At 43.0% G+C, this 142,503-nt stretch overlaps 4 protein-coding genes across 6 annotated transcripts; 1 reads left to right on the top strand and 3 right to left on the bottom strand.

Annotated features, from left to right (window-relative positions):
* Positions 1–11,364: 11,364 nt before the first annotated feature.
* Positions 11,365–31,397, top strand: TMPRSS2 (transmembrane serine protease 2). 2 transcript variants are annotated; one of them, XR_014846775.1, is made up of 16 exons: positions 11,365–11,477; positions 17,453–17,610; positions 18,745–18,816; positions 19,679–19,871; positions 20,118–20,201; positions 21,441–21,560; positions 22,876–23,005; positions 23,395–23,505; positions 24,066–24,109; positions 24,877–25,051; positions 26,528–26,703; positions 27,672–27,767; positions 28,407–28,549; positions 29,162–29,314; positions 29,497–30,687; positions 30,838–31,397. XR_014846775.1 is itself a non-coding variant. In XM_085042320.1 (15 exons), exons 3-15 carry the CDS (start codon positions 18,802–18,804, stop codon positions 29,506–29,508), a joined length of 1,452 nt encoding a protein of 483 aa, XP_084898446.1. In that variant the 5' UTR covers positions 11,365–11,477; positions 17,453–17,610; positions 18,745–18,801; the 3' UTR covers positions 29,509–31,397. The 2 variants fall into 2 exon arrangements, 1 of the variants encoding a protein (XP_084898446.1); XM_085042320.1 differs by having other exon boundaries at positions 29,497–31,397.
* Positions 31,398–33,123: 1,726 nt separating this feature from the next.
* Positions 33,124–51,298, bottom strand: LOC146444088 (interferon-induced GTP-binding protein Mx-like). The gene is made up of 14 exons (XM_085042205.1): positions 51,148–51,298; positions 47,723–48,043; positions 46,033–46,225; positions 45,020–45,157; positions 43,256–43,410; positions 41,977–42,115; positions 41,300–41,498; positions 40,467–40,545; positions 39,372–39,494; positions 38,488–38,629; positions 37,504–37,662; positions 36,991–37,067; positions 35,478–35,717; positions 33,124–33,646 (listed from the first exon to the last, which is right to left on the bottom strand). The coding sequence occupies exons 2-14, from the start codon at positions 47,948–47,950 to the stop codon at positions 33,413–33,415; spliced, it is 2,106 nt and encodes a 701-aa protein (XP_084898331.1). The 5' UTR covers positions 47,951–48,043; positions 51,148–51,298; the 3' UTR covers positions 33,124–33,412.
* Positions 51,299–66,498: 15,200 nt separating this feature from the next.
* On the bottom strand, positions 66,499–78,912 carry FAM3B (FAM3 metabolism regulating signaling molecule B). 2 transcript variants are annotated; one of them, XM_085040684.1, is made up of 8 exons: positions 78,825–78,912; positions 72,210–72,347; positions 71,276–71,399; positions 70,523–70,581; positions 68,973–69,023; positions 68,231–68,318; positions 67,115–67,247; positions 66,499–66,629 (listed from the first exon to the last, which is right to left on the bottom strand). In XM_085040684.1, exons 1-8 carry the CDS (start codon positions 78,826–78,828, stop codon positions 66,540–66,542), a joined length of 687 nt encoding a protein of 228 aa, XP_084896810.1. In that variant the 5' UTR covers positions 78,829–78,912; the 3' UTR covers positions 66,499–66,539. The 2 variants fall into 2 exon arrangements, with proteins under 2 accessions (XP_084896810.1, XP_084896720.1); XM_085040594.1 differs by lacking the exon at positions 78,825–78,912 and adding an exon at positions 76,788–76,932.
* Positions 78,913–81,480: 2,568 nt separating this feature from the next.
* Positions 81,481–131,723, bottom strand: BACE2 (beta-secretase 2). Its single transcript, XM_085040469.1, has 9 exons — positions 131,318–131,723; positions 109,506–109,594; positions 102,514–102,730; positions 100,991–101,119; positions 99,642–99,776; positions 96,818–96,919; positions 93,515–93,664; positions 92,141–92,309; positions 81,481–87,331 (listed from the first exon to the last, which is right to left on the bottom strand). The coding sequence occupies exons 1-9, from the start codon at positions 131,624–131,626 to the stop codon at positions 87,078–87,080; spliced, it is 1,554 nt and encodes a 517-aa protein (XP_084896595.1). The 5' UTR covers positions 131,627–131,723; the 3' UTR covers positions 81,481–87,077.
* Positions 131,724–142,503: the final 10,780 nt, after the last annotated feature.

The following is a 142,503-nucleotide window of genomic DNA, read 5'->3' as shown; positions in this document are numbered from 1 at the left end:
AAACCAAAAACCAACTGAAAAAGCCCAGCCAAAACCAAGGAAAACCATCCATCACGGGACACAAAATCACCATCTTTCTGTCTGTTTCTCACGTAGCTTTACTGAAACAAGTCTTTCAAGTGTCTCGTGGCAGACTGTTTTATGCAATACCCCATTAAATGTTTTTCATCTTGTTTTTTTTCGTAGTTGCTGCACTTCCAGTATGAAAAGCCTGTTCCAGCTGCCTGCCCTTTGATGCTGATAGAGCCAGGCTACTTCCCCAGGAGCATATCTGCCCATCAGCCAGTCTCTGGAAAATGTGGAAGGTTTTTTGTAGTCAACTCTTTATATCTTCCATCTCTCAAACTTTCCTGCAGGAATTCCCTAATTTCACTCTTGTGTATTGCTTTGAGGTAAGATGACCTGGGACAGAGCTAAACAGAGGGCACATTTGATGCAAGAAATGTCAAGAGCCAGCAGGGCTCTTCCCTGAAAAAAAAAAATTCTTTTAATTTTTCCCTCCAAGATCCTTAAAAATCGGTTTTTTTTTGGTGGTGGTATCCTTCATGGAGTCTGTCAGTGTAACTTTGAAAGGCAGCATGATATGAGATGGACCATCCTTAAATGTCCATGGGGAAAAAAGAGGAATTGACCTGCCTCTTAATCCTGAGCAAGTGGGCTTTAAACCAGATAACTGCCCTGAAAAACACCAGGCTGCACCTGAGAGTTCCCTTCAGGAGCTCAGACTTTTCTGTGGGTCTCTACACGCTGAATAGCACCTGTGAGGAGAAGAATTTCAGACAATCTCTTAATTAAAACAAAGATCATAATGTACCTGAGCTTTCCCAGGCATTTTAGTAACTTCTTAAGACAGTAATGTCAAACTGGCACAAGGTACTGACATTCCTGAAGAACACAGAAAAGCAAGCCCAGGGATGAATGAGGATTCCAGCTCCATGCTTGTTCCCAGACTGAACACAGCTCTTCATCCTGGAAATGCTTCTCAAAAAGGCTCAGGGGCTTTGTAGTCTGTGTCTCAGAGCTTTCCTGCGTGCAAAATAAAATCATTGGCAAAGGTTTCATGCAAGTACAGTGAGTGCTCTGTGTGCAGCAGGAAGGAGAACCAGGTCCTTCTTGATTTGGCGTGGATTTATAGTCCTGAACAGCTCCTCTGTTTTCTTTTTCCAGACAAGGTTTCAATAGGACACCTCAGATGTTTGGCAGACTCCTTTTCTGCTCCCTGTAGGGAGGAATGGGTTAAAAAGCAGAAGCCTGGAGGAGGGTTGTAAATCAGCCCAAGTGACCTTGCAGCTGGGAATAACCCTTGATAAACCTGGGTAAACAGCAGCCCAGAGATCCCCTGGCATGGGCATGAGTTGAACAAATCTGTGTCTCCTCCTGTGTGCCTCTGCTTCAGGGATCCCCTGGCTAGAGAGGTAATGAAAATTAATGTATTCTTTGTGTTCTAGCTGGGAATTTGTGGTTATTTGTGGTTGTTCTGGCTGGCTGCCTGTGCTGACTCACACACACACCCCTGAGCTGACACAAACCTGCGTGGACCACACGAGGGTAGGGGAAAGCTCTTGGTTTCAGGTTTTTTACCTGACTCTGAGCTCTTCCCTAGCACTTCCATTGGCTAAACCAGGCTTTTTACAGATCTGCCAGGCCAGCCTTTGAACACACCTCAGCACCCTTTGCTGGAAAGTTCTATTACAGGTGTATTTTTGTTAATGACAAACATTGCTGGGGGGGAATCCCATCAAAGCCTGTGAATTTCCCAGCACAATCAGCAGCAGTAATGCCATTGCTACACACTGTGCCCCTCTAACTCCTTTCAATATATATTTTATGGTTCAGTCAGAACACCTTGCTGAGCCAGAACTCGTGGGTGGCAGCCAATCACCCTGGGTGGCTCAGCCAGGCTTTTGTGTGTTCCATGCCAAAGCCAGGGGGGAAAATCAAGTTTCTGATCCATAACCCCACTAGACAATAGTCTCAAAGGAAGGTAATTTGCAACTGCTCTGCTCCCAGGGGACAGAAATAGTGGCCTGAGAACAGAATGTGCTGTGAGAACTGGAGTGTTACACATAACCAAAAGTGCATTTTGAGCCCTCACTGGAACACTGTTCCTTGCAGGAAATTCAGGGGAATTTACCCACATTTAGGAGGTAGAGCCTGACAGCCTGGAGAGTGCAACTTAAAAATCATCAACGTTCTAGTGGACACTTGGCAAAAAGAGAATGAAACCAAGAGAACCTAAAAAGCATCAGAGTGCCAAAAATTTATCTTTTTGTCCCTAAAGATGCATATCTTGTACAGCTGCTCCTCTGCTCTGAGGCCCTGCAGTGTCATGCTATGTAGTGCTTTTCTCTGAAGCTGACCAAGACCCTTCTTTGTGTATCACAGCAGCCTGTTTTGTGAAAGCCACACCAAAAAATTGCCTTCTCACAGATTTTAAACCAATCTGTGTCCCATCTCCTGCTGTGAAGGGAGGCTCAATCTTTCAGGCACCTCTGAGAGAGATGCACAGCTTTTCTTCTTAGCTTTCTAATATTCACTTTCATTTTATTGAGGCGATGGGAGAGCAATTGGGACATCTCTCTGAAAAAGATCCCAGTGTTATGGGTGTAACCCCATAACTGGGGTGACAGGACACTTGCCTTTCACTTTTTAGTTCCAGTTTGGGTGGATGATGAGCACAACAGTATCTACAAAATCCTGGTTTTGGGGGAGTTTCACAGAACTGCTCACCTTCTGCTCTGGGTCACTGGGTGTCCCTGGGACAAGAGGATTGTCCTTCTCTCACAAGACAAGCAGGCTGACCTTGGAATAATTTCTGCCAGCCTGCTTTCCTCCTGCAGAAGGGAGAACCTGAAGAAGCTGTGAAGGGATTATTGCTGCTGCTTCTGGGAGCCTTTTGAGGATGATGCCGAAATCCATCCATGCAGAAATACCTGCATTGGGCTTCCCTGTTCACATGCAAATGGTGAAGACTCACCACAGTCAAAACCTGCTGTTCTTGCCCTATTCAGAGCCTGACAAACAGCCTGATCTCCCATCTAGGTGAAGAGTCAAGGCTGCAGCTTTTGTAGCCCCAGCACAGGATTTTTGGATTAGTGAGGACTGGTTGCATTCGAATTACAGACGATCTGCCTATTCTGGGTGCAGAGGATGCAGGACAGAGAGACAGTGGCTTCCTTTAAATCCTCTCATAAGTGACTAACTCTGAGTGTTCGAAAGTCAATCAGTTTGTACTCATGGGCATCTGGGCTAATTTGTCACCTTTAGCATATCTGAGACAAAAATGCCAAGCCTTCTCAGACAGGGATCAAGCTAGGACTGAAGCACAGGCACTTCCCTGAATTTTTAGCCCCAAACCTGCCTTTCTGGGGCATGTAATGGGACGCTAAAATCTGGCTATTCTGTGAATTCTTTGCCTTAAGGTCTTTCAGCAGTTCCCATCACCTAGAAAGGTAACTTCCTCTCGGAGTCCCAACTCTAATCTCTGCAAAGATACCTGGAAAATCACATTTTCAAGGTGGAATCCCACAGTTCTTATTTTAAGTGTCATCCAATATTAAAAGACTGTGTACTGACTAGGCTTTTCAAACCAAACAGACTAGTATCAAGATACACAAATTTTAAATCAGGATAACTTTAAATAAGAGGGTTATTCTGTATTTCTAAGTTGTAGGAAAAATACATTAAAACCCACCCAAATGCTGCCAACACCCACAACATGCACAGTGGTGAGGTGCCCACCTTGGCCACTGTACTGCTTTTTGAGGGATCCTTAGGCTCTCCAGCCTGGGAATTGCTGTTTCCCAGGCTCTGAACCTTCATAGTTTACCTCTCAGCCTCGATAGTGGCACTCTTGATAAGCCAGACTCCCTTGGGAATGAGCCTGGAGAGCTCAGGAAGGGGCAGGACAGAGGCAAAGTGCTCTTGCATCACTCCTGAGCAGCAATCTGAAGCTATAAATTCTCTCTCCCACCTGAGCACAGCCAGTTCAAGAAGAGGTTAACTCCTTGTTTTCATACAGCACTTTGCAGCTCTGTTCAAAGGTGTGGAAATCCTCTTTATCCGGCTGGAGGAGCTCAGCAGAACTAAGTTCAGGGGAAATGGGGCAGAGGTTTGTTTGGTCTTGAAGATGCAGCAAGAGAACAGAGAATAAAACATGGTAATGATTTCATTACTGTATGGTTAATATTAACAGGTGCCACATGTACATAGATACCAGCAGGAATTACAAAATCAGAGCCATAAATAAAGGGGCAGAATAAAGGAAAATTAAAAAAATAAAATCATAATATGCCTTCCTCAAAATCAGGTAGGGGAGGATGATCTTGAAGCAGACTTTAAAAAATAAGACAGGGAATGGAAATACAACTCCCCCAAAACAAACACAACCCAGTTGGTTCAGATACTCCTTGTCTATTAGGCAGCAATGTAATAGCAAAAAAAAAAAAAAAGTGCCAAAATAAAAGAAATAAAATCCCTGAGTACAGACACAACATGTTCATAAAATTAACTCTCAGTTGGTCAGCTTCAGTCACCTGACTTCCATTTATGCATCCATTCTTTATTTTTTCCTTCCAAACCTGCTCACACAGACAGCAAGATAATCAGTACTTTGCAAAGACCTACCTGACCAATTAGTATTAGTGGTATAATGTTAAGATCTAAAGCACAGGCTTTGTCAGCTTTGGGCATTTATGGAAATCCAAATTTTTAATGCTATTCTCTGCAGTGTCCATGCAATGCTATCAAGTGGTTTTCATTGCACTTTGAGCAGTTTTATATAAAGCAGCAGGGAAGATGCCAACCCCAGGTATTTATGAGGTCTGTTGCTGCTGTCCACACAGAAATATTTAAGAAAACAGGTCCATCACCAGCAGAAACTCGTATCAGCCAGCTTGCTCTCCTTTCCCAGGATGGGTTCAAATTACCTTCTGAAAATGCCTCACCAGGTGCTGTACAGGAGTCTGGTGAGCAATGTCCAGCCAACCCCAGAGGAAACAAACACTTCCAGCTAACTTCTTGTAGCTTCATATGAAACTTTGGTATCTTTCAGTGTGGTTGGGATTTGATCACAAGAGAGATCTACGAGGAAAAAAATTTGGTTAAACTAGCACAGGAATTTCCTCTTAAAAATTTTTTGTTCTTAATTACAAAGTGTTGGCAAAAGGTCCAATTGAAGCATCAACCTTTTGCCTCTTAGAGGAAAACTGTAATGGCACAGCTCTTGTTGCTGACCAGAAAGGAGCTGTTTTCTTGTGCCACCTTCTCTCAAGATAAGAACTATTTTGGTTTTATTTGTGCCTTCAAACACAAGGCTTCTTTACACAGGCAGCAGGCAAGCAAACACATCCTTTCTTCAGGAATTAAAGCAGCCACTGAACCAGAATAAAGAGAGAGTCAGACTTAAATTAAGGCTGATGAAGTAAGACATATTTTAGTCATTAACAAGGAAAATGCAGCAAGAGTGACGAGTGTGTGACATCCTACTATGGGTTAATAATTTTTATCCCAAGACATGGAATGGTGGGAACTGTGAATCAGAAATAATTTCAGAAATCATCATTCTTCCTCCACTTGAAATTATATTCGTAGTGCAAATAGTGTTTCCTTGAGCCACTTCAGTTAAAATGAAAAAGAAAGGTAAAGTAAAATAATCGAACATATTGGGATCAAAGTGTAAAATCCTGCCTTAGTCACAAAGTTCTCATAATCTCAGTTTCTCATAATCACAGCTAAATATATTTTTTCCTCAGTTAATCACTGGCTTGCTGAAGAATACAAACAGCTGAAACTGAACTGCATTCTTCCTCCTTTATAACCTGCCTGATCCAATGAACTGGATCAGTATTTTGTTGGTGGCCAATCAGTGATCTGACTTCATCTGCTCCATTTATCATGGAATTAAAACAATGTCCAATTGTTGATAAAAATCAAGTACTTTATTCCTGATGCAGGAACAGACCATAAAAGCTTGTCTAGCTGCAGGTAAATATAAAGAGGACACTTTATTGTTACCCTTTTATAACAGGTTAATCAGCAAGTCTCCAAGCACTTTTACAAGTATTTGGTTAAATGTGAATATAGCTGTTCTCCTCCTGATATTGCATACCATTAATTCCCTTCTACAGAGGAGGAAATGCAGGCAGATTTGTGAGACAAATTTGCTGAAGTTATACAGCAAATTGGAGCTGAGCTGGTATGGAAAGTGAAAAAAACCCCTTCTCTTTATTATTCACACAAACAAAAGGTGATTCTTTTCAGATAGGATTTATGTCTGGTTATCTCATGCAGCTATTCAGAAAATTCAGCTGTTGAAAAGGTCTTGTTAATTTTGTTTAATCTATCTGGCATAGAATTTTTACCAAATAAATGAAAAACAGTTGTCTTCCTGGAGCTATAGAAAATAAGGTGGGTTTTTAAATAAAAGATGGCATGGTAAACATTCACCATTTGAAAAACTTATTATAATTAAATGATCTGTAGAGAAAATTTGGCTCCATTGAATCAATGTTAATTTTGTTAATTGTTCAAGATTACATCCAAAACATAATTTTTTGTTTCTAATTCAGAAAAAAAAAATCTTATTTTAAGATTTATTGTGGTTTGTTTCTTTTTATTTTACCAATCAGCTGGAAAACTAAATGTATTTGATTCTAATTTATATTGAAACAATTCTTTCAGTGGTTGTTTAAAGCAAATCACATAAGAACTGAGTAATTTTTCTTTTGCAAATTCACATGGAATAAAATATTTCAAAATGTTAAGTTAAAATGGATTTGTGTCATTTGTTTTTTTGGGAACAGTGACATCATTCTGCACCGAAACTCAAGTTTACTGATGCATTGTAGTTTCTTTGGACCAGGCTGGCATATGAGTAACTAAAAATCTGGCTTAATTGGCTGAGCAGTTTGGATTTATGTGCAACACAAAGCTAAACTACCAGATCTGAGGGGAAAAAGTCCCAACTATCAGGAAAAAATCATACAATAAATAAAAGTTGTCATTCAGTTTCTGAGCCATAAGGGTAGGATTATTTTAACGTGGATAGCAGGTCAAAATTGTAGGTCAAATTCTCTTCTGATAGGGGAAAATGCAGCTGTATTTACATGATACACCCAGAAAAAATCCAACAAAGAGCAAGTATTTGAATTTTTATTCTCTCTTGTTATACAGTAACAGAGAAGAAACCAATTGAAACAACATGCACCTCAACTAAATTGGAGGTCACTTATTATTCCTGTCTTTCCTCTGAGAAACAGCAAAGAATTTCATAATTCTGAGAGTTTGCCTCTATAGCAGAAAACTATATTGGGAGGAAAAAGAAAAAAAAACTTAGAGAACTTAGAAGAGTGTGGGCAATTTTCTGAGTTTCAATCTCTGCGGGGCTTCAAACTCTTAAAATGTTTTCTGGAGGGTTGGAAAAGAAGTGAAAATGTTCACAAGGACACACCTTTCTAATCTGCAGGCCCATGAGACCCTCCCCTGGTTCCCAGATAACAGGGTAATTGGTTTAAGGAGTTGTGTTTTTACAGCATATTTAGTCAATACCCTAACAAAGGACCACCCTCTGCTTCATTCAACAGCAGGAATAATTAAAAAAAAAAAAAAAAAGGTTATATTTGAATATGTCTATTTGAATATGTCTGCCCCATTTATCTCGATTTTCAACTATACCTGCAGCAGGTAAATTTATGTGTGTATTCATGGTAACACCAGCCAGATGCAAATGTACTTCCAAAGTCAACATACATTTGGTTTAAGCTTAGTTATTAAATGACTAATTATGTTCCCAGGTTTGATGCAGTTTTATGGATGAGTGGCTAACTGCAGTTTCTGCCAACCACAGAGATCTTTCATGGTACCAAGGGAAGAAAAAATGCATGGAGGACACCACCATTTGAATATTGGTGGGTTTTATTCCCCTCTTGTGGGCTTTAGCACCGAAATTCCCTGGAGATCGCTCTCATTGCAGCTCTATTGGAATGGTAAAAGGAAGTTTTGTGCTGTAATCCCAAAGTGTCAAGGGCAAGCTCTCCCTGAGGAGTTTGGAGTAGGTAACTGGGATGTTTGGCTTTAGGGAGACTTTTATCTCCCAGTGGTTTTGATTAGACACGTGAAACAGGTAAAAATCAGAAGCACACGGGAGCATATGGCAAGTTGGGCATTAACTGAGTGGGAAATGAGCTGTGTTGACAAAGTGCCTGCAGAAACAAAGGGAGCTGTGATGAATGACCTCATTGTGGGCTTGGGAAACAGAGGGGAAGGTAGCAACCTCTTCACTCTCGTGACCTGTGGAACATCATGAGGCTGGAGGTTTAGGTTGGATATCAGGCAAAGGTTTTTCACCCTGAGGGTGGTTGGGCAGTGAACAGGAGAGTTTGGACAATGAAGAACATTATGGGATTGTTGGGGTGTCTGTGCAGGGCCAGGGGTTGGATCTTTGTGAGTCCTCAATGATCCTTGTGGCTCTTTTCCAACTCAGGATATTCTGTAATTCCATAAATGGGTGGGCAGAACTCCCTCACAGAACAGGACTTAGGAGATGCCATGGGAAGCCAAAGGTAGCCCGTGGTAAGACGCACAATGTCAGTGATGCCAGACATCTAAAAAAAAAATGCAGTTTAAAAAAAAATCATCTAAAATGAACAGTTTATTCATCAGTTTATTTATTCAGATGCTTAGCAACAGTCTGTGGAAAGGTTAGCTTGCATGCCTGTAAAGAACCAAAAGAAAACATCCAAACATTGCTTTGCTGCATAAATATAGAGGAGGAAGTGGTTTGGCAAAGATTTAACTTATTAATAACTTTTATTATTAATAACATTGAACTTATTAATATTTAAGTGCGATAAAGGTGTTTGGAGCAGCTGCTGCGACGAGCAGCATTAGGCTGGGTCATGTTGAAGCTCTCCACACCCTGAATTCTGGGCAGTAACCCCTGGGCTACCCAGCAAAATCATATCCCTCTCCAGCAGACACTGCCTGCTCCTCCCAAACCACGCAGCCACTCGGAAAAACCAAACCCTGCCCTGCTCTCTCCTTTACAAGTTGGTTATAACCCATTAATAAGACGAACGCTCCGCATCCCGCTCCGCCGAGTGCGGCTCCGCACCATTTAAAACACAATTACACGCTCACGGAGCTGTTTCGGATGAGATAACAGAGCCACGAGCTCAGCCCTCGGCCGGGGAAGACAAGCTGAACAGACCAGGCAGCTTCTCCTGCCAAGAGGAGGCAATGACCCCCTCCAGCTCTCCTGTTCTCTGACCTTTGCTAGCGAGCTCAGTTAACCCTGGGGAATATTAACCCAGGGGAAAAAAAAAAAAAAAAAAAAAAAAAGTTTTTACTACGCTAGAGATCTAGAGATCTGCAAGGCCTTTTAGTGAGCCAGGTATCAGCCAGGAAGGGAGGGAATAACTGGGGGAAAGAGGGAGGGAATGCGCTGCTCACTGACCAGCTCAGCCCTCTCTGAGAAGAAAAGGTGTTAACAGCGGCAATCAACGAGCCGCTGGCTTGTGCCCAGATCTTCAAGGCTGTAACTAAGCAGAGCTCCATTCATTTGAACCCAGCTGCCCTGGATCTCCCCCCTCGGCAGATCTGGTGTTATTTCCTAGCTCACTAAGCAACGCCGGATCCTCGCAAAGGGTTTTAAAGTCCCCTGGCAGAGCTGCACAGCGCATTTCTTCCCTGCCTCGTCCTTCTGCCCAATTCCTGCTTGTAGCACCTGGATTGATGTCACACCTAACAAGTGGCTGCTTACAGACTGACAGCAACCAGCCTACCTTTTTTGTATCTTTCTCTCTCCTTATCCGTAGCCATCGTGCAAGACATTTGGACAAATCCAAACCGGGCATCAGGATAATCCAAACTCATAAGAAATGCAGTTTTGAATTAGAAGCTGTTAGGTTATAAGATATGTCTTGAGAGAAGAACGAGACACCATCAGCACAGGAGTACCTGACCTCCAGACGACTTTTAAAGAAAGAAATACCTGAATTTCCAAATAAGAGGAATGTTTAGCTTCTCTTGTAGAACAGAACAGATCTTGAGGGGTTTCTTCTTGTGACCACGGTGCCAAGCAACAATTTGCAGGGCCATTTCCCAAAATTTTGGTAAGGGAACTTAACAGGGAAATGTTATGACCAAGCACCCTGCTTCAAACCTAAAATATATCTCAGCTCTGGAGGCTTCTATTGCTGTAGATTAAAGCCAAGGACATGCCATACAGGTGGGCATGTTAGATAACCACAGAAGGTGACAATGGGGTGTTTTGGTTGTGTCTTGGGACGATTTTACCTTTTGCTTCCGATGAAATTCGAGATCAAATTCCTGCAATTGAATCCATACTGGAAAATTACTGAATCTCACTGATTCCTTTGGAGAGCTCAGCAGCAGAAATAGCTAAAGATGTTTTAGACAATAGTCCTTATGTTTTTGTACTAAAGGGTCTGAGGATTCATAACGAATAAACACATCAAGCTGGAAAAATACTGAAGGTACGATCTTGGTGCTCTTGATGTAATTCCTTGATATGCATTTGGAAGTACAAACAAACTCCAGACACTTGCATGCCAAACTTGTGTACTTTGCCTTATCTGCAATCTCCATACAGTGATGTTAAGCGTAGCATGCAGCAATATTGCAGCTAAATCCGAGCTGTCATTAACAGTCAGTGGAATTTCTTCATTTGCCGACTTACTTTTCCAGTACTACTCTGACGTTTTAGGATATGAGTGGATTTTTTTTGCTGTGGAGCTCAGCTTTGGCAGAGAAAATCCCTCCCTCTCTGTAGGTCTGTTTTACAGGAGGCACCACAAGTCACCGGAGCGTTGTAAGCAACTCGACCATTGAGATGGCAGTAATTTTCCAGAGTGCCCCGTTATTAAATGACCCAAAAAAAGTCCAAAGAAAACGGAAATCATTTGGCCCGGCCGGTATTTTGCGAGCAGCCTTTATCAGGTGCTGCCCTGCCCTGCCCAGGGAAGTGTTGTCACTCCGTATTTGCCTGCGACACCCTGAAAGGGAGCCGACAGGGACCGATGGGCGAATTCACAAAACAGTGCACAGCCACAGCACGCTGGGCTGGAGCAGCAAAAGCCAAACTCGGGGCTCTGACAGGGCGAGCGGCTCAGCCACCACCTCCCCTCGGGCTCCCTTCGCCTCCGTCCGGCTCGCTGGTTTCACAAACGCCTTCAGCAGGAGGAGGAGGGCTGGGACAGCGATCCCCGGGCCGGGGAAGGGCAGAGCCGCCGGGCTGCGGTGCCTCGGGGCGAGCGAGGCGGGCAGCAGCAGCAGCAGGTCCCGCCCGCCGCGGAGGAAGGGCCGGGCGGCGCATCCACCTGCCGGCACCTGCCCCTTCCCTTCCCTTCCCCTGCCCCTGCCCCGCTCCCAGACTCCTCCCCGCCCGCTCCCGGCTCCCTCCGCCGCCCTCCATCCCCTGCCGTGCCGTGCCGTGCCGTGCCGCTCGGGCAGCCCAGGTAAGCTGCTCTCCCAGCGCGGCTCCTTCCCTCCGGAACCACCTGGAGCCGGGCGGCTCCCCAGCGCTGCGAAGGGAAGGGAGAGGAGGGTGGGATCGCCATCCCACCGCTGAGAGTTGCGCCTGCTGGGCTTGGCTTCTGACTAAAGAACTTCGGCTGTGCCGGGGGGATGAGGAGGGACCCCGGGAAGCCTCATGCCGCGGGGGTAGGAGGCGCCGGCTGATTGAAAACCGAGCGGGGATGCAGCTCGCCCCTCTCCGCGGCTTTCCCCCTGCTTTCCCCGGTCGCCCCTTTCTCCTCGGCAGGTTTCTCTTGTGGTAGATGCAGCGCGATAAAGTTGCGATAAAGTGTGTAAGAGAAACCGGGAGGAGGTGGATGGGCAAGCCGGGATAACCGGGATTCAAAGGCGCACGGAGGAAGGAGGTGGATGGGAAAACCGAGATAGTCGGGAGCCAAAGGCGCACGGAGGAAGGAGCTGGATGGGGAAACAGGGACAGCCCGGAGCCCAAGGCGCACGGAGGAAGGAGGTGGATGGGAAAACAGGGACAGCCCGGAGCCCAAGGCGCACGGAGGAAGGAGGTGGATGGGTGCTGTGGATTCAGCGATAACTGAGCGGTCCGAGGAAAGGTGCGCAGGGCTCAGCCAGCGCCGGCTCGCCCCGCGCCGCTCCGGGTGGAGCTTGTCCATCTCTTGCCCTGGTGATGAAGGGTAAAAGATTGGGCAACATCCTCAAGGTCACCGAGCGAGCAGTCGCTCAGAGAGTAAACCAGAACAGCGTCGGGTTCTGGGGCCTCTTCAGTGCGTGTTAATGCTTTGATTTTTTGCAAAAGCGCTGATTCCTGGTGAGAGTTGGCACAGCTCGCCAAGTGATTTAGGATGAGTAACTTTTGGGAGAGCCGTGCCATTGAAACTTCAGGGCCAAAGCTCTGCATGCTGAAATCAATCCAGTGCACACCTCCCCACAGGTGGCTTTATGTTCATTGCTTACCTGGAGCTCGAATCTCAACCTCAGCTTCCTGGCTGGGTGGGTGTGAATTTAAGGGGCCATTCTCACGCTGAGCCTTTGTCCTAAGTGGCTCTGCTTGTCCTGAGTTGGGTGACACTAATGTCTCTGGTGCTTTAGAAAGATCCAAAGGAAGGAGCTTGGATTATTTGCATTGTCTGGGGCAACATTAGGGGGGAAAGAGGTGGGTGTTGTGTGCGGCATACGATCAATGAACTGGGAAAATGGCAAGTTGTGGCTTTAACCTACAGATGGTAAACGTACAACCAAAAGACATGTAGACTAAGGTAAATTTTGATGTCAAAGTAGGACTTAATGTGCCTTTTTGTCGTTCTTCCTTTCATTCTTAAACTGTTAACATTACTGGTTCATAGGACAATCAACCTAGAGCGAATCTATCACGGTAGCCTAGCCTGAAAATGGAAATAAGTTGGATCAATGTTCCTTGATGTTGATGGAAAAACAAAGCAGCACATTATTCTGGGATGCTGGTCAAAATATTTGCCTTTGAGTTGCCAGTCCTGAAGACATGGGCTTTTCCTCTTGTGCCAGTCCAGGGCTGGTCCATGCTGAGTAGCTCCAGTGTCACCGTGGTGGCTCAGTGGTGCTCAGTGCTGCTCTGCAGCAGTGCTTCCCCCATGGCTTTGATGTGTGCATCCTGGAACCTGTTTCTGGCCACACGAGCCTCCCCATGAAGTGAATTCAAACCTCCTGCCAGCAGGGGAGGTTTTGCTTTTCGCTCTTATCTGCCATGGACCTCTTAGAATTGGTTTGCAGCTCCTCAGGACCTGTAGCTCACAGGTTACAAACAGCTGACCTGGCAAGGCATCTAAATTAGTCTGATTTGTTAACATTGCTGGGTTCTATTTTTCTGCAGTGTGGGTGCCTAGTGCTGCTGTATTCATATCATATGAATTTTCAGCTCAAATATGGTAAACAAGTATTCTTGAGAGGTTTATTTCCTTGCCAGCGACTTTCAGTGACGTAGACAGACACTTGAATTTTACTGCCAGGAGGTAATAACCAAATATGAAGATGATAAGCAAATATGCTTCTGCCAGGAAGTTATTTGCTTCTGCCATGGAGGAAGGGCAGAGGCAAAGCCAGGGATGTAGTGTAGGGGAAGTGAGAATCCAAAGGCCAAGCTGGCTGCATCCTCCTGCTCCTGCTGTGATCTGCTCATGGATCCACTGCTGTGGATTGCAGTTGTTGTCTGACCAGTGAGTCCATCTCCTGCCAGGCCAGAACCTCTGGCTCTTCTGGGATCTTGGTCTTTTCTATTTCCAAAACATCTGGTTTTGTAGGATCTTGTGCACTCATCGTGCACTCAATGAAAAGAGCATTTCAGCCTCCTTCCCCACTCTGTTGTTCCTAACAAAGCACATGATGTAGTAAGGCTGAGTTTGATGTCCATGTCTCTTTTCAGACAGATGATGATAATGATAATAATAATAAATTATTATTTATAGTATGAGCATGGCATCCTATAACTTTTTAAAATGAGACTGCCACACTCCGATTTTTAATGCCTCCTTTTTTTTTTGCATGTGGAATTAGAATTAATCTTGGTTTCCTGGCCTCAGGAATACTCTTGTGGACTTCACTGAGCTGCTGCTGAAAGTGCTTATCCAGAGGCACTGTTTTTTGACACCTCTTGATAAGTAGTTGTACAGTATAATGGTACTTTGAGAGCTAATCTAGAATGGCTTCAAAACTATTTCTTAGGAGCTATGAGAAGGATGAGGTTTTATTTGTGGCAACCTTTCATGTAAATATTTGCAGTGTGTCATGTATTTCTCTAGAATACTTGTGATTTACTGCATTGGCATGCTGAGTAGAGCTCACCTTTATGGAGGAGGTTGGCTAAAGGGCCAGGACATTGGAGGACCCTGATTTTGACGACTTTGGGACATTCATTTAATTTGTCTTTGATCCCTGACAGAGGATAAATAGAATAAATTAAAATAACTTATTTTTAATCATCACAGTAAAAATATTCAGTGTCACTTTCTGGAGAAGGGTCAAGGAAATCTTGTTAATTGAGATGGGAAACTCTTGTTTAGCTCCTTTCCCTTTTCATTCATAACTGGATTTTTTTTTAACCTTTCTATACTTCATTTGCATGTTGCGATAATTTTTAGTAGTGATTGTTAAATAGGAATCTTGACCATGTTTCTTTCCTCTTGTCAAGGTAACAAGGCAGGAACTGTTCTGTGAAACTGCTCTGTGAAAAGATAATGAAAATGAATCTGGAATCACCTCTGCTTGCTTTCCCTATTTTTTTTTTTCTTTTTTTATTGCCCCGCTCACCTTCCCTCCCCACCGTCATATCATGGTTATATTGTGTTTACAGTTATGTTGCTGAAACTTCTAGGTGGTCATAAAACAGTTGGGAATGAAAAAAGAATGAAATCATATTTCCTTTCTAGCGTCATCAATGCCATGATCTGTTGGTTTGCCCTTTCCTAAGGTTGAGCTTTGCACTGAAATTACTCCTTTGCTATCTTAATGAGTTTTGTTCGTTTCTTCATTTGCTTGATAACAGGGAATTTTTCAGATGTGATGCAGTGTGTTAGTCAAGTTCCTGTAGAATGTTTGGATGCGTTTGTTTCCTCCTTTTAGGAGATGATTTTGGCGTCATTCATTTGGTTTCTGACTGTTCTGTCCTCTGACATCATTCTTGTTTACATGTGGTTGTTTTTACATAGGTCTAGCTGTGAAGAACTAGTTTGGTTTTTTGATTCATGGTTTTTTTTCCTCAATTGTTGATAACTATGATAGAGCTCAGCAAACAGCTAGTGTTTCAGGAAATGGCACAAAATATGTATTGGAGCAATATGTAAATGCAGGAAGCAAGCTGTTGCCAACATAACTCTGGCCTCTTCGGCCAGTTGGATTCACAGTGTTGAATTAGGATATCTGAAGGTAGTTAATCCATCCTATTGACTTGGACATGGAAACAGCCTATAGGGATCTCTGTGTAAAGCTTGTGCAAACCAATTAACAATTATGACATGGTGTGTGCCAAGGAAATCCCGTTAGTATTTCTTGAATGGAGAGCCAGGCTAAAGGGCAGCAGGTCTGGTGTCATTTACAAAATCCTGGTTAAAAATAAAAAAATCTTTGCCTTTCATTCATTCTGTTGCCTTTTTGGGATGGTGGCTCCTGGCCAGCAAAGGAGCCATGAAGGAGCCATGAGCTGCTGTAACGAGGCAGAAGCTGAGTCTCACTTTTGCCCAAAATTCACCAAAATTTGGTGAGAGGTTTAGGAGGATGTGGTGGTGAGGGCCATGAAGAACTGAGCAGCACAGCTCTGTGCTTGGTGCTTTCCAGGGCACAGGACTGTGCCTGGGGCAGGGAGGAGGACAAGCCTTTGGAGAGCTAAGAGTCTGGAAAGTTTAATGTGTTCCATTAAATAGGTTGTTGTCAAATGAAGCACAGACCAACTGTGCTGCAAATTTTACTTAAAGACCTGATTTGCAGAAATCCATAGAAAAACTAATAAAAAACCCAAAAATCTTGGACTGAATTTATTTTGAATTAATATTTTTAATTTTTGTACTGTTGGTTGGCTTTGTTCCTTTGTTTGTTTTCATTTTGACAAATTTACTGGAAATAATTATGTATTTCTTTAATCTCAATGACCCATGACATAAGATTAATATTAACACTCCTAAGGCATATGTGAGAAGGAGCTCAGTCATCTCAAGTAGAAGCTGCCAGCTGTGAGGCAACACATTTTGCTTTATTCATCAGTGAACTGTGTCAGTGGTGGCTTTTTGCTCTTCTTCTCTCCTGTCACTAGAAACAGTGGCTTTATTCTTGTGCTTTGAGTTATGAAAGAAAAACACAGTTTTGGACCTTCTGTGTTTCTGGATTTCCAAATGCTGGTTCTGCTCCATCCATACTGGAGTTTTTGAAATTCAGGGGCTTGACTGCCTGTGACTGATGGGTCCCTTTCATTATTTCATACTTTTCCCAAAGCTTTTCATACTTTTCCCAACCCTGTGACATCTTGAAGCCTCCTCTATTGGGGAGCTCCATCCCTGTTTCCTTGCCTGGGATCTCCAGCTCACTTTTAAGGACTCCTGAAGTTTGTTTTTTTTCAGATGTACCCAGTGAGCCATTAGAGCTCAGCAGACATCAGGAGGAAGGATGGCAGTGAGAGGGAAGGACAGTTGTACATTCCCACTAAACTCTTCTCCATCAGAGAGGGTTTATGATACTTTTCCATGGGGTCTATTTAAATTTGCCTGATGTGTGAGGTGAGTTAGAGGCCAAAGTATTGGACTGGGATAAGGCAGACCAGTCCCTTCTAGCTCTGTGGCTGTTGGGATGGGGAGTGTTTGACAGGTCAGTTTGTTTCTCCATGACCCAGCTTCCTTATCTGAGAAGTTGTTGCAGTTCCTTTGATGAGTTTGTAAAACATTTTGAAGTGTGGGAGTGATGTGTGCTTAGGAAAACCAGATTTTATCATTATTGGATGCTACAGATTGATTTTTGCCTTAAACATTTGCAAAACTAACAGGGAGTTCAGTGGTTTTGGTTTCGTGTAGTTTTAAAACATTGGCAAATGTGTATTTGTAATACCATGGAAGTCTGTATGTACCTGTGACTTCCTGTATTCTGTAACAGGGAAACTGTTATTAATCAGAAGCTGGATGGGAAATAGATTAACAAGAACTAAATTGGGAGTGATATTTGAAAACCAGTTAAGCATCAGAGATAGTTTTTCCTCAGTTCATTTGGAAAAGAAAAAAAAAAAGAAAGAAACAACACCCCCAGAAACTCCCAAAAAAGAATGAGGAACACTCTTCCCTGCTAATTTGCAAAGCCTTTCAAATGGTAGTGTAAAAAAAAAAAATATTTGGGGTTTCTTTTTCCCCATAGTACCTGTTGGCTCACCTCAGAATCACCACTTGTGTCTGGTATCACTAGACTTCCTAGTCCTTTTTTTCCCTCTCCTTTTCAGAAAACAAGGAACAGAAAATACCCTCCCGTGACTTATTTGTCTCTAAGCCTGGGCAGAGCTGCACTACCTGCCGGCTGTGAAGAGCTGGGCAAGGATGGACGCGACATAAAGCAGGGCAGAAGTCCTGGAGCCTTAGTCACCAGTCTGATGGACTTACTGTAAGTAGGAGTAAGACTCGTTTCTCAGCTGTCTGCCACGAAAAGGAGTTCAATGGGGCATTATTTACACCTTCTTGCTAGCACTGATAAGCAAATACCAGTATCAGCCTTCCTCAAGTGTCACAAAGAATTGGCACGCTCGAGGTGCCAGGCAGCTGCTGAAATCTGCTTCTGAGACATTTGCAGGTCAGTTTTGGGTGAGATGGAGGGTCTGAAAAATAACTTTATACTTTGGCCTGAATTATGCTGTGCCTTAATTCAGCTGGACTGTGTCCGTGTGCAGCATTTTGCTCTGCAAGATAGGGAAAAAATTTTTTTTAGTGCAGGACTAAGGCACATTCTAGTCTTTTTTTCTTGTAGAGTAACATGAGAGGATTCAGTAGACAGCAGTATTTACTGAAATGGTTTCTTGTGGAGGTGCATAATTCTCTATTTTAGATCTGCACCAGCAAACATTTTGTATTTCTCATGTCTGTGGCAATCGTTGGTTTTGCTCAACGTTAATATTTAACTTTAAAATAAACTGCTGGATGCTTGAAACATTGGATGCAGCTCCTCTCTTTAACCCTGTTTGCAAAACTTCCATATTTTTGTGGTGGCTGCAACACACAGCCAAGAAAACAATTGCTTGGAACACGTAAGATTGAAAAAAAAGAGTTTTTATCAAACGAATTGGTTGAATTTGCATTTCCTGCTGCTTTGCCCCTTCATGCTTTTCTGTCATAAACCTCAGAATGATAAATGAGCAAGTGTTGGGAGAGGCAGGAGGAGCTGAACGTGGTGCTGACACTGCCTGGGTCGCTGCCAGGATGTTCTTTGCCTCTTGTTCTGCCAGCGAGAGTGAGCGCTGACTTAACCTTCTCAGTTCGTGCTGCCCTCGTGCTCATGAATACTTGCCACTGTACAATCCTCAGCCTTGCACTGAGAGCCTGCTGAGATCTGATTTCATGCTGCACCTTAATTTGTACCTTCTCTTCAAATACTTCCGCTTGGGGTTTTTTATTTGGGTTTTTTTTTTCCCCGCCCTCTGCAAATTTGGCCTTTTTCCAAAGGGAAAACTGACAAGAAAGCTGGGCAAAGCCTCTAGTTGTGATTGTTTTCTTCCTTTTTTTTTTTTTTTTTTTGTTTGTACAGGTTCACACTTTACTTCCCAACACTTGAATTGTTTCTGTACTGTTGACAAAAGAAAAAATGACCTCTACTGTAGTAAGTAAACAGAATATTCACACCATTCCTCTCTGATTTTCTTTTTATTTTGATGTGGTTTTGTTCTTTTACACATAAGCCTATTGAGTGATGTCCTGATTAAGAAGTCTTTTAAAACATGGAATATTTGTGTTTGCTTTTTGGCAAAAAGGGAAAAAGACACTGTGAGGCAGATGGATGAGACTTGAATTAAAATCAACATTTCAAGTGCTCAGATAGTTGTTGGAGACATTTATGCTTTTGAGCATACGCTTTTGATTTATTTAATTTTATTTAATAAAATACATATTTAATAATTGATTAATTTAATTTGATTTGATTTGTTTTGATGGGATAGGTTGAGAATGGCTTCTAACTGGTTCTTAAAGCTCTCCCAGGATAAATACTTCACAGCCTGTTGCAGGCCAGTGTGTTTCAGACATAGCTTAGGTGTACCTGGTGTTGTCACAGCACAAAACAGGGCAGTAAGCATTTATCCTGGAGTTGGACAAAGGCTGCTCCTTGTCAGCATTTCTCTCTGTGATGCTGCTGCCCACAGCTGTCCTTGCTGTGTATTTCTACCCCTCAGATGTTCCAGGGCAAGCTTTGGTGCAAACAGCTCAGGAGGGCTGGGCTCAAGAATCCTTCTTAGCTTGGGTTGCTATGGATCAGGAAACTGATCTCAGAGGTTTTCCAGCCTTGCTTGGTGTTACTTTTATTATTCCAAACGTGAGGCTTTAGGCATGTGCTGTGAATCTCTCTGTCTGTGTGAACTGAAGTCGCTAGTAAGCGTTACGTGTATTTTACAGAGCAAGGCTCTGAAATGTTGTTGAAAAATCCTTGTTTTTTACTTTCTCCCGTTTCCTCTCCACGCCATGCCCAGGCTCCACCGCCATACTACGAGAACCGGGGCTTCCAGCCAGAGCCCATCTACGCTGCCAGGCAGGCAGGAGGTGCTCATCCTTACCCACAGTACTTCCCAAACGCTCCCTCAGTGCCAAGCTTCGTCCCAAGGGTTGCCACCCACCAGTCCACCAGGCCAGTAGCACATCCACCCAGGAGGAGGTGTGCAGCCAGTAAGTTTTGGTGGGATTTCTGCCAGTTTCAGGCCTGACATCTTCCAAAGTAGGATAGTAAAGGAAAGGGGACCTTCCCTTCCAGCTCGTGGATGGAGAAGTAGCAGCTGGCTGGGGTGTCTTGGAGGGAGGATGGTGGAATGGAGAAAAGTCTGGTTGAAAACATCTGGTTTTAGTAGTGCTGGTTGGTGGAAATGACCTTACTTGTGAATCTAATTTCTCTTTTCCCCTTTGCTTTCATTTCAGGTCTAAGGAAAACCATAATAATTTTATTATCTATATTAATAGTAATTTGTTGTGCAATTGCTGCTTTCTTCATCTGGTATTTTGGTAAGTTATTTTCTTTTTCTCCTATTTTTGTTTTGTTTTGAAAGAAAAGGTGTGTGTTAAGCTTTTGAAGTTAGAAATATACATTCTCATATTTCGTTTTATGCTGAATTAAGGACAGGAAAGTCTTAATTTTTTAACTCCTAAGAGATGAACTAATGTTGCTTCCTAATGGCTCCGTCTTGTTTGTGTTTGTGGGTTGGGTTTTGGTGTTTGGTTGGGGGTTTTTTTGTTTGTTTGTTTGTTTGTTTTTGTTGTTCTTTCTTTTTAATGCTGCTATTACTTTCTAAATTTGAGCTTCACGTGATTTCAAGTGAAGGGAGGGGATTGCAGTAAGCATGTGTACCTTAACTGCAAGAGTTTAAACGGTCAAGATGTGTTTTATTTTGGTAAAATGGGATCTCTGTTGGAGCAGAAGTCATTTACATCCCTTTATCTATTCCTGTGAGGCTTTTGTATAAACCTTACATGAGCCCAGCCTGCTCAGCACTTTGAGTTGTACCATGGGAGATATGTTTGGAAATCATCCCCAGCTAGGGTGGCTGAGCTCTGGAGCTGGGCTGGACCAGTTCTGTTCAGCTCAGGTGTAATTTGCCTTGTGCTGTCTTAATTTCCCTTTCAGTGAAGCCACTTTTCTAAAAAAAAAGCAGGAAGCTACAAACCAATTTGCTGTGGTTTTAGGAGTCTCTGCTTTCTGTGCTATTCAGGAAAAGAGGAAGAGAGATCTAGTGGAAGATGTTCCTGCTCATTGCATTGGGGTTGGACTAAATTGATATCTAAAGGTTCCTTCCAACCCAAACTATTGTATGATTTTAAGGGAATCCATTTAGAGCTATTAGGATGACACTTTGTATTCTTAGGGGTGTTTTTTTGACTCATTTTGATTTGTTCAGGGTGAGTGTAATCTTGTTTTAAATTACAGTGAAAATATATAATTGAAACACTCACTTTCTTCCTCCTTTTCTGAGTTTTAATGCTTTGCCAGTGCAAAGCTGACTCCTTTCTGACAACTTAATGGTGCATGATTATTCAGGGGAGTCCAGTGGCCAAAATGCAATCAGCTGCATCAGTGAGTTGATCTGCCAAGCGATGCAAAGGACAGAGCAATCCATCTCCTGTCGAGGCAGCCTGGCTTCCCTCCCACCTCCAGCTTTAAGAGCCACTTCAGATGTTTTTCTCTACCAAAGTGGGAAACTCCTGGAGAGCTGGGCACCTCTCTGATGTGTCTCTGTGTCCCTGCAGTAGAGAATCACTGTCTCAGCTCCCTGATTGAGTGTGGATCCTCAGGAGTGTGCATGACTCCCTCGCAGTGGTGTGATGGAGTGAGTGACTGTCCCAACGGGGAGGACGAGAATCGCTGTGGTGAGTGACAGCAATTGAGGTTTGGGGGGAAAACTGCATCAACTGTGAGAGCTTGTGAGCAAATTGCCTTGTCCAGAGCTTGCCTGAATTGCAGCAATGCTGTTTTAGCCTCAGGTGTATCTTTAAAACTGTATAGAATGCATGAGTGTTTTGAAGGGTTTATATATATAAATATTCATTTTGTTCCAGCCTGATTGAAAAGCTGAAGTAAAATTCCTGGCTCAGGGGTTTGAGCTGCCTTGACTTTGAGTCACTTTTCTAAATATTGCCTTTTAATCTGAGTGGGGTTTGTGCAGAACTGAATCTAGCATTGTCTCTGGAAGGAACAGTCAGTGTTGACTTCTCAGGAAGCTTCAGGTGGTAACAAACCTGGTGGTCTTCAGTCAGATTGTCTTTTTCCATGTATTTTGCATTCCTTGTTGTCACCTTAGATCTACAACTCTTTCACAACTGGTTTGTGTAAGAAAGCATGACCTGATCATTGCTTTGAGCTGGAAAGATGTTGAAGGAAGCTTTAGTGCAGAGCTTCAGGTAGAAGGTGGAAAACCTTTGATTTACCCATTCCAGAGGTTTGGCATCTTGTGTTGTGCCAGTGTCACACACTGGGAAACTCAGCTGTGCTCTTATTCCCTCTCTGTTACTTGATTCAGTCTCATGCAGGGCTGGCATTTGCTCTGAAGCTGTTCCACTCCATTTGGTTGAATAATGGGTTCTTGGAGAAGCTTGTTTCAATCCGTTCTTTTGCTTGAGCTATTTTTTATTAAATTCTTGTGCAAATAAATGCATAATGGGATGTGGAATGTCAGAGCTGATTGCTCTTGGTTACATTCTTGCTCTACAAGTGCTTCTCTGAAGAAATGTTGTGTATTAGGAGAGAATATAAAGCATTTTTCAATAGATCATATTTTATTTATACACAGTATGTATAGATTAAGAAATATATGGTTGCACAGATAAAAGATAAGAAAATTTTGACTATTGCAGTCTTTCTCAGGGGTAAAATATAAAAGAGAATATTGAGCATAAAAGCTGAAGTGAAAGGATGAACTTTATCTTGTGCACTTGCATTTTAAAGCTGGTAGCCCTTTTTAAATTGCCTTAAATGAAAAGAAGTAAGTCATTGCCATATTTCTGTCTACTGGATATTTACTCAGAATCTGAGTAGAAGGCAGCATTAAATTACCATCAGTTCATATAAAGTGGATATTATGGCTAAATAATTCCAAGTAGAAAAAGCAGTAATAATAGCCTGTGGTGTTCTTGGTTTCTTTTTTTTTGTTGTTGTTTTTTTCCCCCCTTCTTCCTTTTCTGGCAGTTAGACTTTTTGGACCAAATTTTATCCTGGAGGTTTATTCACCTGTCAGCAAATCCTGGTACCCTGTTTGCCAAGACAACTGGAACGACGACTATGGGAAGATTGCATGCAAAGACATGGGCTACAGCGTGTAAGTCCAACCTCTGCCAGCCTTTGCACAGGCACAGAAAGGTTAACATTTCCCTCTTTAAAATTCCAAATTTCTGCCATTTTTAATGTGTCTGAGGCTTCGCTGTGCTGTGAAAATGTACTGGCGAAGGCATCTCTTCGTCTTGCCTTGTTACACGAGGTGTATGCATGTCAGATAAAAATGTTATTTTAACCCAGTGACTGGCGGGAAGTGAAAATGACAAATGTTTAAAAAAACATTTTTGCACCGCCAGGGCTTTGCGCTCACTTAAACCCAAAAATAAATATTTCTAGTGCTGTCATGTCAGAACCTCTAGCTTGGCACAGCTTACTGCTTCCTGTTTGCAAGCTGGAGCTGCTGGGTTTCAGAGTGGCCTTTCTGTTTTGCAGAGATACCTATTTCTACAGCCGTGGGGTAGCACCTGAAGCCAGCTTTAGGAGCTACATGAAGCTGAACACAAGTGCTGGGAACATAGACTTGTACCAAAAGCTGTACAGCAGGTATCTTTGTTTCATACAAGCCTCTCTCCTTCTGTCAAGGGTCTGTTTGGCTGCTTTGAGAGGTGTAGATTCTGCCTGCAGCATGATGCAAGCACATCTTGCAGTGGGGATTGTTGGAGGGAACGAGGCTTTGTTTTTAATCCGATTGTTCTTCTGTTTAAAAACACAGCTGTGGTTTTTCCATCCTTCCTGTCCTCTTCTAAAAGAAAAAATGCCCCATCCCCCTTCTGGTTGCCATGTCAGAGGTGCTTTTCTAAGGCTCCCTGACCATCAGCAGGAGCTGGTGTGTGGTGACAGTAGCTACAAGCTGTAACTCATTCACAGCAGCTGGCACAGCCTTTTTTCCCACTCACATGAACACACAGCGTGCAAAAGTGGATCTTCCACTGTGGAAAGTATCATTTTTATTCTCGTTAAACGACCCTGAAGTGTCCAGTTTCAAAACCTGTAGACTGCTGTGCCTGTAAACTTCCTGCAGCTCCCTTGTTTAGATTCTTCTGCAATGACTTCCTAAATCAGCTCACCTTAAGATCCTGTCTGTTTTTGTATTTCTCTTGCAGTGATTCCTGTGCCTCAGGATATGTGGTTTCTCTGCGCTGCATAGGTAACTCCCTGGCTTTTTCAAGCTTCTGCTTGTTCATGCTTTGAAATGCTCTGCCTGGGAGGTCCAATTTGGATTTTTTTGGTCCTTTTGTGGCATTAATTGCTGTCTCTGGATGGACAAATGATTTTACTCTGGTTCCCAAGGTTCAAACTGAGCAGTGTTAGGAGCAGGATGGGAGAGGAGACAGGGAGGGTGTTGGATCCCCAGTTGGCTTTGTCTTCCCTGCCAGTGGTTTCTTTCAATGCCTTGTCCTTCCCCCAGCAGCTGGGATGGGATGTCTGTGGCACATTTGCTCTCCAAGATTCAGCAATCAGGTGGGCATCAGTGCCTTCCTGATGGTGGTGGCTCTCCTGAGGAGTCCCCTGGCTCTGGGCTGCTTTGCACAGCACAGAGGTGTGTGAATCACCAGGGATTCTTGAAAGGTGTAAGGAGTTGATGGCGAACCCAGAGCAGCAGCTGCCAGATGTGTTTGGGATTTGATGGTGTGTGGCTGTGGCAGTTTTGGGATCTGGGTGTCAGGGCAGTCGTGTTTGGGATTTGATGGGGTTTGGGATTTGATGGGGTTTGGGATTTGATGGGGTTTGGGATTTGATGGGGTTTAGGCTGTGGCAGAGTTGGGATCTCAGTGTCAGGGCTGTGGGGTTTGAGCCATGGATTATCCCACAGATCAGACTAGGTGAGTTCCCCTCTGCCAGGCAAGCCCAAGGTGCAGAATGCACCTCCCAGCTCACTCTTTAATCAGCCTCTGTGTGTGTGTGACCTTCCAGAGTGTGGCCTGTCCAGCAAGAGTGTGACCATGATGAACAGGATCGTGGGTGGCAGCGGGGCAGTGCTGGGGCAGTGGCCCTGGCAGGTCAGCCTGCATGTGCAGGGCACTCATGTCTGTGGGGGCTCCATCATCACCCACCACTGGATTGTGACAGCAGCACACTGTGTGGAAGGGTGAGTCTGCCTCTCCAGCCTCCCAGTTTCTCCTTTAAAATGGAATTCCTGCCCCCTGCATTGCATGAAGGTGCTGGGTGTAATATTTTGTCTCTGTAGCAGTGTGGGTTTGAAGTATTAAGGGAATTTTGGTTCTGGAGGAGGCTGGCTGAAGCTCATCTGTCTGCTTGCTATAGGAAATCTTATTTTACTTTTTGTCTCATTTACAAAATGAAATTGGTGGTGTTGAGCACAGATACCCACCAATAAGATGTAAACTCAAGGCATCAAATTTAATGCCAGCCAGTATGATGTTTTCACGAAGATGTTGAATTACACTGTGAGAAAACCCAAAGCAAACTACCCCCACAATTCTCAAATATCACACTGTTGTAGATACAATCAATTTAAAGATGCCTGTGCCATTTATTTCTTCGTATCTTCGTGCCACAGGGCGGTGAAGTCCAAGTCAGTATTAAATACAGATTTATACCTATCCAAGGGGCACTTTATGTAGCCATCAACAAGAGCAATAGCAGGTGCTTTGTACATTTTTAACCTCTAAAGGAGAGCTGAGGGTGCTGTGGTACCTTGTGTAAAGGGCAGAATATGTTTGAAAGGTGGCTGCTTCTGTTGGAGGGAAAACCCACAAAGCAAAAACATTTTTAATGGTTGGGTGGCTGGATCACAGTTTGAGGCCAAGGCAAGGCGGAATATTTGTCCTTAACCTCGAGAAAGGAATGCAAGTGTTGATTTCTACCTGGAGATCTTATCCCCCCTTTGTTGTCTGGATTTGAGCTCTGTAGTGTGCAAAAGCTTTTCGGGAATGGCAACCAAGCTGCAGCTGGCACAAACCTGGATTTCAGCCTGATCTGGGATTTTTGGAGGTGGGATGACTTGCAGGCACTAGTGGCTTGGTGCTTCTCAAGCAGGGAGTTCTAACACTTGTGGCAAGTTTTCTATTAAACTCTTGTAAAGTGTGCTGGAGCACAAGAGGCTACTCAAATTGCATCTAGCAAGCAGGTTTAACATTAAAAAAAACCCACCAAAACCCAAAACCAGCCTAAAAAACCCTGGCTTTTTCAAGATAGTGAAATTCTTTCAGTAGATCATGTTTTTACTAATTCTGGCTTCTGCTGATACCTCTGACATGTGAGACCTCAGAAATACCTGCCTGATCCCTCAGCCACGGAACTCAATAGACTTCAGTGTTGGAGTCTCAGACTTAATTTGTTGTGCTGAGTGATTGAGGGATGGACAGTGATATTTAACCCACTGCAAAGATTTTTTTGGATATATTTTTGAAATTGGAGCCAAGCTTTCCTCAGGTTACATGTCTGGTGATTTGTGTCTTAATTCTTCAGAAATGGCAGTCAAATGCATGTGGATTTTTGGTCACACAAACATTTGACTACAACTCCTGAAGCTGATTTTTGGAAGGTTCTAATCCATGTCTTGTCACCAGAGAAGCAAAGCTGACCTCTCTCTGTTCTGCAGGCGATTTTCTGACCCACACAGCTGGAGGGTTTATGCTGGGATTCTGAACCAGGATGAGATGCTCTTCAGAAGTGGCTACAGAGTGCAACAGATAATTTCCCACCCAGATTATGACACAGACTCTAAAGACAATGATGTTGCCCTCATGAAGCTGGAGACACCACTGATTTTTTCTGGTAGGTATTCTGCTCTTCTCAAAGGAAAAATGTAGTGGCAATGAGCACATCTTTTAAGACTTCTGAATTTCATCTAGAATTCCTTGTAGGCACTTACTGGAAGAACACAAAATGACCCTAGAGACAGGCAGAGGACACAGCTTGTGATTTCCTAAGTAGGATTTATTTAAATTTATTAATAAAGGAAGTTTGGGCTTATCTCAATAATATACTTCTACCCAGAATACTGTTTGGTGCTTCAGTTTAGCCACTGCTTTACGTGCAGATTACAGGTGCAGTGGTGGAGCAGCTGATTAAATCCCAAATCAAGTCATGGCAAATGATGGTTGAAAAAACCCCTCAGAAACTAAACTTTACAGGAAAGGTTAAAGCAGATGTAGGTTGTTTGTAAGCAATCAGTACGAAATAGAGAACAAGCCATTATTTAAACTTGAAGTGCTTTTTGTGTACACGCCTTTTGTGTTTCAGTGCATCAGTTTAAGGCTACCAGGAATAATCTGAAAGAGATTTTCTGCTGCTGAGAGCAGGGAAATTGTCTGTTTTCCAGGTTTTTGTGCTGCACACTTCTTGTATATACAAGTACTAAATCCTCCTTTTGTTGTGATTATTTTCAGCACAGTTTTTCAAGGAGAATGCAGAGCTGTAGCTTTCAGAAACTTTTCTTTTTCATTTTCTACTGCTCAGAAGAGCTGGTGTTAATTGTTCTATTTAACCTGATGAATTAGGATAGAACTATTAGCTGCTTGTTCCTCACTTTGAGGTGAAGATTATGTGGATTTGAGGTGAAGATTATGTGGATTTGAGGTGAAGATTAGAAAAAGGGCAGCTGGTAAGCTTTCTGCTGCTGCCTGCATTGTTTGCCTGCAAAGAAAGTAAAGTACAGAGGAAATGCAGAGGTGTGGAAGTGGTGGTCGATCAAATTGAATTTGAATTCTGTCTGAACATCTGCTATTCTGTTTGTTTTGCAGAAACTGTGCGGCCAGTTTGCCTGCCAAACCCAGGAATGATGTTCCAGCCTAACCAGCAGTGCTGGATATCAGGCTGGGGAGCAGAGTACCAAGGAGGTAAAGAGTGCTTCTGGAATATTTTGGTCTTGTACCTAAACTAGTCTTTTTCAGCCTATAAATAACTGTTGCATGGGCTGATGGGGCAGATCTATTGATATACTATTTCCCCCCCCCATTTTACAGCCCCCAGTATTTACATTTTGTCTCAAAGCAGGTTGTAATGTGTTGCATTCAGCAAACTGCCAAGCACCCTTAAATCAGTACTGGGGGCCAGAAGTACCCACCCAGGAAATAATTCTGTGCCCCTGCTAGCAAGGGTTGCTGTGTGCCAAGCCAGTCCTGTGGATGTGGGAAGGGGCAGGAGCTCCTCTTTTCCACCACCTCAGGCTGAAATAGAGAGATGCAAGTAAATTTGTAAGAATGGGAAAGGGAGGAAAGGTTTCTTTTAGTGTGAGAAAGGTACTGGGTGGGGAAGGGGTTGTTGTAGAAACTGAGCCTTGAATATGGGAATTGCTGGACCATGAAACTGTGGGGAGATCCCCTTGACCTCTTGTAGACTTCTTACGTCTTAAATTTCCATCCTGCTGCTTCTAGGAAGCTTTTTCATCTCACCTGCTGGGATTTTTTGTAATAGCAATGTGATGTGATGCTTATTCTAATCTTGTCTTTGCCTGTTTGTGCATATTTCACTTTTAGGTAAAACGTCAAATAGCTTGAATTACGTTGCAGTGTCCTTAATAGAACGTTCAAGGTGTAATGCTGTTTATATCTACAACGGCATGATTTTGCCTACAATGATCTGTGCTGGAGACCTAGCAGGAGGAATTGATTCCTGTCAGGTAATTATTCCTAAGTAATGGCTAATAATGAGCTGATTATTTTTGTGGCCTTGCTAGTAAGCTTTTAAAATTATCTCTTTCCCTCTTTCCCTCTTTCCCTCTTACAAATAAATTCTATTCCCCCCAAAAAATTAAAATTTGCATAATATCTGGTTAGGCTTCTAGTTCCTTTGGTGGTGCATCCCTTTAAAGAGGAGAACTTTTGTTTTATCTCCTGAATGGCTGCCAGTGCTGAGTTCTCACTGAATTCCAAAGAGGGTGAGGCAGTCCTTTTTAATGCTTCAGGGATGGTTTGTTACCTGCTATGTGAAAGTGATCAAATGCTCCTCATAATCCCAGCATTATTATAATTTTTATCTTATTAATCACAGCATTGTCTTGTGAACAAGAAGGTCAGTAATGCCAACCTTACTTAGGGGATTCTGGGCAAATGATTTTCATCCCTATTGGAAGCAGACATCATTTAATAGCAAAATGACCATCACAGTTTGTTTTAGTGACTCCCTAAACGGTGGGTAGATTTATTTTGAAACAGAAGCTGTGTTCCTGGGTGGAATGGATAGTGTCTTTCCTGGTGGCTGTGTCACTCAGGAGGTGTTTGTGTCCCTGCAGGGTGACAGTGGAGGTCCTCTGGTGACAAACCACCACTCGGTGTGGTGGCTGGTTGGAGACACCAGCTGGGGCACTGGCTGTGCCACTCCCAACAAACCTGGAGTGTATGGGAACATGACTGTGTTTACAGATTGGATTTATAAAAATATGCAGGTAAAGTATTCAGAGTTTTTTCATTCATTTAAAGGCCCCACATCCTAAAACATTATTTTAATTATAGTGGATAAATAAATGTGACTTGCCTGCTAACTAAGCTGTTCTGTTGGGAAGCATCCGAGTGATTGTTAAGACAGAACTTGAACTCTGTTTTTTGTTTTGTTTTGTCTTTTAAACAGGCAAACAGATGACAACAGTGTCTTTGCTAACTGGTGTTCCTGAGGACAAGAATAGAGGAAGCCATGGGGGCCTGGGATATTTATTCACTTTGCAGTTGATTTTATTTTTCCTCTTTGATTTTTCTGTTTTAAAAGTAACATGAAGGATTGCACACTTGGCTCTGTGCTGGCTACAGTGACTGATCTTAATCAGTGAAGGATTATCATAATGAGCACCTTTCTTCTCCTTGTGGTGCCTGGGCAGAGTCATTCTGTCAGCTGCTTGCTGAAATGTCTCTTTTGTTGAGTATCTTTTGCTTGATAATCAGGCTTATGATGACAATTTAAATCACAATTTAATTTCAGATTTTTCGTAGCAGGATGCTGAGACAGTTGGTTTAGTAGTTTCTAAATTAAATGTTAAGTAATGTGAATGTTGAATCGCTGAGCTGCTGGTTGGCAATTTAAAAGAAAATAATGGTTTTTTTTTTAGTATAGAATCATAGAATGGTTTGGGTTGGAAGGGACCTTAAGGATCATCCAGTTCCAATCCTGCTGCCATGGGCAGGGACACTTTCCACTATCCCAGGCTGCTCAGAGCTCCATCCAACCTGGCCTTGGACACTTCCAGGGATGGAGCATCCTCAGCTTCCCTGAGCAACCTGTGCCAGTGCCTCACCACCCTCACAGGGAAGAATTCCTTCCTAAAATCTAATCTAAATGTGCCTTCTTTCAGTGTGATGTCACTACCCCTTGTTCTCTCACTACATGTCCTTGTCCAAAGTCCCTCTCCAGCTCTCTTGTAGGCTCCTTAGGGACTGGAAAGGGCGCTAAGGTCTCCCCAGAGCCTTCTCCAGGCTGAACAACCCTAACCTTCTCAGCCTCTCCATGGCAGAGGCGCTCCAGCCTCTGGAACATCTTTGTGGCCTCCTCTGGACTTGCTCCAGCAGGAGATCCCAGAGCTGGATGCACTATTCCAGGAGAGCAGAGTAGAGGGTGAAGGGTATTATATGAAGGGAATTTTTCATGCACTACAGTACAGGCACAGAAAAACACAACACACTGCACATTCAGGTAGTTAAAAATCCTCAGGATCTCAACACAGCCGTCATCAAAGTCAGATTGCTGCAGTCTGGCTGCCTCAGTCCTTAGGAAAAGTGCTGTTCTGCCTTAAGCTGCTCTGAACCCAAAAGGGGCAAGGCCACTGCTGATGTGGGGTTTGGCCAGGGATGCCCTGGAGAGGGATGTCCTGTCCAGGGATGTTTTCTCCAGGGATGTCCTGTCCAGAGGTGCCCTGCAGAGGGATGTCCTGTCCAGGGTTGTCCTGGAGAGGGATGCCCTGCAGAGGGATGTCGTGTCCAGGGATGTTTTCTCCAGGGATGTCCAATCCAGGGATGTCCTGCCCAGGGATGCCCCAGAGCTGCAGCAGGAAGCCTTGAGCCAAATCCCAGTGCTGAGATCCCTGGCTGAGCACACCCAGGATGAATCCCAAACTCTCCCTGCTGGGAAAGGCAAAGGGTGAAAGTTTCCAGCCAGGCTGTGCTGCACCTCGGGCTGCAGACAAACACATCCACACACAGAGAGACTGAAATGTTTCATACCAGGAAACACAAATCTGCGTTTCTGCGGGGTGAGATGAACTACCTCATTTATTAAATTTGGCTTCTGATTCCTTAGAGCTTTCCTTTATGTATCTGGCTGTATGTTTTTAGCAAAATGTAATTCATATCCAAGTGCCACCTGAACTAGGATTTTGAAAATAATTTAAAATCGCGGTAGAGGATCAAAAAGCCATATCAAGTCACTTTGTTAAGAAGGATAAATCTTTATTGAATGAAATGACTCCACTAGTCTTGTTGTCTCTTTTGGTACTGAAATGCAATTATCTTACATGTAAACACTGCACCAAATAAACTTTTTTTTTTTTTTTTTACAAATCGTTTACCTTTGTTGTGCTTTATATCTGTTTACTTGATTTTTTTTTTTTTTGGAACAGTTGCTGGATTCAGTGTATGAATCCAACATACACTGGATCCATGTGTATCTGATGGAAAATCTGATGGAGATTGTGATTAAAAAAGGGAATCTGGTTAAAAAAGATTTTGAGAATATTTGGAGAATCTGATTAAAAGAGGGAATCTGGTTAAAAAAGATTTTGAGAATATTTTGAGAATCCGATTAAAAAAGCCAAAACCAACAACAACCAAAACCAACCAAAACCAAACCAAAAAACCAACCAAAACACAAACATAAAAAAACCCCCAAAAAACCCAAAGAAACCACCAAACAAAAAAATCCCAACAAACAAGCAAACAAAAAAAACAAAGAGAAAAACCACTCAAGAGGGTAAGCCAATAGATGTTGGGTCCTTGAACAAGCCCAGGGAAAGAGAGCAGGATGTCCAGGAATGCTGTGAATATCTTTAGTAGCTGAGTCTGACGAAATCACTCTGACTTAATTGAATTAAATAAGAAGTTTAGCCTGCAGGCAGTGGCTCGAGGGAGTCGCACCCTATTTTGTTATTCCCTCTCGTGCTGCCTGCAGCAATGTGTCCTTGCCTCTCCTCTCTAGGTGTGAGATGGGTGGTTTCAATTGCACATGAGCATCAGGTGCACCTTGAGGGGTGTGGATACTGTGAAATAACGAGTTTGAAGTACTTTCAGAACAGAAATTAAATAAATCAGGTTGTTAGGATATCAAGCTTTTCTTTATGGCTTCTGACCTGCAGAATTGCAAGTCAATAGTAGCAAAATAATGTACTGGAAGAAAGGGGAAACTGCTGCAGTGTAAGAGGGGTAAGGAAGCTGGATTTTGGGGTGAACCCTGTACTACAAAAGTCAGGCACCAACTGCAGTTTCATGTCCCAGGAACAAATATTTTCTGTCATTTCCAGACTGAAGAGAAGGCTTCTGTAAGCAACCTGGAAATTACTCCATCACACGTGGGTAAAAGCACATTTTTTCTAGCTGAATGCAGACATTATTTTTGCTGCACAAAACAGCTTTGTGCATTAAACTAAACCTCCGTGTGAAAGATGTCATGAGGACAGTGTGCAATATTGTATTTTCCATCAGGTTCCATGAAATAAAGGAGCGTTTGGAAAGGTTCTCCTTGCTCTGGGGAGGGGAAGGAGAAAGGCAGCAAACATGCTGAGACACCCTCGTAATGTTTAACATCCTGGGAGGTTTCATTCCTTTTGGACATCCAAATCCTGCCCTCTACTGAATTGTCCCAAAATTTCAGGTGATGCTCCAGACATCTGAGAGAAAGAGCCTCTTAGCCTTTCTCTGCAAATCAGGGAACTGGAAAAGGAGACTGGACAGAGCCAATGGCATCCTGTGGATGCATCAGCCACAAGAAGTAAATAAACTTCCTTTTCCTTCTAGGCAGGAACTGTTTCATGCCCACCGTGTGCTCTCTCTCTCCCTACTGGGCTGAGACTTGGTGGTGATACTTTGCAGAGGTGTCTTTTAGGTGATAGCAGGAAAGAGAACCACCACAGCAAGACAAAAACACAAAGGGAAGTGGGAGATCAAGTGTGTCATGCACTAAGCTTCATTGAGGAGAGTTGATAATTTGATTTCTCCAGTTTGTGAGTTACACAGCTCCTATCCTCATTAAAAAGAGAAAAACAAAACCAACACAATATATAATCATGAGAGTGCTAGCTTTTTAATGATTATTTCAGTGGTTGTACAGAGTTCATAAAGAAAATGTTTAAAAATGGGATAATGTTTATTTAATCACAGTGGGGTTTATTTAATCTCCTTTATGTAAAGGCAGCTGTTTACATATAACTGATTGTGGAAAATAAAAACAATACAGGAAATCAGTGGTAAAGGTCTGGGCTGACATTACATTTTTAATGGGATTATATAAAATTCTTTAGTAATGCTAGAAGACAAAAGAAGAAAAAAACTTCTGCGAAACAAAGAAATTACAACGAGCTGAACTCTCTCAGGTACTGACAGGCTTTGGTGAGACGATCAGCTCGTTGGCTGAGGTAATTCCTGTGTTTACCAGCTTCAGTGTCCTCCTCAAGGAGAAAGTTTAACTTCTCCTTGTCTTGCAGAAGTTGCAGCATTGAGGTTTGCACCTTTTCTCCGAAGTCTTGAAGGACAGAAGACAGGATGATCAGAGGTATCTGATTGGAGAGACGTTTACTTGCTCCCTGCAGATGGGGGGGAAAAAGGGCAAAATACTAATTTGGTAAAAAGAACTGAAAAATGAAGGGTCTACAGATAATTGGTAAAAAAGTGGTACCAAGGTTTTAAAATGTTGGGTTGAGTTACTGTTCAAAACGGAAGCACTGCTATGAAATAAAAAAAATATTTGCAACAAGTCTCTTTTGTGCCTGAAATCTAAAAATTAAGAGTCACAGGGATGCCAGCTGTTGGGTTTTTTTTCCCCTCAGCAAACTAAAGCCAAGGCAGGCTGTTCTCTGCTTAGCTTTGGGACAAGTCATAGGAGGACATTCCTGGCAAACAGAACTTGTGAACAATTTCTGGTATCAAACCTGTGCTACCAATATGTTATGGTATAGGAAATCAAAGAGTGATTTTTCCTGAAGCTGGTAAATTCCTCTCTTGGATGGTGGCATTTAGATGGTATTTCTGATGTGGTTGTCCTTTTAAGTGTAAGGCAGCCTTGGAAGAAGCTTTGGCCTTAAGAGGAAATGTCCTCAGCAGCAGTGAGACCAGACTGTGCCTACATTACATCTATTGATATCTCCCTGAGATAACCCCCTGCCTGACCTGCCCGACTGCCTGGTGGATTTAGGGATGCAAATTGAAACAGGCTGACCCTGAAGAGCTTGTGGGGCTCTTTCCCCATGGACAGGCCCAGGGTTTGGGGGCTCACCTGGTGCTTCTGGGCAGCATGAGGTTCCAAACCTCTCCCAACTCTGGGAAGTTGCTGCTGGGTGAGCACTTTGGCCTGAGTGAATGGCTGCAATTAGGAGGTGCTGCCTTGCTTTCTTTTTGTACTACAACTTGAAAATGGCATTTATAGGTCCTACAGAATGTAGGCAGCCATGGACACTGAAGAGCTTCCATCTCATTCAAACTGCATTTGGCCTTGCATAAGTCAGTCCCATGGAGCTATGATGCAGTGGTATTTGGGTTTTTTTTTTTTGGTTGAAAATGGCTATCAGGGCATTTACAAAAATATTTAACTAGCAGCTAAGATATACAGCAGAGTGTAGCAAGGTGGGATGGGAGAGCTGATACACTGTCTTTGTGTCTTGTTCCCTGAAAGCTAATGGCTTTCTCTTCATCAGCCAGAGCAGCCTGAACACTTAATTGCAGGAATTTGTCACAAACCCTGCTCTTGCAATTCAAAGTGAGCTGCTGCCTACCTTCCTGAATTATAAATATTGAACTTGTTGCTTTCTGAGCGGGTTTCACAACAAAGCAAATCTTAATACTGTGTGTTCTCTCTTCTGTCTTTCTTTAACACAAAGCTTTGTTAAAACAGCCCATTTGTCTTCAGAGACTTCACTTCGAGGGTGCTATCTGCAGTACAGCAGATGCACTCTGATCTCTACAGACAGCTGATATATCTTAATGTGATGCTTTATTATTGCTCCTCCTGCTGCAGTCCTTTAGGACCTGACTGCAAGGCTCTGACAGCACTTTCTGCTGGCATATGCAGTGGCTTGAGGCTGACCTGAGCCAGACTGAGAGGCAGCTAACAAGTGCTTTAGGAGCCAGCTGTCACTCTGACACCTTCAGGCTCTTCCAATCACCATATCCTGCAGCCCTTTCTCCCCAGTGACTGTGCTGATCCAGCCCAGCTTTGTCCCAACACCCTCATCCCTGGTCAGAAGCTCTAAGGAATTTTTCCAGCAGCTGAGCATGTGCCTGAATGAGACACTCAGATACCCTCTGGCTGCTATTCCCTGCACAGTGGTACTATGGCATTCAAGACTGTACTGACTCCAGCAAGGATCTGTTATAGCATTCAGGGGGCAGCAAATCTGCTGCATCAGTCTGGGAACTCACAGAGAAATAGGCATTGGTGTGAGAAAGCATTTCCACGACAACAGAGGGCTCTTCTTTAGGAGGAAGAAACTGCCTGTCTTTCCCCATGGCCATGTTGGGAGCATTTTCTGCCTGAGTTCCATGTAAATCATGAATGTAAAGGTCATCCTGGCAGTACACAATTCTCTCCATTTTAAACTGTGTCCGGATATGTCTTTCAGCCTCTGCTGCTTGCTGCTCTCTAATGTCTTCAATTTTCACCTAGAAAAGAAAGGAACAAGAAGTTCTAAGACATTTGCTTCCCTTGGGAAGGTGCCAGAGCTTAGCAGTGTCCCCAGGGAATGGCAAGGTGGGCAGAGAGTTCAACTGCCCTTGTGCAGCACTATTTAATCCCAGACCATGGGAACCTGGAGTAATAGTTTGGATTTTCCTCTGCTGTGAAAAAGCAGGAAAATGTGGCAGGAAAATTTTGTCTCCTCCTTGCACACGAATGGGATCAGTCGAAACCTGGTGCTTGAAACCCAAGGGAAAATACCTGTTGTCAGCAAACCATCCCTGTCTAATCCCTCCCTGTCTGGTGCTTTTATTGCAGCCATTTGATGCTTCGTGGCTTTTTTGATACTTCCACCTAACAGTCTGTGGGGGCAGCAAAGTTCCCTCAGTCATGCTCAAATTCCCTTAAAATGCTTTCCTAGCACCCCTAAGAAAACACACATCTTTTTTCTTTTGTCCAGTGTCTGCCAGAGCTTCTTCCCTCTTCATTCCTCTCACAGTGTTATACCTAAAGACCCTGCCTGAACGCCTCTGGGTTTGGATGAAATAATTTATTTGCTCACTGTCTGGTTGGCCTGGGAGCTCAGTGGGGTTTTTACCATGCAAGTTAAATAGCAAAACACCTCTTTCATGCACATTTGCCTCTGAGTTTCTTTTTTCAGCCGTAGCCTGTGAGTGGACTCTGTTTCCTGGCTCCTTCTTGTCTCTTCCTCAAAGCCCTTTCTGAGAAAAGGCATTTAAGGACATCCATATCACTGAACTCCACCCCAAAACATGCTAATGCCTGAACTGTGAATGGTCATCATCTCGTTTTTCATAGCTGGATGATTTTTGGCCTGTCTGCTCCTGCTCCTTTGTATCAAAAATGACATTCCTGCACTGGGTAAAATCCTGGTTTGCTTTCAGAGCTCTTTAGCACACTGACAAATCATTGCAGGACTTAAATCTGAAATTAATTATAAACTCTTCAAGGCAGCCACAGCAGGTTTTCTTTGCATTGTGTTGCAAACATCAAGAATGTGAGCAGAACAAATAAAGAATGTATACATTAGACCTTGTCAAAGTTATACAAAATGCACTTTCATTAGTGCCATTATAATCATGCTATTATTTTTAGGGTCTTCTTTATTTTCCTGCAAGAGATTTCCACAAGAAATTACCCATAAGGGTAATGCAATGAGACAGGTAGCATAAGCATGGATGTATTAACAAATGCCATTCTGTCTTTTGACTTTTCTCAGGTTATAGGTAAGTGCCTCACCTTGGCAGCTCTGCTTAGATTGTGAAAATTAGCAAAATTCCTTGTAACGAGTTCCATAAATTTCTCTTCAACCAGAACTAAAGGAAGAACAGAGAGACAAAATAAAGTCAGGTAAGTAAGTGAGGGTTTTAAGCCATTGTTAATATGAGACTTAGCAGACTACTAATTTTCTGTATTCATTCAGAAACAGCTGAGCAGCTGTGCTGGCGCACTCTGCCTTTATGACACAAACAAGAAGGAATTTAGATTTCCAGGTGCAAGAGTGTGACCAGCTACTTCCACTGCACTGTTTCCTTGCTGTGTTATTTATTATATAGCTATTTTCTAACTCCCTTCCAAGAGCCACTGGGAAAAGTATTAACAAGAGCTGGAGACCACATAGAGATTGAAGGCTCTAGGGAAAAAGCAACCCTCAGGTTGAATCAGATTTACTTCCTCTCTCTGAGAGCATCAGCTTCTCCTGGAAACTGAAACTGTCAGTCCCAGAGGTGTCCCCCACACAAAGAGCCATACCCATCACGTTGTTCAGGATCCCAATTGCTGGCTCCTCCAGTTCTCTGATATGTTCTTTTATGATGTCCTCAAAAGTCCTGTAGTTGCTGAAGCCTGGGAACTCTCGGCCACGGTACTGATCTTCGTATTTCCACACTTTACTGGGGACTGTTTTGTTAGCTGTAATGGTGAAATAACACTGCTTTGCAACCAAATCACTCAATTTATTTGTTTCAGATTTGGGAAGGAAGTCTGTTTCTCCTCTTCATATTGTTCTTGAGAGGAACAACTACTGAGATGTTTTTTTGTTAGCACAGAACAGAGCTAACACGTTGCTCAGTGAATGAGCAATCTCACACACTGCACCAAGCATCTGACTGACAGAAATTAGGATGGGGCTCAAAACCACTGGTTCTTCTTGGTATTTTTACCCTCACAGAAGTAGCTGGCCATTGCCAGTCACTTCCAAGTTTAAAAAAACCCCCAAAACAAAACAAATCCCCAAGATCACTAAACACTTTTCCCAAGGGAATCTACTCTTGACTAGCTATTTTTATTTAACATATCACAGTCAATATTTCTTTGCTGATATTACACAAATTTGCTATATTTTAAATTTTTTTTTATTATGAGGTATTACCTACCTAAGCCCAGAACTAAAGTGGAACAAACCTCACGCAGATTCTAAAATATAAATAGCGATAATAAAATAAATACATTATCAGCAATAATAAAAATTATTATATAGATTATTATTTATCATTATTAATTGGTGTTGCTGTTATTTAGAAGAATGGTTCAGAAAATCACCAACAAATTCTGCGCCATGATGTTGATTTTATTGCTGTGAGAAGAGCATCACTTGCCTAACACCACAGCAGATGGATGTTCCTGGCTTTCTATTCTTCATTTTCGTGAAAAATATTTATGGAAGATGCTGTGTCTAGGTTCAAAAGCAATAAATTGGGCTCTCAGGCCAGCTACCAGGCTGGCTGTGGTGCTTACCCCTCGCAGCACACTCCAGGAGAATCACACCCCACATCTGGAACTCCTTGCGGATCTTGGTGAACAGCCTGACTTCATCTCCAAACAGCTGCTCCTCTCCCCGGGTTGTCTGAGAGATGTCTTGGTTAAAGACTTTGATCAGCTGCAGTGAATTGAGCAACAAGCAGGTGATTTAGTGAAGTTTCATTTCTTCAGACTGATTTGTGGGTGTTAAGTAGATCAGCAGTTGTTTGATGTTAAAGCAGGGACATGGGTCTTGAAAAACATCCCTTTCTTACATCTTTTATGCTCTTAGCTCCTGGTTGGTTTGGTTTAGTTTTTGGGTTTTTTTTCCAAAACTCTCACAGCTAGAGGAGGACAAATTTGATTTTTTTTTTTTTTCAAATCCCCTGTAGATTTTTAGAACCATTCACTAAATTCTAATAGGCCAGACTTGTATGAAGTCTGATGAGCTTTCATAAGCACCTCTGCTGCCTGCTGGAGGCTTACTTAGGGAGTAACTCCGTGAGATGAGACACTTTGATGGACTTGCAAACCATATTTTGATATCAGAGATACACTTGGTTTTATGAGGGCTGTAAACAATGGAAACCTTTCAAAATGTGGAGCAGGCAGGAGTATAAGTTTTCCCTCACTGAGATGCTTGATTTTGACCGATCAACCAAGTTGTTTAGTTTTCTTGTCACATAAATACAGGAAAAAAGGATGCTAGAAGGAACCAGGAGCTCCTATGGTCCATTATTTTTGCAGGTGTGGTTTGTCTGTGTTACCCTCAAAGCATTCCAGTGACAGATACCACAACCTTCCCGAGGTTTTCATAATTTCAGGTGTATTTTTTTTCTCCCACAGTTACCTCCTCGCTCTGCTCTGTGGCCAATACTTACATCTGTGAGGAAAATCAGCTTCTCAGGATCTGTTCTGGGTGTGCCTCGACTGTACCTTCGTAGGTGCTGCAATGTTTTATGGAGAGTCTCACGAATTTGGCTCTCCAGAGTTGGCAAAGTTTTCTGGGGAGGAGAGAGCGAAGAAGGACATTGAGATAGGTTGAATATGCCTGGATTTGCAAGGAAAAAAAATTCCCTCTAAGAGTGACCTCCACCTGCACAGGATCTTTGCTGTTTTACAAATCCAAGAGCTGTCTGTGTCCCGTAAGTGACAGTGGGAGAACATAGAAGTGCAAATATGGCCTTTACTGAGGGAGGGCAGGGGCCAGGATCTCCCTGAGGAATCACGTTGGACCTCAGTGCAGGTTGGGCAGAATAGCTTCAATCTGGGCAGAACAGCTTCAATCTAGGCAAAATTTCACCCACAGGGAGCCAAAACCTGTGTCCTCACAGGTTGTGCCAGGGTGGTGGAATGACTGCTCAATGCCTGATAAATTCCTGATGGAACATGGCTGTTCAGTTGCTTATTTTCTGTAAATTTACATTAATAATTTTTTTTTCTCCTTTGAGGCTGAATTTAGAGGTTCCCTATATTTTAGCATCTTCCCTTAATGGAATAAGATATATTTTATTTACATATATATTTATATCAAATAAAACTTTCCAATATGCTTACATTAGGATAGCAATAAAGTAGAACACCTTGATGTTTTGAAGGCATTTTCAGTTAAACAGAAATCACTGTGTTTCAGTAAGCTGCTAGCAGTAAGTTGCCACCCAGGTGATCAACACTCCTCATAAACAAACAGAACTACCCTGACTGCCATTGAAAAAGCAGGGATTGCAAGTCACAAATAGATGAAATAATTTTTTATTGTTGATCTGCAGTTTAAAGGCAAATCTGAGGACAGAGCATGAGTCTTTCCACCTCTGCCTCTCAGTTCAGATTGTTCTCAGATCACTGAGTTGAAGGATTTTTTAACACTATCTGTGCATATAAAGATGAAACCCAACTGCAGTCCAAGGCTGAAGGGTTGAACTTATTTTTCGGTAGTAACTGATCCAAAGAGCTCAGTATGGGACTCTGTTACTTACAATAATGTGTTTTACAAGTTCATTTGTGAGCTTCTCTGCCAGATGGGGGATAGTAGCCTTTCCTTCTTCCATAATCATGCTGCGAAAAAAAGAGCAAAATGTGCGTTTGGATAGTCAGCATGTGCAGGGCAAGGAGGCAGCACTGATGCTCTGCTCTGTTTCACTAATTCTATTACACAATTTGAGTAAAGAAAGGTTTCTGGGCACTGCTGGTGCAGACTGGCAACAGCCCAGGACTCTCTGGGCACTTCTATGCAAGAGTTTTTTGACAGCTACTGGCTAGGGAAAGGGAAACAGAAACAGCAAATTCTAACAGATGAATGTGCTGCTGTGTTATATCTTCATGAGTAAAATTCACTGATTCAAAACCTTTTTCACCTGCCATTCCCTGTATCATGATTGATTTGCTGCTGAGTTACCTGGGCAGCCTGGACCTTCAGCACAGCCTTTCTCATGGTGTTTCATCATGTTTTCCAGTGATCTGAACTACTTCAGTGCCTGACTTGAAGTGCTCAGATCCTTAAATCAAATTCTTTGGGACTATTCTGAACTTCTGAAGTTCATTGCACATCTCCCTTGTATTTTGTGTACCAAAAAAAAAAAAAAAAAAGCCCAACAACAAAAAAACCCAACCCAAAAAACAAACCCCTAAAAGTTTATTTGGTATGTAAAAATCTTCTGGGTTATTGAAACACAACCCTACATGGGCAATGAGAAATAGTGAGTATAATTAATAGCTGTTTGTAACCCCTTAGTCAAATCCCAGCAAATCAACAGGAAGCTTTGAGATGACTTTAACATGTTTTTGATGAGATCTTTTTTGCCAGGAGTACCTGAAATGTTTGTGACTCTCAAAGAAGTGTCTCTCCTGTTGGATTGCAGCAGCCAAGCTCATGCTGTTGTGGATGTCCTGCTGCCCACGGCACTTCACGATCATGTAGCCTTTTTTGAGGGGGATTACCCTGTTCTGCAGAATGTTGATGATGGATTCTTCAGTTCCTCTGTCCACCAGGTCGGGTTTTGTGAGGATTCCTGTGAAGTTAAAAGAGAAAATTAACCACCAAGAAGGAACACTCTGCACTATGTTTCATCAAGCAATTTTTTTTTGTTTTCTCTCTCGTAGAAAGCTCTCAGCTCCTGGGCTTTGCACTGTAAATCTTGCTCTACAGTTGGCCTCCCACCATGCCTTCTGCTTTGCAACCTTTTTTAACAGGCAGCAGTAAAGCTTTTCTACCATTAATTTCAGATTAACTGAGATTTTTAATTTCCAATTATTCATAACATGAATGCCAGCAAGACACCAAACTGAGGGATTCTTGGAGCTACTCAAGAATTGTGACTAGAAATATTTGCAAATACTTTCTTTAGGCTGTTTTCTTTATTTTTTTTCTTTTCTCTCCTTCTAGTAGCTAATTTCACAGATCTGGGGCAGAACACAGAACATCAGACCTCACGGGGAAAAAAAATGATTTACCATCCTTTACAACTTGTAGCTTAAAAATTATCTCACCTAGTGTCCTTTCTCCAGTGGGGTCCACCTCTTGAGCCATTTTCAACGCCTCTGTTGTTGCAATATCCACATTACATGGCACCACTACCAAATTGATTGTCTCTTTGCAGCCAATAATTCTTTTCAGCAGCCTTTTGATCTGCAATTCAATCCAGCAGTGAGGAGGTGCAGTGAAACCAGACACTTGCATGTAGGATGTGACCATTTCTAGCAACAGGAGCCACTGCCTGATGACATTAAATGTCACATATGCTGGAGGATAGCATTGCATGCTGAAGGATGGCATGGAAAGGGATCAGCAGGAGAATGCATCCTCTTTTTCTATGTCAAGATTAATCCAAACTTCTGGCATGGAAGAGACCAGACTAATGTTGTTAAGCCTGCCTTGACACGTAAGTGGAGTTTAATCTTTCAATTATGGAAATATTAAAGATATTTGATATTTAATCACATGTAAGAAAATCAGGTCCTGATGTGTAGATAAACACTTATGGAAAGAAAGCAAGTTAGCTTATACTAATAAATCTCAAATTTGTATCTCTGAAAGGAGGACAAATATCTTTGGCTTATATTTCAGTGGAATATTTGTAGGAAAATTTAAAAAAAGCTAAACCCAAATTTGCACACGACATCTAGTTGACATTTTTCTATGTTTCAATGCCAAACAAAATGAATTTCTCATAATATGTGTTGTTTTGCAGAAGATTCACACTGCTCTATTGTGTTTATTCCACAGTAAATTAATTCTTCTTTTTTTCCCTGGATTTTGGTAAAGATGTCTCTCTTTTCTACTTCCCACCCACCCCAGTTTCTGACAGGCTGCAATTCTATAGACTCCATCTCTGGAGCATGCAGGCAGCTGGGGACAATGGAAATGTTTGGATTTTGTCACATCTGCTGCTTTCTTCTCAATACAATAGAAAGATTGCTATCTAACTGTGAAATTCAATTACTCTCCTCCCAGCAAGTGAAGCCCAGACAATCCAATCTTCTCTCATTTCTATTTGGTGTATCTAGTTTAGTTTGGAATTATTCCTATTTGAAGTTCATATTTGAATGTATTTTAGGGGAAACAACACCCCCAGCTCCTGCACATCACCCTCACAGCAGGCCTTATCCAGCTAGAGTTTTATTTACATCCCCCAGCATTTCTTCTAAAAGCAGCCAGAGGAAGAGCAGAGATCCCCTCCACTTATTCTGTTTGCTTCAAATAATGTCTGCAGGGAGCCCTTAAGGGATGAGACCTGGGCACAGATTGGCACACGAGGCTGAGTTTTACCTGCTCGCCGATGTCTTTAGGCTGGTCCCCCACAGCCACCCTGGCAATCCCAGGAAGATCAATTAGTGTCAGATCTGGGACATCTGGGGACCGAACTTCCAGGGAAATCAACTCTCCACTAATGGCACCTCTGGGACCAGCCACGGCGTCCTGGGCTGGGAAGGGAAAAGAGCAAGGCAATGAATGCAAGCTTCAAATGAAGCATCAAACCAAAAATGAACATAGGGACTTTGAACAGTACCTACTACCACCTGAGGTTGTTTTAGGCTTGGCTTTGTCTTTCAGATTCACCCACACACTTAAATCCATTTATGCAAAAATCTGAGGAAATGATTATGCAGCACAGGGTTGTGTGAAGTCCTGTTGTAATATGAACTGTAATATTTTATGTAATATGTAATTTTTATGGACTCTCATGTATGCAGACAAAGTACATGTAAATAAATCACAATGAAAGGAGTCAGGTAAAATAGTGGTCAGTTGAAAAATGCTTCCTCAATAATAAGAGACTTTGTAGGTATTAATGCTTGGATGCCTTGAAAGAAAAATAGGTGTTGTTCTATATTCTTCACATTTGATAGAGAGATTGAGAGTAAATTGTCCCACATCCTACAAGGCAATAATGCTTGAACTGTGAACACAGAGAAGCAAGGAAACTCCACAGTCATTCTCATGAGGGATTTTCAGCTCTTTAATTACCTTATTTAATTCATACCAATTGCCTAGCCTGTGTTGAGAATATCCAAATAATGCATTGAAAAGCTAATAAAAAATTAGGAAGAATAACAATGTGCAGAGCTGTGCTGGTCAAGGAAGTAAGGACAATCCAAATTGCACATTTAGGGCAAGTGCTGACTTCCCGTTGGGTAAGAACACCGATTTCTCACACAACATGAAATGCCATAAAATAAAGCTGTGACATGGGAAGGGCAGTGACTGAGCCTGTGGTCAGTACCTGGCAGAAGCTCTCTGTCCTCCACTCTGCCTTCTTGCAGTTTTCTCCAAAATCATGAGATTTCTAGCCAGAGACACTTTGAGCACACTCTGGGCTTTTGAATGGATATCAGGAACCATTTAGGTTCAGAAAACCTCCCCAAAGCAGGAAACCAGGAAGACACCACCCGAGCCTTTATTATGGATCTGGATAAAAGGATCATGGCTCTACTGGGTTGTTGAGGATAAGAAAAACCTTACAAAATGAGGGTCTTGTCACCCTTGTAAAATCCTTGCTCCCTCCTGTTATTTTGGCTAACCAGAAAAGCACTCTGGGAATGACTCAGCTGAAATAGAGGTAAAAACCAAGTTATATAACCCTAGAAAACAAGTTCTATAACCAGCATGTGTTCACCTCACCGTTTATGGTGGTTGAAGTATGTTTGTTGTGCTTCACAGGAACGTAAATGGATAAAGGGCTAATAGCTTAAAAAGGCCTGGTTTTTGCAATAAAGTGATTCCTCTTTGCATTATTGCAAAGTTCATTGACAGAGTCCGTGTCATTAATCATTGTTACAGTGGTGACATCCCTGCCTGAGGTGTTGGATTAGATGACCTCTAAGCTCCCTTCCAACCCAGGCCATTCTGCCATCATCATCATGGATCATCTTCACCACCAAAGCACTGGTACAACTCCCTTGAGAGAACTGAGTTTTGCTGACCCACTTCTGCTCTGAGTCCAACTCTTGGTGTTACTCCACAATCACTGTGGAATAATGGATGCTGCTCAGTCTAAAGGATTCAGAGGCTGAGCCAGCCAAATCCACTCACCTTGTCTAATCGCTCTGTCCACCTCAGAGGCGCTCTGGAGCTCCTGGGCAACATTCCTGTAGGAGATTTTCCCTTGCCACGCCTGGCCTTCAGGTAACCTCTTGAGTTTCAGTTCCAAGGGACATCGAGTGACAATACCTGCAGCAGTTCCAAAGGCAGAGGTTGTTGTGCATGAAACACAGCCTGGCAGTGTGTGCTGTACACAGGGCTGCCTAGTGTGTCTCACAAAAACATGGAAATGTTCCAAGAGACGTTGCCAGAGGTGGCTTGTCCAACTTCTTCCTCAGAGCAGGATTGTCACCAGCACTAGATGAGGCCAACCATGGCTCTTTCCAGACATGTCAGGCCCTGCAAACCTCCACAGATGGAGCTTTGCTCCTCTCTGGATGATCTCTCCCAGGGCTGCAACTAAATCCTATGAAAAGCTTTTCCACAACTCCAGCCTGAAAGACTAGATTAAATTGCAAACTCACATGGAAGTTGCAGAATTCATGTGTGTGAAAATACACACACAGAGCTGGAAAGTGGATCTTCTTGAGCTGCAAAATCTTTCAACAATCATCTCTGACTCAAATAATGCTTTAAGTAAAGATCTTTGTACACATAATAATAACAATAATAATAACAATAGTAATAACAATAATGAAAGGTATCTCTACGAAAATGTTTAAAAATCCCAAACCAACCCCAGAAGCAAATTTAAAAATTAGTTTTGCATGTGATATTAATACTCTGTTGCACTGCTGTTTCCTGGGAAATGCAGTCAGCTGATGCTGCCTTTCAGTCTGGGGCAACTACACTACATTTCTCACCCCTGGTCTCCTGAGTACCTGGAACATGTGCCTTGTTGGATTTACCCTGTGGTGCCTCACCAGCACCTCCATTTCTCAGTCATGGAGTTATCTAATTCTAGACAAAAAAAAAAAAAAAGAAAAAGAAAGAAAGAAAGAAAAAATCCCTTCCACCTTATCAAAGTGAAATTCAGGTGAAAACCTGAAAAAGTGAATTCTTACCATTGCCCCTGGGGAGAGCAACACCAGACAAGGCTTCGAGGACAGAACTTTTCCCTGAGCTCTGGTCTCCAATCACTGCAATGGCAGGCAAAGACAGGTCCTTTTCTATTCCCAGAGCTCTCAGGCTGTCGACAAGATCAATGCAGGGTCGGATCTTTTCCTCATATTGGTTGTACAAGATGTGCTCTGCAGCCTGGTAGAGTTAAACTTACAATGAATTTTCCATAATTAAAAAAAAAATTAGATGCATTTTCTACTCATAGCTTTTTTAGTAAATCTTATTACTGGCATCAAGCTGTGTTTCATATCACTGTGCATCCTTGCATCTCCATGTAATAAACAGGTGTCTGTAAATATGAAAGAAACAGTCGAGGTTGGCTCAACAAGCATCCTTAGCAAAAATACCAAGTTTTTAAAGCCATCCTGAGGAGGTAAAGAACACATTACTAAGTGTGCTTTGTTAATATTTTTCCGTAACAGTTTTTTCATAATTGCCATTTTCTTCCACTCATCCACAGATGTATTGTAGCATGTGTATGTAAATGAAGACTGATCCCAGAAATCACAGAATTTAGTAAAGAACAGATTATTAGATCTTTCGTTTGCAGATTTACTTTGTGCACAGACACAAAAGTATTCTGCTGTGACATTCTTAACAGGTGGCTGAAATCTTTTAGATCATCATGGCTCTTCTTTTCTGCCTCATTTTAGGCTCACATAAGGCATGAATATGAGTGGGTTGTTTTAAATGACTGATTATTGTCATTTTCTGGGTTTGATGTATGTCCAGATATTAACAGAGTCTCTTCATTTATGTGAAAACAAATCAAACTATTCCTAGTGTTTGGCAAAACTGGTCCATCTGCTGTCAAACATGCTCAGCCAAAGTATATAAAGATCAGCTTGGTCTCTTCTCCCTCCATGTTCCTCTCTCCATGTTCCAGTCTGACTGCTGCATTTAGAAATACAATTTTGAGAATATCACTATGTTTCAGACATAGTGGGAGAGGCACATTCAAACCTGTTTGAGAAGAAAAGTTGAAGTTTCTCTCCATCACTTTTATCCAAGAAAGATACTTCTAAAAGCATGTCTATGGATCAGAGGTATTAAACAAAGATTTCTTGGTCCAAGAAGGTATTAAACAAAGATTTCTTGGTCCAAGATGAGGAAAGCAGCACACATGCCTGGAGACAGGCATTTTAAACCCTTTTTAGTAACCCCTGCCCACTCTTTTCATTACAATAGCTAGTAAATTCTCAAAAAACTTAAATAACTCTGTCACAGACTTAAAACCAACCTGTGTTCAGTGTAAAATATCCAAGCAGGTTATTATTAACCTTTCTTTGCATTTCTGTTGAAGGTTGAAAAGCCTCAAGTAAAAAATATCTCAACTTTTATGATTTCTGTTCAACATGGGTTGTTGGGGATGAAACAGACACAGGTCACACATTAAATTGGCTTCTAGGCTGCATCTATTTTTTTTTTAGAGCTGCATTGTTAATGTCTGCAAATTAATTGCAGGTACCTCTCTGTCTAGTTACACAAATAACTGCTTGGCCCTGATCCCAAAACTCCTCCTTAGACCTAACAAGTGCAGATTGCCCAAAGAGACAAAGGAATTCATTTTGAGGCACAAAGTGAAACCACAGAGTAAGACTGGGCAGGATCTGTTCTCTCTTCTTGCCTTACCTTGTCCTCTTCTCTGGAAAACTCTTTCTCCAAGTCCTTCTGCTCATGGTTAGTTCTTCTCTCAAACATGTTCTCTGACATCACAGCAGCTTCGTCTGGTTCTGGTGGGAGAGGCACTGAAGCAGCTTCTGGAATTGTTTTGAAGAAAGGAAAAGCAAGCCCTTCTTTCTTTGGGGCATTTTTGGTTCCTTCAGAAGGACGCTTGAATGCTGCATTCTTTTTATCCATGGCCTGCTGATTTGCTGGGCTTCAGTAGGTTGTCTGGAGCTACTTCACTAACCAGTGACCACTGCCTGCTCCAACCACTCTGAGGTGCAGCTTCTGAAATCAAACATGGGGCAGTGAGTGAGTGACTGCACCTTGCAACAGTGATCAGAGCAGAGAAAATCAAACTCCACTTTTATTTCCTGATCCAAACCCTCGGTAGGTACCGAGTGCCACAGCTCTTTTCCAACAGCTAAAATTGGTGTCCAGAGGATAGGCTTGAAATACTTCTCCCTATCTTATGCTTTCATTTTTTGTATTAAAAAAAAAAGAAAATGCCACAGAAAAAGCAGTATTTGCTTTTTGGGGAAAAAAAAAGTTACATCAGTTTTTGCAAAAAGCCAATTTTCCTCGATGAAATATTTTGTTCAGTGGTGTTTGGAGAAGCTCAGTCAGTATCAGGGCAGGATTGGAGGGAGTGAATCCTTAACTTCCTGAGGTCAGGAGTGTGGGGAGCTGGTGGGACCACCAAGCCATAGTCTGCTAAGTGACCATGTCACTTCTTTTGTGGAAGAAAGGCTTGTTAGAGGCAAGTCTGACACCTGTTTTAGAAGCTCTGTATCTTTAAGCTCCTCTGTAGCTTAAAATCCTCTACCAAAAGCAGACTTTGCTTGATATGATGTTAGAGAAAGGAGAACTAGGAGGTTTTTTATTTCCTTGTTCACCATTTCTTTATGCAAAAGGTTTTTTTTCTATAGGTGGCTGAGGAAATTAGAGGCTTTTGATGTAACGTTTTCCAGGAAAGGTGATTTCCAGAGAGAGTGATTTAAGGAAAAACACTCAAGAATAGTTTTCAAAGCTAGAGTTTTTTAGCTTCCCTCTGCCAAAACCAAGATCTGTTTAACTCAAACACTTCAGAAAGTGAATTAGGAGAAATACAACTTTGCTTGAAATAACTTCCCATTCTGTTAATTGGTTTTTTGTTTAATTATGTTTACAGGGTTTCTAATTTAAACAAAATAGGATGATCAGACACAGTGTAAGTCGTACTTTTGACGTGTAAAACAAGTTTAGAAAAAACACCACACACTGTAGCAGAGCAGCTGAGAGAAGGTTCTGGGCAAGACATGAGAAATTGGACACAGTGACTGTGTGGGCAATTGTAATTAGATTTACTGCTAGTACACTATGTAAATATTGCCAGTGCAGGGTCAAAATAACAACCCTCTTGTGGCTAGCACAGGTCTTTCCCATGAGAACATTCTCCTGTGTTTTATAAACAAAGATAAAGTTTGGATGTTATTAAAACAGTGTCTCGAGATTTGGACAGTTCAAATCAGGCCTAGGGGGAGGTTTCTGACTGACCAATCTGGGTGACCTCTGAAAAGTCTATATATGTTGGATTCAAAATAATAAAGTGCTTTTTCTATGCCACACTGAGAATCCAGGATCTCTTCTCTGCTAGCAGCTCAACAGCGACACCCTCTCATCTTTTAAAATGGAATACAATCAAGTCATGGTCCTTCCTGTTGAGTCACAAGTGAGATCCCTTTCTTCCAAAACTTCTCAGAGCAGTCTAGGTGTAACTTGCTCCACTTAGTCCCAGATTTGGTTAACGGTCTGTGTCTGAAGAGTTACAATATGAGCAGATTCATGTGGAAATGTACAGATTTATAGTCTTCGACCCTGCAGAATTCACCATTACAAAGCAGCAAAGCACTCTGGGGCTACTTTAGGATTTTATGAGTGTATTTGGCTGGATCTTGGGTTATTTACCCACCAGTCCAAAAGTGTTGGAGTTGTGGGCATCCCTGGTGGAAGCAGTGGTGGTGGGGAGGGAAAGGGGATGGGTAGGGGGGGAAATCAACCCAGAAACTCCCTGCAACTCTTGACACCAATCTGCCCTGTTGGCCCACTCTCCAGCAGCATTTTATATCCTTTTTGTGGCCAATGTGCACCAAAGTCAATCCCAAACATCTCAGATCCCCGTCTCTGCAGTGAATTAATTATGCAAACACCCAGACATCCTGCAGTATCCCCCTGGTGTGTTTAGTTAGGACAAACCCCATGGCCATCACCGAGGTGGGAGTGCTAAGGATGCCTGAGGAGACCCAAGTTTTTGGGTCTCCTAGTGTTTGTGGCTCTTACAGCCATGGAGATGGGGTGCAGAGCACACACAGGCTGCACACACACAACACCCCCTAACACCACCACCTGCACTCAGCAGCAGAATAAATAAAGGTGTGGATTCCTAGGGCTTTGCCTCTGGTCTCCCCCTGGGACCTGGAAAGGGTGGGTAGGCTGTGGAACCATTCTGTGCCACACAGACATAGTGATTTCTTTGTGTACTGAGCTGTGACAACATGGGATGGAAGAAAGGTGGAGAGGAAAACAAAGGAGCTGCAAATTTAAAGAGCCTTTCTACAATGGGTGAGAATCCACCTGTGAAACATGACACTCGGGTGACGTGATGATACTGAAAGTCTGCCAACAATGTCCTCTCACCAGAGCTGCCCCTGCCTCCTTTGCCAGGACAATACTGATTTCCTTGAGCTTTACCTTCACAATTTGCCTGCCTGTGTGTGGCAAACCTCTCCCAGCACAGCACAAAGCACTCTGCTGCACACCCACATCTGCACAAACACCAACCTGCTGATGGTTCTGAAGAGGAGCTGTGTTTTATTTTAATGACCCTTTAGCTGTGCATCGGTAGAAGATGAGAAACCCCTACCAAAAAAATCCCCTCTTAAACCCAAGGTGCAGTGCTGAACTCACACAGCTCTTGGATTTCTTCCCTTTCTGTCCAGCCAAAGTAGCACATGGACTTCTGGCTGACATACCCTGTGATTTCAGGATATTTGGGTAGACATCAGTCTCTGTGTTGTATTTTTATTAACTCTAGCTGTCTTCTCATAAAGAAAATGAAGCAATGCAAAGCTTATGATCCCACTCATAAATATTGCTGGCTAGAGCATCTTGCTGAACACTGCCTTTGAAAAAAAATTAAATGCCATGTCTCAGGTGTCCCCTATTAAAGAGGAAATAATACTAACACCTTTTCTCTTTTTCCACCCCAGAAAGCAAAAAAATCCTGCTCCTGGCAACCCTGTTTAATCACTCCTTCCTTGGATACCTTGTGCAGCCATGGCACATTAAAAAGAATGAAGACAACAGTAAAAAATTGCATTACTGTTTTTAGAAGTAGGAAAAGAGAAACTTACCCTTGTAAGTGTCCTGTAGCAAGGAGAAGCAGTGACTTTTTGGAACTTCTTCAGATGCTTTTTAACTGATAGGCTCCACCTACCCAACCTGATAAGAAACAGCAGAAACGAAACTAATCCTCACAGGCAAAATATTTGGCTTCTGTGGAAATGAGCAGGCTGTTTCAAAGGACGGAGCTGCCTCGAGTGGGCACCACTTGCTTCCCTTGCACCTGGCTCAGTTAAGGGCATGGTTATCTTAACACATGAATTGTGTCCTCAGTGAAGTGGAGATCTCACAGCTGGAAGTTCAGAGAGCCACAGAATCCTCAGATGGTTTTGGGTTGGAAAGGACATAAATCCCATCCAGACCCACCCTCTGCCATGGGCAGGGACACCTTGCACTATCCCAGGTTACTCCAAGCCCCCTCCAACCTGGCCTGGAACATTTCCAGGGATCCAGGGGCAGCCACAGCTTCTCTGGGTAACCTGTGCCAGCACCTCCCCACCCTCACAGGGAAGAATTTCTTCCTAATATCCAACCTAAACCTACTTTCTTTCAATTTGAAGCCATTTCCCCTTGTCCTATTACTACCTGCCCTTGTAAAAATCTCTCTCAGTCTTCTCACTGAAGCCTCTCAGAAGAGCAGCCACACCGCTGAGCTGCTATTCAGCAGAGGATACCCAGGTGAAACCAAGCTTAATCATTGCTGAACTCTTAGTGAATTATGAATTATTAATTAATCACTGTGCAGCCTTAGGATATTTAGCACAAATACAGCAAATGCATTTATCCAAGGCAATGCTGAATCTGTTAAAGCTGTCACCTCAAAACACAATTCTTGACTTGGCAAAACTGTCTCCATGAAAGTCCTTGGAGGGCCTATCAGGCAAATGTGGAATTCATGGTCTTAAGGTGACAGCTTCATGATGGCTTTGGAAATAACAATATAATGTGTTGGCTCTTTTGCTTTCATTTCCCTGTATGTTTAATCAAAGGCAGAAACGAAACTCCTCCCCACACAGCTGAGCTCCTCCTTCCTTGGCTGTACTGTATAATAGCATCTCAGGGAAAAACGGCAGAGATCCTTGGAAATAATTGCTTTTGAGCAACAGCTTGCCTTTCCTCCCCCACCAAAAGGCATCCCAGTGAGTCACCTCACTCACACCTGGGGCAAAACCTGCTGGTTCAAGCTGCTGTGCCCCACTCCCATCACCGTTGCCTGCTGGAGATGCTGGCTGTGTCATCCTCAGGACCCTTTCAGCCTCCTCATCCCTCCATGCAAAAAGCAAGTGGGTGAGGGCCCTGTCCACAGGACAGGGAGTATTCTTCCACCTCCCAGCAAGACTTTCCAGCCCAGCCAGGGTGGCAAACTGTGCCACCACTCACCTGGGCTGTGCCTTGGTTGCCAAAGGCTGCAGAGCATGGCTGAGGTTGTTGGATGTGGGTGACAAGAAAGCAAAGTGACACACAGTGTGATTTGTCTCTGTCATGCACTGCTTCAGGACAGTTCCAAGCTGTTTCTCATGATCTTGTGGTGTTTTCTCAGCATCATTGGGTCAGGATGCTTCCTCCTCTACTGTCTGCTCTCCTGCACTTTTTGTGGATTTTTTCTTTTTCTTTTTTTTTTTTTTTTTTTTAATAGGCTCTAAGTGTTAAGCAACATCACTATGCCCTGTTCAGTAAGGGGATTTTCAGGTCGGATGCAGGATCACCCCTTCCCACTCTCTGGTTTTGTCCATTGCCTCAACTGAGCAGCTGTTCTCAATTCCTGGCTGCTTTGGTGTGTGTCAAACTGCCTGACTCAGGTCCATGGGTCTGACTGCACAGCAGACACACTGCTCTCCATACCCAGCCCTTTTTCCTCCCTCCTCACCTGGCAGTGACTCAGGGAGGGTCTGTTCCCAAGCTCTGCTGCAGGTGGCAGGATGTGACACACAGCCAGGCTGGGCACAGACTGCACCAGGACACCACAGCTCTAAGCTCTCCTGGCCTCTTTCACCATCCCTATCCTTGCACTGAATTGTACAGATCAATCTGAATAAGATTCTAAGTCACACTCTTGTCCCGAAATGGCTTTTTTCACCCTGTGTGCAAGAGGCTGATGCACACACAGAGCTGAGGTGTTTGGTTTATTTACAGTTCTGCACAGAAAGAGGTGCTGGGTTGTACCATTGGGGAACAGAGGCACAAGATCCCCTCGAGATGAATGCAGAAATCTGTTTATTAGCATGAGAACAAGCCTTTTAATACCCTCTATTTGGGTGGGGTAGGCATGGATTGGCTGCACGCCTGTCAATCACATGCCTTCCCCTATAATCACCACTCAGTGATTATATATATTCATTATATTGTCATTATATTGGTCACCTCGCTGACTAATCTCTGCCTCTGGGCAGACCAAACACTGGGTGGCAAATCCACAAAGCCAGCACGATGGCTGTCAAAACTTTTCACTGTTTATACACAAACAAAGGCATTAATGTTCACTGCCTACAAGTCACAGAGTTCTCTTATTAACTACCATTTTATCTTCTGTTGATTAAATAATTCTCTCACTTCTTTTGCTAATCAGTCCTCATGCTCAGCCTTTCTCTTCTTTTGAGTCTGTGAGTTTTTTTGGCTTGATGGGCCAAGAGTGAGCAGTTGTGATTTTCCCTTGCCAAAATTCCCCTTTCCTGAGCCTTGCTTTGCTCCTTGCCATCAGGCATTATCTTAGTTTATTCACCAAGTGTTCTTGGTTTGTTGGTTCAGCAGTAAGTTACGTGTGGCTGCTGTTGATACATTATCTCAATCTCCTTCTATTCCTTTTTTTCTACAATTGCTGCAATTAGTGAGACATGTTAAACATAATTTATCTTTTAGGGAGGTGTTCATAATTTTCTCCCACTGAGGCTATGAAGCCACAACAGGACTCAAAAGACTCACTTTTTATCAATGTCACACATTTTTCTGAAATTATTCACAGGGTTGACAGGTAAGTAAACAGTGTTGTGATTTTCCAAATGCAAATATTCAGTGCTGCAATTAAGACAAAATGTAATAAGGTTCACATTCAGAGAACAACAACAGGGTGAAGCATCTTATTGAAAATCCCTGTGAGCAGTTGGTGACCATCCAAAAAGTGTTCCACCTTTGATGTTCTGCAGGAATAGCTGCACCTTTCTTTCTGCCATCAGATTTCCCCCCTCAACACAAAGAAAGTCTGGCTCTGCTCATCCTCCAGAATGCAAAAGACAGCATATTTTGAATCCAAAGCAGCCAAATAATTATTTGTCCGTGATTATTTGTTTTATTGCTCTTGAATTCTGTACCAGCCTATAGTGCTGAGAGTGAGGCATTTTCACTGGTGTCTGATTCAGACTGACCCCTTCTAAGCAGCATTCAGGATTCTTCTTAAGCAGAATTCTCAGATTCTTCTGAGCTGTGATTCATTATTAAACAGGTTCAAGCCTTCCATGCCTTTTCTTGTGAGATATATAGAGGTTTCTGAAAAAGGTTTCCGAAAAAGGTTTCCAAGCATTTAACTTGCAGAGTCCATCTTGTCCTAACAATTGAAGGGGACATCCTGACACACAGAAACTCCTGAGTCCATTTAGCATCTCCAGCTGTGCTTTCCATGGGTTGTAAGATTGGCTGTAAAGCTCATTTTCTCATTGCCTCAACAATCAGAATTGTAGCTTTGCTTAGCAAACCCTTGCAGTGAGTTATTACTGAATGTCTGGCTCCACTGTCCACCAGAAAAGCTTGGTTTCAGTTGATGTATTCTCTAAAATGTCTTTCTTCTGTTCTTTGTTTTCTATAGCTACTGCAATTGCTGGGACATGTTAAACATAATTATCTATTTGAGAGCTGTACATCAAAACTAGTGATTAGTTTATGAATTTCCAGCCATGCCTTTGATACGTGATTCAGTTTTGTTTAGTCACAGGACTATGCTCCAAAAAAAGGAGGAACTCTGAGCAGTGTCACTTGCTGTGAAGTGTCGCTGTTGAGCAGCTAGCAGAGTAATGAAGGCACCAGTTCTCAGTGGCAAGAAGGAATGACCTTTATTGTTTTGATTTCATCACATATATAGAGTTCTCGAAAGTCACCCAGATTGGTCAGTCAGAAGCCTTCCCCCAGGCCTGATTGGCCAGGCCTGCACTGTCCAAGTTTTGGGACACTGTTCCAACAACATCCAAACTTTATCTTTATTTATAAAACACAAGAAAATTTCTCATGGGAAAAGCCTGTACTAGCCACAGTGAAGGGCTCTCTTTTCTCCACATATCAAGATCTTGGTTCCCCTGTTTTCTCCTGAAACAGCAAAATAAAAACTTCACCCCTTAGTGGGAAATGCTTTAGTGTAAGGCATTGAAAACAGTGTTCATGTTTATGTAATGATGTATAACAGCTTGTTTCACTGGCAATACAGTTCTACAGATTAACAGAGCAGAGATGTTTAAAGTAGACTAAGCAGAATTTCATTCAAACCTGAGAGTGCAGAGTATGTTTTGAAATACTTCTAATGAGTAGAAAAATGGGACACAATGCAAAAGATGAACGACCTTATCACTCTCTACAACTACCTAAAGGGTGGTTGTAGTCAGTGGGGGTTGGTCTCTTTTTCCAGGTAGCAACTGACAGAACAAGAAGACACACTCTCCCCTTTTGCCAAGGGAAATTTAAGTTGGATGTTAGGAAAAAGTTTTTTAATGAAAGAGTGATAAAGGTCTGGAATTGTCTGCCTGGGGAGGAGGTGGTGTCACCATCCCTGGATGTGTTTAAAAAAAGATTGGACGTGGCACTCAGTGCCATGGTTTAGTTGAGGTGGTGTTAGGGCATGGGTTGGACTTGGTGATTTTGAAGGTCTCTTCCAACCCAGTGGTTCTGTGATTCAGTGATTCAGCGATTCAGTGATTCTGTGATTCAGTGATTCTGTGCAGAGACATAGAGCTCCTGTTACCTACTCACTGCCTGGGGGCTTTCCCTTCTTCCAACTTCCTGCACAGTTTTTAGGCACCATGCTTTCTGGGCAGAGGGAGTGGTTCAGGCTGGACAGGGCAGGCAGGGGAGGTTCAGGTTGGACATCAAGAAGAATTTCTTCACGGAAAGGGTTGTTAAGTGTTGGAAGTGGATGCCCAGGGAGGTGGTGGTGGTGGTGTTCAAGAAACAACTAGATGTGGCACTCAGTGCCATGGTTTAGTTGATATTGTGGTGTGTGGTTAAAGGTTGGACTTGATCTTGGAGGTCTTTTCCAGCCTAATTGATTCTGTGGTGGACAGAAGTGATTCCTGCATTTGAGTGTTGAGATGTGGTTTATTCCACATGAACAGGATAGTCTGGGGAACACATGTATCTTCTTGGGCTCTTTAACTGCAAATTTTGTGGTTATCAGAAGTGATTGTGGTAGTGGGTAAAGCAAAGGGAAATTCATGTTCTGCTTGAGAGGCGTGGAAGAGACTGTGGTTTCCGGTGATGCTTTTTCTCAGATTTTAGTAAATATATGAATCTAATAATGTAGAAACTTGGCTTCAACTTTTAAACCTAGAGGTTTATGTTTCTTTTCTGCTTTAAACAAAATATTTCCTTAATTCTAATAATTATTCATGGAGAATTCTGTAATTAGTCACAACCTCATGTGAATTCACAGGCTGATTACTTTTGGCCAGAGCTGGATTGATCAACCAGAGCAATGTTGTTAAAGTGAAAATGCTGTAACTGTTGGCTTTGCTCACAAGTTGTCTGTGCTGGTGTGTTTGCCAAAGCCATTTTGCCTGCCTGGACACTGAATATTGACCTAGGGCTTTCTTTTTTACACTGTGAAAACCTCTACTCCTGTCCCAGAAGTAGCTTAAAAAGAGTGTCTGAAGGAAGGCAGTGTGAAGTCAGTCCAGGAACTGACATCTGAAGTCTCTGTTGTTGTCCACACTCCTGAGTTTGTTTTCTATTACATGTTGAGTTTTTCAATCTGTTTAGAAAATGATGAGATTTTCTATTGTACAGGGACTAGATGGTACAAACTTCACTGAATAAAGGAGTAGAGATTTGCTGAGAAGCAACAAAGAGCCTAACCTAGCAACAGCTGATAAAGTGATGTATTTTTCTGTCTCCAAATTTCAAGGAAATCGGAAGCAAAAACTGAACTAATGTATCAAAAAAGGAAGAAGAGCTCTAACTGTGCAATGGATTGGACACTCTGCCAAAGCAAACTCCACACAACAAGAACCCCAAAATTAATTAAATAACTCAAATGAGTGTAAACTATCAAAAAGGGGGAAGAAGAAAAAATGAAGAAAAATATTCCCCCTCAAAGACAGGGACCATTTCTTCAATTTATATAGTACAGTGTGACTAAGAATTAAAACTTTGTTATCTAAAGTATTAAACCTATTTGTTCAAGGGCTATTGAAATCTGTTAATGATCATAATGATGATTTTATTTAAACAGTTGCCATCGGGACATTTACATGCGGTGATATTTTTCTTTATTATTTTTTCTACTTTCCTACTTTCTGATAATGAAATAGGAGGAGTGTTATCTGTTACAGATAAGGCAAATAAAGTCAGTTAATCTCATCTGTTTAGCATTAAAGTATTATGATTTGGGTGGGGCAGGGAGAGTCTGAAACCTAAAACACAGCATAGTGTGTATGGTTGCCCAAAGACTGCTCAGGTGCAACTGGCTTAGTGTGACCTTCTTCTTGTCTGTCCCTTTAATCTTGTCACACCAAAGATTGTTCCTCAATTCATGTAAATTGGCACTGTCAATGGGAAACAAAATGGTAGCAAAAGATCTGGCAGAACAATGTTGGGGGATTTTTGTATCCCTTGAGGTGAATTAAGCTCATGGTTGTGCTTAAATGCAAAAGGTTTAATGAACAATGTCCAGAGCAGAGTCCCACTGCCATTAGTGGTCCTACAAGGACAGTGCAAAGATGTGGCACAGGCTGATTCCCTACATTTGCCCTGCTATCCATCGTGTCAGTGTTGGCACAGGGAACCTCATCCCCTTGGTCCAACCCCTAGCACCAGATCTGCTGCCCAAAGGTGGCCCCTGAGTGCCCCCATTGCACCACTGCTACCAAAAAGCTGCAGCATTTCTTACTTCTCAGTGGAGTAATAAGAAATTATTATCACTCCCTCACAGGGAGCAGCCCTGGCTCTGGCATCCTTGCCTCCTTTCCTGCCCTCATTTCCTCCACACCAGATCATTCCTCGGACAGGAATGACCATTGCTAAGCAGCTACAGTTTGAATTACCCCTCCTATGCCATATTATAGCAAGACATGTTGTGAACTTAATTAACGCTCACTCTTTGCCATGAAATATGTCAATATCTCACTGACATATTCACTTTACTGCAGCAAAACACAAACAGAGGTGCAGTGGACTGTGAGAGAAAGAAGATGTTTTTCTCGCAGCACGGAGTTGAGGAATACAGTCAGTGCAGGAGCTGCAGGTTGAGCTCTGGGTGGTGGGAGCCCCAGGCAAGAATTGGCACTGACCTTTGCACAACAAAAGTCACAGGGACCTGTGGCACCAGCCAGGGGAATAAGTTTCTTTAAGGATCCAGATGTCTGAGGCTTGATTCGCCCCAAGCGAGCCTGGAGACACTTCAGAGACAAAGTCAGAGGAGTGGGTATTTGCTTTTATTTGGTGCATCAGGTGTGGGGGAGTTCACTCCGCCAAACACACACCTCAGTGCCTCCAAAGACACAGTGTTATAGGTAGAATTCATGAATATTCATCACATTCCCTGGGATAGAAGTCGTTATACAAATTATTTCTTGGAAGTCATTAATATCATTAGCATATGTGCTACACATGCTCTGTATGTCCTGGTGGTCTTTGGAGACCCCCAAAGAACCCTCCAGGATGAAGGTCCCAGTAGTCTTCATCACAGTGGACTTTTCACCTTTCTCTCTGGAGCATGTGTAATCCTTCATGAGATGATTTAGCAGTTTCTGTGCTGGCTTCAAATGGATTCTTGTCCCTCTTATCTTGATAAGATTAAGGGAATCCTGTTTTTCTAGGTTTTAGAATTCACATATTCTGTCTCTCAATAGCTAACTTGAGTTACCTATTTGACCTCTCCTTTCTCAGACTCTACTATGGGAAACCTGGGGTTGAGCTGCCAAGTCCATGAGCAAGCCATGTCATCTTGGGAATACACACTGGAAAACAGCACCATGAAATTTGCAGGGCCACATCTGAATTGCACCAGTTGCATCTCACAAATGTTCAAGAACTCCAGAAACAGTCTTTTTCCAAGGAGCAATGTGATCCCTGACTGATCGCATACATGTTTCACTGATGTTTTCTGGCTAAATGACACATATGTGAAACAAACCTTGTAAAACTCTAAATGCAAATTCCTCTGCGGGAAATCCCTGGGATATTAGACATCAGTTTCAGCAGCATTAGAAAATGATGGTTGTAGTCATACACACAGAAACAAGGAGTGTTTATGCTCTGCTGAGCAGGATGAGGAAGCTTTCCTTTCCCGAGTTTTAATGCATTCCTAATGGAGTTAGAACCAACCCAGATAGATAAGAGATATGATTCATTCCTGCTGAGGTGCCCTGCAATAAAAACTGTGGGAAATTATATCTTAGGAAGCTCTTGAGCCCTCATTTTTAGTACAGTGCTATGAACATTTCAAGATAAAAACAACAAACTAAAACCTCCCTTTTTCGTCCATGGGATTGTTAGGCAGGGGATCAGAGGAGTGCCCCACTGGATTGGGTCCCATCTGACGGGAATGTCACATAATCCAGAAGGGAATAGCTGGGAAATTTACTCTGTTGAAGTTCCCCTGGTTATTTGGTGAAGTCCTGTCTCCCAGAACAAGGTTATTCTGCATCAATGTCTGACCATCCCTCAGCTTCCCCTCCTCTGCTGGGGGTTCTCAGCTGCCATAAGCTGCAGCTGTACACAGACATGGGGTTTGTGATAGGGAAGCCATGAACTTTCTGTGATCCTGACCCATTCTCTGAAATGACCCAAAAAAGCCCTTACAGTTCATTCATTTGAGCTGTTAGAAGTGGGACTGTCAGTAAGGAAGAAGAGATTGCTCTAAATGAATTGCTGTTTATGTGCAGAGCTGCTCTCAGGCCAGTGCTGTAGTTGAAGTGAACAGGGATGCAGGGAGTTCTGGCAAACCCTGACCTCCAGATGTTTTACATATGACTAACAATCATCAGTTGTTTCTTTGTGCTGTGGCTGTGTCCTCCAATCCTGTCTGTCAAAGTGAGCAACCAGTTCCTAAAGCAGGCCTAACACTAATGTATTTGCATATACACATACATGATAAGTTGTAAGTGAAGGAAATGAAAAGCTTGATCAGGAAATCCTCCATGTTGGGAGAAAGCAAGTACTGCAATAAATGTCAGATTCCCATATCCCAAAGGTTCTGTGATCTTTCTTTTTTGGGGGAGACAGCCAGGCCCATTGGTAGCCAAAGGCCAGGGGCTGTTCATGTAACTCATTGCAGTTGTTGCACAGTGTGCAAACAGCATCACTCAGTAACAACAAGGGAAGGGGAAACTTTGGTTGTATGAAAGCCAACAAAGCCTCTGAGTTTGACACCAGTGTCTTTGGCTCAATGCCTCTCCTGGACCATTCTCCCTAAGGAAAGCCCCTATCCCAGGGCTCTGGGCACATCAGGGGCTACAAGTGCCCAAGTCTGGGGCTGCTCCATGCCACTCCTAGTCCATTTGGCTGCTGGAGGGGTGCTGGGTGTGCCCTTTGTGACACAGGTGTGGTGTCATGGCCCTTGGTGATGCAGGCCTTTGTGATGCCCAGAGGCCTTGGTGGGGGCAGAGCTGCCAGGGGCTCAGTCTGTGGAGTGGGACTTGGCCATGGAGGAGAAAGAGTGGGAACCCTACATGGGCCAGGAACTGCCCCAGAGTGGAAATGAGAGTGTCCAGGAGCTGCACCAGTGTGGAAATGAGAGTGTCCAAGAGCTGCACCAGTGTGGAAATGAGAGTGTCCAGGAGCTGCACCAATGGGAATATGAGAGACACCAGGAGCCTTCCCAATGGGCAAGTGACAGTGTCCAAAATCTGGACCAGTGGGAATATGAGATGTACCAGGAACATTCCCAATTGGAAAATGAGAGAGTCCAAGAATTGTTCCTGTGGGAGTACGAGAGACACCAGGAGCCTTCCCAATGGGGAAATGAGAATGGCCAAGTGCTGGGCCAGTGGGAATATGGGATATACCAGGAACATTCCCAATGGAGAAATGAGAGTGTCCAAAATCTCTTTGAATGGCAATATGAGAGCTATCAGGAGGCTTCCCCATGGGGATATGAGAATGAGGAAGAACTGTTCCCTTGGGAATATGAGGAAAACCAGGAGCCTTTCCAATGGAGAAATGAGAATTTCCAAAATCTTAACCAATGGGAACATGAGAGACACCAGGAGCCTTCCCAATGGGGAAATCAGAATGTCCAAGAGCTGGACCAGTGGGAATATGAGAGATACCAGGAATATGGGATATACGAGGAACATTCCCAATGGGAAAATGAGAGAGTCCAAGAACTGTTCCTGTGGGAGTATGAGGGACATATGGAGCATTTCCAACGTGGAAATGAGGATGTCCAAGAGCCGGACCAGTGCGAATGTGAGAGATACCATGAGCTCTCCCAATGGGAAGTCTCCATTGATCAAGAGCTGTCTGAAGGGGAAGTCAGACGAGACCCAGATCTGTCTGAAGGGGAAATCAGAGGAGACACAGAGTTGTCCGAAATGGGACACCAGAGAGACATAGAGGAATCACCAGAAGACAGGAAACAGATCACCACCAACACCATCTGGGTGAACCCCAAGTTCCCACAGATCCGGCAGGATCTCAATGCTGCTCCCCAGGATTCAGTCAAGGCAGCAGCTTCTCCTGCCTTGGCTGAGCAGGTGAAGGCAGCAGGAGCACAGAGCCGGGGCACTGCCCCAAACAGCCCCTGGTGCTCCCGCAGCCCCTCAGCTCCCCAGCAGGGATCCCAGGCCCTCGGGCAGCAGCCAGCTGACCCTAAGGAACGTCCATCCCGCTTCAGGCGGGCGCTGCAGGCTCTGCACAGCCTGTTCTGCTGCTCCTGCCTGAGGGCACAGCCAGACAATTAGCACCAGCTAATTAATATGAGTCAATAATAAGATTATCATAATATTTGATAAATACCAAAGCAGTATACTAGTTTAAAATACAAATGTAAATATTGTGTATTATTCAATATTTATAATGTCTCTATATATATATATTGAGAAATAATATATTTTGAATATAAGATATCATGTATGTAATATATGATATTGAGCATTACAGTTTACATATAAATATAATACCTAAACATTTAGATATGATACTATAAAATATAAAAATAATATAAGAAAGAAATAGTACATGAAATTAATTAGAAAACCATATAACTGGTAGCCAATGAACTTTAATACCTATTTTGCTAAAATGTATAAGTAGTGAAAAGTTTTACAGTCACTGTGCTGGCTTTGTGGATTTGCCACCCAGCACCTCTTTCTGTACAGAACTGTAAATAAAGGAAATACCTGAACTCTGTGTGAGGATTGGCTTCTTGCACATGGGGTGAAAGAATCAGTTTTGGGGACAATGGCTTTGCCATGGACACATGAATAAAAGATGCTGCTTTTCCAGCCATGCTCACCTGTGCCTGGTCCATCTCAGGAGCCAGGCAGTGCAGCAAAGCAGCAGAGATCTCAAACTCGATGGCTGCACTGTCACTGTGGCCAAGACAATCCCCAGGGCAGCCACGAGAGCCTCTCTGGGAAGAAGCAACAAATCACAGAGAGCTCCTCTCTGAGTCAGCTCCCCGAGTCCCTGTACCAAGAAGTTGTCCAGGTGTTTTGGGAATCTCCTGGAGCTGTTTGGAGCAGCTGTGTGGTGTTCCCAGTGAACACCCAGCAAGGTGAATTCCCCCATAAGGATAAGGGCAGCTGATTTGGAGGTGTCCCTTGGTTCCTTAAACATTTCTTGGTGTTGTCGTCCTGGCTGGGTGGCCAAGAGCAGCCTCCCACAGAACACTGGTAGGGAATTCCTAGGGGATAGAAAGCAGCTATAAAAACCCACAACCACATAGGATTTATCTGAGAAGTACAAGGTTGAAATGTGTATTGCATTTGGTTACAACATAGCTATTAATTTTTAAATTTTTTTTAATTTTTAATGGGACCTGCAATGGAGACCAGGACAGACTAAAGAGTCTGTCTCTACGTTCTCATCTTTGGAAGAAGGAGCTGCTAGTGTAAAATGTGTGTTTTGGAGGAGAAGCTACATTTCCTATGCTGCTGAAAACCTCTCCCAGAAAGAAAACCAAACCAAAACAAAAAACCAAACCAAACCAAACCAAACTAAAAACAACAAAAGCCTCTCCCAACCCAAACCAAAACAAAAACAGAGCACAAAAAAAAAAAAAACCCAAAAAACCAGAGCAGAGAAGTGAAATAAAACTTTAGAGTACCCAGAAATTAGGAACTGCTGTCACTCAAATGTTATTAAAACCACCCATCTCAATGCCCTGAATTCTACTTGTTGTTCAGCATTTCACTGCAGCTAAGAAGAGATACATAAATCACAGTCATATATTATTATTTCCTCCAGGCACTGTGTTTAAGTAAAAGCATCAGCTTCTCTTTGCTTCTCTGGGTGGATTGCACTTGGTCAGAGTTTTCCTTTAAGCACAGCCTGCCTAAAAAAGAGCATCTATCACCTCTCTTTTCCTTTCTTGTATTTTGCTTTTAAATATAGTGGAAACTTTGCACTTTGAGCTAGTTAACAATACACAAAGAACATGAAGAAACAGTTGCCGCTGAGAAACTGAAAATGTTACCTATTATTTGATCAATATTTCCTACGGCTGCCATCAAACTGGACTGCTAGGGATCAAGGGATGTTTAAGAGACATGTCAGGACCCTGACAGGCTTCTCATGCTCTTAAATGGAGAAATGAAAAAGGAACTCTGACCAGGTGGTTTGTTCTTTATGGGATTGGTTGTCACGTTCACACAGTGGGTAAAAATGGGAGCATCAAAAATGTGTTTCTAAAAGGGCAGGAGGTCTGAGGGACCTTCTTGTGTGGGATGCTGCTGCTGGGAATATTTGAAATGGGAGCCTGTCCCTGGCAAAGTGTGGGAAAGGAAGGTGTGGCATGTTGGGGCAAAGCTGCTGGTATCCACCCAAGGTGATTTCCACTCGTGTCTGTGGCTTCCAGCATCTGCCCAGGGCAGGAAAACACCGGGAGGTTGGGTATTTGTAGAGATGCAGAGGATCTGGAAAGCCACTGCTGCCACCTGCTGTGCCACAAACCCGCTTTTAAACCCACAAACCCACGCCCTGAGTAACACCACAGCCTAAAGCTCATGGCTTCCCATGGGATTTGCCTGCTGGGGTTAGAAAAAGATGGATTTCTGTGCAGGTTTGAACCTCATTGCATGGTGGTAACCCAGCGTGCTGCAAAAAGCACCCAGAGGTATTTCCCACCACTTACCCAGCCCAGGAGAATGCAGGAAATTCACTTCCTGCCTGCTGCTTGTGGTTGGCATTGTCACCTGGCATGAAGAGCATCGACCTCCACTGCTGCAGCTCTTCCCTTCCCCCCAGATTAATTTTTCAGAATTAGGATTCCATGAAAAAGCTTTTCACTTCTTCCCAGGAGGCAGTTCCTTTAAAAGTGTTCAAGTCGTGGGTGCAGAGTTGAAATCCTGCTTTCAAACCAACTCTGCAAGATTGTTTCTAATCTGAAAAGGGATTGAAAAAGTGGCAAGCGATCACTTTTCCATTATTTCTTCAGATCAGAGGGTTACCAAAATACCTGAGAGTCCTCTGCCTACCATATTTAAGCACTGGGTCATGAACAAATGAAAACAAAGCTGATGATGGCTATTCAGCACTGCAGATTATCAACACTCTTCAGTCCAGTCCAGGTGACTCAGCTTCATCTCTGAAAAAGTGAAAACACCATGGAGTTAAAAGACCATTTTGCAGGAGTTTGTGCTGTGAAAGTTTCTCAGGGTGGTTTGGTCTTTAATTCAGATGATGGGAGTGCAGCTTTTACTTGCACACTTGCACAGAGCGTGAGGAACAGAGCAAATGTAAAGAATGAGAATGTTGTACTTCATGGGAACTGCTAAACAGAAATTGAAGTGCAGTTTAATTGTAATTACTGTGAGATTAATTGTGGCCTGGAGCAGAAGGCAGTGACTGTCAGACTGCACACAGCTCCAGGGCTGTCTCAGAGCTTGGCACTCTGAGGACTGCCAGCCATTAGCACTGTAATTATGTTATTTTTATAATTCAGGCAAGTAGCAAAGGGTGATTACTATTCAAAGGAATAAATGTCCTGCCAGCAGCACAAGCACCACCTGAAAAATTATTATTATTAAGAAGAACGGCTTAATGTGGAAAAACATTGAAACAGCTATTGAAATGTTCAGCTTGTATCCACCTCACCAGTGCTAAGGAGCAACCACTGAGTCTGCCAAACTGTGCCAAACTAATTTAATTTTGGCAGTGTCCTTGATACTGCCAGTATCAGGGGGATAACTAGAATAACAGTGGACTGCTGCAGGAAGCAGCTTAAGCTGTGGGATCTGCCATATGGGAGATTTCTGAACAACAGGGGGACAAAACAGCAGTTAAGAACAATCCAGAACAATCCCCCTTTTTGTGCTTCAAAAAAAAAGGGAAATTGAATAAATATTTCTATCATTTCCTTTCAATCATATGCTCAGTTCTATAGTTAACATGAACAACACTTCAGCTTGCATGAAGTCACTACATTTTTTAAAGTAATTTAAACTTACTGGAAGAAAAGTACTTAAACTATGTAGATTTGCAGCTTAAATTTGGTAAAATAATTCAAGTAACTGAATCTTTACATGTTAGCATTGCTATTCTGTGTTGTCAACATCATTAAAATCAACTAAAAAATGTAACTGCTCTTTCCATATTTTCTCTGAAGAGAAGCAATGTTACTAATGAACTAGCATTATATTAATTTGCTTTGTTGCTAGTGACTTTATATTACAATTTAGATTAAGTTATATTTGCATATTAGTATTTAAAGGGAACCAAAAGAAAAGACATATTAAAATAAACAAGTAAAACCAACCTCCTAAAAGCATTAATGACAATGTATGCTCACTTCCAAAAATCCTGGTATTTTATGACTGACTTCCTGAACATTGTAATTTCAAACCAGATTATTTTATTTCCACTTCTCATCAAAATACCTATTTGTTTTCAGATTAGAATAAAACCACAGGGAGGAAAGAAAGGTTAATAACTCTGCATATGACTTATTTTACAATTGTTCAGATGCTTATTGGGTTTTGGAAGCAATTTAATGGAGTCATAGATACAAAAATATATGATTGTCTTTATTAATGAGGTATGCATTTGTTCAGATCAGATTTCTTGGGATACAGCCTTCTATTTGGATTTCAGCTGGCCAGCCACTGTATCTGTTCTTCTTCTGGTCAGAGTGGTTTATCTGTAAAAATAAAAGAAATTAAAAAAAATCAGTATTTAGTTTTTTTCTATTTCCATACCAGTTTGTCAAACCTCATACAAGAGAAGGAGGTAATGAAGGAGGATTGGGAAGCTGAGGAGAATGTTGTACATCTTGCTTATCATAATGGGCGAAGATTCTACCAGATTCTCTCTTCCACAGAGTGCTTCATTCATTTCCCAGATGGCTGTCGTGATATACACTATGGAAGTTTGCCATGGCTTTGGAGGGAATCAGCATCATCAAGGGACCTGATCTCTGCTGGGTTTTCTCATTTCTGTATCTCTCTCATACAGATGAGCAAAACTGGGCTTACAGAAAGTGAGCACAACAAGGCACAGATGCAAACAGAAATCTCTGTGAAAAACAGCATCTTTAGTTCTCCTGAAACCTGCAGGCAAGTTATTCCCAAAGTTTCAGGTTTTGATATACAGACAAATATAAAGTGAAAATAAAACAAACCTGACCTTTTCTTTTTCGATATTATCTGGCAGCTTGAAGCCTTTGGCAGCTATAAAAACCCAGCTTGACCTGAACTTTATATTCTTTATTTCTTTACTTCCCAGTTCTTCTATTAATTTTCTGGCATTGTTGTTCAGCCTAGAACAATGTAGGGGAAAAAATGAGTGTTAAAAATTCAGGATGTGAAGAATGATGAAAAAGATCACAGCTGATTCAGGCTTTACATTCAGCATTAAGCCAGCAGAAGCAAAAATGAGAATTAAATAGTCCTGAGAGCTGTGATAGTAGCATGACATTGAATTCACACAGGAAATTGAATTCATCAATTTTCTTCCTCCTCATTTTCCTGATGTCAATACAACCTGTTTGTAACAGCATAGCAGAAAGAAAAATACATCTCAAATACTATCTGATCTGTCAACCCTTCTTAAATAAGGACAAGGGCATCAAGCATGGATTAAGTAATTTCCTGGGTAATTACCATATCATGAACTCAGCTAAGATTCAAAAGTGTGGCTAGCACAGGTCTTTCCCATGAGAACTTTCTCCTGTGTTTTATAAACAAAGATAAAGTTTGGATGTTATTAAAAACAGTGTCTTGAGATTTGGACAGTTCAAGCCTGGCCAGTCAGGCCTAGGGGGAGGCTTCTGACTGACCAATCTGAGTGACCTCTGAAAAATCTATATGTGTTGGAATCAAATAATAAAAGCTCTCTTTTTTATGCCACGCTGAGAATCCAGGTCTTTTTCTCTGCTAGCGGCTCAACAGCGACCTGAAGCACCTGAATAATTCAGTTAAATGTAAGAAGGAACCCAAACTAGAGACATCATAATTGGAGGTGTGGATAGATAACATTTCAGAATAAAGAAGGTTGTGACCCAGAGGTAACAGCAGTGCCCTTTAGGGTGCTTTTTAACAATATAATATCTACCCATCCTGGGGAACACCAACGTACAGATATGTGCAGCCATGGAAAAGACACAGAATCCAAACTTTTGGGCAGGAAATGAGACAACAACTCCGAGAACAGAATGGAATTTACCATTCCTTCACACCAATCCACAACAGTAATTTCCCAGCCATGCACTGCTCTGCCCCTCAACCTCCAGAACTCCCTTACTTGGTGCTTCCATCGTCGTGAGTGGCCATGAGAAGGAGAGATCCTTCTGGCGCAGACCTGATGAAACTGATCATCTCTGCCGAGTGGTCTGTGGAATCAATCACACATCCCATTACTCACAGCACATTCCTATTCGTGCACCCCAGCTAAAAAACATTTTTAAAGAGTCAGGGAATCAGTTTCCAGTGCCCCAGAGCATTCTGTTTCTCCTCACTAATAGGTGAGGAAACTTACTCTTCGAAGTTTAGAAAATGTATTAAAAGCTGTTCTGAAAGTAGAGCATCTTTCCAGCTATGTTAAGGGACAGATTTGGAAATTTCCTATGGTAATTTTTTAATCATGATGATTTTATAAGTAAATTAGAACAAGATATGTCAGGAAAAGGAATTTTGCTGAGTGAAGCATCTGGATGTAGTATCTGGTTAAGTGTCATTCCTACCAGACTGAAATAATGGAGACTAAAGGAAAAGACAAAACAAAAAAGGGAAATGAACAAGATAATTAAAAAAAAAAAAAAAAAGATAATTAACTATTTCAACCAACAGGAGAAATTCAGCTTTTCAGGCAAAATTTGTCATCATATTGGGCCAGAACATATTTTATGAAGACAGCAGCTGTTTGTTTCTAGCTGATCCCTGAAGCTAACACAATAATAGTCATTCAAAGAGCAGAATTACAGAAATGTAAGTACTTTTTAAATGACAGAACACTAACAGAAACTCTATTGCACTTTTTCCCTTACCTCCTGTCCACATTTCAAAAAATTTTGTCCATAAAACTTTTCCTGTTTTATCTGTAATTAAAAAAAAAAGACTAAATATGAGCAAATATTATTTTATTCAATCAGCAAGCATAGTTAGCATTTTCAGCTAAAGCTAGGCATCCCTAATTTTGTGCATTATTTGGCTTCTTTTGTTTCAGTTCTTAAATTGGAAGAATTTTGAAATAACACGACTTTAAGATTTGGGGAGAATATATTTTGTTTCATGTAGTCTCTGAATCATCAAATGTAGCTAAACATTTTTATTGATTTTTATTTTAAAGAAAAATTCATTTTTTTGGTGTGTGCTTCCATGTTTTTATATTTAAATATACAAAATATACTAGGAAAAATATACAAAATATACATAGGAAAAGTGCTTAAGCCTAAAATTATTAACATGAATTTAATCCTATTCTGTGCAATGTTTGACATGTTCAAACTTCCATCCCATTTGCCATAAGACACTTATTTAGCACAGTCATTATCTTGCCTGATCTAATTAGAGGACATGTAGAAAATATTGGTGCAGGATAACAGACCTGCTCCTATTTGCCATCGTTTGGCTTTAGGCATTCAAAATGAGTATTTCCCCCTCTTACTCTCATTTTTAATTCATTTTTGTCTGTTATACACTGTAAAGATTTTATGATTATTGGAAAAAAAAAGCCAGTAGTTAACTGGGAAAAAAATTTGGAACAGATTCTTGTCCGTGGTTAATTTAACTTTCCACAAAATCATACAAGTTTGGACAAAGCCAAGACCTTGCTTAGCAAAAGTGAGACAAAAAAATTGGAATAGAAGGGTTTTGTGACCAGAGCCAAACTTGACTGTACCTGTGAACTCCCTTTCTTCCCTCCCCCACAAGATTTAGGCATTTATTTTTCCCTGGACCCATTATTGAATATGCTGCACTTCATCCCCATTCCCATTCATCTAAATCAAATTTAGGATTTAGTTGCCTCCAAATCCGGAATAAAGCACACCTTCTGTTTTCCAGCAGCTTCTACTATAAGCAAAGACAGATAAGGCAGTTTAATAGTAATTAAGCACTGATTTTGTCTTCCTGTCCACTGACCAAGCCTGGAAAAGGAATTTATGCCATGGCTACACCTTGAGGCAGAACTGCAACTCTCAGTTCTGCTTCCCCCTTATCAGTGGAGCAGCAGAAATATTTTATCAAGGACTGAAGCTGAAAGTTGAGCTTCACTGCTGGAGATCACTGATATTTTTGCTGTGCTACAATTCTTTTGTCTCATAAAATACATTTACACCACTTCTATGTACACATTTTCTATTTTCTTCTACTGATTGTGAACATGTTTCTTTTGTTTACCCAGAAGACTGTTTTTATCACACAGATTTGTTTTTCTTACATTAATGTGAATCAAGTTTGCAATATTTTCGTTTCCCTTCCACACTAGCTAATAAAAAATCCCTCACAAAACAAAATATCCAACCCCCCAAGAACATTGGTAATTTATTGCAGTACAAAAGTGTGTCTCTCTCTAACATTTTTTTCTCTTACTTACAATTCACAATGGCAATGTTTATACCACTTCCAACATCACCATTCCCTTCACTTATAAGCCTGGAATTGAAATAAATATAATATCAGTGAAATACATCTGTCTAGAAGCTCTGATGCAAAATTATGTTTACCAGTGCTAAGTGATTATCTGATATTTATGTTTTCTTCAGTTATTTAATTCAAGACTTTGTTGTAAACAGGAGCTTAAAAATCCTGCACAGTGTACCAGTTTCCTTCAACAATGACTCTTTCAAAATGAGGCAGATCAAGAAAATATTTCATACAAGTGCAGCCAGAAAGATAAAGGAGAAAAAAAATACAGAACCAAAATAAAGTGGTTTCGTGGCTGTATTCTCTGTGGATTATGTCTCCAGGAAAGGTCACTGCAAGGTTTTGAAATCATTCTCCCTGTCCAGTTTGAAAAGCCACGAAAGAACCTGACTTTCAGAAGATGCTGACCAGTCAGCATTCTGTAAATTGACAATTCTGCACCATGAAAATTAAAAATCATATTGGAAACTAACAGTTGTCTGCAGAGGAATACAACAACAACAACAAAAATATCACTGGAGATTAGGTTTAAAATGAAAAAAAGAAGACAGAAGAGTTAAATACTGTCAGATAAATTCTGACATTTCCCACCAGAATAGGATCCCCCTGGCTGGAGCTCACATGCAGCTACTGAACCAAACCCAAACACCTCTCATCAGAGCACAAAGAACTCACTTAGATGTAAAATCAGAGTGGTACTCACTGCTCATCCTCAAAACAAATCTTAGCCTTCCTCTGCTTGCCACCTCCGCTGAGGATGCGATAGGCGAGGTTGCCAGGCGGGCAAGGAGCCCAGTGGTCACACTTCTGCCTTTTGGGGGCTGGGGCTGCAACAGCAAGGATGAAAAGAGGGGTTTTTGGGTGCTGCAGAAACAATTCCTGCATGGGATCAATCCCCTAAAGCCAACGGGCTAAACTCAAATATAAAAACTCAGAATCCTGACAGTTCTCTGGGGTTGTGGCAACATCATCATGGGTTTGTTTGGGCTGGAAGTCACCACTGACTTTCTAATAGATGTTGGGTCTCAGTGCAAGCTAATCCACAGAAAGATGCCCTATGTGGAATGATCTGATATGAATATAAGGTAATTATTATATGCTATTCCATATAACAGGAAATAAAATCTATGAGGATAAAGGTTTCCGACCAGCAGCTTGAAGCTAATAGTTACCATTCTCATTTTAAGGCTTCTTTTTTACAAAATAACATAGTCAAAAAATGACAAAGATGTACACATTAAGCCACCTGGTCATGCTAGAGCTACAAAATAATGAGATTTTAATCACAAAATTTATTTAGTGGTTCAAATGTTTATCATAAATACAAAATCCATGTGACAGAACCAAAGCTGCAGTTTTGCATTTTTATGACAGCAAACAAATAAGGTGTTCTTACATCACTATTTAATTAAAGACATTTGTACACTTGCAAAAATAGGCTGACATTGTGTTCCTTCAAAAACAGAGTCTAAGAAAACTTTAGCTTTGCTTTAATTAATTTTACAGTCAACTTCATTCTTATAACAGCACACACCAAGTAATTCCTTAGCCAACAAGCCATTTGTCATTTAGCATATAAATACACAACATCAGACACAGTATAAGAAAAAAAAAAGGAAATAAATACAACTACACACCCTTCAACACTGGTTTCTTTCCAATATCTTGAAGTACAGCAATGGATATTGTGTTTTGGGGCACATGAGCAGCAACAAAGTATCCCAAATACCATGCAACCAAGGATGTCAACAGGAGCCCGAATAACCTCAGGACAACTGTGAAGGGGAAAATAAAAAGAAGAAAAACACCCCTCAAAGACATAAAAATGTTTTCATAGCAACACAAAAAATGTTGTCATTTTTTCTGGCATTGCTACCCAAACTGGCTGTTTTCTGTCTGATTCACTGTGTCAACCACAGCCTTGAGAGATGTGGCAGTAGAGTGTTTGTTACATTCCTATCTCTGACAACCCCTTTTGTCTCTCAAACTTGATCTTCAAGCAGAAAATTCCCCCCAACACTCCCTTCAATCCACATCCATAATACCCCAAAGAAACATGAAGTTCAACTCAATCCTAGTAGGATTTTGACTCTGAAAAGTAAATACCAGATATTACAGAGGTGCTTTGCAGTTACCATTGATTTCTTGTGGCAGGAAAACACTCCAGGAATGGTTTAAAACTCTGACCACACAGGGAATTCCCTCCACCCATGCTTTCAACATGCTGGGTAAAAACAACAGCAGAAGACCCAAACAATCCCTTTCACACAATGAGCTCTGAATGCATCCAAAGAATCACAGAATAATTTGGGTTGGAAGGAACCCTCAAAACTCATCTATTTGACCTCCCTGCAGCAAGCAGGGGAATCTTCAACTGCATCAGGTTGTTCAGAATCCCAACCAGCCTGACCTTGGGTATTTCCATCACCTCCCTGGGCAACCTGTGCCAGTGTTTTCCCATCCTAATTGTGAAAAGCTTCCTCCTCATATGGAATATCTACTTTTCCTCAATACCAGAAATGCCAGCAGGCTTTTCTGATGAGCTACACCAGGATGCTAAATGAGGAAATATCACAGTGCTGCTGTGGAACAGGCTGTTTTAGTGCTGTGAGTCACTTCCTGATGTGTAAAAAAAATGTCCCTGAAAATAAGGGTCTGTTAAAGTGGAAAAAAGAAAATTAGTAGTTTTTATAGTCCTGAAAACCAAGTTCAACAGGACTAATGCGCAAAAATACGCAGTATGCTCACTTTGCCAACCTTCTAGAAAATATTGTGTATTATCTAGTCTAAATCTTCTTTGTAACAGTTTACACTCATGAAGTACTTTCCTTTCCTTCTTGGAACTGTCTTCTATAAACATTATGATTTCAGCCCTACCCTTTCTCTAGAATAAGGACAGATTTTTCCATTTCCCTCCTCGAGTCCTGTTTTGCAGGTTCTGCCACTTTCCTGAGAATTCTGCCCAACTGGTCTCTATCCAAATTCAGCACAATGAACACACTACTCCAGCACAGAGATTCCTGAGGCTATTCATGCCAGAAGGAACTTTGATTTTATTTTTTCATAAGAGTAGTCTCTGGTGACTCAGGTTCTGTTGATAATCTACAATAAAGATTGAATTTTTCCTCTCTAGATACTCCCTATTTGTATTTGGCCACATGGGTATTCCTGCATTCTACCAGCTTTCAAAATAAAAAGCCCAATGAAGCATTGCAGAAACATTTGTGTGACTGCAGGGAAAATATTGTGAGAAACTTGCTGTGTTTTCACCAAAGGCTTAAGATTGAGAAAGTAATATAATGCATCTTCAGGTATTATAAATTTCCCTAATGATGACCTATGAGAAATCTCTCACTCCACCTCAAGTAGTGGTGCAAAGCCCCACTAAAATAATACTGAAAATTACTCTGACATGTCTTTCGTGCAGTGATGTGAACACAAACACTGATAAAGTTCACGTGCACAAACAAGGAAGCTGCTGGAACCAAACAGAATGATGCCAACCTTTGCTCTTTTGTAATTCTAAAAAATAACCAGATTTATACGCAAAATATATTTAGTTTATGATTTTGGCCAAGGCAAAAATCTCAAAAGCAAAAACCAGAGAGAGCAAAGTGAAAGTGACAATTTTATGGAGAGATTTGAGTGCCTACTTTGCGGGAGGGGATGGGGTGTGGTGCATTGCAAAGATCTACGAGAGCAACAGTCAAGTTTTGCTTTGCTCATTCCATAGTTGGCTTGGCAGGTTTACCTTTACAATGATTTTGTGCTGTTTTTCATCAAAACTATGGAGCAGCTCTGTTGCAAAACAGGCTCAACAGTGCAGCATTTTACCTAGACAGAAGAAAAAGTACAAAATGCCTAACTGCTCTTATGCCTGGTGTTATTCCCTGGTGGCTGGGAAAATCATGGAACAGATCATGCTGAGTGAGATCACAAACAGGACAACCACGGGATCAGCAGCATCCAGCACAGATTTAGGAAAGGTAGGTCCTGCCTGACCAACCTGATCTTGTTTTATGACCAGGTGATGCCCCTGGAGGATGAGGGAAAGGCTGTGGATATGTCTACCTGGATTTCAGCAAAGCCCTTGACTCTGTCTCCCACAGATCTCCTGGAAAAGCTGCAGCCTATGACTTGGACAGGCTCATCTGCCCTGGGTTAAGAACTTCTGGATGTCCAGGCCCAGAGAGTGGTGGGGAATGGTGCCACACCCAGCTGGTGTCCAGCTAAAATGGTGTCCCCCAGGGGTCAGTTTTGGGGCCAGTCAGGTTCAATATCTTTCTTGATGATCTGAATCATCAATATCATGACTGAAGGCACCCTCAGTAAGTTCAGACAACACTAAGTTGGGTGGGAGTGTTGATCTGCTGGAGGGCAGGAAGGCTCTGCAGAGGCATCTGGACAGGCTGGATTGATGGACTGAGGCTTGGATCAGGAATTGTGTGGCCCCAGGACCAGGACAGTGATTGTCCCTCTGTGCTGGCTCTGGTGAGGCCACACCTCGAGGGCTGTGCCCAGTTCTGGGTCTCTCAGTGCAAGGGAGATATTGAGGTGCTGGACAGTGTTCAGAATGGAGCTGGGAAGGGTCTGGAGCCCCAGGAGCAGCTGAGGGAGCTGGGAAAGAGCTGAGCAAAGGAGGCTCAGGGGAACCTTGTGGCTCTGCACAGCTGCTGCCAGGAGGGGACAGCCGGGGGGTCAGGCTGTGCTCCAGGGAACAGGGACAGCAGGAGAGGGAACAGCCTCAGGCTGGGCCAGGGGAGGCTCAGCTTGGCCAGCAGCAGGAATTTCTGCATGGAAAGGGTGGTCAAGAATTGGCAGGAGCTGCCCAGGGAAGTGGTGGAGTTCCCATCCCTGGAGGAGTTCAAGCAACAGCTGGATGTGTCACTCAGTGCCATGGTCCAGATGACAAGGTGCTTTTAGAGGTCAGAGGTTGGACTCGATGATCTTCAAGGTTTTCTCCAACCTAAATGATTCTGTGATTCTATAATATATTCTGTTCTTTACTTAAAACACAAGCTGCTTAAACATTTTTTGAAATATGCTTTTTAAGGCTCAAGGAATACATTTACCAACTCTCCCACACAGTTTGTCCTTGGTTATCAAAACTCATGGAGTATTTTCACCACTGACCAACTTTTGGTTTTGCTTTCTGGGACTCAGAAGACACTGAAGGACCTCACTGACCCAGAATGGTGGGTCCAGCTGGATCTCTCAGGCTTACTGAGGTCATTTATCCTGCACACACATTCATTTTTGGGTTTCTCCAGAGACACGTGCAAACCTCTACAGAGTTACAGCGAAGTCATAAAGTCAAAGTTAAGATAGTCAAGAGATCTTAATCTGTGCTATTAACAGGAATTAAGAGTTATAAAGCACGAAGTCCATCTTATGTGCCTGACAGTCAGACTCTGCTCTTGCTGATACCAGAGGCTGTGGCTGCTCAGCACCATGGAGCAGTTCGGGGATGGTGAGCTGAAGAGACACTTGCTGTGTCTCCCTCATACCATTTTTTCCACAGAGGAACTCTGTGAGAGTTACTCCTGTAATTCTCTGATGAGGCAGAGATACTCAGCAATACTCACAGAGCCAGGCAGAGAAGGCAGCAGAGAGAAGCCAGCAGGAAGGACAGTCAGGACGGAGGTGTGGCAGGACACGAAAACCAGCAGAGCATAAGGAAAAGATGACAGAATCGCAGAATATCCTCAGTTTAAAGGGACCCACAAATCTAACTCCTTGCCCTGCACAGACACCCCAACAATCCCACCCTGTGCATCCCTGAGAGCGTTGTGCAATCACTCCTGGAACTCTGGGGTAAAAACCTTAATATTCAACCTAAGCCTCCCCTGGCCCAGCCTCCTGCCATTCCCTCGGGTCCTGTGTTAGCAATCCCACCTTTCAGCAGCTCTCAATTTCCTCTCTCCTTCAGATGCCCCTTGGCAGCTACTAAAGCTCTAAAAGCAAGCCCGGTGTTGGGTTATTTGTGTTTAGCTGATTCAAACCCTCCACGCAGCCACACCTCGCTAATTCCCACACCCACCCGCACGCAGCTGGGGGGAAAAAAAAGGCAAAACCAAGAATATATTTAAGACTCGAGGATGAATTTTTCCAGACTGAGAGCTGAGTACTGAGCCGGGATCTGCCCTCCCATCCCTCCCCGTTGGCCAGGAGGGTCCCAGCCCGGCCGGAGAAGCTCCGGGGCGCATCCCACTCACAGTGCCGGCTCAGCTTCATTATTCCTCCTCCTCCTCCTCCTCGTCCCTCTCCCGGCCTCCCCCTGCCAGCACCGGGAAGGCAGCGGGAAGGGGAGTGCCTGTCAGCGCCGCACCGCCCCGGTTAAAGTCAAATAACTTGACATTACTCGCCGCAGTAAGCACGCAGCTGGCCGGTGGGGCAGGAGGAAGGCTCGTTTGGCACTCGTCAGCCCGGTCGGAAAGCTAGCCTTTCAGTCCTTTTCTTTCTTTCTTTTTAAAAATTATTTAATTTTTTTCTCCCCCAGATGTTAAAATCATGGAATCACAGAATGGTTTGGGTTGGAAGGGACCTTAAAGATCATCTTGTGCAAACCCTGCTGCCATGGGCAGAGAAACTCCCACTGCATCAGGATCCTCAGAGCTCCATCCAGCCTGGCTTTGGACACTTCCAGGGATGGAGCAGCCACAGTAATCCTGTTCCAGTGCTCCACCACCCTCACAGTGAAGAATTTCTTCCTAATATCCAATCTAAACCTACTCTCCCTGAGTTTGGATCCATTCCCCGGAGGAGGCAGTTAATTTCGAGTGTGTTGAACCCAACCCAGGGCTTTTTCCATCAGAGAGCCATCCTCCTTTTCCCACCCATCACCACAGCCCTGGGGTGACACAAATTCCACCACAAGCTCCAGCCCACCCTTGGTTCTTCTTTTCTTGAGCACCAGGAGTTGTGCACCAGGTTTCCTTCCTGCTGGGTCACTAATTTTCATTTAGAAAATCTCTCAAACTACGCTGTGGTTCTGTAGCTGCCCTTGAAACCTCTCAGATTTACTTTCCATCAAGCTTTTCCACTCCCTGTGCCTCTAATGATGCCCAGGAATTAATGTTTAGCTCAGCAAACAGGTGAATAAAATTTTGCAGGAGGACCCATAAAGGAGCTGCAGGCAGACTGGGGTATTTGCATTCCTCCCAGGACACCTGTAAAAGCTGCAAATGTTTGCAGTCCCTGCAGGAGAGGTGCTTCTCGTCCTTGCCTGTGAGTGGTATGTTATAATATCCTATAAATTGCAGGTAAAACCTAAGGGAGTAATTGCTGCTGGTTATTTTCAAATGTAGTGGTGCTTGCAAATGGAAAAGCAACGTCCCATAAAACCTGGGTGTGTGAATAATTAAAGAGGTAACGTGGGACAAATAAACTTAAGGAATGAAAAGCATAGGACAGAAAGGAAAAGGAGTTATGAGAGGGCAAGAGGGCAACTCTAGTCTGGCATACTTTTCAAAACATGCAGTTATTTCTGCAGGAAGTTTTACCCTGCAAGCTGGCACATCAGAAAATGATATGCCTCTGCTAATAAATGATTGAAATGATGCCTCTGCTAATAAGTGATTGAAAATGGTTAGAGAGTTCAGTTTTAGCCCTTAAAGTAACAATAATCTGGCTTTAAACCCAGAATGTTATGGTTTGTGGTAGCCAAATGAAAAATTCCTCTGTTTTTATTAAAGCAAGGAATATTAACTAGGACTTGGGATAATTTAATTTTGAAATAGTTGGGTCGCAGATTCTTTTGAGAAAAATTTTAAGCCCTTAGAAACTTTGTCACCACCTCAGTATGGTGAAAAAAGGCACTTAATTAGCAATCAGTGTGTACTGGGAAAGTGCAATTTTATCTGCTTTTACCCACAGGAAAAGTGTAGCAGGTTACTTCATTTTCATCACTCCTAAACTACATGGAACTGCACCTAGGTGTTTGTTAGAAATCCTGGTTTTCTGGCCAGCCAAATGCCAGGGATCCAGTGGCTGAGGGGATTTTAAGTGCCTAAGGATGAGGAAATTCTAAATTTTTTTCCTTCCGGTATCTCAGTTTTGTTTGCATCTGCAAAAAAACGAATCAACTAAATCTTTGCTTGTAGAGCTACAAGAACTTAAAAAAAAATAAACCTCCAACATAAAATGTGCAACTGGTGACTCAGCTAAGTAATTTTACCTAAGACTTGGGGCAGACAAGAACATGCAAATGGACAACAGGGGCAGCAATGTGGAAGAACAGTGACTTAACTCACCCATATTTCACCATGTGCTTGTGCCACAATTCAGGTAGAAACTCAGCATCCTGTGTGGTGGTGGCATCGACAGGAATGTGGAGAAATAGGGATGTAAATGTGTGTTGTGATACAATTCCTGTTGATTTTTGGCCCTTCCCTTCCCTCTTATCTTTATGAAATTCAGGAGCAAATACTTAAGATGAGACCTTTTAGATACTTCTTCTTGTGGATTTATTAAAATCAGCTTCCTCAAGATATGCAAAAATGGATCATTTAACAAAGGGCAAAAAGCCAGCATTGATTACTTTCAGCTGATAAGCTGGAAAACCTGTAAAGCTTGTGAATCTGGGACATTGCTGGCCTGCTAAACAACACAAAGGTGGGGCTTATTTGTGTGTTTGTCTTAGGCTTTGTTAATCCAGAGAAACACATGGAAAATGTATTTAATTGCACTTCATCCAGATAGAAGATGGACACAGCAGTTAAAAATACATCAGCAGTTAAAAATCAGTATAAATGACCAGCCTAGAGAATGTTCAAGATGTCCAACAATAATAAAAAAAAAAATCTCATACAGTGAGAATACAGAAAGCTGAAAGAAGTGTTAAATTTACAACTAAAAAGCACTCACAGGAAAATAAATAGTATTCCTGCTCATAGTACTTTATAACAATTCTGGGTGCATGAAAAGAAAGATTTTGAAGAATCACAATACCTTGTTTATTCGTGGAAAGCAGTCTTCTCCAGCTAACAGCTATTAAAATACAATACTCTAATATTTGTGTTGGTACTGGCAGCACAGATCCTTGTATTCTTCACAATAACCTGTGTTTCTTGGGGAATGCTATTGAATTTCCTGGACAAACAAATGATGAGTCAAAGTCAAGGTATAGGAAAGTGGTACTTGTCAGCCTCTAGAAGGAAAACAAAACATAACAGAAAAAAGAAACCACAGAAACCCCAAGCCATTTATTTTTAAAGAGTTTGTTTTGGTGGAGAAAGGGAAGAATAGTTAATGTTTACTGTTTAAGTGGTCATCAGAATTACACCTTGTGCTGAAAAATTACACTGAGCACTTGAATTGGCAGCCCTCACATATTTGTCTATGCTTCACTGTCATTATCACAAAAAAGCAATATTCTTGCAATAAATTCTTACTTTTCTGTTTCCCACACAAACTTAAAAGCTGTTTTGTCTAAAGCCAGTTTTCACTGGGAAAGATGAGCAAGGGAAGTGTGAATAAACAGTTGTACAGTTTTGAATTCAATGAGCCTGAGGTCTGGAGGATGCTCTGAAGGTGGTGGTAATTTCGAAGCATAAGAGAAGTTTAAGCACAAGAAAAAGAATGAGAAGTTGTAGAACGGCCCTGTGAGCAGAGCTGTGTAATAATGGAATCATGGAATGGTTTGGGTTGGAAGGGACCTTAAAGATCATCCAATTCCACACCCACCCATGGCAGGGACACCTTGCACTGTCCCAGGCTGCTCCAAGCCCCAGTGTCCAGCCTGGCCTTGGACACTGCCAGGGATCCAGGGGCAGCCACAGCTTCTCTGGGCACCCTGGGACAGTAAGGGAGAGGCTCCACTGAATATCAGGACAGAAATAAGCAGAACCTGCCAGCTTTGAAGGAAAAAGTATTAAACAGTTGGTGCCAGTTTGTCTTACTCAACCAATGCCCTAAATTTACAACATACACAATACACTGTGCTACATTTAAAAAGCTCAGGGCTTAAAGATAATGGACTTTTCAAAGAGGTGTGTAGGTGGAGGGAAGAGGAATACGATAAGCGATCAGAAGACCCTTTGAGATCGCGTATTCAAAAAAGTAAATGAAAGAACTTTTAATGGAAATTCGGGCAAGAAACAGAAATTGCTGAGAGATCAGTTTGCAAACGCCGCTCGGGCTCCACCTGGCGGGGAAAGCGCGCAGGGCAGGGCGGCTCTGCCTTGGGGACAGCGACAGGGACAGCAGGGACAGGGAGAGGGACAGGGATGGGACAGCAGGGATAGGGACAGCAGGGATAGGGACAAGGACAGGAAGAGGGACAGCAGGGGCAGGGACAGGGAGAGGTATGGGACAGGGACAGGGATGGTACAGCAGGGACAAGGACAGGGATGGGACAGGGACAGGGAGAGCAGGGACAGGGAGAGGGAGAGCAGGGAGAGGGACAGGGACACCAGGGACAGGAACAGCAGGGAGAGGGACAGGGACACCAGGGACAGGAACAGCAGGGAGAGGGACAGGGAGAGGGACAGGGACACCAGGGACAGGAACAGCAGGGAGAGGGACAGGGAGAGGGACAGGGACAGCAGGGCCAGGGCTAGGGATTTGTGTCCCTCCCCATCTGCAGCCCAAGGCATGACCCCAATCCACCCCAAACCACAGCAGCTCCACCTTCCCAGCTCCATGCTTTCTCTGCCCGATTCTGCCCCACACTCAAATGAAAAGCAGGAAGGAACATCTGTTACTCGGGAATAAGCAGGAAAAATCCCCCTGGAGCTAAACTTGCCTCCTCCTCCTCCTGCCAGGTTCAGATGGATCTAAAGCAGCTCTGCTTTCCTCACAGAGCTACAGCCAGAAGTTAGAACTGAGAGCCACAGAAAGAATTTGGGTGGATATAATTTATCAGCTTTGAAGTTCATCTTAAGAGGATTTAAAAAGACACACGGAGTAGGTTGAAAGAATTAATCATTTATTTTACGCAGCATAAAATTTGATTTTTTTACATGGTGTTTATCTGGAAATGGCAAGACCTGAAAGTACAAAGTATCAATTTTTGGAAAATTGAGTAATGAGGCTTGACAGTAAGTGGGATAGAGATCCTAGCATAACCTGAAGATTGAATTCGAAGGACTATACCCCTTTTTCCAAAGTTTTGATCCCATTTTCTTTTCAGTCAACGTTAAAAACAGTGTATAATAATAAAGAAAAAACTGACACAAAACCCAAAAACCAACCAAAAATAAAACCAGGTGAAGAAATGCCTCTCTGAGTTGGAATAATGTTCTTAAAGATGAAATCCTTTCCACACTTCCTAAATAACTATCAAATAACAGTTAATGTAGTGTTAAATGCTGTAAAAGATCTCTGCATCTCCATATAAAATTCACAATAAAAAATGTGAACTGCCTGTTTCAGGTAAGTCTTAAACACTGAACTTTGTATAGTTTATGCACACATAGAGAGTTTTGGCTACCAAAGCAGTATTTTTCCAGCACATATTGCAGTAATCCACACCTTTGTGCTATCAAGAAATTGTTAGCTGACTTTTTATTACCTCTTCAACATTCTCAACTCCCTATTTTCACCACAGAATTTTCCAAAGGACAACCATGTTGCAAACACAGCCATTTAAACGTTCAGCTCTATAATCCCTGTCTGAAAACACAGGAATATGTGTTGGCAGGTCTGACTAGCCCCTGTGAAAATTTCCCTCGTCCAAGGGGGATGGGATGAGAGGATTGTCATGAAAAGGTCGTTTATTGAAGTGTTTTGTCTAAATATACATTGCTGTAAAATGAATACATTGCTGTAAAATCAGTGCAAACTGAGCTGCTCAGCTGGAGTTGGTGTTAGGACAAAAAGTGTCACAGAAGGAGTTGTCACCTGTTTAAGAAACAGCTCCTTGAGGTTCTCCTCCCCACCCCTGTATTTCCCAAGGACAGAGAAAAAGAATATACAGGGCCAGGGAGTATTTCCAAGTGGGAAGTGAAAGAAATCCAGGGAATGCAGTCAAATACACAAAGGAATTCTTGGCACACAGAAAAATTCAGGGAGAATTGGCACAGGTAAAGTTTTGGGGTAATTCTTCTCCCAGTGGCACTGCAAGTATTTTCAACCTAGAGTTATTTTCTTAAGTGTTAGTAACTGCTTTAAAACAGGTCTGTGAATGGTAAACAAAAAAAAAAAGTGTCTTTTGTTGGAAGACTGAATTTGGAAAATGAAGGTCTTTAGCTTTTAGGAACTTCTGTTTTACAGGAGAGGGTGTGAATGGTCCAGAAGAAAATCAGAAAAATCAGATTTACAACCAGTGGATTAGAGGGACAGCAACTATATTAAAATAGATTTTTTTTTTTAATTTAACCAGCATGCTGGATTACTCCCAAACCCGGATTAACATCTAATTAGGCATCAAAAGCCAGCAAATCTAACTGCTCAGAAGATTGCTTGTATCCCATTACCAACCTCCCTTCACTTCTCTGAACAGCAGCAAGAACTTCAGCAGCCAGAAATGAACAATTTCTCAATCAGAGAGTCAAGTTTGACAGGAACTAATGTCTTGGTAAAAAGTACAGCTTTTTCTGAAAAGGATCAATCTGTTGTGCTCTTGCAATTTTCAATGAAGCTAAAGGTAGCTTATTTATTTTTCTTTCCATAATTTCCTTTACTTGCACCTTCACAGGTCATGATCCCAACACCCTTCATTAAACAGCTCATATTGATATTTATATTTGTGTCTGAGATGAGGATATGACAACCAACCAGCCTGGAAACCCCTGGAAACCCCTACAGAAATTCAAGGAAACTCCCAGCAGCACCATCATTTTGTAATGCTGGAAAATTTGAGGACCTCTCTTTCTTTTTCTGGAAATGTGCTGTGTTAAGCAACTCTCACAAGCTTTTTAATATTTAAAAGGAAAAGGTTGGCAGACAAATGGCTCATCCTTCAGTGAAATAAAGCCAGCTAACACACAACAAGGAACTGGGCAGGTTACTCACAGGTTGACTTTAGCTGATAAAAACTTAACAGTTGTTGAGCACAAGAGATACCAAAACCCTTCAATACATTGCATTTAGGTTGATCCAACATGCACATCCTAAACACAATCCCTCACCTTAAAAACAGAACAATCCCCTCTACCTAACTTTTACAGCACCTGAACAAAAGGCTTATTAAAATGCTTCATCTATTCCCTCAGCATTTAAACTGAGCCCAAAAGGCCACGATAATATTTCTAAAACTTGCAAAGGCAGCAGGAGAGAATTAAGTTATTCCCAGGGCTGGGCTGAGGTTGAACTGCTCCAACTCAAAGCACAACCCCTCAGTTCCCTGCCGGCTGCACCGATGGGATCAAATTACCTGCAAGGCTGCAGCCAGGGAAACACAGCTTTCTGACCCTCCTGTGGATTTGGTGTTGCACTCACATCAGAGGAGGGCTGGGTCAGCAACAAATATTGGTATGTGTGCAAGAAGAGGATATTTTCCTCTATTTGTTTTCTCAACGCTGTTTTTTCTTCATGCCACTTCCCCTCCTTTTTTTTTCTTTTTTTTTTTGGTGTGGTTTATTCTTCTATCTGAAGTTGGTTAACAGGAGCATAAAATATCTCACCACATAGATATTATTTTTAAATACATCAGGAAAAGAGATCACTACGAGTTACCAAGTGACTCCACTTGGTTATAGTGTAGTCTATCACTGTGTTTCATCTTCCATACAAAACTGCTCAAGAGCATTATTTTTCTTAATGTGTTGCAGGCTGAGAATGAACCCTCAAGGGTTTCTATTGCTCTCCTTGTTGCCAGAGCAACAAAGCAATGCTCACCTGAATATCTGCCAGTGTAAGTATCAATTTACAAGCCCAGATGAAGTTCGTGCTGCTCGCAGGTGTCACTCACAGCATTTTTACTTTAAGCCACATTTTTAGTGGGGAGGAATGCCAGGGAAACTCAAGAATATGTAAGTATTTCATTTGTGCCACTTGGTTATTGCTCCTCTGATTCAAGTGTTTCTCTTGAAATATCTTGACCAGCAACATTCAAAGGGGAAGAGTAACACTTAAATCTTTTATATGAAATCCAGAGCACTAAGAAGACTTTGTTCACCAACTCAGAAGAAATCTCAGTTGTCATTAAAAAGCCTGCACAGAACCTTTTCCCAAAAATTCCTTCCTAAAACTCTCTGTGGTGAGGAGATAGGAGGTTCTGGGATGAGGGGAGCAGTGATGACTTTTTAAGAGCGTACAAGTTGGTTTTACTTTCTGAATTGAAAGAGGGTTTATTGTTTAAATCCATCCAAAATCCATGCTGTGTTTCTGTTTGAAACAAGTGACAGAAGCATAACTTCTATTGCCATACTGTAGAAAAAGAAGGAACACAACTCTGAAGGTACTTGTTGTGTGTAAGACCAAACCCAGGGGGATGAGGTGGAACTCAAAATTATGATTAAAAGACATTAAGAAAGAGATATGGAAAATAGAACACTGAGAAAACAGCTAAGCTCTATGGCTTATTTAATGTAATTCACAATTTTTCTCCTCTTTAAAACTAAGAGGCAGAGGAAGAAGGAGACAAACTCAAAATTCCCTCCTGTTTCCAACTCCAAATTCCACGAGAAATCATTTTCAGACATTGGATCACAGCATTAATTATTTCACTCTGCTGAGTCAAGCAATCTGAAAGTGCAAGAATTAAAAAGGAAAACCACAGGCACTTCCAGTTATGACGTGAAAGACACAAGTCAGTTAAAAAAAAAACCCACAGTGTTTTATTTTCTCACACATGACGTTCACCTCTGCAAATTCACCGTTCCTGAAAAAAAAATTAAAAGAAAATCTTTCCTTATTCCGTGCAGAGTCAGATGCAGAGGCAGTGTGAATCAGAGCTGTATGAAGGGATTTTGGGCAGAACATTGTCTAGGCAAGGGATTGGGAAATTCAGAGCTAAGCTTCCTTTTTTTCCCCCTCCCTCATTTCCCATACAGATATGCAAACTGCTCTGCTATCAAAATGCAAAGAAATAATTCACTTTTTAAAAATTTATATTAAAAAGAAAAAGACCTCAACCTTGAATTGTTTCTCTTTTCAATCCAAACAATTAGGCCAGCATTACAGAGAAGCCATGGAGGTCCTGCAGCTAGAGAAAAGAAAAGAAAAATTGTCCTACCTGCCAAGAAAACACCTCGTTCTGACCTCAGCATTACATCTGCACTTGCAGAATGGAATCCTGGTGAAATAAACTGTGCCCTGCTCTCTCCCACTGTTGTTTCCAGTCCCACCCTGTGTTTGTTTTCAGCCAGGCAGGACACACAGACTTTTCATTTGATTGGCACAGTGGTGAAGGCAAACTGAATACCTCTGACTGCTGCTCAAGCTGAAAAACAAGCCAGCATAAAGACTTGCACTTCACAGCCTGTCCAGAAAGATTTTTCTCCCTTGAATTTCTAGGTTGCTGAGCTCAGGCAAATTAAAACAAACAAACAAAAAAAAAGTTGTCTTATTCTGTTGATTCCTTTTTTGTTACACTGCAAATACAGCAGAACACAGACCTTGCTTTCTTCTCTGTCCATACATAAGCAGATCAGCCTTTTCTAAGTATCAGTCAAACTCAACTCAAAAAAACCCCAACAAACCCCACATGAGGGAGGAAACGGAAAGGGTTTTTTTTTCTTTCTTTTTTTTTTTTGTGTACCAAAATGGAAAGTCATGAAGTATTAATTTTTATAAAATCCAAAAAAATTTCAAAGCCAAGCAGTTCCATTTGGTTGTATGGAGCATCTTTGTGCTTCAAGACCAGTTCTAATCCACACACTCACCAGTGGCAGCAATCCTTGTAATTTAAGAGAGGTAGTCTTGTTTTACTCTAAGGCTGAACAAGTTTGTTTCCCAGTTTTTACCACCTTGGACTATTTTGTTACAACTCTCAGGGAGGGTGACCCTCTCAAGTGGCAGCAGTGATCTTGAGGAAAAGAAACCACAAACCAGCAATTCTTCTTGATCTCACTTGCTTTTTCTCTGCTGCTTAAGTCTGACTTTTCTCCCTCCCCCACACTGTAAGCACAGTTTCAAAATAAACTGATGTAAACAGAAAGCAGTATTCATTTAATGCAATTAATAAGAAAGATTATTAATTTTTTTTTCTCTTTTTCTACAGTCAGGGCTCGATTAGTTAGAAAATACTGACAGCTCCTTTTTTTGTGAAAGAGATATGGACAATTTTGTTCAGACAGTGGAAGAACATCACGGTGTGGTTTTAATCTTTTTTTTTTAAACTTTTTAATTTTTTTTTTTTAAAGAAGGTACTGTGGAGAGCATAAAGGCTCACTGTACTGCAGTAGCAAATCCAGTACCGTAGCACTTCAGAGGTGGCTAACAGTGCTTTGGTTCAGAACCGGCGTTAGAAAATAAAGCTATAAAAGTCACGACGCAGGGCATTTGGTGGGATCTCCACCAGCAACTCGCAGAAAGGACTGAGGAGGCCTTGTCTTCTTCCCCTGGGCACAGTTCTTTGCCCTTGGTCCTGTTTGGAGTCCGAATTTGGGGGCTGCAGCCTCTCACTTCCAGCGGTGGCGCACCAGGGAGGACTCGTCGTTGACGACGTCGTTGTCGGTGTAGCGGTGCTGGCAGCGCGGAGGGATGAGCAGCAGCACCAGCAGCACCAGCAGGATGACCCCACACAGGCTCATCAGGGCGTAGGAGGCGATCCACAGCACTGGCTCGTGGAAAGACACGCTGGAAACGCAGTTGCTGGCCACGTCTGCCGTGGTGAAAGGGCCGTCGATCTCCGACACGGGAGAGCCATCGACTTCTGGGGAGGGAGGGAGAGAGAAGGGTTAGGTCTGCAGACACCACTTTAAAAAATACCTGGGTGTCCCTTTCCTTCTCACATCACACACCTTGGCTCATTTAGGTGTTACTGCATTTCTCACTGCAATAAAAATGCAAGAATCCCATTAAAAAACGCAATAATCCCTGCTATAAAAAGGGACTCTGAAGCATAAGGAGACCATGGCTCTCCCAGAACTCCACAGGCTGTCTAGGAGAGAACAGACATTTCAGTCAAAGCCCAAAACACTGGATCATTTCATTCTCTCTGCACTAAACCCTTCAGAAATGTCCATTTAAATATCCTACAGGATATTTAAATGCCCTGGTATAGGGCAGGGCTGAGGTAGGTTTTTGTTTGTTTCTGGCATTTCCAACAACTGGAAAAGCATCTCAGATGATTCTTTCACTTTCAGTGTTTGCTATCTTCTTAGGGAGCAGCATGCAGGTTCATCAGCTTCACAGACATTTTAAAGGACTTTATCCTAAAAATGAGGTGCAGCATGGAAAGGAGAACAGATACTTTTGTGGGTGAAAATCCAGAAGGAAGGGGAGGTGAGGCAGGAGAAGGGGAATGGAGGAGAGGAAGGTCAGTGTCAGGAGTGAGGAGTGTGACATCAAGGAGCAATGGTGCTGGGCAGGGAGAACTCACCAGGCAGCTCAGAAAATGATGACAAATGTAAAGCAAGAAGCAGAATTTGCTTCTCTACTCAGACACTTCCCAGACAAATCCAAGCATTTTTATATAAAGGCCTCGATTTTAACTGTCCTGCTCGATTTCTCCCACATTTTACACACAGGCACACTCTTGCCCGATTGGAAATGATCCCATTTACTAAAAACTGTATCTCTTATTTTCACATATCTTAGTCATGACTGCTGAAACCAGGTTTAAAGAGATTACCATAAAACACCCCTTGGAAGGAAGAAGGGAGCCTGGATTTTGCAAAGGCAGGAAGGTGGACTTTGAGGTTCTTTGTGGACAAAAAAAAATGCAGAACAGGTTGGTTGCTTTGTCTGCATAGATTTTAGTTGCCATTCAGTCCCTGGCCTCGTAAGACCTTGTATAATTTTAAGACTTAGGTTTTGTTAGACTTAATTGAACTTAATTGTGGGCTGGTGTTGAAAGGGACAATCCTGCACCCTCACAGATCAGATATAAACCCAACCTTCACAACAAAAAAAATGCCCAAACAAGGAATTTTCTGTAGAATCACTCATCTGAGCCAACCCCTTCTCCACCCCTAAGTGTGGGAAGACTCCTTTGGCAGGAATACTCCGTGAGAGCAAACTGGGGGAACCCAAGGCTGCACCCACGAGGACCCTGACTCTGGTGAATAACCAAACACCCACTCCTGGTGATGTTTTACACATTAGATGGTAAAACACTGCCTACAAGGTCTGTGGCAGAAATCCCTTTTCTCCAGAATCCCAGGATTGCACTTTATCTGCTGTGCAATTATTTCTTCTGGACGTTTCACCTCCTCACACCATTTATTTGTCTCTCTCAAAGTTTTGCAGCAGCACCAAACTCAACCACATTTGAATGTGAAATACTTAGTAGTATTTTGAAAAAGTTGGGGGGAAAATAAAAGCAGTACAATTTTCCACCTTGGAAATAGCTTTGAAAATAAACAGTCTCTAATTACTCATTATTTGGCACGAGCACAATAATTACTCTATTAAAGAAGACAACACAAAACTGTTGCCATAGTGGCTGACATTTTAAATTGCATTTTGAGAATGCTTGATAGCAGCACAGCCTCTGCTTTCTCCCCTCCAAAAGGAAAAAAAAGTTTTCCCTCACACTCTTCTACCCCCAGAGAAATTGAACAATTTAGGCAAATTTCCTCTCAAAGAAGCCCTTAACATAAACAGTGGCACACACTCAGCATATTACACATTAACTGAATTGGAGTATTTTGGTGTATTATTTTAGAATATCTGGTGGTACCTACCCACAGCACTTTTATGACCTTGAATAAATGAGATTTTCTTCATTGCTGATGATTACAGGACAAAAAAGGCACCTCTAGAAAAGTGTTATTTTCTAACATTTGTGTACAACTCAACACACACTAGCTCAACTTGGGGGGATTTGCAAAGGAAGTAAACCTGGAATGAGACTAAATTTATCATAAAATTGTAAAGTACAGCTTGGAAGGTGCCTCTGGAAGTCACCTAGTACAGGATCTTACTCAGACCAGGACTGTCAGGATCAACAGATCAGTTTTGCTGCAGATTTATCTATCCAGGCCCTGTAAAACCCTGAGGATGGGGATCCAGTTTCAGTGCTGTACCACCCTCCTGGGGAAGAAAAAACTCATGTCCAACATTCCTGAATATCCCTGGTGGATGCTGCTCTTTGTTGTGTAATTTCACTTTCACCTACCTTGGCTTGCATTCCATTTAGGACCTATCAAAACCCCAGTTTTTCTCCTGTAAGGCTATTTTTTTTCCCTTGTTTTGTTCCTTTGTTTGGGCTGGAACTGACCCTAAAGATTCTCTAGTTTTAGCCTCCTGCCACAGGCAGGGAATGTTCCATTAGACCAGGCTGTTCAAAGCCCTGTCCAACCTGGCTGTGAACATTTCCAGCTTGTTTCACTAAAATCAACTCGCTGATCTGAACATCCTCTGGCAAGAAGGAGAGAGGATCCAAAAACTTGATCCAAAAACCTTTCCTAGTCATACTGGAAACATGCATCAACAGGCAACTTGACATTATTTGCCTGAATAAATCTTAAAAGGTTTCACATCATGAGGAAAAGGCACATTTCCTGCTAGAATGGAATAGCTTCCCGCAGCCATCTATCTCACTTTGCTCATTCTTGGTACATCCTGGAGAATGAAAATGCTCCAAGGAATCTGTGGGGTAAGCCAGTTCTCATCTCTAGCCAAGCCTCAAAAGTAACCTGGAAGTTCAGTGAAATGAAGGCTTTTAACACCTTATAGAAACAGGGATTTAATTTAATCTTCACACTGAGGAAGCAAAGGTCATTGCGACGCCACACCAAACAGCCTTGAACATTTCTCTGCTTCTGAAGCTTCAAGCCACGAGCAATTCAGTTTAATTTATGCCCACTAAAGAGACTAAAAGGCTGCAAATAAATGAGATTAACACAGTTGCTATGGAGGGCATGGCTGGCCTCCATGGGAAGCCAGTTAGGCAGCTAAATCCCTCATCCTGCACTGACGCTCAGCACTCGCAGCCGCGGCTCTCTGATGAAAGCAACGTTAAATATGGAAACCACAAGCTGTGAGGAAGTGAAACTCAGCCTAACTGGCACATCCAGAGAAATGTCATCTGCCCCATGTGAGTGGAATCTGACAACTCTGTGTATCTTGTCTCAGCTGATTCCTCAGGAAGAGAAGTCCCCGTGATGCCTGGTTAGACTCAGGCGCAAAACGTGGTCAAAGAGACCAGGAGGAAACGTCTTGGAGCACCAGCTGGGTGTAATCACATGTCCAAACCCATGGGAATTCCAAAGGCATTTCTTTTCAGCAAGCTCAGTCCTTCCTCTCTGCCAGAACGACGTGGAGTGGTCACACTGTGCTTGTGGGTAGCAATATTAACATCAAGGTGTTATTATTTTTCCCCGATTATTTTTCCCAACAAAGAAAGGCTGTCAGAGCAGTTCTTGTGCACAGCAGCTGGCTGTGTCCCCTGCTGACCACCTGTGGTCAGTATGTTCTGTCAGATGTCCCCTCCTCCCTCCACTGATGGCCACAGGGGGCAGGGATGGGAGCTCCATATCTGCTCCAGCTGTGGTCAGGAGGCACCAGGAAGGATGAAAGAAGGAAAACCTGGCCTGCAGAATTTGTCCAGTTACACTCTCCTGCCAGATGCATTCAAAAAGTGTCTTTAATCAGTGCATGGCACCTCACAGAGGTGTCCATTAAGCAACTCTTATCAATATTCAGATTTTCTTTAGGAGCAAGCCCAAAGCTGACAAGTCTGAGCCCCTTAATGCAGAGATTAAAAAAAAAACCCAAACAAAAAACCACTCCAAAACTGCCCTAGAGCTACAACTCAGCCACCCAGCATCTCTGTTTCCCCTCTATTACCTGCTTGCATTAAGCACTCCAGTCCTAACTACCTTTACCCTCTCTAAGACAGAGTCTCTGTCAGTTTTAGTCTTTTTCTCATGCAAACCTCAGGTGAGACAATGTTTTTCAGGGCATAAACCACTCCTGTTTGGGACAGAGACCTGCACATGGATGCACATCCTTCCCCTCCTCTCCCACCTGGATGTTCTTGTGATGCCAAAGCAATGCCTGAGCAACAAGGGGAGGAAATCCCAAAACTTTTGGTTTTAGCTATCCTTGGTGAGAAAAGAGAAATCATGCAAGTTACCCAGCACAGTAAAATCAGCCAAAAATTATGAGCTCTTTCACATCTCCTCATCTCCTCAACTGAGAGCAGGTACAGCCCAAAATGAAGCTGCATTAAAAACAGGGACTCATCTGATGTAACTGTTGGGGAAACTGCACACACAGACAGATGTCTCAGGAACAGGATCTCTGTGAGAGAGAAGAACCCAGCACAGAATCCCAGAGCCAAGGCAGCTTCACTTCATGCCAAAAGATGTTGCAATACAGTTTTGATTCTTTTTTATTTTTTTCTTTTTCCTTAGAAATGGGAATAGCTTGGAATTTCTTTAAAACACACCCTTCACACCACAGAACAACCACACTTTTCCCCACCAGAGAAGTGGCAGAGGTGTTTCTCTGAGTTCCCTCACTCAAATCCTCAGCAATTTCTCACTCAAAGAAAATAAAAGGTGTTTCTCACCTGCACAGGGACTGACTGCAAAGCCCACTCTCCTCTGGGCTCTGTCAAAGATGACATAAAATCCTTCCATGACTGTGGCACCAATGACCAGGGCATTCGTGGAGGAGGAGATGCCAAATCTGTAGCACTGCAAATTATCTCCTATCACCAGGATGGGTTGAATATAAAGCTGTTAAAAAGAAAATTTAAAAAAATTAAAAATAAGAAGCCAGAGAGTAAAAAGCAACATCACACAGCAGGTAGAAGTTCAGACATTTTCATTTTTATAGTTCAAGCACGCAAATTCCACTGGAAGTAGAGAATGGATAGTGGCAAACAGATTTCTGTAAATGATTTAAAACTGAGCTTACAGGCAGGTAAGAGGTAAACTCTTGGATTCTAAGATAAATTTGAACACAGTCAGTCACTACATGCAGGTCAACAGCAAATTCTCAAGATTCTCACTTTTTACCATATTTCCCATAAGGTAAGGATGGCTGAGGAAGAACTTGGGACACAAACTCAAATTAGAGAATAATTTTATTATTAAAACAATTAGGATGGAGCTGATTCAGAGAGCCTTCAGTGTCAGCTTCAAGGCTCTAGATTTTAGAAATTCAAGTCACATTTCACCCCTTGTCTCCTCGGGGAAGATGAACGATTGCCAAGCTACATGATCAATACAGAAAAAGCTTATCATAAGGCTTTACTATATTTCAAGTTAAAATGTACTTAATAGGTTCATTCTTTCCTTTGCTCCTGCCTGTCCCCTGAGGTGAAAGAATGGATTAGGAGTGTTAGAGGATACCAGCCTGCACTGCAACTTGTGCTGGGGGGAGAAGCCAGAGGAGAAAACCAAAAGTGGCACATTATATTTGAAAAGCTGGGATGGAATATTAATAAAAGATAAACCAAGTTACAGAAACTGGTGAATCACAAAGGGTCATTGCCAAGATTTTCATATTCAGAAGAAGTGCTCCAACTCGAAACGCCACGAGAAACAAATCAATTCCCTTCTCAAAACGAGAAGATCAAAATGAGCAGAGACATTCTGTATTGACATCTGATGTGGCCAAAGCTCATGAAAACAAACAAAAAAAAAATTCTTGCCTGTTTTTCCTGACAAACTGGAAAAATAAAATCCAACCACTGGGGCTGCACTGAGAGGAAAAACTGCTTTGTCCTTTTCTTTTTTGCTTTTAGGTGTGACAAGGTTGTTATTTTCCCTATTTGAAAATTGATTTAAAAAACTTGATTAAAAAAAGGTCTCCCTTGCATGCAATAAGCCAGTTCCCTATTACTGCTAAACACAACTCCTATTTTCTAAGAGCTTTAAAATGTGCTTTATAATAGCAAAAAGAAATGCACAGATGAATAAACAAAGAAGGTTGAGACCTGTGGTAGGATAGAGATCCGAAACGACCTACTGGAGTTTTCATCCCTCAGGTAAATGGAGAGTTTGGGAAATAAGGACCAGGGCTTTTCAGTTCTGTCCCAGCATGCAAGCTGTGAACCAGTCCAGAAACCAGAGGAGAATTCCTGTATCTGTAAAACAAACCAACCCAACAAAATTATTCTTACAGATTACATGCATTTTGATAAATTTTTGTAAATGATCACTTCCACAGAGCCATAGCATCACTGGGATTTCACTGCCTCCCTACCTCCTCTCTGACCAAACACCAATGTTTTGAGGCAGCATTTTACATTTTATAAAAAAACACAAACCAAAATACAAACGCCATGAATATTCATGAGGTCATCTCCCCTCCTCATGCACCTACAGCTTCTTACTCAGCTGTAGAGTTTTGAAGCCAAAGGCTAAGCCAAAAATCTCCTGGCATCTAAGGGAATCCAGGTTTGCTGTAGTCAATGGATAAAAACACATCCCTCTGTCTCTTCTGCTGTCCTGTCACTCCCTAGCAGTACAACCTGACATGCTTTTGAAATAAGGTTGATTAACAGTACTTTGTAATATACCCATGGAACTAACAAAACAAAGAGCAAACCCCTCCAGAGCTTGTTTGGCTAAGACAAACATCTTGCTCAATGTTCCTGCTCCCTGAAGCTGAGCTGCTGCCAGATTTGAGGAAAAACCTTCCTTGTTTTACTGCATTACTTTGCTCTGGTTCTTGTTTCCCCCATGAAGCAGCATCCAAGAAGAGATTCTTCTGAAGCTGCACAGCCAAAGCCTTGCATGTGGGTGAAGGAAAAAATGGAATCCTCTGCACTCTCCTCATTTGTGCTTATCTGTGCTATTGATTATTCTGCAGACATCAGCTCATTCATTAGCAGATGGCATTTTGCAGGTGACAGGCATTCACCTGCCAACGAGGTGTTTGTTAGGGCTGTGCAGAGACTTCATATTTCCACGTGCTCATCTCTGCTCTTGGGCCAACAAACTCATGTAAACAAGGAGATTTACCATCACAAATAGGTCTTTTACCCTTAACCCTCAATACATGCTAAAATGCAGCCTTGGCACAGGGCAGAACACTGTTCTCTCACAGCTAAATCCCAGGCCAGACCTGCTGAGAAATACAGTTCTTCTCTCTTTCCATTTTGTCTTGGAAGGCAGATCTGAGAAAAATTGCAAGATACCACCCAGACAGGCCAGACCAAGCCTATAAAGTGCTCTGTTTTAAATGCCTGCTTTAATTTCCCAGAAAGATTGCTTAATGCATTGCATTTCTTTCCCTTCCTTCTGCACGCTGCAGCAATGCACTGGGGAGTTTTGAGTGCATGATACCTGAAAGGCTATTAAAATAAAGATTTTAGGATTATTTTAGGATTATTTGAGCCCTCCTTTGTTCCATCTTGTTAATTTAGCATTGTATTAATGCTGTCCTGACTTCAGCTGCCACCCCTCCCTGGCTCATCTCTGCCCACCTGCCAAAATCACCACCCTTCAACACCAAACTGCATCCTAACAGCAGCTCCCTAAAAGACTTCAGCCCAAATAAGCAAGCTTTAAGAACCCATCTGAACCACTAAAGAGCACAAAGCTCACTGCCTTGTTTTTTAACAGAGCTGAATAAAGGAATGTGTCACACTCAGTTATCCCACAGTACCAGAGGGAGAAATCACACCTGGCTGGGATGCTCAAAACAAGCTGTGAGGAGCAGGAACTTGTTAACCTGGCTCACCTGTGGTCACAAAAGTGTGTCTGACTACAGGAGATTATTTTTTTTCCAGTGGTTCATCTCCTGACAGAAGCACAGAGCACTAAGAGTACAATTGCTGAAAATACCCATTTTCCTGACATTGCTCCTACACAGCTGGAATCCCATCCTTGCATCCTGTAACCACTTTCTTATTTAGCAGACTATTTCCTTTGTTTAGAGCAGTGAAAGTAAATTTTGGGGGTGTGTGGAAGGAATGGGGTACAGCAGCAAGGTCCTCGAGATTAAAAAGAACTCAGAAAAAAAAGTCACTTTATGCATTTTTAATAGCAAGAGAAAAAAAAACCATTAAGCAGAGCGAGTGAGTGGTTCCCCTCTAATACCTTATTGATTTTTCCACTATTTCTTTGTCAGGTGAAAGGCCTCAGTTCAAATGTCCTGACCAACATCAGAGAGGAGTGTGGACCACTGTGAGCCACTTCCCAGGAGGATTCCTTATCCTGATTCCTTATCCTTATTCCTTATCCACAGGGTGACATTCCAAGAGCTCTTGGGGTGGCTCCTTTCAATTCCACCCCCATTGACTGAAATTGTTGCAGTCAACACTTGAGTGTTGTGCAGAGAGAGGAGCTCGTAACTGGTACATTTATTTCAGATATTGGACATCTGCAGGCAGTGAAGAACACTTCATGCCAAATCTCTGCTCTCAATCAAGTAGGAGAAGGATCTCAATCTTGAATTATCAACACACAGGCAAATATTCTGTCTTTGGGGCAGCTGCTTACTGTATTTCCAGTGATTGGCATCGACAGCCACTGTCTGATTGTGAATCCACGACAAAAATATCAAGTTTGTTCCCACTGAAATAGCTGGTATTTATTCTTCCTCTTTAACCTTCTTGGTGCTGTTCCTTGTATTGAACGAAAATTTATGAATAGTTTTTATTAACCAGAAAATGCTGCTTCAGCCACTCTGCATACAGAGAACTCCACCATCCCCATGCCCTACTTCTAAAGCCCACTCTATTTCCAAAGAAAGATGCTTTTGAACATAAATAATTCAATAATGAAGGTCAAAAGCAGCTTTATTGATATGAATAATCCTAATGAATGGCATTTATTCTAGACAGCAGCAAGAATTATACTTGGAAAGGAACTGCTTGCAGCAGCAGGTTCTCCTACTTTATAAACACTCTGTTTTGAATGAAAAGACTGATTTTTGCACTCTTAATACTTTGAATCAAAGCAGCAGGGATTATGTCCATGTTTCTGAAATGCTTAGAATAAAATACCCTGTCTCTGCCCTATTTCTGATGCATTTCCATACACACACTCCTTGTCTGCACTTGGCCCCCCCTTTCCCCTCCTCCCTTTTCTTTTCCACCTCTTCCTTTCCATCAAAGGCCCTCAGTCATTTCTCACTTATCAACAGGGCTAGACCAAGGAGGATTCTGCACCCCTCAGGTGAAAAACCCCTGACTTGCAAGGCAAGCAGCAGAGATGGCACTGCTTTCAAAGCCTGTGATCACTGAACAGGAATTTCCCATTTTGGAGCAGGTTTAATGGCATTTTCTTACCAGGGATGTGCGAGCTATTGCCTGCACCACAGCACTGAAGACTTTCTCTGGCAGCCGGAGCAGGGTTGTCCCACTGTCTACTATGGCTTTATCAGCATTGTACTGAGAGGGGAGAAAGAAAAAAGGAGAGAAGTTGTAGTCACTGTGATGCAGACCCCACTGTCTCTTGAGCAGAACAAAGCTGCTCATTTTTGGCAGCTGCCTTCCCAGAACTGCTTGTCACACTTGTCAGTGGCTCTCTCTCCAGCTGATAGCTTCAATTCCAATGAAATCTGAGAGCAAAAAAGCGAGATACCATCAGCCCAGGCACCAGAGTGGGTTTATCTGCATCGGTCAGGAAATTACTGTGTCACCACAGCTGGTGCAAATGGTCAAACTGCTGTAAAAAAGTGAAGTTTGGCTCCTCTCAGAGGGAGCAAAAGCGCTTTATGTTCTGCAGAGAGGTGCTAAACATCCTCATGCAGCTAACACACAGATCCAAGCCCTGGATTTGTCTCTGCTGCCATGGGTACAACTCCAGGTTAAACACAGCAGTCTGTTTTAATGGCTGGCATATCTAATTTGAGAATAGTCAGAAAAAAATCAGGCCTTATTACATGTTGGTACTGACTTAGGAGTAAAAATGCCACACATTTCTCCACTGGCTGGTGAAAACCACTAAAATATGAAAAAAGCAAGAACAAAGAAACTTGAAGTTTCAGTCTTGCAGCCTTAAAATCTGCACAAAAAACAACCCCAAACCTTAAGCAAACAGCTATCTTATTATTAAATATTATTATTATCCAACCCTCAAATTAGGAGATTTCAGCAAACTTCAGATCTGGTACACAAAGTATAAACTTTTAAAGTGGTAAATCATTTTTCACGCACTCCTTGAAAACTATGATTAATTGTGGGGGGGAAAAAAAGGCAAGAAGCAGTGGCAGCTATTTGCATTAACTGCTTTTGCTGGCAGCTTAGGCAGCAGGATTAATATAACTGAACTGTGACATGTTTATGGCATAATCATAAGACACAAGATGATATACAGCCTAAGCTACTTAGGAAGAGGTCAAACGGCAAGTGAATTTAAAATACTCTGGTTTAGATGTTCTCAAGCCACATGGAGTCCCTTTAGCGAGGTGACAAAAATAAAACCCACCAAAAAAGTTAAAAAGAAAGTAACTCTGACAGTTATTTCTACATTTCTTTCTGAAAGAGCTGCTGTAGGCTGCCATGCAGAGCTGACAGAAAAGCAAACAGGAAACCATTTATTACACACTTGGAAATACTTCTGAAGAGTGGAGAGAAACACCTAAGCATTTTGGAGCCCATTTTAACAGATTTGTACCACAAAATACACAATCACTGGCATCCTGGAATGCCACCATTGGAAAAAAATATTCAAGAGGGTCGAGAATTAGCATAAATCCATGCAAAAATCTGGGAGTAGCAGGATTGCTCACAATGGGACTGAGCACCTGGTTTTGCCTTCTTGGCTTTCCTGGTTAATATTTAGCAGTGCAAAGTGCACTTCTGGCAGCTCAGGACTTCTCCAGCCCCAAATTCCAGGCTCAGGGCCACAGCTGTGGTGCAGCTCTGGATGGATTCCCAGCATTGAAGCAAGGGGACAACTTTGCCCTGGCAAGGAAAGGAGTAGTTTCTGGTGAAGGCTGTGAAAAAAAATGTTCCATTTCCTAGAAAACAGCTAAGAGGAGAGAGGGCACATAGTTCCTCATCCTATGGTGAATCATGCATCCTCTGCAAGCTCCCAACCAGCCAAACTTTAATTGTGCTCCTCCTGTTTTACTGCTCTTCCTCTGAATTTCTCTGGGAAAGTCTCCTTTGATCCAGGAAGGTTTGATCCTTCTCCACCAGCGAAAGCAATGCCTGGCTCAGAAAAGAGCAACAATTACAGGAAACTTTCCTAACACACCACTGAATTTTTCAGTGAGTTGTTTTCTCACACTGAACGGCTTCCCTTCAAAAATGTGTTGACTGTTTTTTAAGGCAAGAGAGAAAAGCAAACATCTGTGTTGAAGGACCAGTGGTTTTGCTTTCCTAACAGCACAACAGAGAAAGGAATTTAAACAGACCTTGTTTTGCTTATTAAGTTGAAGGATGCTGTGACTAATTTTAAATAATTTATATGGCAATATCATTTAAATATTTTGCACGGAAATATAATATTAATGCACATGTAATATTTTAATCATGAATTTCACTTAATTTATATGAACTATAAAAACTTTAAACTTATCACGTCCCATTGATCTCCAACTAAGAACATGAGCGTAAAATGAAATTAGGATTTCTGAAGAAATTGGGGCATAAAAATTACAGAACTAAAATCAAAACATGAATAGCAACAAGCAACAGTGAGAAACAGATACAACACATACATACCATATCCTCCACAAAACAAAAAAAGAAATGGCTTTGGAATAAAAATTGCAACAGCACAGTCTCATTAGACTGATCCAGACAGAGCAGAGTATTATTCCTAATAAAAAAAAGAAATCTTATCCATCAGGAATAATAACTGCCAACCATAAGAGAGCAACGGTTGATTGCAAAAATATAAAATAAAAAAGGAGGCATAGGATGAGAATTTTAGGAAGCAACACAAAACTGTACATTGCCATCATGAATTATGAGCTCAGACAGCTCTGCAAGGGGCAACCCAAAATCTCTATTTCCTTGGTTTGACCAGAATTGCCTTAATTCTCAGGAGACTGCAATGCACACCTGCTTGCCAAGACAAAACTGATCAATTAGGGTTTTTTTTTTTTTTCCTCAGGCAAACTTGCATTTCACAGAGCCAGGAACACAGGATGGTCAATACCTCTCTGCAGTCCAGTTGGAGGTTTTGCCCCCCAACCTCCAGTTTGAGAATCTCCACCTGGTAGTACCACTCCTCTTTGATGGGTGTGTACCAGATATCCCCTGTGTACAGACTGGGCTCAATTCCACCCAGGACCTGAGGGAGAGGAGAAAAGAAGTCACATAAAAACCAAGATGTTTAGTTTTGGGGAAAGGACATGAGGAAGGGGGATATTTAATTGTGATACTCAGGGGGGATTGAAATTTTAATTTAGCATCATTTGTGAGGATTTTACTGTCAAGCTCTCTGTCAATAATAGATCAGTATTAAACATCTAGACATTAAACAGACCACTGTGCTTCAGTCAAGCAGAATTCCCACGCAGGGCCAAATCAGCAGCATCCTCACCTACAACCTCACACTGATTCTATTATGAAAACTCCACTGTTTAAAATCAAAACAGTATCTTCAGTGGTCAAACCCAGGCAATTTATAAACATGGGACAGAATATTAAACTTACACATGATAAATCTGCTTTATCAGATCAGAAAAGCTTTAATACTGTTGAGGAATGTTTCATTTTTTCTTACACACATCCAAAATGGAATCCCATCCTGTCACTGCTACCACTGTTAGCTTCCACCAAAACCTAGGCTGAGGATATCTGGGAGCATTTGTGGACTCTCAGACTCTGAATTAAAGAACTAGCAAGTTCTCTCTTGGTCTTCAATTATATGAATAAAATTTATAGTATGTGAATTTTCTTCAAAATAAGTATTTGTGATCAGCTCCTGTGCTGAGATGATTATTTCAGCGTAATTTGGGAACAATCATTCCATCTCCCAATTCCAGATACCTCATGGCAAACTCATGTTCTCACTAAAACTGATGGAAAGAATTTCCAGAGTAACAACAAGCAGGAGATTTTATCTACAGATTTTTCCCTTTAATATGCTGTTGACAAAAAAACCAAAAGGCCCTTGATTCCTCTCCCCCTTTTCACATAGTGTAAAAAAAAAAATTACTGTAGCATTTAGATGAGATTGAACAAATTTAGCAGCTGAATAAGGGACTACTGAGTTTGAGAAATGTTATCAGAATCAGCCCTGAGGAAACACCACAACATTCATGTTTTCCTTTGTTAAAAGAAGAAAAGTTTACTCCAACTTGAGAGAGGAAAAAAATAATTAAGAATGAAAATAAACAGACACTCAAATTTTGCCTAAAGGGCTTAACTTTTCTTTAAAAATTAGAAAACATATTTAAAATATCTTTGAACGCTAAATTTGGCAGAAGTAGGATAGTCACAGAAAAGAGGGAGAGAGATGAACAAAGATACATCTTCCCTCTCCTACTGACAGATACCCACAAGACTACCTCCGTTGGTACCACTTCCAGAAACAGGCAGTCCAGCACCACACATCTGCAGGGAGAAAATGTTGGGGATCTTTGCCTGCCTCACGAGGGAGTCGAAGAATGTCTCCACAGAACTCGAAGGCTTGAAGGTGTTGGAGAACAAAACAGAACAAAACCAAAAGAATTGCAGGATTCATTAGAAAGTTGCTTCGCGGAAATCAGCAAATCATTCAAACAAGACCACTTTTCACGAGTAAATTGAATTTCTGACAAGCAGCTGATGAAAGTTCTAGACAAAGTAAGTCATTAAACCCCCAATATCTCTCATTTTTCTGTTTCTGTTGCTTTTAAAAACATTTTTACTCTTGACCACTGCCAGTGCTGCTGCCACCAAATCCCAAAAGCACAGGAGTAATTTTCAATTGCAGTTTCCCAACTCAAACACCAGTTTCAGGCAGAAACTCTCACTGACACTTGCTGCTTGGAAAAGCTTTCAGTTATTAGAACACTCAAATGTAACTTGCCTTTCACACCTTCTTATAGTTAAAAAGCAGAATTTTAAAGTCAAGATTTTCAGCTTTTCAACACTATTAAATTCTAATGAACTTTGCATTCAGTGGCCTTTATTTTCTCCCTTTTCTTTTAAAGAACTTCATATCCAGGCACACTTTCTTCAGCTGGTTACTGCCAACAGGTCCTTCCTGACACTACAGGTCCTGTTTTCCTTGGCAGTTGTTGGAGGGCTGCACCTTCCCTGTAATTCAGATTTCCAACAGGCAAAGCCCCCAGCTCACTCCCAGGGACCAAATGCTCTCACTACACAAAGCCCAGAGTCCTTAAATCCTTGGAAGAAGGGAAAAACAAATGCCCTGAGTACACTATTTGCCCAAACCAGAGCTGAATCATTTGCTCTATCTGTGTGGATCTCACTTTGGGATGTGAAGGTTGAAAACTGGAACTGTGTAGTTTCCCAAGCATGTTTTCAGTCTCAGATTATAAGGCTATACATTTTAGAATATAAATTTCAGGTTTTAATTGGAACTTCTACCTGAATTTCCTACCTCCAGAAGGGCAGGATGTGCTTGGCTCTATGCTCCTGGAAATGCTGTAGCTAATATTTATTCTGAAATTATCCATCCATGCCCTCTCCCTCAACTTTTACTTGGTGAATGGAGAATGTCCTAGAATGAACTTCCAAGGGCTTTGCCTTGGACCAGTCTTGAAAACTTCATCAGAGCTCTACGACCTCTCTCCAAAAACATACCAGCAGCCTTTAGTCCCATACTCTGGTACTACAAGCTCTGTAAAAGCTGTACATTCCAGAGGAGCTAAAATCAGCATTTTCATCACCAGAAAAGCCAAAATCCCCACAGGGGACTGTGGTACCATCAGAACCCAATTTATTCTTTCTGTAGCAAAGGAAAAAGTGGCTGCAGGGTGGAGTTTAATGCTGACAGATCATCTGCTGACTTTATTCTAAGAGATTTCTATTTGCTGTCCTTGTCAAAGACAATCCCTGGGGAAGGGATGGTTTACCTTGGCTAAGGCATCGTAGGCAAGGCCAAGGATCCCATGCCATTTAACCCCTGGCAGGAAGAAGTTCTCAGACTCCAGGATGGTGGCAATGTTGATGATGTAGCTGCCATAGAGTCCCTTGGGCATGGTGATGACATCTGTGCCCAGCACTCCAGTCCAGCTGCCTTGGCTGTACTTCACTGTGACTTCAATCCCTTCAGATCTGTATGTGCTTGACCTTTAAAAGGAAAGGATGCACTGATGCATGAGCTGTTCATTCACAATGCATGACAACAGAATTTATTCAAACTCAATTTTGCCTGGAGAAGGGGGGAAAAAAATTAAGTATGCAAAATAGATATTCACGCTGTTTGTAAAAGCAGTAAAATGCAGAAATTAGAAGAAAAAATAAATCTCAAAGTCCTGCTTTTATCCATCCAATAACTCAAATCATTACAATGTGTATTAAAAAAAAAAAAAACAACAAAAAACCAACTCAGGTATCATGTCACCTAATGCAATGTGTCCCTGACTCAAACTGGTCCATCACAATATGAGCAACACTAGCTGGAGAAGGAACATATTAAATGGCACTAGGAAATGAAAAGCTGCTGATTCAAATTGAAAATTGAAATGCCAAGCTAACTGAATAGCTGTAGACTAATACCTCATTAATATTCTTAAAAGATCCATTTTGGGTAAATTGGAGTATTACTGTGAGTATCAGCAGTAAGACAGAGGTTTTCTAAATCTGCAGTTTGGCCTATCCATGAGCAAGTGAGTAGACTTGGATATTATTAACAAATGATTCACTGTCTTGGAGGAGGAAAGGAACAAATTCCTTCTAGACCAGGGAAGCAAATCCAAAGGAGCAGTTAAGTATGGCAAGCAGAGGAAGGAACAGAATCCTGTTTAAAAGGCTTAACAAAAACATTAGCAAAAGCTTCAGTAGATTATTCATTTTAAAGACCTGTAATCCATAAGTACTGTAATCATATTCCACCCACAGCACTACTGAAGAGCTACAGAAGTTCTAGATCCCTCACTATTTACTTTGGATCCACTCCTTGGCATGCAGCTTTTCCTCTTTTGGAGAGACAGATGACCACACTCAGTTCACCTAAGCAGACTTTTCACAGCTTTTTGTAAAGTAAATTAAGGGGGGAAAAAAAAGAGGCATAAAATAGTTTAATAACAGCAGCTTTACATGTGTGTAGAACAACAGAAAGTGCAAGAGGTTTATCAGGAGCAGATTCTTTGGTCAGTCCAGTTTGAATGTAACAGCCACAACCTGAAGTGGCTTCACAGCCCCTGAGCTCACCAGCATGAATTTGGTGTGATTTTCACTATTATGGGGAACAACCTTCAGATGGCAACATGGACAAGTCCCATCTAGTCAAACGCTTTATCTTGAGGGACATCTTGGCCAAATGGATCATGCATCTGATTCTTCCTAGCTGAGGGAGAGAGGGAGAAATAAAAGGCCAGGCTCTAAGCCTCAGCAGTTCTTCATACTCAGAAGACCCAACCGTTCAAGGGTTAACATCCAGAAATCCATGAGATAATATTTCAAAATGCAGGAGTTCCAGAGATACTGTTATTACCTTTATCTGATCACCTCCACTGCTAGTGTGTAATTCTGCATTTGTATGACACTTACACAAAGGAACATCTCTGCTCAGGCAGGGTCTTCAGAACACCTCTGTGACACTGGCAGCACATTTTATAAATCAAAATAGAGTCTGAATAATTAGTGCCATAAGGGAAGCTGGGGGGCAGGAAGTGAAAGGGAGAATACAGGGCTCTTCATGCAGAAAAGTGTCTGGCTGGGCAGCAGAAGAGGAAACATCTGAAATCAGAGAGAAAATTGAGTGCTGGGAGAATAAAGCGAAGCAAATCTGCAAATACAAGCAGTGCATGACTAGAACAGCAGCAGCACACAGCTCTTGTTCCATCAGCAGGAACAGCCTGATGGATTGAGCTGAGGACAAGGACACAGCAAGACTCAGCTCGTTTCCCAGCACAGATGGTGACCTTTCTTGTAGAAAGGCAAGGCAGGTCCCTTCCTCACCATTTGTGCCTCAGCTTCCCCACCTGTAGAAATGAAGACACTCATCTCATTTGTGAAGCTCACAAATGTCATATTGAAGAGAAGATTTCATTATTTCCTTCGAGGAGCAAATTGGTAACATGGGAAGTGATTTCGCATAATCCTTGTGGAAGTAAATTACATTCTGTTCTGCAAAACCACTTCCTGCTCCATCTTCTTGCCTGTAATCAGCCACTCTGTTTGTGGTTTTTTTCCCGCCTTCCACCTCACTAATCTAAATAAGAAAACTTCTTTAGAGGTCAAAACTAGAGACTTCTTGTAATTCATGAGCTGAGCATTTTAAAACAAATACACAGCAGAGGAACAAAAAAATTATAAACAAGCTGTTTTGGCTGTGATGAGAAAAGAAGAAATCCACATCTTCCAGAAAGACAAAGTGTATTTTTTTAGCACTCAGTAAGGAATGAGTTCTCCTAAATCATGGTGCTGCAGTGACTCTACTCCCTTCTCCCTCTCCTTCCCATTTCCATCTTCTCTCCAAAGCAGCCACCAGAAACCTCAAATCCAAAATGTATCTCAAGCCTCAGCTGAGCAAACCAGCAGTGGGGTAATTTTCTCCTGCAGGGCAAATCCTCATTGCCAGCACGCAGCATAGAACAAAACACAACCAAAATGTTATTTCTCATGTCACGATCCCTTTGCAGGAATCTCAACATGGCAACAGCAAATTTACCACATGCAGGAAGCTCTGCTCAACACCAACCTCACCAAACAACTTTAAGGTGAAGCAAATGTGAAAACAAAATGTAAATTATTGATTTCTAACCAAGAAGTCCCATCTAATCTGCAGGGTTCCCACAAGAAGTTTAAAATTCACCCCAAACCACAAGCTGTACAGGGCACACAACCAAACTCACAGGATCACTCTGCAAAGCAGCAAGTTTTTTCGTTTGCTGGTATATAACTTATTGTATTACCTCAATTTATTGCCTATATATTTCTTACCTCCCTTTCTCCTGGAAAGATCAACTCTTGGGCATCTTGCTTCTGATGCTTCAGATGGTAAGGCAGTAATACTCATACTGAAATAAAACTGAATTCTGTTCTTGAGTACTGAAAGCCCTGAGCATGTCATATTTACATATTACTGCAGAGCCACCACTGATAATTTGGGTTCAAGTGTAAAAATCCCTTTCTATGTCTGTTAGAATAGCTCTTTTACTGTAAGTAGAGTACTCAACAAAACTACTTGTTATTTTGAACAGCGTGAGAAACAAACACCGTGATTTCTTTTCAGCTCAGGACAAATTAGCTCATTTTGCAAAACCTTATATATCAGGGTGACTTATAGAGCATGATTATCACAGCAAACTCAGAACTTTTCACAGCAAAGGTTTGTCAGAGCCACTCAAAAGCCCAAGTTGTGGAAGAGTTCATGGTAACAGCTTAACTCACTTTGTGCAGAGAGAGCCAATTAAACAGCAGGATTATATCACACAGATTATATGATACACAACATCATGTAACAAGTTAGTCCTACAATTGCTCCAGGAGGGCTCTTCCTGAAAAACACACTCTCTGTGTCCTTTGAAACAAAAATAATGCCTTTCCCATGCACCCCCCTCAACTGCAGTCAAAAAAGAATCATGCATCCAATTTCTGATTTTGATCATCTGAATAAAATTAAACTAAGAGTGTGGCATCAGGAAATTAAGACCCATCACTCTCTCCAACACAACATGAATATTCTAATAAGCTCACATCTATAACTCATAACCCATTAATTTAACAAATTACTAATCTTTCTTTCCTCTTGTCTTCAACTTGCAGTTTAAGACGTCGGAAGCACTCCATGACAATATAGGGAAAAACTGCAGGAGTGATTACCAGATGAGAGGAAACCTCTTTATCTAATCTTGAAGTGTTCCACCTAGCAAGGAAGAAAAGTGCCCCTGGGTCGTTTTTCTCATTTACACATGAGCAAAGGTCGCTCTTGGGTAATTTTACAGATCCAGCTGATGTGATATCAGTGCCCCTGTTTACCATCTCTGTAAAATCATGACAACCACAAGGGCTGGTTTGGGCTGGGACAGAGTTAATTTTCTTCACAGCGGCTAGCAGGGGCTGTGGTTTGGATTTGTGCTGAAAACAGTGGTGAAATAGAGGTGGTTTTGTTTTAGCTGAGCAGCTCTTGCACAGAGCCAAGGCCTTTTCTCCCTCTGATCTCACCCCACCCTTGCCAGGCTTGGTGTGTGTGAGGATTTTGGAGTGGACACAGCAGGACAGGTGACCCCAGGGATATCCCATACCACAGTGTCATGCTCAGCATACATGACATTCCCCTGTGGAAGCTGAGGATGTGGGGCTGAACAACCCAAGCACTGTGTGGGCTGAAGATGGACTGAGCCCCTGGGTCCAAAGGGCTGTGACCATTGACTTGTGACAAGCAGAGAGCCCCAGGGGCTGTGAGTGGAGGACAAGCTGTTCAGCAGGGAAAAGGGGGCTCAGGAGAGACTTGCTCACTCTCTGCTACTCCCTGACAGGAGGGTGCAGCCAGGTCAGTCAGTCTCTTCTCCCAGGCAACCAGCAACAGGACAAGAGGACACAGCAGCAAGCTGGGCTAGGAGAGGCTCAGGCTGGACATCAGGAGGAATTTATCCATGGAAAGGTTGTTAAATATTGGAAGGGACTGCCCAGGGAACTGGTGGACTTGTCTTCCCTGGAGGTGTCCAAGGATATGGCACTCAGTGCTCTGGGTGGTGACAAGGTGGGCATCAGGCACAGCTTGGACTCCATGGGCTGGGATGGGAGGGCATTTCCAGCCTCAATGATTCTGGGATTCTGTGAATGCTTTCATCAAGAGCCCTCATGATGGACAGGCTGCACACTCAGATTTGCACAGGGTCTACACTAAAGGGAGTAGTTGTGCTGAATGGCAGAGCTTGGATCCAGGGGAATCCCACAGAACAGGAGGATTGGGCCAACAGAAACCTCCTGGCTCTCAACAGGGAGAGGCCCAGAGTTTGTAGCTGAGAGGAAACAACTCCATGCATCAGGACACACTGGGAAACAACTGCAAAGGGCTCAGAAGGATTTGGGGGATGGTGGGCAGCAGGGTGAAGAAGAGCCAACACTGTGACTCGTCCTGTGCACACTGCAAACTCCACACCAGGCCATGTTTGGAGGGCAAGGACAACATATCCAAGGAAGTGACTCTGCTCCTCCGCTAAGATCACCCCTCTGGTGAGATCCCAGGAGAGTGTGGCACAGCACTGAACACACTGCCTGGACAGAGTGTGGATTTTCAATCCTCAGAGGTTTACAGGGCCTGGTTGGACTCAGCCACAGCTCACCTACTCTGGGGACAGCTCTGCCTCATTTGGGATGTGTGCAAGGTGAGCCACAGAGCTTTCCTGCAACCAACAGTTTAGAAATACCTACCTGATTTCACTGGGGCCAGGATGCCTCAGAGATGGCATTTATTTAACTGTAGTTAAAATATTTATAATGGAAGAAGCATGGTGTACCCAGGATGCTGATGTTTGTATTCTGAGCACACTGCAGGATTTCATCCATGCAACCCAAACCAGAAACTGCTGCTGCAATTGCTCTGGACTGCAACGAGCTGATTTTGAGTAATTTCACAAAGCACCCTTAACTAGCTCTTCAGGGCCTAGATTTCAAGGTTTCATCATTAACCTTATGTTGATGTTCTCCAAACACAGTGTCCACTGAGAACACTGAGCAGAGCTGTAACCTTCACATGATGTCACAGTCTGTCTTTCTCCACACACAACTCTGCTGTTGCTGTTTCTAATGGTTTATGTTTCTTATGAGAGAGGCCTTGTCCTTCCATCTCAATAACACCAATTAAGAGGCAAGGGAGAAAGAATACTTGTGCTTTTAACTCCTTGCAATTGAGTTTTTTTCTAGACACTGCCTATGAAAGGGGATAGCTGGCTGGCAGGGAAAAGTCTGCAGAAGTTCAGAAATATCTGTCAAGTGCAAATTCTGGACTTTCCAGACCTGTATCATATCAGTGAGCTGTGAAATATCTCTGTTAACATCTAAATATGTGACAGGAGATGAGGCTACTCTAGCAAACAGCATGGAAATAATGGATTTCTCTCCATTACCAGGGCATCTGATTGGAATAAAAGTAAAAAAAAACCATGTTAAAACACATATGAGGAAATGAGAATGGTGATACTCTCCAGCTACCCAGCCCTCTAAGTATTTTTATCCATATACTTCAGCTAAAGACAGACTCTGTCTTTTAGAGAAGTTTACCTGAAATAATTAAAACTAGAGAAAGGAAGGAGGAAAAGAGGGAAGAGTGATTCAGCCAGACAAAGCTGTGCTTGGCTGTGATTAATGTCAGCTTATGCTAAACACACAAATTGAGTGCATAACAAGCACCAGAACCACCAAGTGGTATTTTATAAATAACCAGATTCATCAGGGTCTGTCCAGATCACTGACTGATTAAGGCCTGTGGCCAAACTAAACAGCAAATTAGGTTTTGACTGACTAATTTTGCTTCTGGATGAACTGTCAAGTAACTGATACAATTACCAGGTTTTAATTCTTGTTTTCAAACAAAGGCAAAGCATATTGAAACTTTCAATTCCTTGCAAGTCTATTCAGGTAAGAAATTGGCTGAAATTGGTGCTGTTTTGCAAATGATTTTTACCCTGTAATCATCTTCCCTGTTCTCCAGCTCTAATTAGTGCTGCTGATACTCACTCAGAGCTCAGCTGTGCTGCCCTCAGTGGGGCTGTTTGTGGTGTCAGGGAGGACTTTGCATCAGGCAAGGCCAAAATTCCCACCAGGTCACCAACACCCCATTCCCATGGGATGTCTCAGCAGCCCCAGGAACTCCCTTATCATATTGTCTTGCATGGAGGAACCAAACTCCAAAGGACACCCTAATTCCCACCACGGGTGCAGAAGAGGTACTTACAGCTCAGGATCGAAGTAGGATGTGACATCAGGGTCAGGAACACCTGCTACAGCAAAATTACTGCTCCCAGTGTCAACCAGAATATTTAACTGCCAAAAAAAAAAAAGAAGAAAGGAGAGGTGATTTGCATATCCAATTAAACAAACGAACAAAAAGAATCATTACAGTTTTTTTCCAAACTACCTTCAGTTTTAAAATGAGCATTGCCCTGTGAAATAAATTAGTGTCACTTTTGGGGAAGATACGCTGCTGCAGCCCCTTCAAAACAGCTGATCATGCTGAAATGCTCTAAAACAGTCCTGTTCCTGGAAGGGGGATATCCCTCCAAGCCCATGTTCACACAGCAGATGAACTCCTGATCATCCCAAAAATGAGGAGGGCAGATTTATTAACACTGTGATTGAAAGGTGGACTAAGAGGAGCCACTTGTTTGGTTAATTGGGAGGGTGATTTAGGCTGAAAATTGCCACGTGGACTAAAGCAGACACCTCCTCTCCCCATGTGGCTCAGGTAACCAGGCTGGCTCATCACAGCTGCAGGATGGCAAAGCTGAAGGAAGCTGCAGCCAGATGCAGGATCACTTCTTTCATGAGGCCTAGAAGCCACATGAGATACCATGAGAGCCATTAAATGGTAAGTTTAAGTCACTCAGAGACTCTACTGCTACCAAAAGCAATGGTCACAGTTTCCCCCTGCTCTTGTCTGGATGCCTCCCAGGGCTCTCTGGCATAGCCATGGGGCTGTGATGCAAATCAGATCAGGTTCCTCATCTACAGGTACCAAAAAAAAGAAATAAAATGGCAATCTGCCATATCAGACAGCTACTCAAATGGGGATGGTAGGAGCACCAGAAAAGGGCAATTGCCTCCTTTGGTGACAGCTTGGTCTCAGACTGCCTTATAGCACCTGCTCACCATAAAAATATTGAGGAATTGAGAATTTTCCTGTAGGAGGGAGTGAGACACGAGGATTTGGTTGCCCATGGCTTAAAGCCAGCTCAAAACAGCCACTTTGGTAGTCCTCATCACTCCTTAAGATGTGATGTAGGTTGGGATTTAGAAAGGGAAAGGGATGTGGAAAGGGCAAGAGAGAACCATCAGGGAAACAAGTTTGGTGTTGACAAAGGAAGAGAAGACACAGGGCTGAGCTCAGAAATGAGTGTGAACACAAAGGAGGATGAAACATTTGGAGCAGATATGCTGAATCCTTCTCTAATGAGACTGAGCATGGACAAAAAGTGTGAGTCAATGCTCAAAACCATCTTTGGTTTGCTCACAGAGAGGGAGGGAGGTGATGGTCACCCCTGTTTTACCCCTTAATATATTATGGGACTGAAGAACTCTGAAATTTAAACAAGAACACAAAACCAAGCAGTAATTCCTGGGAATCTCTTCTGAAATGCAGGCACACTCTGTCATTGGTATTCCCAGCCCTAATCTTGCAGGAATTTTAAGAGTAAAAAGAAACAAACCTGCAGCCTCAGTCAAGCGCCTCGCTGCATCCCAGATTTTAGATTAAGCAAAGACAATACATTAAAATTTATTTTGCAACCACACGAGCTAGACAGAGACATCTAAAAACAAGAGGACATCCACGAGTTCACCTGGCTCCAGGAGCTGAGGCTTTAAAAGAAAATAAGAACCTCTGAGGCACTGCAATAAAATCCAAAGTTTGCTACATACTTCATTTTGATGATATCAAAAGCCTCACATTTTTTCAACTACCTAACAAGGTACGACCTATTCATTTCCCCCTCCCCTTCTCCGGCAAAGAAATCATATTAAAAATAAATAACAAAGAGCAGCTACAATGTGTGCATCTATCAGGACCGACAATATTTGCCTCCAAGGGGTGCTGCAGGGCTTAAATTAATTAGCCTTTCCGAGGTATTCTGTGATGCTTGAGGAATGGGCACTATTCATCAGCTGCATAAATACATGTAGGTGTTGCCTTAGTCTCAGTGATATGCATGGCACCATACACGGAGGAGGACTTGGGGGAAAAAACCAACAACCAAAACCAAACAAAAATCACTAAATATGACACACACGAAAGATATTTTACCCCCACACCTTAAATACAATGTTATCATCACGGAATTCACAAAGCATCGAAGGAAAGGGCAAATTTACTACCCACAGGACGGAGCAAATCAACATTTCCAGAAGAAAATAGATATCCTCCACAAAGACAGAGGGGAAGCACAAAGCTGGCTATCCATGCAGGCTGCAGCCCACTCGGACACAGCAGTGCTCACATGACAGATGCTATTGAGGCTGACATTCCCCATCCACATGTTTGTGCATAATGAGATGCAGGCAGCCAGGGCAGACACTGATTTATTGTAGTCCTCACAATAGTGCCACTGATTAGCAGCTCATTTTGGGGTGGGTATAACTTACTGAGGTCTCTTTCTCTCCTGGCTGCCCTTCGGGTCTGAATTTTCTTTAGTGCCTTCACGTCTCATTAGGAGCCACTTTGATGTTGTCGCCACTGGAGCCTGTTTCGTTCCATGGTGCCTCCTGGGGAGCTCCAGGCAAGCTCTGGAGAGTCACAAGGTGGCCACTGAAGGAGCCATGATGGTCCAGGGCTGTCCATCCTGCCCCATCTTGATCAACCATGAGAGCAGCCCTGCTGAGAAGGACTTGGGAGTGCTGGTGGAGAGGTTGGATATGTCCAGCAGTGTCAATTTGCAGCCCAAAAACCAACTGTGTGCTGGGTTCATCCCACAGCCTGGGCAGCAGGAAAGGGATTGGGATTGTGTCCCTGTGCTCAGGTGAGAGCTCACCTGCAGAGCTGCTCCAGCCCTGGGGCTCAGCACAGCAAGGAGCTGGAGCTGCTGGAGAGAGTGCAGAGGAGGCAGCAGGATGAGCAGAGGGATGGAGCAGCTCTGCTGGGAGGAAAGGCTGGCAGAGCTGGGATTGTTCAGCCTGGAAAAGAGAAAACTTCAGGGTGACCTGAAGGGATCCTACAAGAAAGATTAAGACTCTTTACAAGGGCCTGGAGTGACAGAACAAGGGGGAATGGCTTCAAACTGAAAGAGAGTGGGTTTAGATTGGATATTAGCAAAAACCTTGTCCTTGTGAGGGTGGTGAGGTGCTGAACAAATCAACTTGGAGAAGCTGTGGCTGTTCCATCCCTGGAAGTGTTCAAGGCCAATCTGGATAAGGCTCTGAGCAACCTGGGATACTGAAAGGTGTCCCTGCCCATGGTAGGGGTTTGGAACTGGATAATCCTTAAGTTCCCTCCCAGCCCAAACCATTCCATGATTTGTGATGTCCAGAGCACAGTCCTGCCCTTCCCTAAAACATGAACCCAAACACTCTGTGCTCACTCCCTGGCTTACAACCAAGAACTGAATTCCATGGCACCTCAGCCTGATTCCCTGAGGAATCCATGGTGACAGCTGGACAGTGGCCAAACCTCTCTGTGCCTTTACTCTTCTCCCATGGGGACAGAGGACTCTGCTGCCAAGGCAGAGCCAACAGCAGTGGCACAGTCAGTAGATCAAAGCTCTCCTGGGCAGGCAGAGCAGCTTCCTGAGGCTTAGCACAGCCACCTCGAGTGAAACACTTCCAGCCACCCTGAGCTGATTGTTCTGATTGTTTCAGTGATCCCCGTTTCACCAGAGACTGTCAGATGAAGCCAGGTTTTGCAAAGGCCAAGTTCAGGGAGACTTAGCTGAATGAGGCTTTGAAGGAAAAACTGCATGAAGACTGCTGACTGATCACATGCCCAGCATTAAAACCAATGAAAAACAACTTTCCTTTTGCTTTTGGAAGATGCAAAGCCTTGTTTGGGATTTTTTTAATGTGGTTTCCAAGTTCCTTTTCAGACCTACACAGCAGACAGAGAGAGCAAATGCACTAAATTATTTCTTCTCCCTGAAGGTCACCTTTACCACAATCCTGGGATATAAAACCTCCACCTAGGAAAGCACCTGGAGATTATTTTGCTGTCTGCATTTCCTATATGCAAACAGTCTTGTTATTATTGATAGGAGGTTCATAAAGATCCCTATTTTACAGTAAGCAAGACAGGAACATCCACCTCTGCCATGACAAACTTACAGAGGGAATCTGACACTATCTATATGCCATTAAGTTGTGGTTATAAAAAGAAGCAAATCCAAACTTGTTTACTGAAAGTCACGAACATTGGAAGCAGAAGGCTCTGAGGTCATGCATTTTACATTTTTTCTACTCTGAAGGAATAGAGACACTAAAAAAAACCCCAGTCCTAATGATTTCTTTCAACTGGAAGTCAAACACTTTGCCAATACTTCAAGGATCCCATAAACTTTCCAGTGCTTGATTTAGCACCAGCATCAAATAGCACTTACTGTATGCTATGCTCCTTCAATAATTTAACTTACCACTATATCTTTAATATTTCCAAGCCTTCCATTGCTAAATATGACTGTATTTTGCCATCAGAAAAAAAAATTGCCTATTGAAATGTTATCTTTTCTTCATTCAGCAAAGCTTTGGCTGTCTGTGGTTCAAGCACCTGCCTGGTGCAGCAGGTGATGTTCAATATGACAACATCCACGCTGGACTGATTATTATTCACACCTCATTTAACTGCCTGGCGTAAAACAATTCACAGTTATCCACCACACATTCAGAAAGTGACTTCCTTTACATTTTCAAGGGAAAGTGATAGCAGCAATCATTCATTTTTTGTTGCTTGTACCCCTTAGCCTTCACAGGAGCTGTTTCTGTTCCAATACACACCCTGCTCAGACTTTGTAGAAGTTTCTCTTCCCTGTTTTAGTCTGAGGCTGGGAGGTTTTGGTAACTCTCAGAAAAATATACAAAACAAATCCCACAAGTTAAAGTGTGAAATGCATTTCTTTGAAGCAGCTGTCTGCATGATTTAGCATCCACAGATTTCTCCAGGTGTGGCATCCTAGGCCTTGCAAGCACATCTGTCATGCTGTTGCTTTTGATGTGATTCCCTGGGTCACCCACACTGAACTGGGGATACTCTTCATCCTCACCAAAAGACTGATCCACAGAAAAATCCACTGTGGGTTTTTTTTCCAAGTTCATGGATCTGATCTTTTTAGGCCAAGCAATAAAGTTTCACCACTAGACAGGCTAGAGTCTCTACAACTGTTTGAAAAGAAGTTGTCCTGAGCTGGTGTCAATCTATTCCTCCAGGTTATAAGAGACAGGATGAGGGGGAGTGGCCTCAAGCTGCACCAAGGGAGGTTTAGACTGGGTATTAGGAAAAAAAATGTTCCTTGGAAATAGTTTTAAATCATGGGACCAGACAGACCAGGGAAGTGGTAAAGTCATCATCCCTGGAATTGTTAAAAAAACATGTGGCTGTGGCACTTGGGGGAATGGTTTAGTGGTGAACATGGTGGTGGTGCTGGGTTAGTGGTTGGATTTGATGATCTGAAAGGTCTTTTCAAGCCTTAACAATCCTATAATTCTATGAAGAAACCAGACTGCAAAAATGTATTTGGCTCTTCATTCCTGTTTCAGCTGAAGCATAGAGGGTGGGGAATAAAAAGGAATAGGATTTGCACAGATAGGGCCATAAATACAATAACCAATGTCATCAGCCTTACATTTGCTCTGGGGTTCACTCAAAACTTTAATGATAGACAGACAGTTGATAGGTTCCACTGCACCAGGCAGCAGACCAAAGAATTCATAGAAATCTCTGTAAGAATTCATATAATCATGGAATGGTTTGGGCTGGAAAGGACCTTAAATCCCATCCAGTGCCACCCCTGCCATGGCAGGGACACCTTCCACTGTCCCAGGCTGCTCCAAGCCCCAATGTCCAGCCTGGCCTTGGACACTGCCAGGGATCCAGGGGCAGCCACAGCTTCTCTGGGAATTCCATCCCAGGGCCTCCCCACCCTCCTGAAGGAAGAATTTTTTCTAGTATCTAATCTAAACCTACTCTCAGCACTGATGTCTCTTTCATGATGAAAACCACAAGCCATCATGCCTCCTCTGGGATTTTAACTCGACCCAAGGGCACCTCTTTCTCTTCCCTTCTCTCTTGTCCTCAGCAAAGACAGCGACCATTCCACACCAGTAACACTCATATGCCACTCAAAACCTGCTGTGCTTTCATGATTTCTCCCAGAGCACACACTTAAAATAGGGCTTGTAATTCTACTCTGCTTGCTGGAGTATGTCACACAGTGAACTATGACAAAGTTAAAAAGTTCTTATCCCTATGTAGAGACCAGAAATAGGAATCATCCCATTACCTGCTCAGGAGCTGTAACCACACATCACAATGCACTGGCTTAGCAGAAGTCCACCCCATCTAACCCCTGAGTTGTACCTTCTCTGAACTCTCTTATTTTGTCCCACGCATAATAAACCCTCCAGAAAATAATCTGCTAGACAGTTCTTAAAGAAAAAAAAAAAAAAAAGGGTTCAAAGAAGCACTGTTTCTTGTTAGGGATTAGCAGCTAGAAATCATTTGGGTAACAGCTCTTCTTTTTCACCCTGGTTAATAGATAGGAAAATTAGTTGGCAATTTAAATGCTGCCTCATTTAACACAACGATTCCTAATTACATTATCAGCCCATCTGGCAAGAATTGCTTACAACCATCACACAGAAAAGAAAACACCAGTAACTCTACGCTGTGTTTGCCCACAGTTATTACGTGTTATTATTGGCGCTGACTGTCAGTCAGGTTATTTCAGCGATTTGTTTCTGCAAATTACTAATGTTACAATATACAGTGGCTTTTAAAGCAGACATATTGTACAGTTTTTTTCCCCCCTGTGTTATTTGGAATTAGCATTTACAGCCTACTTTCTAAAAAAAAATAGAAAAAAATCAGAAGGCTAGGCTTTAATATAGATTCTTCATCTGTTCCTCTGAAGATGCAGAAATAAAAGCAATTTAAAAGGCAAGTTAGAGAAATCTTCAGGAACATTTCTACATGTAGAGGACTGCAAAGTCAGACATAAACTTAAAAAGCCTCCAGAAAAACACATTGCTGCTGGCAGAATAATATATACTTGGTTTAAAAGGTAAGCCTGAAAACAAATATAGGTGGATTTGTTGGACTGGCACACTGCCCATGAACACTGGGGCAGGATGGACTCTCCATTCCTCACTGCTCACAAGCAGTCCCTGCACTGGAGGAACATCTCACCCCAAAGCCAAGTGATCCTCTGCAGCTTGGGTGGAATTATAATTCATTCTGGAGGAGGAGGAGGAGAAGGAGGAGGAGGATGAGGAGAAGAAGGAGGAAGAGCACAGAACCACATTTCATGCCAAGTCTGGGAGGAGAACTATTTCCAGGGTTGCCCTGAGTGAGATCACCTCACCAGAGAAAACAGACCTATCTGCTCCTCCCTCCAAAAAAAAAAACCCTCCCATGGTCATAAGAAGGGTTTACCCACGCAGCCAAGATAAGAGAGGCATTGTGAGGAAAGAGGAAAAAAAAAAAAAAAAAAGGAGATTAATTTTCTGATGACGTTTGCTCAGCAGGTGGTGCCCACATTTCACTGCAGCACTGGGGATGCAAAGGAAGGTGATTTATTGCAGCATGAAAACGTGGGCAAACCAGAAGGTCAAGTTTATCACCAAAGATAACTCCTGCTTTCACAACAGCAGAAGTTTGTCACAGAAACTGCGCTCTGTTTGTAGTCTGGGGAGTTACCAGGAGAACAAGTGGCAGCAGCAGACCAAACTCTCCAGAAAGTGTTTGGCCTTTGTTTCCATTCCCTCACTGCATTCCCAGATGGTGCCAGGACCTGATACTGACATTTTACTACCTTTACATTCCCTCTCTTCCCCAGCCACTTAAAACATCTATTCCCACACATCTCACACCCACAGTCTGCCCAGCAGAGGACCAAGAGTTTTCCCCCTCAATCTCTTCATGATCTGCACTGCCAGACTGGGAGGAAAACTTCTTTTTGCCTGCCTGAAAAGCAATAATCTCTTTCTTTGCCAGAAGATTACAAAGTACTATCTGGATTAGCCAATCTATCCGTGCTTAAGAGCACTGCATGCTTCTGTAGTGGAGATTTGTATAAAAAACACAAATGCTAAAATGACAGATTGCTCTGAAGTATAAACTTGCTAAACTAAATTGTGAGTTGAAATATGAGCATCTGACTGCGGGACTGATGAATAGTCATTTTGAGGAAAAATATTACAGGAAGTGCTTTATATATATTATCATTTTGACAATAAGGGAAGGCTATTATGGTTTAAAGACAAAAAAAATAGTCAGCCAATCAATCCTGGTAACAAAACAAAATATCTATTCTTCATTTCTACGCTCCCCTTCCTGCCAATGCCCTCGGTTCCCTAAACATTAGCATTCTTTCCGCACATGCCATCTCATGTGCTATCTTATTTTTCAGGCTGGAATTTATTTGCTGTGTCTAGATTTATCATACAACACATCCATCCTATTCATGCTATATGAACATGCTTTGCTGTTGAACATGAGCCATTACTTGCTTATCTTAGAGCTGTGTGAATCGTAGCAATTTTGTCTCATTGCCTTTTCAGAAAAGATTAACCTTTTTTTCTTATTTTTTTATTTTTTTCCCCCCAGATACAAGTCCCTCTCCCACCTCACACCCTACAGCAGACAAAACCAGATGTGTGCAGCAATCCTGTAGTTCACATAAACCAGCCACAGCTGAAATCATGCCCTGCTCTAGGCAGATTTTAAGGAAAATCTGGACTAAAGAGAGTAACAATAATCTAGAGGTCTAGAAAAAAATCACCTGTAAATAAGCACTGACACGCTTTAAACGGCTTGAGAAGACTAAGAAAAACTGTGATAGGCTTTTAACAGATGTAGGGGTGCCTCAGAGACCCTCAGGGAGCCAAACCTTTCAGAAATAAGGTGTTGTGTGGAAACCAACAGGTTCCTTCATCAGCCCTTCCCAGGGCAGCCACCAATAATTGTTAACCATGAATGTTAGAGCTCACTGGGAGCAGCAGGTCCCACAAATCTGGGGGAGGAAAATCTATATATTTACTGTGCTTATACCTCACACGTTCTTGAGTGGAAAGATAATGAGTGCCTAGATAAATGAAGGAATAAAAAAACCCCCACAAACACTCTTGAAATTCAAGAATGAGCGCATGACACATCAGCTACTTGCGCTTAAGTGCACACAAAGCTCTTGTTAAATCCAAAAGCCTGTTCCCACCTGTTAGTAGGTGTAAAGGAACCAAATTAATCAATTTGCTGGTAATTACAGTGCAGCACTGACGAGACAGGGAGGCTGTAAGGCGAATGCCACTGGGAGCAACTCTCGCATTTAGCTGCAAGCCTCACGAGGAATCCCAGTGCCCACGCAGCCTGGGTTTAGAGACAACGTCTGAGCTCTGAGCCACGTCCTAAATTAGCAAGATTCTCATCCAGAGCTCACCCCTCCCTCCCTGGAGAACAGGGTGACTCGAGGTGCTGCAGAGACAGGAATTAATTCAATAATTCCATAGCTAAAAGGAGCCTAACTCTCGGAGACGTGGTTGTGAATGGCATCACCCCATTTCACAGCCTCCTTCTCAGCAGGAAATTCTTTCTCAGTTTGAAACCACAGAGTGTGACCTGCTGGGCACTGTCCAGCAGGATTTTGAGCATTTTGGGACAATGGTCAGCCAGCTCAGATGGAGATAAGGGTGCTGCAGGAGGACCTGAGGAGAGGGAGAGCATCCAGCTCCAGGTCTGAGGTGAAATGTCTGTTCTGTTCACCAGCACTTGATCCTTCCAAAGAGCAGAATCACATCAAAGAATTTTACAGTTTGGGCTTTTTTAAGGGAGTAAAGAAGAAAGAAAAATGGAGAAATCATGCTAACACATTACCTTTCAGAATACAATATTAAGGAGGGCTTTTTGCTTTCTTTTTTTCTTTTTTGGTTAAGGAAATGAAATCAGTAAAGCCTACATTAATGTATTATACCCAGTGAATGATTACAGTTAGAAGCTGCATACAGTTCAGAATTTCAATTTTCTGAGGCTTTTGCTCTCCAAAATTAGCTTCCAATTTATTTTGTCAGGTCATTCTTTTCTTTTCCTCTATCGCTCATTAGACTCAGCGAAACTGCTGTCAAATAAAAAAAACCCCAAAAAACAAACCAAACCAAAAAGGCATTTTTAACTCTTCTTCTCTACCTAGCTTCAGAAGTCCTACACTACAAAAAAAAAAAAAAAAAAGAGTGAGCTTGTTTTCAAACTAAATCAACAAACCTCCAACTGCAGTAAGACCAAAACAGTTTTGCACATTTGTACAGAGCCAAGCCATGCTAGGCACACTCAAGAAGGCTTGAACTGACTTAATCTTCAAACCTTCCTCACCCTACAGGTGAGTCATGGTCCATGTTTGCTGTGCCATCTAAGAATAACAGAATTAACCAAGGGAATGAAGCCCATTCCTAATGTTGAGGTTAGGGCAGGAGGTATCTGTAGCCTCACCAGTGCTGCTATTTTTGGGGTAATCTCCCTTTTGCCAAAGACACCACAGTACCTTTGTCCTTCAGCAGGAGGCAGAAACCCTTCAGGAGAAGTTCAGTTTCTCTCCCATATTCCTACTTTCTCCTTTTAATGGTCCCCCTCACACCAAAGATCTGAACTTCAAACTCAAATTTAAATAAGATCCCAGCTTTCAAATTGCATTGGAGAGGTTAAACCAAGTGCCAAAGCTGCTCCTTCAATATTTGAGAAGTTTGTTTTTTTTTTGTTTTGTTTTTGTTTTCTGAGGGACTATTTACAAGAACATGGGAAATGGCTTCGAACTTAAAGAGAGTAAGGTTAGATTGGATATCAGAAAAACTTCCCTGTGAGGGTAGTGAGGCCTGGTACAGGTTGTCCAGAGAAGTTTTGGATGCCTCTGGATCCCTGGAAGTGTCCAAGCCCATGCTGGATGAGGCTTGGAGCAACCTGAGACAGTGGAAGGTGTCTCTGCCATGGCAGGGGTAGAACTGGATGATCTTTAAGTTCCCTTCCAACCCAGGCCATTCTGTAATTCTACTATTTGAAGGCAGTGAGTAACTTTGAAAAAAGTCTACATTTCAGAGGCAAATAGAAAGAAAACGAAACTTGCAAGGACAGCAGCGAGAAAAGTGAGGTTTTTCAGAAAGCTGCACACCAGGACTGATCTCTTACCTCTCTCCCCCCTCACCTTGCTCTCGTAGTGACACAATTCTTTTCAGGTTTTTCTGCCCCTCCTGTGTCAAGATGTTAGTTTGGGAGAGGAGTGTTTGTTAGCAAAGGTTTTTCAATCCTGCAGAGAGAGCTGTGAGGAGGAGAGGTGAAAGCAGGACACTCCTGACTCATCAAGTCTCTCCGTTCTCCCTGCAATGAGCTCTTCCCAGCAGCACTTCCATACCCACACTGTGGGACACCACTCATTAGGAAATCCTTCTAGCTGCACTTCCTTCAGGAAGCCCTCCTTATGTTTTTTTAGTGCTTCTCTTCAAGGACACTGAATGCCCCATGCATTTTCCAATCTGCTCCCCTAAAACGATGCAATAAATCCAAAGTGGGTAAGCAGAGTTTTCCCCTGGTTTTCTCTATCTGCACACTGCAACAGTGAGGCAACCAACCTTCCCAAAATACGAAAGGCAATTGATATGATTCTGTGGGAATCCCCACCTTGCTGATGGAGTCAAGTTCATGGCTCTGAAAGCAGCCTGTCCCTCCTGGAGGCCAGGGAAGCACAGACAATCCCATGTTCACAGTGAGATCCCTGGATTAGCTGGGATAGTTGGGCATGGAGGGGTAAATAAGTAAGCACACACCTTGGAAAGCCAGCTGTGAACTCCCTGGATTCCAAGGCATGACCTCTGCTATAAAAATGCCATGACTTGTTCTTCAGGACTGACCTGCAGCACTGCCAGGTTTTATTTAACACGAGATCTGGGTTGTGGCAGCCTGAGGAGCTGAAAAGGCCAATCCCACCTTCTTAACTGCCTTGAATTACCTCTTCCTCACCTGTCAGAGCAGCTCCCACCTCTGCTCCCCCCTTTCTGCCCAGAAACAGCCACCATCCCACACTTTCACACACCTGCTGGGCTGCCAGGATGGGAAAAGGGGCAGAACTGCACCTGATAGTGCAGGCAGCAGAAGGGAAGGAGGGAAAAATCAGGATAAAACCCACAAGTTCAGCTATGTCAGGTACAGGGACTGGAATTTGGTTACTCTGACTGTGTTTTCTGCTAGAAAAGCTGTGCCACACCTCTGGGGAGAAGGTGTAGGGCCAGGCAGCTTCCCACTGCTCAGTGCCATCTTCGGAATGTGCACAGGGCTCAGAGCACAAACAAGGTGATGCAACTCCAGTGGTTTTATTTCCCTGGCAATTAATAAAGGGAATACAACAGACGGAAAGCTTTTGCTCCCCATTGCACCTGACCTATTTAGGATATTGCCAGGCAGAATTTGATTGTCATCATGGGTGTTCCTTGGAATTATACAAGGGAGTTCAAAGGCACAAACAGAAAGCACCTTTATGCTCCGTATTAGCAGGAAGGACTATTTGATTGAGGAAAAAGAAAAGAAAAAAAACAAAACTCTTAAGCAATATCATCATGCTGTGTTTGAATAATTAAAAACAAGAATCATGTTTTTTATTCCTATTTGTTCTAACGTTTTTGCTTTAAAAATTGGCAGGACAATTTAAAAGGCAGTTTTGTTCCTCAAGTGAAATAAGATATGCTTAAAAAAAAAAAAAAATCCCTTTTTTAAAAGCAGCACTGTTCCTCCCCCTGCTATTGGAGTCGTTTATTTTTCTCTCTCCTTCTCAAACATTCATACTTTACTCTTTCCCCTGGCTAATACTGGAGAGGCAGCAGCTCTGGGAAATGAACCAGCTTCGCCCGTGGCTCATACATCATTACAATTGTTAACCAAGTTCCACTATAAAAATCCTGATTACACAGGAGAACGCAGAGGCATGCAGGAACACAGCTTTATTTCCAGATACCAGATTGAGTTTGGAGGGCAGGAAGTTAAAAGGCTTTGTTATGCACTCAGATTGATAAAGTCTGCCAGGACAAACCACAACAGCACACATCAGACTGTTTCCCACTCTCCATTCCTCCACACAGCAACCTGAGTGTAGGAATAAGATTCCCTCTATTCTGGCCAGGAGTTACATCCCACTGTGTGATGGGAGGTGGAATTGGATGATCCTTAAGGTCCTTTTCAACCCAAACCATTCTATCCATCCCACTGGAGCTGATGGTGTGGTGCTCAGGGCACTGGGATTGTGGAATTTCACCCACTGGCAACAGCAAATGTTGTGTGCACACCTGCCATGGAGAAAAGCTTCCAAACCTGGACAAAACCCTGCAGGTAGTGCCACTGGTATTTGGTCCCTTGCCAGCGACCAGAGGTCATTCAGGGTTAACCTGAAGGCTCAGCAGAGTGCAAATGGGAGTTAATTTGAGCTGGAACATGCAGCACACACCAGCGTCCATAACCACAGCTCCTGAGCAATTCTGTGAACTTTCCCCATCCCCACATTATTTACCTCGGCGGTTCAAATGCAAAAATCTGGCACCTTGGATCATGTGAAATGCTTGTGTTATTCCCTGAAGGACTTTGCATCTGAGAAGTAATGAGAGGATTATTCTCTGACAGTTAAACTGAAGCACTGTGACTGCATCAGATGTTATCTTGCTCCAGCACCTCTCAGATTTTGGGGAAGTGCGACCACCTTTGAACTCCTGTGTCTTATTTGCAACCCGAGAAGTGAGTGAATTAAATAAAAATCTCTTTAGTCACAGAAAAGGTAGGATTGATGAATCATTTTCTGACACGCCTCACACTTCACTCTCTCCTGTAGCAGACATCTAGCAGGCAGCACAGTGAATAAAAGCACAGCTTTTTCAAACCACGCTTAAGCAGCACAGGAAAACTGCCCTGAAGAGCTTCCAAGTTGGTGTTGTGTGCTCTGCCTGGAATCACAGAATCATGGAATGGTTTGGGTTGGGAGGGACATTAAAAATCATCTCATTCCAACTGCCTGGGCAGGGACACCTCCCACTTGAGCAGGTTGCTAAAAGCCCCAAGTCCAACCTGGCCTCGAAAAGATGCCACAACTGCTAATTTCTTCTACTGCAAACCCTGACAGTCAAGGTTTCTGTATCAACAGGTACCACAATGGAATTTTGGAAGGAAAGTTTCCATTTACGTAGGAAAAAAACAAGTGAGAAAAAAACCCCCTCCCCTGAGATTTCATGAAGTCACAACTTTGAAAATAGATCCAAATCCCGCAGTCAAAACAGACACCCCAGTATTTCATTTTCTGTGCCAAAACTATTGCTGCCAAAGGCAATCTTCAAATTCTTCTCTTCCTGAACACGAGGACAAAATTTTCAAGTTGGCACATGCAGGACCCAAACTTCCATATGATGACAAAACAGGGAAGCCTTTTGTTCCTGCAGAAACTCCAAATCCTGATCCTCTCTGGTATGAAACTTCTTACGGCAGCAAAGCAGGAAGCAGAAAGAGCCTTGGGTGGTGAGAAAATTCTCACACCTGACCTTGACCTGAGCCTGAGCACCAGGTGGACTCCAAGGTGCTCTTCTAAGAGCCACTTTCACAGGCAGATCCACTCACAAATATCAAGGAATTATCTGAGAGACGGCTGCCAAAAGCATCCAATTATTTTTCCCCTGTCAAATGGCAGGAGCTGGCCTTTCCTCCCTCCCTCAAGTGGAAAGGTGACTCTCAGTTCTTGAGTTGTCATGTCTTCTTTTTCTTTAAAGCAGAAATGCCCAAGTGTTGGAGTTTTGGATGCCTGAGGATGGATTCTTCTCTGTATTTAGGGAGGAGAAGTTTACCAAGTGTTACTGCAGCATTAATACCTTTCCTCTGTTAAATTAAGACCAGACTGGGATGTGAGAGCAGCATTTTCCCTGAACACATGCAATCTAGTTTAACAGCAGCTTTTGCTAGTAAATAGGTACAAAAATAAGCCAACCATAAGGCTAAATAAAATCAACTAATTTTAGTACTCGCAAGCTGAGCAAAGAGGACAAAATCTACAAGTAATTTGTTTTTCACAATATCAAATTATTAGTAAGCAGCGGTGAGGGAAAAAAAGGGATTGCAGAGTGCAATTACTATCTAAACAGATTCCCTTCAAAAGGGCCTAATTATGACACATTAATTTTATTCAGTGAATTGTAATTTTCACTCCAGTAACATCTTTTTCCCCCATCCAGCTTGTTTTCCTCAAATTCCCTCCCCATGACACCTCACAGGTTTCATCACAGGTTTGAGAAGGGCTCTTAAAAAACGCCAAAACAAAAGTCTAGAACATTTGTCCCCTGCTGCCCTCCCCGTAAAATACTCCTAAGACATTAAAAAGCAGTAAGAAAGACAGGCAAAATAAAGAATGGAGGAAGAACTCTGAGGGAGGAGATGGAACAGGGGGGAAAAGGTGCAATTTTATCAGTCTTTGGCAAAAGAGGGAGAAAACACAGAGTGGCCCAAGGCTTTCTGAAGGCTGGAGGCTGATTTGGCCATGTGAGTGACCAAAATCCATCAGACAAGGCTGCTGAACAGGCTGGGCAGCAGCAGCTCGTGTGGCCAAACTTGCATCCTGAGGGGGAGAAGTTTGCAGAGCTCCTCGGTGAGGCTCTCAGGTGATCTCAGGCTCTGCATCCCTGACTGTGCAGGAACCAAAGCCATGGGGTTGGTGCAGAGCTGAGCTCCCTCAGTGCTGCCAGTGGTGCAGGAGCAAACTGAGTGCTGCAAGCCAAGGGAAAAGGACAGAGGATTGCTCACACCGAGGTTCTCCTCTCAGCCAGGCTGTTCCCAGCCCAGGTGAGTTGGTTCCTGCCAGCCCAGCTCCTCAACACCACGATCCAGCTGCACGGAGGGCTGTGATGGAGATGTGCAGAAAGCAAAATAAAATCTATCCAGTTCTGGGCTGCTTTAAGTGCTTTGAAGGGCACTGAGCTAATGGATACAAGTTCAGGTGTAAAAGTGAGCATAGAACATGTTCTGTGTTTGCTTCTGAGCTGGATCTACAGAGCAAATCCAGGCTGAAAAGCAGCAAGATGCAGGACAGACCTCAATGGCAGGAAAAAACACTTCCTTTTCTGAGGCAGCTGAGTGCTGCCTCCTTCACTTTGAAGATTTGATCTCAAGCCCTAATCTGTGCTGAAATAGAAGCAACAAGTTCCTTCACTTATTTACACAGGTTGTTTGTACGATTAAATCTGTATTTTACAGCCAGGAGGGAAAGGCAGAGAGTTTTCTACAGCTCACACTGGAGAGCCATCATACCAGCTTTCTTTTCCAAACAGAGCTGTACTCGACAATGACCAGGTAACGTTTCAGGTCAGACTTGTTTCATTTACACGGAGTGAGAAAATTTCAAAGATAATCATATGGGGAGGCACTGTAATATAGCTAACGTGTCCTCACATACTCAAAAGTCATAAGTGCTCTTCAAGAAAATGAAGGCCCCTGCAAGGTGTGGGAGCTTTTAAATCTGTCTTGCCAGATGCTATCCCTAGAGCTCACAGTCCTGGAGGTAGAGAGAGGGGAGAAAGGAAAAGAAACAAAACAAAAATCTGAAAACAACAAGAAGAGAATGATTTCTTCCTTAATAATCCAAATGAACCAAACCCACGGAAATTCCACATGGGCTTTCTTTCGTCCACTGGTTCATTTTCATCTCATTTCTACTCCAAATCCCAACTAATTCACACTTTAATCAGGCAAAACAGTTATTTGCTTGCCCTCTACTTTCCTCTTTCCAGATTTAACTGATGTTTTTGCCTTGACAGGGAAGAAAATGCAAGGAGTGGTAAAAAATGTGAGTGTGACACCAATTCCCACCAGCCCTGCTCCTCACAACAGCTCTTCTGCCCCAACCCACAGGGTCTGAATGCACAATTGCCACGACCAGAGACCCTGGATAATAAAGCTTCCACCACTGCTCTGAAGAGGAGAAAGCACCTGTAAATAAACAGTTAGTGGAGCTCTAATCCCTAAGTCTGGGAGAGGAGCACAGCCTGAGGAATGACCATGGTGAGCCTCTTCCACTCAGTGTAATCAGCACTCTTATTTTGGGTTATTTCTGTAGTACAGGCTCTACTACCTCCACACAGTCTCTTTTGCCAGGGCTAATTTTGGATGGAAGGAGGTGCTGGAATGCTAATTTGTAAAGGCAGGGACTTTTCTGTCAATCCAAACCTGGTATGTTTATTTGCTTTGTCTTGGGTCAAAAACACATCACAGCCCACCAGGCCACAGCCATTCACTGTATTAGTCCTGAATTGTGACTGCCAGGTCCTCATCCTTTTTATTCTGCAGGTATCCAATAACAACCAAAATCAACTCATAATTTAGCAACAAGAATATTTTGCATTTCAATAGTATTCCCATGAGACAGATCTGGAGGGGTTTTCATGCTGCCACCTCAAAACACTCCAATGAACCAAAGAACTTGTCTTTGCTTCTCAACCCTTTGTTTTTTCAGCTTCCATAAAGAACTCAAACACAGAAGACCTAACTAATTACTAAAATAATAATAATTAAAAAAAAGAAAGAAAGAAAGAGAGACTTGTTATGGAACCTGCCTTCTGATACTTGAATGAAGAAAGATCACACTTTTCAAACTTCTTGTGTTTAGAAAGACAGTGAGCCCCTTTTCAGCAAAATTAAGAAGCAGAGCTTAGCTTGCTGGGGAATAGCACAGCACCAGAAATCAAGATTACAGGAGCAGTTGAACATTTCCTCACATCTTCATTCCTTCCAACACTCAGGGAACGAGAGCTAACACCAATTAAGGAATAATGGCTGCAAGTTCAGAACTTGTTAATGTGTGTGTTCATCACCTTCAAAACATGAAGCCATAAATTCTGAGTCCATGACACACTAGAGGTATTTAATACATATCCTTCTTGATCATTCCTTTCTTTAATAGCTGGAAGAAATTGAAGGGAAGATAACTTCCCACCAATTAAGTGGGAACTGAAGTTTGTGTTTCGCAGCTGAGGCCGTTAGACCCAAAATCCATGCTGACCTTAAAACTTGAGAATAAGTTTATGGAATGGGTTTTTGCTTACCTCGTGCACAGAACAAACTGCCATTAGGATAAACAGCAGATAAACCCCTCTTCATGCACAGAATCCAAAACTGGCACTGAAAGAAGGGAGCTGTGGCATTCAGAGCACAAGTCAGACCCTGCCATGGTTAATCAGACCAGAGCTCTCAGAGGTCTCTCTTTCCCAGAGAAGTTGCAGGAATAACATTTACCTGTTCTCAATTAAAACACAGCTTGGAAATGCAGTGGGATCAGCAGGATTACCACCACCTCATACAAGAGGCAAGATGAGGCAACGGTGCTGTCCCTGCAAACATTTAATGCAGTCCAGATGGACTTCAAGGAAGCTGTGAAAAACATGAGTTTTTTTTAAGGGTTTGACTATTCTTTTGGTCAAAAGCTTGTAGGAGAAACAAAATTAATATGAAGAGAACTGCAGTGAAGATAGCAAAAAGCCCTAAGTGATCTTCGGTTCGATTTCTCACAGTGCTTATAATCTCAGGGTAGGCAAAATAATAAAAGACAGAGCAAAGGAATTCCATCGGATTATTTGAAGAAATAACTAAGAACACTGCACACAGTTCATACTGGGCTCTTGCCACCTCTTATTTAAATCTGGAATCGGAAGAATTGCACCTATACAGACAGGTATAAAGCAATTAATCCGCCAGAAATAGACACATAATAATACATCCATGAAATAAGGGACAAATACAGCACACCCTTCCATACAACAGGCTGTTTTCACCTTTCACATAATTCTTAAGTAGGTCTACACGTGAATGAGTAATAATTAGTGGGAGTAGTAACATCTGACACCGAGCTGGTAGCTGGCCTGGAGATGTGATAGGATTACGAAGGATACTGTATCATAAAACTGGAAATGATCAGAAACACTCTTGGCTGCAAACACTTTGCAAAACTGGATTGACTGCACTGAAGTTTCCTGTCTTGGAAATAAAATAAATTTTGACTTCACACAGCTGCTCTATTTTTGTACCGTCAGAACAAGTGTTTCAGAACTGCCATTGTGAATCGCAGCTCTGCACTGTGTTTATCTGCTATATGACAAATCAGAATTGGAACGAAAGCCAAAAAGTATGCCTTAAATGACCTGAAAAACGAAATTCTGTCATAGTAGCTTCCTTCCAAGAACCGAAATTAAAAAGGGAAAATGTCTAAAAATGCAGTTGAGCAGCAAAGCAAGCCCTGTAGTGCTGAAGCCTTCCACAAATGTTCATTCCCCATTCTGGCACAGCAGCTTCCAACACTTGACGCACAGCCTCCCAAACCTACCAACGCTATTGCAGCCACGACACCAAACCTGGTGCCTCTTCTCTGCTCTTTGTGCTCCACCACTGCCCTGTGAGCATTTCCCCATCCCCTCTCTGCTCCCATCCAGAGCAGCAGCTGTGCCATCACCCTTCTGCTCCGCCAGCGCGGAAACGCAGCCGCGCTGCTCCGCCGCTCTTCCCTGCCAGCATCCTCCTTCCTCCTTGGCACAAAGTCAGGGCATTCCTGCTCTCCGGGCTCTGCAGTGCTGGGACAGGCCTGGCTGAGGCAGGGAGGTGGAAGTCCCAAGCTGGAGGGGTGCAAGAGTAAAGGAAGGTGTCCCAGCGTCACTTTGCAGCGCAGCTTCTGATGTGAAGCAAAGCCAGGTTGGGAGGAGCATGTAAATCAGGAGATTTTCGTTTTCCACACCACCGTGCACAGCCCACTCCCAACTCCAGCAACTGCTTGCCCAAGGAGCTTAACACAATCCAACGCTTGGCACTATCCAGACACTTGCTTTTAGTAGCAGCATGTGAAGCATTCAAGTACCAACAGTAGCAGCTTTGTAGCTTTGTACTACTCACTGCAAAGCAGAGAAACAGCAAGTGCATTTGTGATCTGCATTTGTGATCTTTAAGTCTTCTGGTTTCAGGCAGGGAATAAGATAACAAATTCATCCTCATCAAAAGTGGAGAATAAATTCTAACTGCGCTCTACTGAGTCATTACACACCAAGATCTGATTTGGGAAACAGAAGCATTTATAACTTCACTTACAGCCTCAGTGGGTCTACTTGGGAATAAAAGCTCACAAGTGCTAAACCAGTGGTGGTCTTTAAAATAATTAACTTTGCAAGAAGTGAGAACTAGTTCAGAATAGTAAAGCTTTGTAATCAGATTCAAAGCATGTTTTTATCATGTGGAAAAAAATAAAAATCAGAGGCAACTTCAGCTGAAACCTTACATCACCTGTAACACAAGTAATGGAAGCTGTTAAGCATAAGTGAAGCCTCTGGGTGTACTGAGGGCAGCACATTTCTCTCTCTTAGACCTCCAGTCATATTATTAAAAGCTTGTCACATTTTTCCTTTTCCATTTCTTCCAATTTTCGAATCCCCCTAGACACGCACGGAGATAATAATGCTTGATAGTCACTTTTTCAACCTGAAATTATTTTTTTTTCATTCAAGACATGCTGAATTGGATGATTAGTCCAATCAAATTTGGTACCTCCATTCTGGCAGAAGCCAATATTGAATGTTTGAATGTTCCCTGGAGTTACAAAGCACACACCATGCCACACTAACAGAACTAGTCAAATATGCATCACTCAACACAGAGGAAAAATGACTTCATGGCCTCTGTGGCCATTGGGCCACACCTTGATATGTCAGTCCTACTTGGGTTTTTTTAAAAAAACCCTCAATTTATTGATCATAGAATAATGCCAGTCTTCCCCAATGCATGTATTGATTTTAGTGTGATACCTTTTGATTAGAGAGACGATGTGGCAAATCCTCTTACATTCGAGGAGCAAAAAAATAGAGAGTTCCAAAAATGCAATGACGGCTGAACACTCCCTATTGGCTGCACATTTTGGCATTCATCTGCTTTTTATTACGTAGGGGAGTTAAGCAGAAGAATAAAGATTTTTTTTTCTTTCTGTCCACACTGGGAACACAAGGACCTGAACTCCTGAAGCAAACAGAAAGTTCTGAAGGAAAGCCCCGAGGGCTCTCAGGAAATTAATCCCCACTCAGCTGACTAGTCATCCCCACCAGCAGCCCAGCACCGCTCCTCCTGGGATCTCATGACACACATGAAAGAGCAACTCCACGGCAAAAAAAAAAAAAACCTCGAAACAAACTTCAGCCACACTGGTCTGGAGGCAGAGGGAGAAGATTCAAGGCAACACGATCTGTTTGAAAACAATGTTCAGCACGCACAGGTTCTGTGCCCTGTTAATGAGCAACACATGGATTCCCGACAGAAGGGCTGGCTGTGCCCAGCCATCACTTAGTTTAGCAGGAAGATGCCGAGCGATTCTCCCGGGAGCACCGGGAAGATCTACCAAAGCACCCAATCACGATGCAGAGCAGCTTAAAAAAGCAAAGAATAATAAAAAAAGCACCCTCTGTCTCTAAACCACGGTCAGTTCGGCTGGCAGAGCAACTCGCTCCGGATCCAAACGCCGTGATACAGCCTAAAAAAAGCCTGGGGACCAGATTTGCATGATTGCCCCAGCAGTGCCAGGGTCGGGCAGGACAGGGCAGCCGGGGGATTCTTCTCTTCGTTCTTCCCTGGCGGAAAGTCGCTGCTGCCGGGCACAGGCACCGAGTCCCGGGAACGGGAGAGAAAAAGAAAGAAAGGGGAAGGAGGAGGCGCCAGCGCCGAGCACCGGGACAAAGTTGCGTTGGAGACGAGGGGGGGAGGAGTGGCTCCCACCCAGGACAAGTTTGGCCCCCCGCTTCCATCCCTTCCCAGCTCCCCATCCCGCAGCCCCGGCCCGCTCCTACCGCCTGCGGCGGGGTCCCGATCAGCATCTCCAGGTAGTAGCCGCGGCCGGAGTCGCCCTGAAGGTTCTCCACCATGGCTAAAAAGTTGAGGCTGCCGCCGGGATCCGAGGCCAAGGCCAAGCCGTCCGCAGCCCCGGGGGGATCCTGCTGCCCGCCGCCCGGCCGCAGCACCACCGGGGCGGGCGGCGAGCCGGCGGGGGCGGCGGGGTGGGACACCCGGAGCGGCAGCGAGAAGAGCGCCCGGCAGAGCCCCGCCGTGCCGGCCAGCAGCAGCAGCAGCAAGCCGGGAGCCGCCGGCGGTGCTCCCATCCCGGCAAAGCCCCGCTCGCCAAGTGCGGCGGCTCCGGCCGGAGGCAGCGGCCGCCTGGCTGCTAGACGGGAGCAGCCGAGGGGGGAGGAGGAGGAGGAGGAGGAGGAGGAGGAGGAGGAGGAGGAAGAAGAAGGGAGCGGCTTACCCACGCCCCGGCTCCATCTCCCCCTCCCCCGAAGCGAGCTCCTCCTCGCGTTTCTCCCGCACGGCCCCCGGGTAACCGGGGCGCTCGGAGCTCCGGCGGCCGTGCGGGAAAGTTGCTCCGACCCAGCGCCCGCGGGAGAAACTTCCCGGCTCGGCTCAGCCCTGCCCGCAGCTCCGCTAACGGAGCGTGACGGCACCGCGGGGAGAAAAGTTTCCGAAAGCCTTCCAGGGAGAGCGGCGGAGCGGAGACCCTCGGCTGCGGTCCGCTCCCGCGGCTCCTGTCCCTTCCCGCGGCTCCTGTCCCCTCCCGGGGCTCCTGTCCCCTCCCGCGGCTCCTGTCCCTTCCCGCGGCTCCTGTCCCTTCCCGCGGCTCCTGTCCCTTCCCGCGGCTCCTGTCCCCTCCCGGGGCTCCTGTCCCCTCCCGCTGTGGTGGCGAGGCTGACTGGAGCTCCAGCAGCCTCCGTGGGCAGTCTCTCCCCTGCCGACCCCGCGGGCGCAGAGGCTGCGGCCGGGCAGGAGGAGGCGGGGGTGGCAGTGCGGGGTCACTCGGGGATGCGGTGCGTGTCCCCGAGCGGCAGTTCACACGCTGGCGGCTGGTGTGAGGAGCGGGCGTGTGTGTGTGTGCGAGTGGAAATTCATCTGCCGCACCGGCAGGAGCGAGGCACGCAAGGCGTCTGCTTGAGAGAGCATGCGAGGCTTTAAATGTCTTCATCATGCACGGAATTAATGACGGCAGTCAAGTGCGGCCTTTTGAAAGATGGGAACACTTAGGATGGAATTAGTCTCGACATCTCGGGAGTGATGACAGTGCCTGATGGATCGCTGGATGGAGCAGACAGACCAAAAGCCTCGAAATGTAACACTGGGCAAGTCTAAGCAGTCACTCTGTGGTTGTTTCTGACTCTTCCCCCAGTCCTCGGTAGTAGATAAAGTTGAAAAATATCCAGCTGAAGTCATGTGCACTTTGGTGTCCCCTGATCGATGTGCTGTCCTAGGCAACCACCTGGTCTCTCCCTGTGTGTGAATCTGTGCCGAGCTGCCTGGACTAAGATCCCTCCCAGGCTAGAGCAAACTGAAAGAGCTCCCTCCCTCCCTTCCTCCTTTCCTTGAGCTGGAGTAATCGTCCACAAGATTTCCAGGTGTTTCACAGGTATTAAATGAAGTTTCACTCGGAGGCAGACAGCAGTAGTGTTCATTCCTGGGAAGGCTGAGCAGCCTGTTTGGGGGAAGGATACTCGGGTGAGGATGTTACTCATAGCCATTTGTCAGAGTTGCTTGGAGAGGATAATCCTTAAAAAGAAAGTGGGAGCCCACCTTCCCTTGCTGACGGAAAAAAGGTGTTTTCACATTTTTTCACTGATGTTTTCATTACTCCGGCTCTGCCAGTTCAAATCTGGAGGCCTTGTGCTCACTCTGTAGGGCCTCCCTTGGATCAATTCAGTGTTTCTGGTGCAGCTGGATGCTTTTCCTTTTCTATTCATGCCAGGAGGGGGATGCAGACCCTCTCCTGGCTGGTGCAGAGGAGGTGGGAAGCCTGCAATGACCTTGGCCTGGCTGGGGACTTGAGGGGAGGGTGTAAATGAAGCTTCCTCTCAGGAGGTTGTTGCACTTGTGGGAAACCACACACCTCGGTAAGAGGTGAAACCGTGCGAAGTTCCCCTGCTGCACAAAGCTTTCTATTTGCCTGACAAGTAGGAATGTGAAATATTGCAGCCCTGCTCTGTCTAGTCTCACCTGCTCCAGGCAGAGGGAAAATGCTGCTGTGGGCTGATGGCAGCTGAACACCTGAGGGAGTGGCAGCGAGGCTCAGCAAAGAGGTTATCTCCGGGGTGCTACACTAATGGCTTTTCCTAATGTAGCTGGGATAGTGACAGGTTACACTGTGGGGCCTGTCTAGTCACAGCTGAAGCTGAAGGGGAATTAAAATGCTTGGGGCTCTTCATGGGTGAGCTGAAAACTGGAGAGATGCCCCCGCCCCTTTGGAAAAGGGAATGTGAAAAGTAATCAGGAGTATAATTGAACACCCCCTCAGAGTGGTAGGGATGTATTTAGAACAGTCAGCAGCTATGTGCATTTTGTTTTAATTCTTTTACAGTACAGTAAGTCTTCCCCCTTGCTGCTGTTGCTAAGATACGTTACCACACTCCTGGCTGAAGCAATTCCAGTCAGAGTGTATAGTTTTCAGAGCATAGAGGATATAGCATAGCCTGTAAGTGTTTAAGAGAAAACTTGTCCTTTTTGTTCATGCTGTTTGGTAGAAGTTCTTCTCGTCCTGTTTTCCACAGCCCTGCATCAGTCTGGTAGTAAATGCACATCAGGCAGCTAGCTGCTGCATAAGAGATGCTGTGTGTGAAACCTTCCTGTCCTGCCATGGCATCATCCCAGCAGGGCTGGTGTTCAGCTTCTTGTGGGCTTCCTGCCTTGCTTCCTCTGCTCCTTTATTTATTCTGATTAGCATTAGGCTGTGCCACATACAGGTGAGAAGTTCCAGTGCAGTTCTGAGTGCTGGCAGGAGTGGGCCTTGGAAGAGGAATGTGAACAGCTGCTTGGGAAAGGAGATATAAAAAAAAAGTCCTCCCAGAGAGCCAAATGTAACTACATCCAAGATGTTCCTTGGAGGGGAAGTCATCTGTATGCAATGAATGCCACAGTCAACGTGCACATTTGGTTTTTTGTGTATCACATACAGAAAATAAATGAAATGCCAGAAATAGACATGAGTTTCTCTGTACCCTTTGTATTCTACAATATTTGGTGAATCTTGCTTTTCTCTATTTTTTAAAATATGTGTTCTTTGAGTAAGTAATAATAAAAATAATTTTAAATATCAGCCTCTGTGAAAAGGTATTTCTTTTTAAAGTCAACTGTCCACATATAAATTTTCAGGTAGATCTTGACTTTAATCCAACTCTGCATTTATTTAATTCAATGGTACTGTGATACTGTAAAGCTTGAGCCACTTGACAGTGAATTAACATTTGTCTCTATAACACAGCCTTCCACCATTATTTACAGAATACAGAGCCTCATAAAAATGCAGCTTCTCTGTGCTGTGGGCAAGGTGTATGAACTCAGTCAGAGGGGACAGTTGCTCTGTGGAGATGTTAAATCAGGCCTGTTGAGAAAACAAGCAGGAACAGAGGAGGCATCTGAAGATGCAGAGGAAGTGCTGGAGCTGATCTGAGCAGAGGAACTGTGTGGCTAAAAAGAGATCCTCTCCCTCCCGAAGAGGAAGCTATTAGGGAACTGCTCAGATCGAAGCTGAGCTTCTGAGGGAGTCAGGCTGACCTGTGCTATTGTTACACAATCAGAAGGGCAGATGGGCACAAAGACTTCTGTCCCAAAATTGCTTTGTCTGCTTTCGGTGTTCTTGCTCTTAGCATAATCAATACTTCAGTTTTAAGAAGACTGATTGTTCCTTACTGCTAATTCCACACTGTTCCTGAAGGAAACCCAGCTGGACCTGCGGTGCACGAAGGGTTAATTCACAGAATTCGGCAGCCCGAGGAGAGGGTAGGTTTTGTTCTTGCTGGACCTGACTGGGAAAAGGTCTTTTTCATATTTTGGGATGAATCCAGGGGAATACTGCTTGTACAAGACAGAAGTGTAAACAGTCAAGTGGCAGCAGAGGCCACAAGGTCTGGCTCTGTTTTGTGTCAGCCAAGGTTTGGCTCTGTTTGTCTTCAAAGGCCACGAATAAAACAGCTGCCCCATGGGATGAGAGATGTGCCACCCAGGAGAGATATTCCAGGAGTATTCCTGGGGCTCAAAAACATTTCCTGTGCCAAAGGAAGTCCCCTTCTGGGACTTGTTTAGGGACGGAGGGTATGTCCTGTGAGTAGAGCTCACACAAAATGAATCTTGTGGCTGAAGACTCTGTGCTTGGGGATGTAGGTGCCAATGTTTCTCACCCTCCACCTCTTTATTTTGGGTAGAGAATCTGTGGGTGGGGCTGTCAGATTTTGGAATGATGATGCATCCCTTTGGCTGCAGCAGAACACATAAGGTGTTGTAGAGCCAAGATGGTCAGAGGGATGGAGCAGCTCTGCTGGGAGGAATGGCTGGGAGAATTGGGATTGTTCAGCCTGGAGAGAAGCTTTGGGGTGACCTCATTGTGGCCTTGCAAGAATGATGGAGAGAGACTTTTTACAAGGCCAGGTAGTGACAGGGTAAGGGGGAATGGCTTAAAAGTGGCAGAGAGTAGATTTAAATTAGATGTTAGGAAGAAATTCTTCTGTGAGGGTGGTGAGGCCCTGGCACAGGTTGCCTGGAGGGGCTGTGGCTGCCCCTGGATCCCTGGAAGTGTGCAAGGTTGGATGAGGTTTGGAGCAACCTGGGACAGTGGAAGGTGTCCCTGCCATGGCAGGGGGTGGAACTGGATGATCTTTTAAGTTTCCATCCAGCCCAAACCATGCCATGATTTTATCATCCCTTTTTCTCTAACAAAGTGGTGTGTGACCAATCAAAGGGAAGAGCTGCAAAATGCCCCTTGTTTTGTGCTTGTCCCCGTGCTGGAGCAGAGAGGCTGTGCAGAAACCTCTCCTTTGTGGAAAGGAGCAGGAGCCAAAGAAGGAGAGGCAGAAACAGCTGCAGGTCCAAGTGGCCCCACAGTCTCAAAGGCAGCACAGAGCAGAGGTGAAGGCAAGGATCATGACCCCCCTGGTGCTACAAGCCCATCAATATATTTGGAATTATGTTGATTTTGACTGTTTATCACCTTCTGTTTGAATATTTCTGGTCTGGTGTGACTCTGCTGTCTGGGGAGCTGCAGTTTGAGCTCCTGCCCCACATCTGAGGCAACTGCAGAGCTCTTGGTAAATGCATTGACCACTCTCACAAAAGTGTTATTTCTCCTCAGAAAGTTCTGCAGGTTTCCTCAACTTTACTCTCCAGCTGCAAGAAATAATTGGGAAGAAATAATTTGTGGGTTAGACCTTAAAATGATCCAATATCGACATTCTGATTCCAGACCTTCCTACACCACTAACAGCAATGGTTATAAATTCATAAACTATGAAAAATTAAACATACAGTGAACTATAACAGTGCTTTAAAAACAACATGTTGAGAGCTGGTACTGCTGAGCTTACCCAGATATAAATGTGGGACTGCAATCCACTTGCCCAGAGCTGGTGGACTATTCATTTATTGTTAATAAATAGGAGTAGTAGGAATAGCTTTTCACTGGGTGTTCAGGAAACAACTCAGCTTCTTGGTTAAGACATTTCAGCAGTGCTTAGAATCCACAATATTTACTTGGAAGTGGAGGAGGGATAGAGAATCCTCATGGAAGTCTGGGGAGTAGTTATTGAACTGGAAAATTCGAGAAATAAAGGAGTTCACACAGATCAAAATTAGTTCCTTTATAATTTGCTGGTTTTTAGTCCACCTTTCTTTATGATGCTGATGCTGATCCTGGCAGAGCCTCTGAAGGCTGGATGCAGCAGGTAAATTTTGTCATAATCTGTAAAAATCTTCAGTTTCTTTAATTTGAGGTCCTCAACTCAGTGACTGCCAGCTGGACAAAGAGCTTCCTTCCTTTCCTTGCTTCCTGGGCCAATAAATTACTGGATTCTAGTTTAGATATGCTGCTGTAGTAAATAAAATCTGAGCATAAACCATGTGCCTGAGTGATTCTTCGATGAAGGAGAATTTAGAGGGACCACCTAAATATGTGTAATTAGTAGGATTAAATATATAAGTTTTTAAAAACCTGGTGTTTTTTTGATAAGAGATGATTTGCAGCCTGACAATGAGCTCTTGATTTTTCATTTTTGGCTTTTCGATCTTGAAATGGTACTTTATTTATGAATTTTGCTTCTTTTTCCTTTTTTAAATTTTTTTAAAATTTTTTTAAAATTCCAAAATAGTAACACAGATATACTGGAAAAAATTGTTACACAGTTCTCAGTGACCTTGATCAAAATAACCTATTCTGTATCTGATTTCTTTCTAATTAAAAAACCAATAAAACCCCCCAAAATTGAGCTCTGTTTTCCCCAAATTCTTAGAAAGGTTAAAGTTTTTCAGTTCTTGCATGTAAAGACAAACATGTGCATGACAAATGAAGATGTCACCAGCAAAGTCGTCCACAAGCACTGAAATATTCAAATATTCTTGGCATCTAAGCCATGGGGAAAAGCTGATCCACCAAAGAGAGGTTTGCATCTATCAGCTTTGTAAAAGAAAGTCTTCTTGTCATCCTCCTGGGTTCTGGAGATCCCTGAAATGCTGGAGAAAGGTGAAATGGAATTGTGTTCTACAGAATGAACTTCTAGTTCAGGATGTTCCAGGGTATATTTAGATTTTTGAGAGTTAGTGGTAATGATAAACCTAAAATGCTACTTAAAATCCACACATGCTCTAAAAAAAAAGTGATAATGAACTGCTTTCAGCTGTGAATGTTGGACTTTCTGCAGGAAAGAGCTGAAAAATGGTTTAGGTGCTTTAAGGTTAAATAAGTCAATTAGTGAAAGAGCTGTTATGCTACAGTCACCTGGTAATGACAGTAATGAAATGGTCCAGAGAAAAAAAAAAGTGTCCTAAGGCAAAACACTCTGATGCCTTTCCAAAAAAAAAGAGTAAAAATTGTCAGCTTAGAAAGTTTGATAATGTTATTAATGTGTAAAATGTTACACGCCTTTGCGCTTCAGTTTTCCTCTCTCTTTACAGCAGTTCATTATTCCTCATCAGACACAGACTTGGAGGTCTGCTCATAATTTATGTCTCCTGCCATTTGTTCCCAGAGCCCAACAATGAGAATAATTATGCTCGCCTCTTGGAATTCTTTGTTTTCAGGAAACAATGCATCAGGGAGGCTCTTTCAGAGATGCAGCCTCGGCCAGGCAGCCAGCCAAAAAGAGGCAGAAGGCTGAAAAGAAAGAAAAAAACCCCAAAACTTCAGGTGATTCTTCCCTCGTTTTTAATGGTAGAGCCCACTGAAGTAAGCCAGATTGATTTGCTGCTTGTGAGGGCAAGATCTGGCAATTTTACTTCAATTTGTCTTTCCTTCTTAATAGTTTGCATTGTTTCTTAGGTTGGGCATCAGAAATGTATTTCTGGGAGTTGTTTGTGTGATTTCTGATTGACAATGCTCAGAATCTTGAATTAGAGAAGCTTGTAACTGCTAAACTCAGAGGCTGAAGTCTTTTGGGCTGCAGGTCTGCCAGAGACTCATCCTATTTTCTGCAAATTTGTTTCTGGCCATTCTGATGAATTCACTGGAGAAAAGCATATTGTGTTGCAGTTAAAACAACAGTCCATTTGGGGTATTCATGTGTGAGAAGCAAATCTGGGATGTCCAGGTGCTGGAAAACAAAAAAAAAGACTCAAAGGATATTTGCCTGTCTATGAGGTATATACAATAAAACCAAATGTGAGCACGGTTCCGTTCCTATAAAAATCAGTTTATATATGCTCAGTGCAACCCATCTGGCAGCTCCTTTCTTCCCTTTTACCCCAAATTCCACCTCTTTGCTGCTCTGCTCCTCCAGGCTGGAGGAAGGTGTGGGGAGGCAGGTTTGTTCCTGGTGTGGGGCTGGATCAGAGTTCCCTTGGAGCTGCTGCTCTTAGGCACTGCAGTGCTGAGCACAGGGACAGAAATCACAGAAGTGACAAGAGGGTCTCTGGAGAGTGCAGGGAGGGAGACAGCTTCCAGCTGAAGTGGAGCAGGACGTGGCCTGGCGTGCTCAGGGGTGGCAGAAGAGCTGTGACAGTGCAAAGGGAAAGGGACCTGAACAGTGACGTGACTTGGAGGAGAAAAAGGGCCCTGGTGGGGTGACAGGAACAGGCTGCCAACACAAAACCCAGGAGCTTTAAAACTCTTCTTACCAAATGAGGATGGGAGTGCAGGAATCCAATACGCCTCGAATGAAGCGGTTTGGTAATTAATTAAGATTTTCCATGCAGGAATCTGTTCTGCCTTATTTTGAGAGCAATGAGACCTTCTGGATTCTCAGAGGCCTTTTCTGTCTTAGTCTCTGCTGGATGAGTTCATTGACTGCATTTTAATGCCTTCTGAAGGACCACAAAAAAACCCTTCAGGGTTTCACCTTCTACTCTGGTCCCCATGGCAAAAGTTTGGGTGCTGCTGCTTTTGAATATGAATTTCAGCATTTAGTATTGATAATCCTTTGCGTGTATTTAGGAAATAAAAAGTAAGAAATAGAAGCTGACTCAATGTTGGAGGTAATTTCCTTTATTAGGCTTGTATGAGAGAATACATGTTTGAAGAGGAAAAGCACTCAAGAATTTCTGCTTCATCTTTCTAGGCTCTCATGTAGGCTGAATATAATATCTGTGTAAAAGGACTGAATAAGTTTTTGGTTATCTCATATTATACCCTTATCCATCTCCTGCACTCTATTAACACTTGGGGTAAATCTTACCCATTTATAACAAACAAGAGCTGTAACACCTCGTTGGGGTTCACTCCACCATGCACAAGCAGGCTCTGCTTTAAATAGTTCATAATAAGCACTTGGATTTGAAGGGAAGTTGGCAGGAATGCCTTCTGCTAGGTGACCTTTGCAAATGCGTCTGCTGCTGCTACATGTAGTACCTAAGGAGATGGTGTTTACTGCACTGGTTCTCTCCTGGGAGCTGGGAAAGAGGACAAAGCAGCTCTTTGAGGCTTGGCAGGAGATAATCAGAGATGTCACTCCCCACTCCATTCCTGCCAAATGCAATTAGGACTTTTGCCGAGGAGAAAATCATTTAGGGGTTGCACTTAAATCTTAGAAGGCACATGTGAAATGCTTCATTTATAGCAGCTGATGCTGTAAACAGAATGGAGATACAAGTAATAGAGTAGAATTTGTTTTTCTTGCAATGAATACAAGGTATAAAGTGTTTATTGACTTAAAAAGAGAAACTGAACAAACAGAATAAAGAAGAAAGCATTCACGGCTGCTTTGAAGGAAAGAATGTTTTCATTTCATACTTTGAAGAAATTGTTCAAGTAGTTCAGCTGTGTAAAAATGTGACCCCCTCTAATGCTGCCAAGGGCAGTGAGATCAGGGATAATCTGCTGAGGAAATGCAGCTCACGCAAGCCAAAGGCAGAGTTTTAAACTTACAGCACCAATTTTTTTTCCAAGAGTGAAGCATGGGCAGAAGGGCTTTTTTGCTTCCTGACGAATCCCATTACCTGTTTTGATGAATGTTCTCTCTTTGCTGTAGATGCATGTGGATGTGAGGGACAGCCTGACACATCATCTCCCTCCATACCTGCTTTGTCCTCCCAGTTAAAAGCTCCACATAAGAGTAAAGGGGCTTTAGGAAAACTTTGTATAAAAGTTACCTTTCATCTTGCATTATTCTTCTGAAAGAACTGCAGGATAAGTGCCAGAAAAAGTAGACCAAACTGGTACTTTGCAGCGCCATTACATTCAGCAGGGACACCTTCCACAGGTTGCTCAGAGCCAGATCCAACCTGGCCTTGGACACTTCCAGGGATGGTGAGTCCACAGCTTCTCTGGGCAACCTGTTCCAGGGCCTCACCACCTTCACAGGGAAAGATTTCCTCCCAATACCCAATCTAAACCTATTCCCAGTCAGTTTGAAGCCATTTCTGTGGCTATGCAGAGATGAATGCTCTCATCATTGCTGTGGTGAGAGGTGATGTGCACATGCCAGGCTCATCACAGTTCTGGGGATGTGCAGCTTACTCTTCATATTTATGTGGTGCTGTAGTGCCCTTGGACACTGCTGCATGTGCCCTCTGATTCCCAGCTTCTGCTGGGAAGTTTTGGCAGTGCTGCCTCTCCACAGGAAGAATGGATAGAGAACTTTTCCTTCTTAATTGTCCTTTTGGGATCAGGGCCTCCAGGTCTGTGTGGTGCTGTGAATACTGAGAGTCTGAAAGGATTCTGTGACATAGGTGGTCCTGCAGTCCTCACATCAACATGAGAGAGATGAAATATCCTAGAGCAGGTCTTTATAATTAGAGAGAGAGAGAGATACCACCTCCAACACTCTGCTTTTCCTAAAATGTCACCGACTTCTTGTTCCTGGAATATTATAATGTCTCTCTTTGCTATTCCTGTTGTGAGAAAACTCCAGTGCAATTGCTCAGTAGTCCCTCGCAGCTCCAAATATAAAGTCCTATTTAAAACAGGCTGCTTCAGAGGGCCTGAACCCCAAGTAATTTTCTGTGAAAAGGAGGCTCAGGGGAACCTTGTGGCTCTGCACAGCTGCTGCCAGGAGGGGACAGCCGGGGGGTCAGGCTGTGCTCCAGGGAACAGGGACAGCAGGAGAGGGAACAGCCTCAGGCTGGGCCAGGGGAGGCTCAGCTTGGCCAGCAGCAGGAATTTCTGCATGGAAAGGGTGCTCAGGCCTTGGCAGGAGCTGCCCAGGGAGGTTTGCAGTCCCCATCCCTGCAGGTGTCCCAGGAAGGCCTGGCTGTGGCACTCAGTGCTCTGGGCTGGGGACAAGGTGCCCATTGGGCACAGCTGGGACTTGATGATCTTGGAGATCTTTTCCAGCCTAAATGATCCTGTGATTCCTCTTTCTCCATATAGCTCTTTGTAAGCTTAAAATGGTTTCCTACCATATGAGCTGGCATCAAAATTTGCCTTAAAGCAATGACATCACTTTCTGAAGCATCTTCCTGTCCTGTGCACAGCAGGCTGCTGGAGTCTTTACATCTCATTCTCATCCTTTCCCTTGTGATTTGTTATGGCTGCAGTCACTGAGCACTTCCACTGTCTTTTTCCAGGTCTTCTCAGGTGCTG

Source organism: Lichenostomus cassidix, chromosome 1 (genome assembly GCF_008360975.1).
Source record: "Lichenostomus cassidix isolate B80296 chromosome 1, HeHo_3.0, whole genome shotgun sequence".
Classification (NCBI taxonomy): domain Eukaryota; kingdom Metazoa; phylum Chordata; class Aves; order Passeriformes; family Meliphagidae; genus Lichenostomus; species Lichenostomus cassidix.
The sequence above is the reverse complement of the archived record's forward strand: the minus strand, read 5'-3'. Positions and strand labels throughout refer to the sequence as shown.

What these genes read in the sequence shown, in the direction of transcription:
- TMPRSS2 (XM_085042320.1), top strand. An exon ending in CAGGAGGAGGTGTGCAGCCA is followed by an intron (nt 19,872 to 20,117) that starts GTAAGTTTTGGT and finishes CTTTCATTTCAG; the next exon opens with GTCTAAGGAAAACCATAATA. An exon ending in GGAGGACGAGAATCGCTGTG is followed by an intron (nt 21,561 to 22,875) that starts GTGAGTGACAGC and finishes CTTTTCTGGCAG; the next exon opens with TTAGACTTTTTGGACCAAAT.
- LOC146444088 (XM_085042205.1), bottom strand. Translation starts at nt 47,950, where the DNA reads ATGGATAAAAAGAATGCAGCATTCAAGCGTCCTTCTGAAGGAACCAAA. An exon ending in GATCCTGAACAACGTGATGG is followed by an intron (nt 37,068 to 37,503) that starts GTATGGCTCTTT and finishes TTCTTCCTTTAG; the next exon opens with TTCTGGTTGAAGAGAAATTT. An exon ending in ACACCAATGCCTATTTCTCT is followed by an intron (nt 33,647 to 35,477) that starts GTGAGTTCCCAG and finishes CCCCATCTGCAG; the next exon opens with GGAGCAAGTAAACGTCTCTC.
- FAM3B (XM_085040594.1), bottom strand. An exon ending in AAACATTGCCATTGTGAATT is followed by an intron (nt 69,024 to 70,522) that starts GTAAGTAAGAGA and finishes TTTTAATTACAG; the next exon opens with ATAAAACAGGAAAAGTTTTA. An exon ending in TTTTGAAATGTGGACAGGAG is followed by an intron (nt 68,319 to 68,972) that starts GTAAGGGAAAAA and finishes TTGATTCCACAG; the next exon opens with ACCACTCGGCAGAGATGATC.
- BACE2 (XM_085040469.1), bottom strand. Translation starts at nt 131,626, where the DNA reads ATGGGAGCACCGCCGGCGGCTCCCGGCTTGCTGCTGCTGCTGCTGGCC. An exon ending in GTACCAACGGAGGTAGTCTT is followed by an intron (nt 99,777 to 100,990) that starts GTGGGTATCTGT and finishes CCTCTCCCTCAG; the next exon opens with GTCCTGGGTGGAATTGAGCC. An exon ending in CAATAGCTCGCACATCCCTG is followed by an intron (nt 93,665 to 96,817) that starts GTAAGAAAATGC and finishes TTTGTTTTACAG; the next exon opens with ATACAGGAATTCTCCTCTGG.